Below are 144,179 nucleotides of genomic sequence, written 5' to 3' on the forward strand. Positions count from 1 at the left end.
ACATACCCAGACACACATTCAAAGACACTTACGCCACTCTCTCACTATTCCTAAATGTAGCCGTGACACAACTGCGGGGTCATGCTATATTATGTGACCCTTCTCAACCCTGCCTACTCCCGGAGTTGGTCCTAGACCAAGTGGCACCACAGGCAATATTCTCTTGCAATATTAAATATTAAAGCCTAGCAGGATTGAGCAGTGAAGAAGCTATACAGAGTAGGGTGCAGAGCAATTATTTCTTACGCAGGGACAGCTGAGCCAGGTACATAGAGTGCATCACACCCAGGCACAGGAAATAATTGCATGGTTCACACCACATCCATGGTTCATACACTCTAACACATATATGCAAACACATATAGTCTCATACCGTATGCTAACACACATTCTAACACCATATACTGACACTCAAATTATACACTAACACACTGTTCGTAGATGCTCCACTCAATCTTATTCTGTATTCTGACTCCCCACACTAACTCTAACACATTACACTGACACCCAAAACAGTCTAACTCCATACACACTTAATCTCTAACACAATACACTGACACACCACACTGTACACTAACACACATTCACTTTAACATCATACAATAACACACAACACAGTACGCTGACACACGCCAAAAACCTGTGGTGGGGGCATGAGGTCTGTTTCTTCAGACCTCTGCTTCAGTGCTTTCTTCTGGTGCACATGTTGGGGATTTGTGGCTGTTACAGGGAGATCTATGATTTCCCCAACCGGACCATAGCCCCGAATGGAGTATTTGGGGCTAAATCCAGTGATTTATTTTGTGCTGGTAGCGACCCAGCAAGTGTTTTTCATGAGCTTAATGGAACGCTAGGGACAGTAAAGTAACCTTACACACTCTCTCACACGCTCGTAATGCTGCCCTACCTTCTCCGTCGACTGTTTCCGCGTTCCTGTCTCCTTTCCTGCGGTTCCACTACTTCTCTTGGCTCTTCTTCTGTATGGGGAAAAGTGTCAGGAACCCAGAACCAGTCGGCAGAGAAGGTAGAGACTATGTCCTTTGTAGAACTGGAATTGAAACATAGAAACATAGCATTTGGCAAGAGATAAGAACCATTTGGTCCATCTGGTCTACCCATTTTCCTGACTCAAACCTTAATCAGTCCTGGATTCCTGTTTAAATTCCGTCACTGCATTAGCCACCCTTATGGGAAACTGTTCCATTTATCACCAACCATTTGTGTAACATAAAAATGCACTTAAGTAAGTAAGTCAAGTAAGTAATTTGGAGCAGAAGCAAAGTAGTTTACCAAAACAAATTTGAAAACATGTTCCCTTGTGTTGGCACAAAGTATGAGTAATTTTATTACTGTGAAGCTTAATACACTCAAACATAACAATCAATCTACATCCCTAGAATGATATCTGTATTGCTAGATGGACTCGGGGTCCCAAAGGTAATTATCCCACCACAAAATAAGACACATGAGAGTGACACATAAAAACTTTATTTTTAATCTGAAACTTGTCATAAGTCTCTGTAAACTTGTAATGCTGTATAATGAGTTCATGGGTACACTGCAAACATGTTCCCAGCTTTCCTCTTTATAATCAGACTGCAGTATTTTAAGCTTTAAGTTGCGATTTTGAAAAAAATGCTGATTTCCTGATGTTACGTTGCCTGGAATCTGGTTACTTCCAATGATCAAGCTTCAGCCTCACCTTTTCACCAGCTCCACCTGTTTGCTCAGTGCGTCATCACACAGACAGAATAGAAGGAGTGGACTCTCCTTGAACATAGGAGAAAAGAAACCTGTTCTTTCAGGAATCACACAGGTTCTGAGGATACACACAAGTTTCAAGGTAAAGTGACTTTCCATTTATTTGCGCTATCTAAACAGATATTTCACTAAACGACCACGTATGTATGCAAGGATATATAGATTACAGCTCCTTTTAGATGACAGTACTTATTACCATTCTTTTTAAGGGAACTTAAATATCTGAACACACCATCCTTGTTTTACTGATTGTCCACTCGTGGGAGGTTAAAATGTCACAAAAGTAAAAATGTAAACAGAACATTGTGTTAGCTATGTAAAAAAGATTTAAAAAGTGATTACAAATTGGTTATTGCTTCTTAATTACTTTTGTTATAATGCATTACAAAGTGTAACGTTTTTAGACAGACTATTAGAATTGTTTGCCACCACATGCAGGAAAGCCTCACCTCTTTTTATATATGTTTCAACAAATGTCAGATGGCAAACATAAAAATAGGTATGTTGGATTTTTTTTTAGAACATTTTTTAAAATGAGTGGCCCTGTATTTAAACGCACCATTTGTGGTAGTACTGGTCATACTTCTGGGCCAGGTATGAGTGAATGGCATGTCTGTTCTGTGTGCCTGTAGAGTAAAGTCACAACACTGAGGTAGCTGAGACACAGGGTGATTTTGATGGCTCACTGCACATTACTGCGTTGCCCCAGTGGTCCCACAGTGGTCCAAAAAGTAATGAGATTCTTGACATGGAGGATCTTAACCCCAGTGTGGACTGTCCCCTGCTGCTGTTGTGTCACCCAGCTCTGATAAAGAGATTTCCATGGAGGAACGTGTTTACCAACTCACAAACTTAGGACATACTATTACTTCCTGTAAAAAGTAGCTGAAATGAGCGCCAGGAAATGAGCTGGCCCTGAGCTGACATTGGGATCAGCTATGGCCTCTCTCTTCAAAAGAATGGAAAAAAGATACAAAATAAGTAGTAATACAAATCAAAAATATAAAAAAGAATCAATAGGGTGATTGATGTTGATCGGCAAGTTGGGATATGGCCTTGGATGTTGGTGCATTTTTGGAGGCGACTAAATCAATATTATTTTTTCATAATAGGATGTCAGTATTTATTGTAGCCTTTTTCAATAGTGTGTCACATAAACACTGCTGTTTCAAACACATCACACTACAGCATTTAAGGGAGGATGTTTTGACCCATGTATGTGGGATATTTTTACTCGGGTTGGGGGATGTTTCAGTGGGGACATCAATGCTGTAGAAGGAATCTACAGAATTTGTTTTTCAATTTGCACTACTAATAAATATTGAATTTTATCAATTAATATGGTTTAAGGCTAAAGTCCTCATCATCTTAAAAATAAAATTTTGTGGGTGCAGTGGGAATTTTTATGGTTAAACAAAAAATCAAGTTAGATAAATATTTCCTCATGGCTTTGTGATATGTTGCATTTCAGTTTGTTCTCTAATTATTGATATGAAGATTATTTTTGACTTAGTGCTCCAATTTTATTTTGTTTGTAAGTACAGTACTAAGTAATATTCACTGTGGTAGTGTTATTAAATATGACACTATTGGTTTTATAACCCCCTCCCCAAAGAGTTTTGTCACATTTTTTTGGATTTGTAAAAGTACATAAGAAGCCATTCATATAAAGGAGACTGTGAATGGAGTGATAAATACATCTGTATGACTTCTTATTCAGTGGTGTATAACTTAATGCAGGCATGGGGTCTTTTTATGCTACAGTTCAAGTGTTGGCATTGAAAAGGTTAAAAAAACCTGTGTGTTTTCTCCCCCTTTGTACATGTGCAGATTGATTATTTGAGTTACTATGAAGTGTTGCATTTCTATGTTTCTGTCTAATGTCTTTTGGTTTTAAAAGTACACATCAAATGTATCCATTTAAGTTGCACTAATTCTCTACACACTATACTTTATTTTACCCCCTTAATGACAAAGCCTGTACATGTACGGGCTCAAAATGCATTGTTTTAGATGGGTTTAGGGACCTCCCATTGTCCTTAAGGGGTTAATAAGCCTTTTCCAGGATTGTTATTTGCGGATTAAGCAGTTGAGTTGCAAACCATACATTTACATCAATTTAAATCTAGATGGGACACTTAATTACCAGCAATCATTCGATCAGTCTCAATGAATGTACAGGTTTACATCATAGCCTTCTGCCCTAAGGCCTCGATAACAAAACGAAGTCATTGTGACTAAATATACCACAGTAATGTATTTTTTTTAAGTGTTTAAGTGATTCCTCATATGTCAAAACTAAAATACACTATGTCACATGAAAAAAATATGTGTGGAAAATTCCCTACTCATGTCTTACATTATTTTCTTATATTTCGCAACCAATTGAAATGTGGAGTGAGCTAAGCAGATGTCTAATGCATCTCTGAGGGGTTATTTATTTACACCTTTTCAGCACCAGCTCCTTTATGAAATGACTCTTGTGTAAGGTTGACATTCTGATTTGCATAATTGGATTGGCCCACTTCCCTTTTGTAAACACTATGAGACACAGCTGCAAGTGTACCGAAAGACTGAAGAAAAGTTTGTTTAAAACTGCATTTTGAAGGGGTGATGGCTTGGATGGAATGGTTTAGATCAGGAATAGATCAAATGCAGAAAGGCAAAAACATTGGTTTATAGTCGTGCTTTCGTACAAGTCTCCAATAAGGAGTACCATGTCCGACAAAACTGATGAAAGCGATCATCAAAAGTGCCTAAAATTCGCCATGATTCGTCCATATGTCAAGATGTGTAGCTGCCTACTGATAGGTAGAAGTAGCCAAATGGTTATGGTTGGTCCAACAACTTATGGAAGTTTTTCTTTTATACTTCTTTTCACTCTGGCCAATCAGCATTTACAAGGGACGAGGATTAGATATATATAAGTGTGCTGAAGCATTTTTAACTTGTCAATAGTAGCATCTCAAACTCTCCTAATTCCCATACCATGCTTAAAATGTTATCCACAGCAGTAATAGGAAGAACCATTTGAAACGGCAAGACATATTGAGGATTTAATCAGTTATAGTAACGGATATGTCAGAAGCGGATGAGATTAATGCTCATTGCTCACCTACTGCAAGTTAATTCATTGTTTATTTTGGTGCAGAAAATGTACTGTTGTAGGGTGGATTGGAGAAGCTGTAGTGACCACTGTAGTGTATTACAGAGACTGCTACAGACATTTTCCCCCTGTTCTTGAGTGGAGTTTAGTTGATTAAGACAGTTGCCCATTCATGCTACTAGCCAAACTTGTAATTTGTGGACAAATTAATTTTTTAATGGTCTTTCTATTATTTTATCTATTATTCTTCATTGATAAACAAATATTGGTGACAATAAATATTGGTGACAATATAATATGTATAATATATAATCCTTTTTTTCAAATGTCTCTAATATTGGGGAAATTAATTCCTTCTCCATGGGGCTGCATGTTCCTATCAACTGCAAGTGTCTGCCAGTCCAGGCCCAGTGCCCTGCTACTACTGCTGTTGCTGTACCTTTTTTCTCAATTCTCCGTTTATTAAAAGGTATAAAAAGAAAAAATACAGACATGTCAGCAATACCATACAGACGTACAATGGTCAATGTACAGTCAATGGCATCAGGCCGATATCAAAAGAGAGGCAAGTACAAGTACAGCTCAAGTAAGAGTGGCACATTGCAGCGTACATACGTAAGAAGCGTGACTGGGTAGCGGAACGGAAAAATACAATACACCATACATAGAAGTCACCAGAGCATACAATGGTACATGAGCAGTTTGCAAACATGACATTTGAGTACCAGATAGGAGAATGAGCACATAACTCAAATACAAACTTAAACGGAGAAATCAATAAAAACAAAAATGGGAAGTTCCGTCGGGCGGAGAACCAGAAGATGAAGAAGCAAAACACATGTCCTGAAGAAGACTCACACAAAAGACTCTTAAGGTAAGTATTACAAGGTAAGCGGTCCAGACCAAACTGTATGTATGGAGAGTATAAAATATAGCATGTGAGAGGCCAAGGGGAATACAGTACTTAAGGTTAGCAGGGCCTAATCCAGGGAGCAACCCCCATTAGCATGGCAGTAAAGGATGAGGAGGCCAGAAAAGAGTTCCACGGCAACCACTTCAACCCATTCTTGTATGCCAAACCCCTCGAGGAGTGCACTAGTTCCTCCATTTGTTGAATGAAATTCACCCGACTCAACCACGCAGAAAGCGGGGGGGCCCTAGCCTGCTTCCAGAATCTTGGGATCACGGACTTCACCGTTGCTGTACCTTTTTGACCATTCTTACTCTAGGGTAACCTGCTCCACAGGGCCGCATGGTATAATGAGAAAAATGACTGAGACATAGCAATACCAGGGTACTTTTTAAGTAGAAAAGACAGAAAGGTCAATAAAAGGTGAGAGGTGACCCTATATGTAAAAGATAACATAAAATCTAACCTAACATAGTTAATGAGGAGAACATAGAGACAGTTTGGGTTACATTACAATTTGCTAAAAGTACAGTAACTCCTGAAGGTGTGATTTATAGACCACCTGGACAAGTAGAAGAGCTACATAATCTACTAATTGAGGACATTGAAAGGGGAAGTTATAAACATGGGCAACCTTAATCTACCTAATGTGAACTGGAAGACCAAAGCAGCTGGTTGTGTGCGGAGTGCAGATATTCTAAAGTCTTTATTGGGGTTATCTTTAAAACAAGTAGTTGAGGAGCCAACTCATAAGGTTTATATTAGATTTATTGTTCATAAATTGAGATTTGTTAACGGATACTACTGTAGGTAGTAGTTTTAGATTTTAGAATCGCTGACTTTTCTAAAATGAGGATATTTGTGAAGGGGCCACTATCAGACTGGGGCCATTTAAATGTGCTGGAGAAATGATATTATTTAAAAGATGATATATTCAAAGATAACAGAAAATTATATTAGGCTGGTCAGTAAGAGCAAAAAAAATAAAGAAACCTCTGTCGTACTCCACATATGTGGCCAGAATATTAAAAACCAGGAAGTTAGCATTTAATAAATACAAAAAACCCGAAGTACTAAAGATAAACAAATCTAAAAGATTATTATAAGAGTTGTCAAATCACATGCAGAAGAGAGAATTCCCAGTAAAAAAGAGAGATAAAAGTTTTTTTAATGAGATAAAGAAAGTCAAACAAGGAGTTGCTTAAAATCGAAAGAAGGAAGGTATGTAGAAACTGACTGCCTCAATGAATATTTCTTTTCAGCTATTACAGATTAATGTGAAGAAAAGGGACCTCAATTAGGAAAAAAGACATTTGATTCATATGAGTTTATCTAGGCAGAGGTTCTGCTTCAGTAGTCTAAGGAAAAGACAAATAAGTTGATAGGGCCTAAAAAAGATACACCCCAAGTTATTAAAAGAGCTTGGTAGTTTACTAGAAAAGTCATTGTTAACAGGAGTTGTCCCAGAAGATTGGAAATTGTTGTGCCCATTCACAAAAAAGGTAGTAGGGAGGAGTCAGGCAACTACAGGCCAGTAAGTCTTACATCTCTAGTGGGGAAATTAACAGAAACTATGTTAAAGTATAGGATTGTTGACCATCTAAAGACATTTGACACTGTCCCACATAGAAGGCTTATCAATTAACTGATTGTTGAGTTGAATGAATTGGGCAGTGCCTGAGTGACAGACAACTGAGGGTTGTAGTCAATTCAGAGCAAGGTCTTGTCTGTACTTGGACACATTCTCTTTAATATTATTATTATTAGTGATAATGCAGAAGGTCTTGATTGTAAGGTATGTATTTTTGCTGATGACACAAAGGTTTGCAAAAGGGTTGCCAAATGGCAAATGATTTAGGTAAACCGGAAAAAACGGTAAGAGCTGTGGCAACTGGCATTTAATGTGGATAAATGCAAAGTAATGCATCTAGGGCCTAAAAGCTAGACTTGGGCACCAGGGGGCTCTTCGTGTTCGTCTTCGTGCTCGTCTCCGGGGGGGAATCTTTGTATTCCGCGAATATTCACCTGTTCCTGTCTTCTCTTCGGGCGAAAATTCGTGGACATTCTTCGTGTTCGGTTTTTCTTCGTTTTCCCGGTTAAGGGGTTAATACGGGGTTAACGCAGCTCTGGCGCCAGGAGTTTAAATGTACGTATGAGCAACTCTATTGGTCGTCAGCAGGGGGCTCGTCTGCCATTGGTTGATGGCAGACGAGCCCCCTGCTGGTGACCAATAGGGTCGCTCGTACAGACTGTTAAACTCCTGGTGCTGTAACTTACCCGGCACATCCCACTGGTCTCCCTCCCTGTTCAATTAGTTAAATGTCCGTACGAGCGACCAATAAAGTCGCAGATGCCACTGGTCTTTAACTAATTGAACAGGGAGGGAGACCAGTGGCATCTGCAGGGTAAGTTGCAGCATTGGGGTTTTAAAACCTCAATGCTGCAACTTACCCGGCACATCCCACTGGTCTCCCTCCCTGTTCAATTAGTTAGTCTGTGCCGGGTTAAATGTCCGTACGGGCGACCAATAAAGTCGCTCGTACGGACATTTAACTAATTTAACAGGGAGGGAGACCAGTGGGATGTGCCGGGTAAGTTGCAGCATTGAGGTTTTAAAACCCCAATGCTGCATTAGTTAAATGTCCGTACGAGCGACTTTTTTTGGTCGCTCGTACGGACATTTAACTAATTGAACAGGGAGGGAGACCGGTGGGATGTGCCAGGTAAGTTGCAGCATTGGGGTTTTAAAAGTCCAATAAAGTCGCTCGTACGGACATTTAACTAATTGAACAGGGAGGGAGACCAGTGGGATGTGCCAGGTAAGTTGCAGCATTGGGGTTTTAAAAGTCCAATAAAGTCGCTCGTACGGACATTTAACTAATTGAACAGGGAGGGAGACCAGTGGGATGTGCCAGGTAAGTTGCAGCATTGGGGTTTTAAAAGTCTGTATGAGCCACTCTGTTGGTCGCTCGTACAGACTTTTAACACCCCAATGTTTTAACTTACCCTGCAGATCCCACTGGTCTCCCTTTTCTATCAGTTAAATGTCCGTACGAGCGACCAATAAAGTGGCTTGTACGGACTTTTAACTGATAGAACAGGGAGACCAGTGGGATCTGCCGGGTAAGTTGCAGCATTGGGGTTAACTTTTATTAGGGGTTAACTTTTTTTTAAAAGGGTTAAGGGGCCGTGCGAGTGAGCCTATTGGTCGCTTGCACGGCCCTTTAACCTACGGAAATCCATAGGTTCGCTGTCAGGGGTTAACTTACAATTTACAAAGGCCGTGCGAGTGAGCCTATTGGTCACCTGCAGGGTCTTCCTCTAGCATTAACCAATTGGTTGATGCCAGAGGAGGTCCCTGTAGGCGACCAATAGGCTCATTTGCACTGCCCTGTAACCCGTGACGGCGAACCTGCGGATTTCCACTTCCGGGAACTGCTGCGATGCCGCGAAGACAAGGTAAGTTCGAAGGGGGGGGAGAATGGTAGACGAAGACGATCACGAAGATCTTCGTGGTGTGTGTCTTCGTCTTCGCCTACGTTTTACCGCCGCTGTCTTCTCTTTGGTGTGTCTTCGGAACGAAAACGCACTCTTCGTGTTCGTTTTCATGTTCGCCCGAAGACGAATGCACAAGTCTACTAAAAACCCAAGTGCAGAGTATAGAAAATTTTATACTGTCCTAACCTCAACATGCGAGGAAAGGGATCTAGGGGTAATTATTTCAGAGGATTTGTCAGAGGTAGACAATGTAATAGAGCAGAATGCTTGGTTGTGTAGGGAAAGAATATGATAAAGAAAGATATTTGAAAGAAGAAATACTACCACAACAAGAGTACATAGTCCTATTACTTTACTGAAAGGGTTGTGGATGCATGGAATAGCCTCCCAGCAGAAGTGGTAGATGTTAATGCAGTAAAGGTTTTTAAGCAAGCATGGGATAGGCATAAGGCTAAGCTAGATATAAGATAAGGCCAGGGCCTAAGGAAAGTAAAGAAAAGGAAGAAAAGGCCCCTGAATTTTGTCCAAGTCAAATGGGCAGGAAACACAACTCATTGCCTGAAAACAAATGCGGCAAAAGTGAAAAAAAATATTTTGGTAGCAATTTAGCTCACTGTGCAAAAGTCTGGCTTGTACACACTTCCCAGAAAGAGACACGATTGTAGTAATTCCACTACCATGCTTAAAATGTTATCCACTGCAGTAATAGGAAGAACCATTTGAAACAGCAAGACATATTGAGGATTTCATCAGTCACAGTTAATAGGGATGTGGGGAGAACACCAGTATGGGTAGCAGAGCTCCTCTGGAGGCCGCACCCCATATGGCTGTACTGGCTGTATCCCTGTGAATGTCAGCCAAGTTCACATTGGCAAAATATTCTGAACTAATACAAATAATGTTCTTTAAGAAAGAAAATAAGGACAAATTGATTTTAGCCCCAACGATGGACTATATATTTTATTTTATATTTATTTGTATTGTTTACAACCAACACATTGCCATTGCTTCAGGATGTGAAACACCACTGGGTGTATTGATCTTAGTTTATAATTATTTTTATATTCATGTCTCAAGAAAATAAATATAAAATCCATGCTTTAAAAATTAGAACAATAGCATACGTATTACCGTATTTGCTCGATTATAAGACGACCCTGATTATAAGACGACCCCCCAAAATCTGAATATTAACTTAGGAAAAAAAGAAAAAGCCTGAATATAAGACGACCCTAAAGGAAAAAAGTTTTACCAGTAAATGTTAATTCATGTAAACTATTTTTTTAAATAAAAGCTATGATTGAGAAAAATATTTTTTTTGTTTTTATTTCCTTGTATTTTCCAACCTGTCCCCCAGTTACGCACATCTGCCCCCAGGCTTGCCACACCAATATGGCACTGTGGCCCATGATATGCCTTTTAACCCTCTATATGCCACTGTGCCCCATGGTATGCCTTTTGACCCCCTATGTGCCACTCTGCCTCCAGAAATGCCTTATACCCCTATATCCCATTCTGGCATTTAGGGGGTTAAAATGCATATTATGGGGCAGAGTGGCATATAGGGAGGTATAAGGCATTCCAGGAGGCAGAGTGGCATTAAGGGAGTTAAAAGGCATTGCATAGAGCACTCTGCCTCCAGAAATGCCTTATACCCCTATATGCCACTCTGGCATTTAGGGGGTTAAAAGGCATATTATGGGGCAGAGTGGCATATAGGGAGGTATAAGGCATTTCAGGAGGCAGAGTGCTCTATTAAATGCCCCCTTAACGCCACTCCAGAAATGCCCTATGCCCCCATTTAACACACACACACACACACCCTATACCCCCATTTAACTAACACACACACACACACACTCTCTCCCCCCCCCTCTCACCCCTCTCTTCCCTCTCTCCCCTCTCAGCCCTCTCTTACCGGTGCTTCCAGCCGGGGCAGCAGGTTGACGTCGCCTTCCGCTGCAGCCGGAAGGAGGTGGAGTTGGCAGGGGGGGTTTGTATGCGTCCGTCGCGTATACTTTCCCCGGCTGTCAGAGATCAGAGTTCCCCGCACCGGTGCGGTTCCGGTGCGGGGAACTCTGATCTCTGACAGTCGGGGAAGGTCTACGCGACGGACGCAGACAACCCCCGCTGCTAGCCACACCTCCTTCCGGCTGCAGCGGACGTTGTCTACGCGAATCGCGTAGACGTCAACCCGCTGCCCCGGCAGTACAGCAGGAAGCACCGGTAAGTGTGTGTATGATGGGGGGGGGGGGGTGAGACAGGAGGATCCAGGTCCCCTGCAGCGGTGGGGGGATCTGGATCTTAGTCTCCTAATCAGACCTCTATTTGAGGTCTGATTAGAAGACGACCCCGATTAGAAGACGAGGGGTATTTTTCAGAGCATTTGCTCTGAAAAAAACCTCGTCTTATAATCGAGCAAATACGGTAATTACTTTCATCAATTAACTGCACCAATAAATGTCTTAAATGAGGTCCTGTTGCTTTTCCAAATCCTAAATTTCACAGTTCTATACACCAACTAATCCCTTGCCATTGTGTTTACAGATTTTCAGAAATCAACAATAAATGTGCTAACCCTTAAATTATTGTTTCCCCAAGTTTGCATGATTAATGCTTCCTATTTGTGAGCGGGGCTCTCTTTACCTAATGTATCAGTTTATCTAAGTCTGTCAAGTCTATTTTGTAATATCCATTATATATATGTATTGTGAGAAATTGTGGCTATTTAAATAAAAGATAATTATTATTATTATGTTATCTCCTTATTAATGATTTTTGCAGATTGGTTCAAACAGCCTTTGCAAGGGAAAGTGAAGAGAAATGAAAAACAAAAAATTGATTAGCTAATCATGGTTCTGCTCTCTTAGGCACAGATCTCAGCTTTCATAATGTGAGCTTTTAAGCTAATAAACTAAAAAATGATTAATTAAAAATACATAGACTTTCAGAAAACATAACCTACAGTCATTTTTATATAAGAAATATATTTAGTTTTGCTGCTACCAGTCCCCTTGATAATCATTAATATTTTTAATCTGCTTTAGGGTTGCTGAAGACCTTCCTTTCATTTTAGAAAATCTATACCCCGTGCAACCATTGTCTTAACCCCTTAAGGACCCGGCTCGTTTTTTCTTTTTGTACCCTGTGGGGACCGAGGCTGTTTTAAAACTTTTGTCGTGCTTGTGTTCAGCTGTAATTTTCTCTTCACCCATTTAGTGTACCCAGATAAGTTATATATTGTTTTTTTCAGGACAAGATGGGCTTTCTTCCGATACCATTATTTTGATCGTATCATCTTATTTACTATAAAAAAAATAAAAAAAACATGGTGAAAAATTGAAAAAAAACACATTTTATGACTTTTATTTGAAAAATCTTTTACTCACCTAAAAAAGCAAGTAAAAAAACTAGCTAAATAGATTCTACTACTTGTCCTGAGTTTAGAAATACCCAATGTTTTCATGTTTTTTTGCTGTTTTTTGTAAGTTATAGGGCAATAAGTACAAGCAGCGTTTTATGATTTCCAAACCTTTTTTAACAAATCTGGTCAGTCTGCCTCCATCACCTCTTTGGAACATCTTTGAAACCGGTTAACTCAATTTAACCCCGTCAAACCATATATTTTTGAAAACTAGACACCCCAGGGTATTTCAAATGCTGTTATTTTAACCCTTTCCATGCAACAGTTATACAACCACACTTTGTCAAACTTTGTAATAGTAATTTATTTTTTATTTTTTTTCACACAAATTTTACTTTAGTTATAGATATACAGGTTCTGGTATATGTCACTGTCAAACAACACCCCAATCTGTGTTCAGGAACATCTCGTGAGTGCAGTGATACCCGACATGCATGGGTTTGTCGTGTTGTTTGAGATTTAAAATGCCACATTTGGGAAGTGAGCTTTTTTTGTCCATTTTGGTCAGTCTGTACCTATGCCCTATCTTTGAGCTCGGCCACTCCGATTTACCCCATCAGCCATTTTTTTTTTATATTAGACACCCCTTGGGTATTTGAAGTGCTTTTATTTTAACTCTTGTTGGGATTTTTGAGAAATTTTAGCACTTGCTCAAAATAATAAACTTTATTTTTTTATTTTCTTTTTTTAATACTTTTTTTTTATATTTTATTACATATTTTGCTGGTACTGGATGGTTCATCTAGTGACATCACTGCATAATTATTTTAAAATGTTAGCACATTTTTTTTATTATTTTTTTTTTTCCATTTTTTTTTTTTATTATTATTTTTTGAATATTTTACTAATCACATTGTGATTAGAAAGCTGGGCTCCATTGACTTGCATGGTTGAATGCAGTACCTGTATTCAACCTGCAAGTGGAGCCAGAGTTCTCTAGAGGGTCTGGAGACCATCTAGCGAACTCTTTCATCTTTATTGGTTTTTTTCCCGGGCCACCGCCATCTTGCTGATGGCGAAGATCACCGGCAGCTGCGGCTGTGACCGCTCTCCGGAGCGGTCACAGCCTACCCAGAGGTAAGTGTTTGGTGTCGCTGGATGCCTCCTAAACGCTTTTAAAACGGGCATCCGCCGCCATACAATGTATGGCGTCTGTTGACGCCCCGGGGAAGGGCCAGACATGGCCCCCGATGGCGATCTCGGCCTTGCTGAATGCCTCGACATCGAGGCATTACAGTAAAGCCGTTTAAGCGAAGAAAGTGATCGTTGATCACTTTCTAAGCTTATTTAATTTTGTCAAAGGTCATTAAGTGACCGTTTTTCCTTGACGGTCCTGAACCGGCAAAGGTCGTTAAGGGGTTAAAATGTACGAGATACGTTCAAAAGGTTTCCGCACTTTTTTTTGGAAACGGTGAAGGCGGGAGGAGTAGTCATTGGTCGTGTCTTAGCGGTTCATGTGACTAGTTCTGTTGGGCAAGCAGGCTGCCCTTGCAGTTTAGTAGAAGAGTGGCTGCGAACGTATAAATTGCACCAAATGAACAGCGTTCTGTCATACGTGTTTTGTGGGCAGAAGGTGTGTCGGAAGCACAAATTCATCTTCGCATGTGTGCTCAGTCAAAGAGCTTTGCAGGAAAGCTGAATGTGAATGTTGGATCTGGCTATGCTCTGATTCATGACAACCTTAAATTCAGTGTGTGCCAGGTGGGCGTCTAAGCAGCTGACAGAGGAGCGGCGATGAAACGTGGGTTCGCCATTATGAGCCAGAAAGCAAGTGACAGAGTATGCAGTGGAAGCATCCATCATGATGATGACGTTAAAGCAGCGGTGCATCAGTGGCTATGTGTTCAACCAAAAAAATGTTGTTGGGAAAATTGCATTGGAAAGGAAGGTGACCATCAAGAAAAGTGATGTCATTTGTTTTTGATGTCATTTGTTTTCAAATAAAGAGTTAAAAAAAAAAAAAGTGTGGAAACTTTTTGAACGTCCCTCGTAATTTACTTACTGTTTGACTGTATCAACCTTTCTACTGCTTACAATAGGTTGAAGCTACAGGAAGATAATCATCTTTTTTTGGAAGAAGCGACAAAGGTATACTGGAAAGTCACACACACACGCACTGTCCTCAAAATATTCTTACTTAGAAAAGTATTAATATCTTTCTCTATGTGTTCAGTTTTTCAGCTAAAGGACATGGAGGCAACCAGAGCGTCAATACAATGGTTCATAGAAACGCAATCTGAGTGGTTTTTAACAAATGGCATCCCAGACTGGTTTCATGGTGTGATCACAAGAAAGTAAGAAAGTGTATTAAGGAAACAAGTTGAAGTAAATATGAGATGTATAGCTAATATTTTCAGCAAAAGCTAATGTACAAACAACTTGCCAAACTGGAATTTAATTAAGGTTAGTATAGTAAACCAGGTTCAGTTGTGGATCATCTATATGCATCTGTGATATTTCAACAAGACTTAAATATGCACGGTTGCATCATATGAATGATTTTTCACATACTTATTTAAGTTGTAAGAGACAGAACACATTTGTCCTGTAGCATGCTGTAATTAAGGCCATACATGTGCAACTAGTGTTTTTTTTAATAGCATCAGTTTAAACAGAAGTTTTCAAAAATATTAAATATTAATCCCAATGCGACTGATTACGTACCAAGTACGTCATAAAAAGAGGTCCCTAGAGGATCAATGATGTACTTGGTACGGCATTGGTTCCAAACGTTCCCACATTGCGCGGTCACTGCTCTATGACCAAAGTGGTCAGCCTAGAGCAGATCTCTCACGTTCTCACTGTCCTTGTTAGCTGAACCCTAAGAGGTTAATATGTATATTGGTTGTTAGTGTAGTGGGGGTTAGTTAATAGGGAGGTAGTTAATGTGATGGTTAGTAATGGGGAATTAAATTTTAGGTAGAGTTAGATAAAGGTTAAAAAATGCACCACTACTGGGTACGCTAAATGAGAGAGGGAAATATCAGGTGAAGAGACACATAGCAAAAACACAAAAATTGATCTGGCTGACATACCATGTGACTGAGAACAACGGCAGCCACTACGTCTGCTAATAAAGCAAGCTTATTGGAGCAAAATATTTTATTTTTTCCCCTTTAAGGAGGCCAATCAAAGCACAGCACATCCCTGTCTTTAGTTTCTACAATACCAAGAACATTTTCTTGAAACCGGAAAGATTAGTCAATTAAGATCAACCCATCTAATGACTCATTTCAAATATATCTTTAATTGCATAACTGCACTGTGTATTAATTTGTCAAAAACAAAAAATAACATTTGGTACGGTTCCCATTTAGTACGTATTTCTTTTAGCAGGATACACTCCTGGCCCCTAAAAGCATATTAGCTGCTGTTCAGGCATTTGAAACTATCGCATTAGAGTGTAGCCATCATTCATTTAGATAAAAAAAGTTAAAAAACTATATTGAAATATTAATGTTCAGCAGCCTAGTGTAGGTACTTTCACATGTAGGTACTATCAAAGTCTCATCATAGCCACAGCCAGACTGGCGGTGGAGAGGTGGCTGCATCGTTTTAAGGCAAGTGGCCATCTAATGACATGAATGAGGCCAATGGCTGGATAATTATTAGACTTGTGCATTCGTCTTCGGGCGAACATGAAAACGAACACGAAGAATGCGTTTTCGTGTTTGTTCTGAAGACACGCCGAAGAGAAGACAGCGGCGGTAAAACGTAGGCGAAGACACACACCACGAAGATCTTCGTGATCGTCTTCGTCTACCATTCTCCCCCCCCTTCGAACTTACCTTGTCTTCGCGGCTTCGCGGCAGTTCCCGGAAGTGGAAATCTGCAGGTTCGCCGTCACGGGTTACAGGGCAGTGCGAATGAGCCTATTGGTCGCCTACAGGGACCTCCTCTGGCATCAATCAATTGGTTGATGCCAGTGGAAGACCCTGCAGGTGACCAATAGCCTCGCTCGCACAGCCTTTTTAAGTTGTAACCCCTGACAGCGAACCTATGGATTTCCGCTCCCGTTAACCCCTTTGATGCTGCGTTAGATAACAGGAGCGGAAATCCGTAGGTTAAAGGGCCGTGCAAGCGACCAATAGGCTCACTCGCACGGCCCCTTAACCCTTTAAAAAAAAAAAGTTAACCCCTAATAAAAGTTAAAAAGTTAACCCCAATGCTGCAACTTACCCGGCAGATCCCACTGGTCTCCCTGTTCTATCAGTTAAATGTCCGTACAAGCGTTGGTCGCTCGTACAGACTTTTAAAACCCCAATGCTGCAACTTACTCTGCAGATCCCACTGGTCTTCCTCCCTGTTCAATTAGTTAAATGTCCGTACGAGCGACTTTATTGGTCGCTCGTACGGACATTTAACTGATAGAACAGGGAGGCCAGTGGGATCTGCAGGGTAAGTTACGGCACCAGGAGTTTAACAGTCTGTACGAGCGACCCTATTGGTCGCATGCAGGGGGCTCGCCTGCCATCAACCAATGGCAGACGAGCCCCCTGCTGACGACCAATAGAGTTGCTCATGCGTACATTTAAACTCCTGGCGCCAGAGCTGCGTTAACCCCGTATTAACCCCTTAACCGGGGAAAACGAAGAAAAACCAAACACGAAGAATGTCCACGAATATTCGCCAGAAGAGAAGACAGGAACAGGCGAATATTCGCGGAATACGAAGATTTTTCCCCCCCCGAAGACGAGCACGAAGACGAACACGAACAGCCCCCTGGTGCCCAAGTCTAATAATTATGGCTACATGCTACGTTTTCATGCTATGTAATGCTGTCAGCTGATGATAGTATGTTAGAATGTTCAGCAGGTTAGCATTAATACCTTAACCCCTTAATGACAAAGCCCGTACATGTAATGCAAAATGCATTGTTTTCAATGGGTTTAGGGACCGCCCATTGTCCTTAAGGGGTTAAAACCCTGCCGCAAAGGGAGAAAGCGCTCGGCATTCACAAACATGTGCCCCTATAGCCTCTCTCACGTGTACAATAGATCCAATATTCGGCAGGTGCCAGTAAAGGAAAAGTAACAATATTTCTGATTGGAACACTGCTTGTTTTGCTGAAGGAATTACATAATACAAACACTGATTGTCTTGCTGGACAAAAAAATAACATTACTGCTCCTTTAATAGCTGTGTGTGATGTGTTCAAGGAATGACTGTTATTTTAGATTTGAAAATAATTAAAATAGAAATGGTTTACTATATTTAATATGTAAACAAAACATTATTTTATTATTCCATAAAGGCAGGCAGAATCCCTGCTGAAAAATAGGTGTCCTGGGAGTTTTCTCATAAGAGTTAGTGAAAGTCGTATTGGATACAGCTTATCATATAGGTAAGGCCATAAAGTAAAATACTTTGTACATTTACATTTTATAGAGCTTTGATCTTGACAGAATTTTTTTTTTATGGACTTTTGGGTAAATTGAAGAATTATTAAACAAACAGAAACACTGCTTTAAAATGGTGGAGGGGCAGAGGGCTTTAGTGTAATAAACAATGGACATGACTGTTCCTCAAAAAAAATACACATATTGTAGAGGTTCAAGAAATTGTTATTTCTATACTCTATTAACCCTTAGAGTGCAAGCTATGTACAGCATACATGGCTGTCAAAGTGGGCTTAGAAAGCAAACCGCATACATTTTGGCATTCTGTGTGTTGTATATGTTGTAGATTGCTGTAAGCATTTGCTATCAAATTGTGTTTGTAGTGTAGTAGCCTCTGCTGGAAATATTGTGCATTTAAGGCAACATTTCCATTAAATAGGAAAGCCTTTACACATTTGATGGTTTCCTCTAGAGTGTACAGAAAGTAATCGATATGCAGCTGATCAACAGCTTCTCTAACAGTAAAATAAACATGGATTTGAAGTCCTTTCGATTAAAGTAGCAACATGCTGCAACCATACATGAAACAGGTCTGATCTCTGCTGACATGCACTGCACTGGAAACCCTTCCTTCCCAGTGATGGTCGCTCCTGCTGACAGGGAAGAAGAAAGGAGCTGTCTTAGAGCAGCATTATGTCTTGTGTATGGGTGGAAAAACAGTGAAGGAATTCCCCTGGTGCAAGCTTCTTGCCTACTTGGGGTTTCCTTAGTACAGAATAGTATGTAGAATAACAGATGAAATGTACTGGAACAAATACCACAAATCTATTTCTGTCTAAGCTCGGCTTAAGCCTTTTAGTGACTCATGTCTTCACATCATTTTTGTGCTCTTGGATTTTTATGTTTAGAAGTAAGGACCACTGCAAGCACTTCATGATTGATGTTTCAGAAGGACAAAAATGTAACCTTTCAGGAGATGCCAGAATTCACATGTCCCTACAAGACTTAATAACATTTCATAAAATAATTCCAATTTATCCATACAATGAAATGTTAACACAGCCGTGTGGACAAGTAAGTTTTGATAATTCATGTAAACGTAATTAACTGAAACAAATGCAAACATAGTAATGTTTTGGATTATACTCTACATCCTTAAGGTGGAACTTCTCACAACTGCTACGTTTTACAGTTCCATACACCAGGAACTTTTGAACTACTAAAATAACCCAGATTATTTATTTTCTTTTAATATGGTAAGGTCGCAGTGGCAGTTAATGATTTATGGACACTATGTGTCTCATGCAAGTGAATAGGGAACAATCACTTTGCCAAAAAATAGTACTATGCATGGGTGAGGCCATGGTTACTGGTACCTGGGTGTAGTGTCCACCCCCCCCCCATTATTAAGACTGGAATGCATACATACACATACTCTCTTAAACTCTCCCAAAAGGCAATAAACACTAGGCTTACCCCTGACAACATATGCTGTTGTCATGTTTGGGCTAATATTCTGTGCAATTCATACACTATAAACTGCCAATACTAAATATGGAAATTGATGTTTCACTTAGAATAAAAGCAATCATGCATTTTAATTTGCTCTTTTGTTCCAGGAAACAAATTCTACTACAGATTATGAAGAATTGTTTTGGCATAAGAAAGCCCATGCCACAAATCTCGAGACACGTGGCAGTGATGAAAAAAGCATGTTCCCATTTCCATTAAACAATCCAGTGCATGGCAAACCAAGGACTGAATTGGATCAGGAATCTCCACCTGTGCCACCCAGGACCAAGAGAAACGCGTCATTAGATTTCTTACCACAAGTGCCTGAGATATCAACTGCACTTCCAGGGCCTGTAGACAGACTCTACCCTTCAGTACCTCAAGAAATTCCCACTGCAGCAGTTGGCTTTGTAAGTGTGCTTTTGTGCTATTATTGTTTTTACTGTACTAACATTATAATAAAAAAAACCCAGAGGAAATTATATTGTTTAAGCATAGTGGTAGTGGTAGTTTTCAGCCCAAGGAGAAGCTTAACAAAATAGCCTAGTTTTCTAGTGACATTCCTGGGAGCATCCTAGGACAAATCATTTGTCATATAAGACCCATTTGTTTCATCTAGTCTGCCCATTTTTGTTCCTGCTTTAAAGACTCAATCCATAATCAGATTCAGGATACACAAATCCCATGTATGTTTAACCCCTTAGTGACAGAGGTAGAGAGGTAAGAAAAAGTGATACTGGTGCATTCTTCTAAATATATGTGCAACAAACACTGATGTGTACCCCAAAAACACAACCAATAGTGTTGTGTATTAATAATACTGAATTCCAGCTGTCATGTAAGGCTTAGTTCAGCATAAAACCATATGAAACGAAAAAACACAATACAAACATAAAAATGCCTTAAAAGCCACAAATTCCTATTGGAATTGCACTCACGTCTGACAGAGCCACTTAAATACACGCTCTAATACTTAAAAGCGTTGCAGAGCCCCAATCCCTGCCATCCAGCAAATCTCTCAATAAAGAAACCTTCAGATAATAGTTAAATAATGGAGGAGGATAAAAAAAACCTGTCAAAATGAAATCATAGGAGAAACAGACATAGCCTAATATTGTGATAAAGAATAATTTATTGGCCCCCAATAGCAGAGCTTACTTAACCCCTTAAGGACCAGGCTGTGTTTTACCTTTTGTACCATTGGGACCGAGGCTGTTTTAACACTTTTGCGGTGTTCGTGTTTAGATGTAATTTTCTCTTCACTCATTTATTGAACCCACACAAATTATGTTGTTTTTTTCAGGACAAGAAACCATTGTTTTAATCATATTATCTAATTTCCCATAAAAAAAATAATAAAATATGATGAAAAATGTAAAAATAAAACCAAATTTTCTGACTTTTACCCCAAAAATCTTTTACTCATCCAAAAAAGCTAATGAAAAAACCTACTAAATATATTCTACTATTTGTCCTGAGTTTAGAAATACCCAATGTTTTTATTATAATTATTATTATCCTTTATTTATATAGCACCAACAGTTTACGCAGCGCTTAAAACAATACATAAATTCAAGGGATATGACAAGACAAGAATTGACAGACTAAGACAAACCGATACATTTGGTAGAGAGAGCCCTGCTCACAAGCTTACAATCTAGAGGGAAATGGGGTGACAAACATAAGGCATAGAGAATGGGTGAGAGGTATTGTGGTGGTTGTATCGATGACAAGGAAGTTCTAGCAGCTAAGATGGTATGCTTCTCTGAAGAAGTGGGTTTTTAGATGTTTCTTGAATGTTGGGAGGGAGGGAAAATGCTGAAGGTTCCTTGGGAGTAGATTCCAGAGATATGGGGCAGCTCAAGTGAAATCTTGTAGACGGGAAAAGTGATGAGTGAGGAGGAGAGCCTTAGCCCATGGGAGGAACATAGGGATCGAGTAGGAGAGTATTTGCTAATGAGGTCAGAAATGTACGGAGGAGCAGTATTATGGATGGCCTTATATGTCAGTACCAGAATCTTAAATGTAATTCTAAAGGTAATTGGGAGCCAGTGGAGGGTTTCACAGAGGGGGGAAGCAGAAGAGGAGCGACGTGCAAGGAAGATGAGCCTAGCAGCGGCATTTAGGATAGACTGTAGAGGAAAGAGTCGAGACAGTGGAGTGCCAACCAGAAGAGTGTTGCAGAAGTCAAGACGGGAAATGATAAGGGAATGAACCAGGGTTTTTTTGGATTCTTGGGTGAGGAATGGGCGGATACGAGAGATGCAAGCGGCAAGATCTGGCGAGGGACTGAATGTGAGGGATGAAGGAGAGGTTTGAGTCAAGGATGACCCCAATGCATGGTTAGTAGGTTAGTAGGAGAGATAGTCGTGTTGTTAATGGTGATAGAGAATTCAGGTAGTGGAGTGGAGATGGAGGGAGGGAAGATAATGAGTTCAGTTTTAGAAAGATTAAGTTTCAGGTAGTGTTGTGACATCCATGAAGAAATAGCAGACAAGCAATTGGTAATACGGGACAGGAGAGATGGAGAGAGATCAGGAGAAGACAGGTAGATTTGGGTATCATCTGCATATAGGTGATACTGGAGGCCAAATGAGTTGATTAGTTTGCCAAGAGAGGAAGTATAAAGAGAGAACAGCAGAGGGCCAAGGACTGAACCTTGGGGGACACCAACCGAAAGTGGAAGGGGTGATGATGTCTTGCCAGAGAAGTTGACACAGAAGGAACGGTTAGACAGATATGAGGAGATCCAGGAGAGTGCTGTATCTCGAATGCCTATAGAAGCAAGTGAGTCTAGAAGAAGGTGGTGATCAACAGTATCGAAAGCAGCAGAGAGATCCAGTAGAATTAGAATAGAGTAGTGACCTTTTGCTTTGGCAGAGAGCAAGTCATTGGAGACTTTTGTTAGAGCTGTTTCAGTAGAGTGAAGGGGTTTGAAACCAGACTGTAGAGGGTCAAGGAGGGAATTAGAGGAGAGGAAGTTAATGAGGCGATTGTACACAATCCGTTCAAGCAGCTTAGCGGTAAAAGGAAGCAGAGAGATAGGGCGGTAGTTAGTCAAACAGACGGGATCTGAGGAAGGATTCTTTTGAATTGGTGTGATTAGCGCATGCTTGAAGGCAGATGGTACAGTTCCAGATGATAGAGAAAGATTAAATAGGTGGGTAAGTGATGGACCAAGGGATGGATATAGAGACTTTGTGAGGTGTGAAGGGATGGGGTCAAGGGGACAGGTTGTTGGGTGAGAGGAAGAAAGAAGAGTGGCTATCTCTTCTTCGGTTGTAGGGGAAAAGGCAGTTAGTATAGTAGGAGTGTGGTGTTGAGTGGTGTAGGAGGGAGTTGTAAGGAAGAGAGGTCTTTCCTAATAGTCTCGATCTTCTCTTTGAAGTGGGTAGCAAGATCTTGGGCAGTGAGAGAGGTTTGTGGTGTGGGTGTGGAGGGACAGAGAAGGGAGTTGAAAGTAGACTCCCTTCTCTTTTTTCTGCACGTTATGGAGCATTAAGTACAAGTAGCATTTTGCTATTTCAAAACCATTTTTTCCAAATCTGGTAATTCTTCCTCCCATGTGCCATTTCGGGTATCTTTGAAGCCTGCCAATGCAATTTACCCCATCAAATCATATATTTTTGAAAACTAGACACCCCAAGGTATTAACTCTTTCCATGCACTAATTCTACCACCAGTCTTTGTCAAACTTTGTGGTAGTAATTTATTATGTGTTTTTTATCGCTAAAATTGCTCTTCAGGTATGGATTTACAGCTCCTGGTATACATCACTTTCAAACAACACCCCAATATGTGTTCAGCAAAATCTCCTGAGTACAGTCATACCCCCATGTATGGGTTTGTCGGGTTGTTTGGGAGGTAAAATGACACATTTAGGAAGTGCACATTTTTTAACTTGGAGCTTTTACATCTGGTCATTCTGCCCCCATGTCCTAATAGGACCATCTTTGAAGCCGGCTAATTCAATTTACCCCATCAAACCATATATTTTTGAAAACTAGACACCCCAAGGTACTTAAAATGGTAGTATTTAACCCTTTCCATGCATCAGATTCTACCACCAGCCTTTGCCACACTTTGTGGTAGTATTTTTTTTTTTTTTTCCTCCACACAAATTGTACTTTGGGTATAAATTTATAGCTCCAGGTATACGTCACTATCAAACAACACCCTAATATGTGTTCAGGAACATCTCCCGAGTACAGTGATACCACCCATGCATGGGTTTGACTGCTGTTTGGGGTTAAAAGGCCACATTTTGGAAGTGTGCTTTTTTCCCCCCCATTTCGGTCAGTCTGTGCCTATGCCCTATCTTTGAGCCCGGCCACTTTAATTTACCCCATCAAACCATTCATTTTTTAAAATTAGACACCCCTTGGGTATTTGAAATGCTTTTATTTAAATTTTTCCATGTCAGGATTTTTGGGACGATACAGCGCTAATTTTAGCACTTGCTCATAATAATAAACTTTTTTTTTTTTTTTTTATTTTATTTTATTTATTTTACTCTTTTTGGACTTTTTTTTTACATTTTGCTGGAACTGGATAGTTCCTCTAAAGCATAATAATTTTTAAATGTTACCATGTTTTTTTTAAGCTTTTTCTTTTTTTCCTTTTTTTTTTTAATTTTTTTTTTTTTTTAATATTTTACTAACACAGAATTTAGAGATTTGTGTTCTACCTTTTCACCTTTAGTCACGTTTTGGGATGAATGTTGCACACTGGGCTACCTGGTACATTGGTTTATCATCACTTTTAAGTAACAAGTTTAGGATCAGTGAATCATAAGTGTCACTGATGAGTGATCATGTAGTAATTATTATATCTAAAAATACAATTATTATTTTTTTTTTGAAACCCCACAATATGATTTGTGGGGTTTTTGCTTTTTTTTTTTTTTTTTTTACCTCTTTCTCTCTAGGGCAGAGGGTCATCCAGTGGCTGCCATGCTGATGAGATCTCACCTACAGTATTATCATCAGCCCACTCCTTCTTGGCTCTGTAGCAGTTTAAATTGACAGCAATTTACCTTGAAGCACCTTTCAGGCTTGGGGAGTGAAGAAACACACACAAATCTCTTAAATAGGTCCCAGTGCCAATATCACCAAGACATATAGGATGCAGGAATCAGGCATGTTCACCCTAAATTGGCAAGGCTAGTCACCCACTAGAGTTAAAAGGGGTGGGACCTGGGTAGGGAGGAGGAGGACTCTGGGAGGGAAATGGTCAAGTGCCTCTCATTTGCTCCGGACAAGATCTGTAGCAATCTGCAGGGGTCGGAAAAGTGTCCATACATAGACACCTCTGTCTGCAACTACAATTTTTGGTGTCTGATAGCTAGCTGGATCTGCTTCTAACAAGCCCGAAATGAAGGAATCCCAAAATGAAATAACTTTTCATTTCTTATCTCAGGGCACGTGTATGTGCCATCAAGCTTAAGGGTGCAGGCTTAGCGGCTCGGATATAAGTTACCCCTCCCAAGAAAAATGCTCTTTTAAAATGAAGGAATTTTAAATATATAGCATGTTAAAAGATAATACATGCATTTCATTGTATTCTTCCATGCTTTTTTTTGAACACCTTTTTAATACCTGTTAATAATCTAAATTTGCAGAACCAGAACCATTGTTCCAGATTACCAAAGTCAAATAATGAAGAACCCTTTCTTCTCCCAAACACACAAGCAAAAGCAAGATGTTCAAACACAACTATTAATTCACCTCAGCACAATGGAAAGGTAGACCCAGAATTTGAAATTTCAGACAACACATCAACTCGCTCAAGAAAGCCAATCAAAGCGGGTTACATCTTAATGACCAAAGCAGCATCTCTGGTAACCGATGGACAAATCGCTCAAGGTTTCAAGACAATGGAAAACACAGTGGCAACACACATAAAAAATATGAAGCAAATATCGCAAGGCATTAGAGGAAACAATTGTAAGCCTGAAGAGTATAATAAGCCTCCTCCTTTTGCGCCAGGATTTTAAGTTGTTTGGCTGTTTGACTCTAGTAAAGCCATATATGTGGCTTAGGACACTAATTGTAGGACTCTGTAAACAGCGAGCAGTATAGCAGGGACCTAACATTTTTTAAAAGTGACCAATTCGAATATCTAACTGGCTTCTTAATTCAATAGAAATTTGCTAATTTCTAATGTGATGTATATAAATAAAAGAGATTTAGAAAATGTCTGTAAGAGTTATATATATATATATATATATACACACCAATCTAAGTTGTGATCAAAAATAATTATGGACACTTGGTACAGAGTTTAATGTCTGTAGACTGTAATGTATAATATATTATAATATATATGTTGATTGTAATGTCTATGTAAATTTTTTTATACATTTCACAGATATCGTCTCCACAGCTGTTGTCAATAATAAAGATACATTTCATTACCTATATCCTATTTGCCAGATATTTTAATATATTTTAAAATATAACCATATTTGTTGTGTATATATAACAAACTGTAAGCAATAGTGTATTATGCTCCAGAGCCTAAAATGGAATATCAGAGGGTTGGGAGATGGCAGCTCTTCCTGGACCACTTCACCACGGGCCATATAGCTCTGGTTTGAGAGATTAAAGACGCCCCTTGAGACCAGCCCAGTTGTATTACTGAGGGTAGTTTCCATATGTACTCATGTAGAGTGTTGGGATATCCCAGTGCACTACCGGCACAAGACACAGAGAAGAATGTCCTCCATGGCTCACTCCAAGTGTCCTTGGCCAGGCCTACAACAGTGACCCTCACAAAATTAACCACTAAGCCTACATGTACCACTATTAATATGATATATTTAGGGTTCTTTTTTTGTGCAAGGTACAACTCTAGTTGATGTCAAATTGTTTTACTTAAGCATGGTTCATTTCTCTTACGAAAATGTATCTTACTACATTCTGGTTATATGTAATAAAATCACTCTAGGCATAAGAAGTCATGCTATCATTTTACTCTATGGAATATTTATTTCAGGAATAACATCACAAAGTAATATGAAAGAAAATCTATTGGAATAAATCGTAGGCATATTGTACAATATACACAAACAAATGGGTTTTGTTGCATGGTCACAGGTTATGTGCATTCTACTGAAACTTTGATTTACTTGGATAATGTGATACCCCAGATGAAGCTCTTTAGACACGAAATGGTTAAATCCGGATATGGAAAGTGCTGTTTGATAAAAGGAGAAAAAAAAGGTCAGTGCCACATTTTAATTAGTGACTACATGCTTTAAAGGTGGTTGGATAAAATATTATGTGCTTTTTCTAGTATGTTAACCCGTATCAGACCTTAGGACGCACAATTATATATTAGGTAGCCCAAATGACCACAAGGACATAATAGTAAGTCCTAGGTGTTTTATACCGGAGGAGACATTTCCCCACTGGTACATAGTAGATCAAGCTGTTGTAAGATATGAAAAGAGTTAACAGAGGGTCTATCTAGACCTTGCTCTCTTGGATAACCCCCTTACTGGCTTATTGCTGGTCTGGAAAAATTCTGAAGGAACAAACATTTTTAAATCACATGAAACGAACATAGAAATGTATCTTTTACACAAACTACTTTCGTGTCACATGACAAGAACATGGCAATTTCATTTTTCATTTCCCACATCTCCCAGTTGTACTACACTCAGTTTGTCTGTTCCAGTCATTTTCTGCCCCATATTTCTGTTTATTTGTATATTTTGCATATATTGACACCTATGTATAACATTTAAAAAACGTTAAAATAGGGCCCCAAGGACATTCCAAGGATGTTACAATAATAATACTGGCCACATTCGGGAACAATGGTGGTGTGGCTTCTGCTGAGTTGTGTCAAGTGTGTGTGCTCTGATTGCAGTTGCTAGTGTACTCTGTGGTACAAGATGGCCCATGATCTATCAATGGTGTTAGATGCATGTTAAAAGTAGTCCTCAAAGACAAAGCACCACCCGAAACACCACTGATCTCAGGATACTGTCCTTTTAATAGCTATGTAATTTGATTGTAATCACCTGAGAAAATCTGGAGCTCTGACAATCATGTGCTGGAAGTCTTCCAATGACAGTTTTCCATCATTGTCTACATCAGCCTCATCAATCACCTTGTCACAAACTAGACACACTTCTTCTTGTGTTAGCTCGTTCCGAGTAAGTTTGTTTAGTGTCTTCTCTAAATCTGATTTACATATGTAATCATCATTATTGAAATCTGAAAAAAATATGTATATAAAGAAATTCAAAGTTAAAATCTTGTTATTGATTTGTATAACATGTATTATTCTATGGAAACGACTGACATTATGACCTTGATTCAATGAGCTCTGTTAAATGAAAAAAAATATTGTATGACTGAAAACTCTACAGTTTTCTATTCAATGATGCATCAATGCTTCTGCTAAATCCAGACCGAGCTGCTAAAAAACATGGCCATAGAAACACATAAAGAGTAATTGCATTTAATGGGCTTTGCTATATATCCGAGTGACTGTAAAGTCTGCAACACATTTCAGTCCATCACCCATTAAATCTAAACTGGCCTATACAAATATGTATTCACGGCACTGTGGACCAGTATTTAACAAATAAAAAAAATACAAAATAAAAGTACAATGGAGGCCAATTTAAATGAAAGAAAAAACAGAAAATGTACTGAAAAATGGAGTGTTTGTCTCAAACATTTATCTGCCATCCTTGAAAGAGGTTCAGCTCATTTCGTTATTCATGTTGGCCACATGTAGCATATAATTGACCCACTATGCCCACAATGTCCTTAATGACACCCTGCATGCGTCATTCATGCCTCTGCTTCCTTATCTGAATTTTCCAAAAAGTCCACTGAAGGTTTTACCTGACGAGGCCTTCAGCTGCAGGGAATGTTGAGCTTATGTGTAGATCCTACAAGAGGTTCTGACGATAGCAGTGAGACCAGAGAGGGGGAGATAGTTGATGGTAAAAAGGAGAGCTCCCCAGGTCCTCACACTTCCAGTCTTCTTTACATGAGAATACACATGCAGCTGAGGTATGATGTATTGTATAGCAGTATGTGGACCCAAAAGCAGCAGTTTGTGCAGGTCTTTATATAGTTTTTAAAAATGCATTTTGTAATGCACAGTGACAGGGAGCACACTTTCTACCTCAATGTTGGGCTGGTCAAGGGGATGCGTGATCTCCCCAACCACACCTGCAGGCTGCAGCTGCTGATCGCCCTTGCAGCTGCGCCCGAGGCGAGTGCCTCTCTCGCATCACCCTTCCTACAGTCCTGGTCTGTATGCTTATGTGAGCTGGTAGGAGGATATAAGTCAGGAGGAATCAAATAAAATTATGTTGCGGTGTTGATCATTCAAAAATAGACATAGGTTTACAAAATAACAGTACATTTAATGTAGATAAATTAAAACAGGCAACAGATGTTTTGGTGTTTTACCCAGATCAGAAAAGACAAGCTTATTAATTTATGCGTATAACTTGGACAGTAATGACTATATGGTGATAGGTAATACACATTATATTGGTTACATTTTGGGTAGTAGTATTTTTTTGTTTCTAACAGAGGCCCAAAAGCCATGGGGGGGTAGAATGCTAGTGAAGCCCCCAAACCACATCAGAGTATAATAGAGTGGGGGAAGGGAAAAAGAGGGGAGATGCAATGGAGAGGGTGGAGGTGTCTTCATATAAAATGGTGCCACTCAAAGTCCTTATTTAACCCTTGGGGTGCCAATGTCTTTGGCTCAAAAAAACAAGACATTTCTTTCTGTCTTAGTGATTTTGTATGGTCTCCTCCCCCCAATTGTTTGTGACCTTACAAATAGGCTTAAAATATAGATGTTTGGATTCTTATTGTAATGTTCAGGAAGTGTTTGGATAGACTGTGTTTGAGATAGCCCCTTCTGATATTGCCAATATGCTCACCCACTCTGATCCTTAGTTCTCTGGTTGTTCGCCTTACATATTTTAGGCTGCACGTGCAAAATAATAGGAAGTGATCCTTTTTTAGTGGTTTTCTTCAAACTATTGTGATCAGAGGTCAGTTTTCTACCTAAAGGTGACTCTGGGTATGAGCGGAAGTAATGGTCTCAAAATGGGGTCTTGTAGCAGAGTGCTGAGAGATCACCCTTCTTACTTGTTGGTGTTAAAATCAAAGAAAGCGGAAAAATGGGATGGGGATGATGCTTTGTTTTTGTAGGTTAGTAAAGGTGCTCTATCTTCATCTTGGACATTGCTAATTTATTTTTCCAGGAGGTGGTTGGCGTAGCCCTTTTCTATGAACCTAGACTTCAGATGTTGTGCTTGGGATTGGAATTCTTTAATGTCCATGCAATGGGCATGTTCAAGAGCCAAGGCGAATAAAGGCAGCTGTTCAGAGTGATGTAGCCTTTGACATCTACCTGTTTGAAATAGGTTTTGATGCCATGGTTCTCAATATAGATCTCCAGCTCAAGGAAATGTCATTGGTGTTGATGTATTGTAGGAAATTGCACCTGCTGCGAACTAGCCCCACACATCCGGGAAATACCTGAAACTAAGGTCCCATGGGGCACAGACCTCGGTGTCCCCAGCTATCCATTAGGATAAATTGCTAATCTTGGTGGGGCTCTCTTGGGGCAAGATTTCCATCATTACAGAGGCACTCTGGGGCAGTGGGTCTCTTTATCGATAGCAGCTTTGCCCACAAGCAATCTATTCCATTGCAGCTTCATACTGCTCTGCTTGCTGTTGAGGCAATTGGTGGCAGACCCCTACAGCCTCCCCAGGTGACCCATGAAACCGCTTCTTTGTCTATGGCTCACTTGCCGCTCTCTCCACAGGGCCCAGAGCAGCTACAGCTAAACCCCAAACCTGTTACGGTTCATGACTCCCAAACTTTATTTGCTGCCACCACCAAGTTCTATTTAAGGTTTTGAAAATACCTAGGGAGGCTTCGGTAACCCCCTGAACTGCTCAAACTATATAATAACACATAAAAATAGCACTTCCAAATGATAAGAAATTGTAATGTGATAACTACGGCTATGCCCGGAAGCTAGGAGTGCAAATTTAGAGCACAAAGACAGAATTGCTAGTACCGGGTTGGACCCCCTTTTGCCTTCATAACTGCATTCATTCTTCATGGCATACTTTGTACAAGGTGCTGGAAACATTCCTGAGAGATTTTGGTCCATATGGACATGATGGCATCACGCAGTTGCTGCAGATTTGTCGGCTACACATCCATGATGGAAATCTCCTGTCGACTGTGAAGGCCTTTGGAGTACAGTGAACTCATTGTCATGCTCAAGAAACCAGTTTGAAATGATGTGAGCTTTGTGACATGGTGCGTCATCCTTCTGGAAGTAGCCATCAGAAGATGGGTAAACTGTGGTCATAAAGGGATGGACATGGTCAGCAACAATACTCAGGTAGGCTGTTGCATTTAACCGATTCTCAATTGGTACTAAGAGGCCCAAAGTGTGCCAAGAAAATGTCCCCCACACCATTACACAACCACCACCAGCCTGAACCGTTGATTCAAGGCAAGATGGATCCATGCTTCCATGTTGTTTACACCAAAGTCCGACCCTGTCATCTGAATGTCGCAGCTGGAATCGAGACTCATCAGACTAGGCAACTTTCTTCCAATCTTCCATTGTCCAATTTTGGTAAGCCTCTGTTCCCTATTCTTTTCTGATAGGAGTGGCACTTGGTGTCATCTTTTGCTGCTGTAGCCCATCTGTTTCAAGGTTCGACGTGTTGTGCGTTCAGAGATGGTATTCTGCGTACCTTGGTTGTAACGAGTGGTAGTTTGGGTTACTGTTGCCTTTCTATCATCAGTCTGCCCATTCTCCTCTGACCTTTGACATCAACATGGCATTTTCGTCCACTCACCTGCCACTCACTGGGTATTTTCTCTTTTTCAGACCATTCTCTATAAATCCCAGAGATGGTTGTGTGTGAAAGTCCCAGTAGATCAGCAGTTTCTGAAATACTTAGACCAGCCCATCTGGCACCAACAACCAAGCCACGTTCAACGTCACTTAAATCCAATTTCTTCCCCATTCTGATGCTCGGTTTGAACTTCAGTAAGTTGTCTTGACCACGTCTACATGCCTAAATGCATTGAGTTGCTGCCATGTGATTGGCTGATTACCTATTTGTGTTAACAAGCAATTTAACCGTTGTACCTAATAAAGTGGCCAATGAGTGTATATTTATAGGAGTGTATATATATATATATATATTGTCTTTGCTAATGTACTGTATATCTATCCATCTGTAGAATATAATGCATTATATTTTATTCAGAAAACATGTACTTTTACAATCAATTATTATTTCTTGATTTATAAAACACCAACATATTCTGCAGCACTGCAAAATGGATTCACATAATGGGCAACTGCATTAACTAAAATAGGCCATAAGGTTAAAAGAAATGTCTGCCTGGTATGCATTCTAATTATTATCTGGTTTTGTTATCACTTTACGAAACAAATGGAAGAGGGATTTTAGTCCCAAAGAGGGCTGTCCCTCCTAAAGGTGAACTCTTGGGAGGTACATTATCAATGGCTGGAAAGGAGAAATTATATTAGCTGGACTATGTAAAATGTATGGTATAGTAGTCTCACACAGGTATGCAAAATTGATTAAAATGGCAAAAGTTTTTAAGACAAGAAATTATTAAAGTATGTTTTAGTATTCTTTTATTTTTACATTATCATAACCTTATGATCTTCATTTTTAAAAATGCAATACATTATCTGCCTCGGGTATATACAATTGTATACAAATACACATAAAAATGAATCTCTTACCATATATTTTAAAAGCATAATAAGCTTTTAGGTCCCTGGGAGCCATTTCACTAAGCACTGAAAACATATCTAAGAAATCATCCAATGTCATATTTCCTTCCCCATCTTCTGAGAAAACTTCTGCAATTCGCTGGCGGAAAGGATTATCCTGCAGAACAAGTCAGTAATGTTATGTTTATATCATGCTATGGTTCACTAAAGCTTGGAAATATTGCAGTATTTGAGTATCTAGAGTTTTTGCAAACATAAATGAACCACTAGTCTGGTATTTTACAACATGGGGAAGTTTATGCATATGATGATACATAATGCGTAATATAATAATGCATATATTATATGAAAATAAGGGTACAAGAAGCTAACCTCTTGTGTATTGTCCATCTAGAGGTAGTGTGAAGTACTAATTTTAGTAGGGTCACACCACGTTGCTAACCACATACCTTAAGGACAACCAAGCAAAGATTGCAAATGACTGACTTCACTGTCTATGTGCGCAACCCAGTGCGGATCAGACATTAGGTGTGAGCAAGTGGGGAACCTTGCATTATGTAACTTTTAGAGACAGACCTCACCAAGCAACCCTTTTTTTAAATACATATTTCATCCCTGTTTTTAACGTATCTTATACATTAGTTTAAAGGTAACTAAATTTAAAATAAATACTTAAATACTTCCAATTATATTATACCATACTGGTATTTTACATTCTATTCCATTAATAAATGTGCATTCTTTATTTGCCACCATGAATCCTGAGGAAATAACCCACGTGACACTGGGTTCACTGTAAGAGCAATAGGTGAGAGAAGGTGCAGATAAGTGCAAAACAAGTAACAGAAGATACAGTGACTTAAAGAAAGACTTTTGACATTAGTGTGTATTATGTTAGCCTTCAATTATCTTCCTGAGTCCTGCCAATTAGCACACAATGAATAATTAAACAAGCAGAGGATCATAGTGACATCTGGCAACCTTTGTGGCTATTGCTTCACCTTGAGTTCTGGCATGCTTCCAATAAGCTCATAGGGAATCCTCACATCTGGTTTATTGGTGTAGTCATCTGGAACAAGCTGTGGTGCCAGGTCACGATATCTGTGGAAAAGCCTTCAATTTGGGAAAGTTCAATAAATAATGGGGTATATGTTTAAAGACATGGTGGAAGAGGATTGCAGCTGAGACAGGAAAGGTAAGAAAGAAGATATAAAGAAAAATTCAAAGAGGACAAAAGTTAAACTGGGATAAGAGTTTAGATGGATGAGGGTAGGGGAAAAGAGATCATTATTATTATTATTATTATTATTATCCTTTATTTATATAGTGCCAACAGTTTACGCAGCGCTTAATACAATACATAAATTCAAGGGATATGACAAGACAAGAATTGACAGACTAAGACAAACCGATACATTTGGTGGAGAGAGCCCTGCTCGCAAGCTTACAATCTAGATCATTTTAAAATAAATGAAGATGCTAAAAGGTCCTTTGAGGTAAATGTGAGAGATTGGGTACATATGGCCACCTTGAGCTAATTTTGGCCAGAGTCCACTCCTTAATGTGAAAAAATAAAATAGCTCTTATCTGCCATTTAATTATATACCCAACTGTTTCTTTCTACAGTTGGCATTTACTTTGATCTCTATCTCTCACACTTCTATACCTTTTAACAGACATAAATGAAGTCAGATCAGTTTTAGAGTAAAGATCGTTGGAGTTTATGTTTATGTTTCTTTATTTGAAATAGCATTCTCTACAACAAATGTTATTGACTAATAATTTAGGAGACATGAACATAAATTGGCTTTTTAGGAGCCATGGAAATATTTAGCCAAGGCTTCTTGGGATTTGTCCTGCAATAGGTTCTTATATGAAATATCTCAACAGGAATGTTGTCTAGCAATCCCCCAATAAACCCACATGTAAAAGGTTTGCAGAAATAGAGATCATTATTGAGCTGTAATATTATGTTAAGAGGAAATGGGTACAGGTCACATGATCGGTTGTTGGATATAGCCAACACTATGTTTAAAATGTAGTGGCCCTTTAAGAAAGACATGAAAAAATAGAGCCAGGAATAATGGATAAAGACTGTATGTAATGTTACTGTGAACATACACACTGAAAAGGTCTGATGGGAGAATAATTATATAACCATCTATATTGAGACTTCACTACTGAAATTTAACACAGATGAACGCCCAGTGAAACATTGCATTACCGTTCGCTGGTGCGGTCAGAGTGCGCCCTGTTGTTGGGTTTTCAGTGTCGCTGAATGCATCAATACGCATTTCACCAACAATGTTTAAGCTACGTTTAAAGGATCATTGATCGCCTCCTAACTTATGTTAAAGCATATTTAATATGGAGCATGTTGATGCTCTTGGGAGAGGACCCTTGCTGTACTTTTCGGTGTTGCTGAATGTCTCGACATTGAGGCATTACAGCAACACCATTTGGGAGAAGAATGCAATCTTTGATCGCTTTCTCGACCTACTTAACCTCATGACATGCTAGGCATGTGTAATTCTGTGACATGCCTGGAATGTCAATTATCGTCAAGGGGTTTAAACCCACTAATATAACAGTACTATATGCTTGCCCTTCATGGTAATAATAGTTACATACATATATTATATAATACTAAAATAAGGAATCCCATCGGGCTACGTGTTAAATTATATGCATACATTTATAGTATATACACATACATACATGTATGTATACAAAGTTAGAAATGAATGTACACCCAACAAATACTAATAATGTTCACTACTAAAACCAACCATTATTAAAAAAAATATTTAACTCATATTAAGATGATATACTGGTAAATGTTCTAGATTAAAGGTATACACAGTATTATGAAGTTTTAATTAACTTTAGTTTTCACGACATGATTTACAAATACATCAAAAAATGTAAAAATGTTTAATCCACAAAATACATTTAATATATAGCATGTAGCCTTGATCTGTATTGATTCTAAAAAATACTGAACATAGAGTTTGAAGTGTTAATAACTTTTAAAAACTAAATGTACAACAGAAAATATTAACAGGATGGCAAGTGCCTGTTTGTTTTACCAGTGTCATTCTGGCCTTCGTGGGTTTGCTTCTACACGACAAGATGTTGTTTTGTGCTACAACAAAGGGATGCTACTAGTGCCCGAAGACTGACCTCAGTGATCCGGAGTCAACTTTCATCCATATCTACCATGTGTGGTAGAGTATAATGTTTCATATAATCCATGCCTTAAAAACCATGGCTGCAGAGCATCCTCTTAGAAGAAAAAAGCATATTTAGCAGTGGATGCATCTTACATGTGCATGGTTTTTCTTTATTTTAGTTTTTTCACTAATATCAGAAAAAGTGAACTACCACTATATCCAATTTATTTCTAGTTAAGGTTCTTGGAAGGAAAATCTTAATGCTGCCACAATTTACTCCTCATAGCCAGGCAATATATACCGTATTTGCTCGATAAGATGACCCCCCAAAATTTGAATATTAACTTAGAAAAATAAGAAAAAGCTTGAATATAAGACTACCCTATAGGATAGAAGTTTTACTAGTAAATATTACTGTATTTGCTCGATTATAAGACGACCCCCCAAAATCTAAATATTAATTTAGGAAAAAAACAAAAAGCCTGAATATAAGACTACCCTATAGGAAAAAAAGTTTTACCAGTAAATGTTAATTCATGTAAACAATTTTTTCATATTTAATAAAAGCTATGATTGAGAAAAATATATATATTATTATTTCATTTTATTTGCCAACCTTTCCCCCCAGTTATGCACATCTGCCCCCAGGGTTGCCACTCTGCCCCAAGAAATGCCTTATACCCCCTATTTGCCACTCTGCCCCATGATGTGCCTTTTAACCCTCTATATGCCACTCTGCCTCCAGAAATGTCTTATACCCTCCTATATGCCACTCTGCCCCATGATATGCCTTTTAACCCCCTATATGCCAGAGTGGCATATAGGGGGTTAAAAGGCATATCATGGGGCAGAGTGGCATATAGGGGGTTAAAAGGCATTTCTGGAGGTATATATATATATAACTGCTAACAGCAATCACACTCCTATCAAGCCAATGCAGCCAGTACATGCTGGAACCTGGGGATGATAGGAGTGTGAGTACAGCCTCCCTATGCCATGCTACCACCACCACCCCCCTTACACATCCATGCTATCACACACACACTCATTCACAAACATTTAAATATTCATTCATTCCATTAATCACACATACTTCACACATTAATCACAAAAACCCTCCCCCACCCCCTTACCTGAACTGCAGATCTCTCACTCGAAGACTTCTGCAGGGGCCCGGCTGTGCGAGCAACTTCTCTGGCCCCGCCCCCAGAGGAAGGAGGGGGAGGCAGAATTATGTGACACTCTGCTACTTTCCTGTTCTCCTGCTGCTAGAAGAGACGCTGCTCGCGACCAAAGCACTGGTAAGCAGCCTGGCCCCAGCGGACATTTTTTTGAGGTCTGTTTAGAAGACGACCTCGATTATAAGACGAGGGGCATTTTTCAGAGCAGTTGCTCTGAAAAAAACCTTGTCTTATAATCGAGCAAATACGGTAATTCAAATGTAATTTTTTTTTATATTTAATAAAAACTACGATTGAGAAAAAATTCATTCTGCCCCTCAGATATGCCTTATACACCCCTATATGCCACTTTGCCTCCCTGATATGCCACTCTGCCCCCCTATTTGCCACTCTGCCCCCAGAACGTCTGCACAATGCGTGTAGACAACCTCCACTGCTGCTGGCCGTTACTTCCGCCGGGGCTTCTATGGTGGAGCACCGAAAGATTATGTCTTGCCGGCGCTCCGTCATAGAAGCCCCGGCAGAAGTGGCGGCAGCAGTGGGACGGCGCAGACGTTCACTGGGTGCCAGAGAGGAGGATCTAGACATCTATTTGAGGTCTGATTATAAGGGGACCTTGAATATAAGACGAGGGGTATTTTTCAGAGCACTTATTTTTATTGTTTATATAGCGCCATCAAATTCCGTAGCTCTGTACAATGGGTAGACAGGACATAACAAGTAGTATGTAACATAACAGTTTGAATTACAGAGACAACAGGTGAGGAGTTCTAATGAGTTTACAATCTAGAGGGATTTAGGGTGTATTACAAAATAGGTAAAATGTAAAAATGACATTGCAAGGGATGGACCAACCACACTAGTGTAAATATTCCAGAATAGGGACTAGGAGAGGTGAGCTAAAGGAATAAGGGGGCAGGAGAGACGGATAGGCCGGGGGAGGGCATTCCAGAGGATAGGGGCAGCCCTAGAGAAATCTTTTAAGTGCCATGAGAGCTAGAAATCAGAGGACAGGCTAGTAGGAGATCATTGGAAGAGCAGAGAGACCGGTTAGGAGTGTATTTAGAGGTGAGTGAGGTGATGTAGGAAGGGGAACCACTGTGAAGGGCTTTGAAAGTAAGAGTCAGGATTTTGAAATGAATCCTGAAGAGCACAGGCAGCCAGTGAAGAAAGTGACAGAGGGGAGAGACGTTAATAAAGCAATGGGAGATGAAGATAATCTGGCAGCAGCATTCATGGTGGATTGTAGAGGGCTGAGACGGTTAATAGAGAGACCAAGAAAAGCTGAATAATGAGCTGGATTAAATGGTGGAGATAAATCAATCAAAATCAAATTTAATAGTGACCCTTGCATAGATCTTTGGCACACGTGTTAACATTTTAATATCACAAGAAAATTAGGATATACAGTCGTGTGAAAAAGAAACTACATTCTCTTTGAATTCAATGGTTTTACATATCAGGACATAGTAACAATCATCTGTTCCTTAACAATCATCTGTTCTAAAAAATAAGTAAATACAACCTCAAATGAATAACAACACATAACATATTACATGTGTCCGGGGCCGGATTAAGAGCATCATGGGCCTGGTGCTGACAGACAGAATCCATGTGTACCAAGCTTGTCACCCCAAGTTTATTTCCTGTTAGTTCTCAGAACACCTAGAGATGGCTCCCAAGAGAAGGACTAAGGCTGAAGTGGAGCACATTGAGACTCCTACCTGATCCGGCACCCAGTGTCCTTACACTGTCATGCCAACACACAAACACACCAAAACAGGCTCTGCTACACTGACACCTGCATCCGGACGGGCTAAGCTAACAATAATTGTTTCTTATTTTTTTTCCACACTGCTTATGTCTTTTGTGGAATGGGAACTTCCATTAACATCAGTGGGACCGCCCACCGATCTCAGTGGGAACGCCCACCAACGTCAGTGGGACCGCCCACTGACGTCACGGGACCACCCGGGAAGGCTCCGGGTAGCCAGAGCACAGAAGTTCCCAGGTATGTTTATGTGATGGTCCCAGCTGCCCCACATTGATGCCACCACCCCCACATGTATATTTGCACTCCAGTGAGCCCCCTATTGTGTATTTATGCCCCCAGCCAGCCCCACATTGTATATTTATCCCACCAAACAGCCTCACATTGTGTATTTATCCCACCAGACAGCCCCCCCTTCAGTATTGAATGTGATGCCCCAGCCAGCACCCCTTGTGAATTAATGCCCCCAGACCCTTGCATATTGCCCCCTGCAGCCTCCCTGTGGCATCTTGGCCCCCAAACAGCCTCACTGTGCCGTGCCCCCACTTACACATCCATGCTATCACACACATATTCATTAATTAATTCACAAATATTAATTCACTCATTCATATACTCCTTCACAGATACTCATTAATTCCCTCATTCAGCCATGCATCAGCCATGCATAGGCCCAGTCAGTCCAGCCCTGACTGGGCCTATTTTCAGCAGCAGCTCCATCAGCCCCTACGTTAATCCGGCCCTGGCTTCGGTTCATTGAGGTTTGTGGCCATTTGTTTATGCTCAGCTCTCTAAAGGTCCCACCCACTAACGTCATCGGTAACACCCACCAAAGTCAGTGGGAAACATTACAGTGGGTGATCCTGCTGACTAGTGATGGGAAGTTCGGATCATTAAAGTGAATCGGATCATTTCGATTCGTTCACTGAAATGATCCGATTCATGATCCGGATCTTCGGATCACTCAGTGTGTCTGCACGGAGTTACTGTTTTCCAGTAACTCCGTGCAGGCACACTAACGATTGGCCCCGCCCCTTTCATTATGAATCCTCCCCCCTGCCTCCAGTGATGTCAATGAAGGCAGAGAGTCGTTCAAAAATTCGGATCTTACAGGGATCCGAATCTTACAGTGATCCGGATCACTGTAAGATCCGGATCACTGTAAGATCCGGATCATTGTAAGATCCGGATCATTGTAAGATCCGGATCTTTGAACGACTCTCTGCCTTCATTGGCATTCTAATCATTCAGAGAATGTCACCATACTGTTATAAATAATACATTAATAATCACTGCCCCCAGGATTTACATTCCCCTTTACCTGCAACTGCACCTTAAGTTAACTTTATTAAATTAATTAAATTAACCCTCACCATTAAATTAACCCTAAACACCCCATCAACCATGTCTGCCCCTAAAATTAACCCTTAACACCCCATCAACCATGACTGCCCCTAAAATTAACCCTTAACACCCCATTAACCATAACTGCCCCCAAATTAACCCTAAACACCTCATTAAGCATAAATGCCCCTAAATTAACACTAAAGACCCCATTAAGCATAACTGCCCCCAAATTAACCCTAAACACCTCATTAAGCATAACTGCCCCTAAATTAACACTAAAGACCCCATTAAGCATAACTACCCCCAAATTAACCCTAAACACCTCATTAAGCATAACTGCCCCTAAATTAACACTAAAGACCCATTAAGCATAACTGCCCCCAAATTAACCCTAAACACCTCATTAAGCATAACTGCCCCTAAATTAACACTAAAGACCCCATTAAGCATAACTGCCCCTAAATTATCCCTAAACACCCCATTAAGCATAACTGCCCCCAAATTAACACTAAAGACCCCATCAACCATACCAATTTATTAGGTAATTTATCTGGAGTACATGCAATTAATTTAGGGGCAGTTATGGTTAATGGAGTATTTAGGGTTAATTTCTGGGGCCGTTATGGTTAATGGGGTCTTTAGGGTTAATTTCAGGGGCCGTTATGGTTAATGGGATCTTTACGGTTAATTTCAGGGGCAGTAATGGTTGATGGGGTATAAGGGTTAATTTTATGCTGATGACTGAGGGTTAATTTAATTAATTTAATAAAGTTAACTGTAGGTGCAGTTATAGGTAAAGGGGGGGCAAACTCAGGGGAATCTAAATCCTGGGGGCAGTGTGAACATTATTAATGTATTTATTTATAAAAGTATGGTATCAGTGATATTCTCTGAATGATTCGAATCTCTGTAAGATTCGGATCCTTGTAAGATCCGGATCCCTGTAAGATTCGAATCATTCGACTCTTCGGATCATTCGACTCTTCGGATCATTCGACTCTTCGGATCATTCGACTCTTCGGATCATTCGACTCTTTGAACGACTCTCTGACTCTAAGAGTCATCGTTCCTGTGTGAATTAATGAGCTGTAACCTGACCCCAGAGTCTGTGTCTGAGTGCTCTGCAGATGACTCACAGCTCTAGGATCAGGTTACAGATGCATGATTCACAGACTGAACCGTTACAAACGAATCGTTCAGTCTAGTGAACCGACTCATCCGGATCACTAAAAAGAACCGGATCAAATGAACGATTCGTTCATGATCCGGACATCACTACTGCTGACGTCACAATGGCTCTTGGTAGCTGGAGCCTAAAAGTTCCCAGGTAAATGTTTGTGAAATTATGGATTAATAAAAAGTAATTGACACAGTTTGGCTGAACTGCTTTGTGTCTGACTGACTCAGCAGATGTTTAACAAATCTTACTCCTCTGTTACCACAGTTACTCACCTGATTCTTATCAGCCAACCCCTTCCTGGCTATTTAAGCAGCTATGCCCATTTCCTACTTGCTCTTGTATTGTTTTTGGCTGCAAATGCATTCTCCTGTGTTCCTGATTACCTGTGCATGACGTGGCTGTCACGGTCAGGACTGCTTGCCAAGCCGTGACTGTGTGGAGGGCGTGGGCATGAAGGGGTTAATAGCACCAGGCCTCTGGATTTACTAACTTCACCCCTTAACAAGGCATAAATTACACCAAATTAACCCCCAAATGCTGCCTGTATCCCCCCAGGTAGTCTGCCACCACTCACGATTTTGATACCGGATTCGTGAGAAATCCGAATTAGAACATTTATCTCTATATATATATCAACTCACACCGGGCAAACAACATATATATATATATCCTGTAGAACTTAATAACAATACGGTAACATGTTATCATCTCTTAGGGTTCGTGGATATCAATACTAGAGCCCAAAGACAGACTTGGATTTTGAATATTTTAATAACAAAAAGACAAAGATTACACAGTGCCAGAATTACAAAAAACAAGACATACAAAATAAAAGAGCAAACAGTTCTTAAAAACAATGGGACTTAAACACAGGACCCTCACTCACGAGTTTCTCCAATAAGTAGGCCTGTGGGAACTCCTTAAGTCCAGATGGATTCTTATGATGTTGTTCTGATCACAGAATATCGTGGAGTTCTGCTTTGAGGTCGCTGCATTGTCCCTAAATCAGACTCTTTTTCAAGAAAACACCCCTCTGACCACATGACCGATTATATGACACCTTCCCCAAGAATTGGCTCCCATCTTTGATGTGCCAATAAGTTATGGTGGGGTAAAGGTGATGGAAAACCCCTCCACTTAAGATAGGAATGGAATTCCTATAACTAAGGATCCTTATCTGTTAGGCCATGAATCACCACAGGGTTCCTTTGGGAAGATGACACCTCTAGCCAGAACAGATACAGAGGGCATGCACAAAGAAACACATTAAATCAACCTCAGATTAACTCATTGAATGCTTAAACAAAGAAACTAACCACCTCTGCTGGGTTACCCTTCCATGCATCCACTATATTATATGAGTTAATCATGACAGTGACTTTCTCTGACATCCCTCCTGGCTCCTGATTCCTGCCTTGTCCCCCTGCTGGGGACAAATAATGTCTGGGCTGATAACCTGTGTAGACAGCTCTCGAGCGCTAAGGAGGAGAGTCCTCCTAATCCGATTATTCCTCCAGACCATGTACTGGCCACCATATGTACCAGCATTATAATCTCCCCTCGGGGATATTTTACGGGCCGCTAAAGTAGATGCACCTGCTGAAACTCCCTCAGGGTGTTGTTTTGTAATAATACTAAGTCAGCAGAGCATCGCGGGAAGAACAAACTTCTCTGGTCACTTTCCCGTCTCTTCTGGTGGCCAGGACTTAACAAAGATATTGCTGCCTTTGTCATTGCCTGTCCGGTCAGACTAAATCACCCCATCACGTTCCAGTAGGCCATATCCAACCTATACTCAATGGTGAGAGGCCATGGTCACACCTTCCCATGGACTTTATAGTGGACCTCCTACAGTCCAACGATAACACAGTCATCCTCATGGTTGTCGACCGGTTTTCTAAAATGATCCACTGTATACCATTCAAAAAAGCTCCCATGTGCTAAAGAGTTGGCTACGGTCTTTATCAAAGAGGTCTATCGGCTACACGGGGTTCCTAAAAATCATAATTTCCAAGTGGAATAGCCAGTTTGTCTTGAGATTCTGAAAGGCCTTCTGTGCGCAACTAGGTATCCAACTCTCCTTCTCCTCGGCCTATCAGTCCTCTGTGATTCCCGGTAATTTCACCTCCTAGGGGATTCCGGCTCTGAAGGATCATCTCCAGCAGATCTGTTACACATGGGTTTAGGTCCAAGAGGCACTACAAGGCTTACAACTATGTTAGGAGCTCCAGGCCAATTGTAAAAGCCTACTCGCACCCTCCTATGAGGTTGGGGAGACGGCCTGATTGTCCCCCAGAAATCTCCACCACTAAGTCCTCTCCCAGAAACTGGCTACCTGTTATGTGCAGCCTTTCCATATCCTCTGACAGGTGAACCCTGTGGTCTATGCCCTGGACCTTCCTCAATGTGTTCCATGTCTCGCTGCTGAAATCCCTGGTTTGTAATTGTTTCATTATGGTTGTTCCTCAACCCGGTTCGGTGTCCCTTGACAACCATGAGTTCGGGCTCCGCTCTGTAGTTGACTATTGTAGGTTCTGTTGGAAGCTTCAATATTTGGTCCTTTGAAGCAGTAAGTTCGAGGGGAGCACTCATGGGTTCCAGCCTCCCCTCCATGTCTTCTATGCACGTTTTCTTATTATTGCTAAATTTTATTTTAAAAAACACATTGACACTATGTAACTTGCTTAAAAATGAATGGTGATTTTCAGAGTTTTTAGAGTAAACTTTTTAATAAAACTCAGAATGACTACATATCTGGTGCCAGAAATATATATATATATATTTCCAATGTTATTATTTAGTGGATTTGAACATGAACAGTCACGTGACCCCTCAAAGAAACCAAGGCGGCTCGCACAGTGTGTGAGCAGCTGGACAGAAAGCTGCTGAAGTGGTGTGAGGTAAGCAGGGGCGGGTGTCAGTGGCATCTCCAGCTTTCATAGGGGGGGCACATGGGGAGACAGGGACCAAAGTAGGGGGCAATTATAAAAGCTACATATACACTCATATATACATACATATATGCGTTAGACATCCATTTTTAACTACATAATATGTACTTATCTCTTTAAAGTAAAGACCTTGATTGGAATATGATTTCAAAATAACTGAACTGGCAGTTATTTTTCATTCTTTAATATTAGACCCTGTCGCCAATATATACTAATATTATACCCTGCTGCCGATATATATATAAATATTAGACACTACTGCTAATATATATGCATATTAGACCCTGCTGCCGATACATATTAATATTACACCCTGCTGCCGATATATACAAATATTAGACCCTGCTGCTGATATATACAAATATTATGCCCTGCTGTCGAAATATATTAATATTACACAATGCTGATAATATATATAAATATTAGCCCTTGCTTCCGATATATATATACATATTAGCGCCGCTTCTGATATATATAAATATTAGACCCTGCTGCCAATATATATATAAATATTAGCCCCTGCTGCCAATATATATACCGTATTGGCTCGGATATAGGCCGCCCCCGTATATAGGCCGCACCCTAAAAGTTTGGTGCTTTTTTTTTTTTTTTCTTTAAAAAAGCACCAAAAAAACATGCTGCCACTCTGCCCCCCCCCGAGATATGCTGTCACTGTCCTCCCTCCCCGAGATATGCTACCACTGTCCGTCCCTCCCCCCCGAGATATGCTGCCACTGTCCTCCTCTGCCCCCCGAGATATGCTGCCACTGTCCTCCTCTGCCCCCCGAGATATGCTGCCACTGTCCTCCTCTGCCCCCCGACTTACCGGAGCTGACTCCCGGGTGTCTTGCGAGGCCGGCGGGGGACATCTACGCAATACGCGTATACAACTTCCGTGGGTGTTATTTTGTAAGGACGGATATGTTCAAGTATTGCATAACACTATTAATATAGAGTTATTACAAACGGAGCGCTGCACTCTCTTTTGTTTGTTTTATTGTCACGTAGGGGTTAAGTGTTAAGTGCTGGCAGCTATTTATACTCACTTTATATATCAAAATATTTATCAGAAGCGCCGTCATTCACTTTATTTTTGTATATAAATATTTGCCCCTACTGCCAATATATATATAAAGATTAGACCCTGTTGCCAATATATTTTATAGTGAAAAAATTGGACCCTACCCAAGCATTTCTTTGGGCCCCGCTCCACGCTCCCTAGCATGCAATCACTCCCTCAGCTACCACACCAAAAAAAAAAATATTTGCTACACTGACTGCAGATCAGGAGAAGACTGTGAGAGTCAGTGCAGTCTTCCCTCCTTCTGACTGCACCGTGATATTGAGAGGTCCTCTGCCCTGTAATCATCCCCAGAGTCCCTTTGTCCCCTCATCCACTAAACCACACCTCTCTTTTACTTACTACCAGTAGTTCAGGTATAGATCAAATAAACAACACATGGAAACAGTATGTGCAACTGAATAAGACATAAAAAAACCTGTATTTGCAGGTATACATAAATAATGTATGGAAACATAGCATTGCAGGTATAGATCAACAGAACACACAAACCCAGCATTGCAGGCATAGATCAACTAGAAATCACATGTAAACTGAGCACTGAAGGTGTAGATCAAATAAACAACACAAGGTAACAGCACTCCAGGTATTAATCAACTGAAGACATACAAATCCTGTATTTGCAGGTAAACATAAATAATGTATGGAAACATAGCATAGCATATAAAGAATAACAGAAAAATGCGAAAACCCAGCTTTGCAGGTATAGATCAATTGCAATTCACATATAGATATGGTATAAGATAAGGTATAGATAAAACCCCCTAAATTACAGGCATAGATCACACATTGCACACCCCAAAGCCAGCCCTGGCATCCACATTGGCCACATAGAACCTGATCAGCACCTACATTACACACACAGGACGTGACATTTTTGTCCCCAAACAGTTCAGCATGAGTCAACATCGTCCCCAAACAGCCGAGCGTACGCCATCTTTGCCCCATAAACACGCTACCTGTGCCATCTTGGTCCCCAATGCTTAAACCAGGGCTTGACAAATTTGATTTGAATCTAAGAGCTAGCTAAAAAAGTTAGGAGCCAGGATATTTTTTGCCCTACACTCACACTTTGCCCCAGCACCTTGCCCTGCACCCACACTTTCCCCCAGCACTTTGCCCTACACTCACACTTTGCCCCAGCACTCAGTCTCACACTTTGCCCCAGCATTGAGGATTCACTTGGCCGAAAACCGAAAATGACCCCCCTTTTAAAAAAATATCACAACACTATTAATAAAAGTAAGTAACACACCAAAACTGTACAAAAAAATCAATAACAATATTAATATATATATATACCGTATTTGCTCGATTATAAGACAAGGTTTTTTTCAGAGCTAATGCTCTGAAAAATACCCCTCGTCTTATAATTAGACCTCAAATAGACTAAGATCCAGATCCCCCGCAGCGCTGCAGGGGACCTGGATCCTCCTGTCTTATGCCCCCCACCAACTTATGGGTGGTTCTGACTCCCCGGTGTGTTGTCCGGGCAGCGGGTAGACGTCTACGCGATTCGCGTAGACAACTTCCGCTGCAGCCGGAAGGAGGTGCGGTTAGCAGCGGGGGTTGTCTGCGTCCATCGCGCAGACCTTCCCCGACTGTCAGTGAGAATTGAATTTCCTGGGTTCAAAGATATCCCAAAAATAAGACATGGGCACAGACTGACTAGAGGTCCATATTCCCCAAAAATGTACACTTCGCAAAGGTGTTGTTTGAACAGTGACCAGGAGCGGTAAATTTATACATGAAGTACATTGTGTATAAAATACCCTGGGGTGTCTAGTTTTCAAAAATATATGATTTGATGGGATAAATTGAGCTAACCGGCTTCAAAGACCTCTCAAATAGAAAATGTGGGCAGAATTTTCAACATGTCAAAATTCCAATTTGAAAAATGCACACATCACAAATGTGGCCTTTTAGTCAGACAAACCCATGCATGGGGGTATCACTGTACTCAGGAGATATTGCTGATTGTAGAATAAGTGACTTGAAAGGGTTATATTACCAGTATTTGAAATACCCAGAATTGTTTAGCTTTCAAACATATATGGTTTAATGAAATAAGTTTATAGCTTCAAAGATGTCCAAAATAGGACATGGGGCAGAGTCTTCAACATGTCAAAATTCCAAGTTGAAAAACAGAATTGCGCATGCCCCCACTGTGGCCTATTAACCCCCAAACAACCTGATAAGATCTACTCTACTATATCTATTTCACCTCTTTGACTGTCCTTACTCTAGGGGATAGGGGTTTTCGTTTGTTTTTTTTTATAAAAAAATCTATGATATTGAGGAAATCTAGTCTTGCTCCACAGGGCTGCATGTGCCTATGATGTGCAAGTGTCTGCCTGTCCAGTCCCAGTGCTCTACAACTACTTCCCCTGCTACACCTCTTTGACAGTCCTTACTCTGGAGGAACCTTTTTTTTTAATTATTTTAAAAACAATATTGGGGAAATGTAATTTTGCTCCACAGGGCTGCATGTGCCTATCATGTGCCAGTGTCTGCTTTCCCAGGCCCAGTGCACTACTACTACTACTACTGCTGCAGCATCTCTTTGACAGTCCTTACTCTAGATCAACCTTTTTTTTAAAAAAAAACTGTAATATTGGGGAAATCTAGTCCTGCTCCACAGGGCTGCATGTTCCTATCATCTGCCAGTGTCTGCCTGCCCAGGCCTAGTGTCTTGTTACTTCTGCTGGACCTCTTTGACCAACCTTACTCTGGGGGAACCTTTTTTTAATTTTTATATTGAAATGTGAATCCAGAAGGTGTCAGGGACCTCCCCCTGAACTTCAAATTTTGCCTGAAACAAATGTTCAGAAATCAAAATTTATCACTGACTGTTATGGTTATGTTTAGATTTGCCACTTATGTTTGCTACTATGTTGGGATAAGTGTCCCGCTTAAAACAGGGACGTATGATAATATAGTACTCAAAACGATAACTTTTATCCAGCAAGCAATTCATCCTTTGAGTCATTTTATTCACTCCAAAATGTCTCCAGAACTGTACACAATACTCTAGATAAGGTCTGACCCTTAATGCCCCAAGCTATATAACGCAGCATCCTGCTTGCATTTCCTGACACTTTGTTGCGCCAAACACTTTGGGGATATGCCATAGTTAAAAAAAAAAATAAGAGCACAATACCAGACGCTCTCTGGTGACCTGTTTATTAATAGGACTATGCAAAGAACAAGAGGTCACCCATGCAGACTTGAAGAAATACATTTCCCTTCAAAGGAGCAAAGGAGGTTCTTTACAATGAGAACAATATAGATGTGGAATTCACTATCCACATAAGTTGTGTTATCAAATTTGATAAATGCCTATGAATATGACTTTTTAGTATATATATATATATATATATATATATATATATATATGAAAGAAAGAAAGAAATAAGATTCGTTTGGCATGATATTGTTTTTGATCTTGAAACCCATGTGACTTCAGATGCTCAACAATCCCATCCTTTAACATAGTTACCATTAATTTCCCCAGAGACAAGACTTACTGGCCTGTAGTTGCCTGACTCCTCCCTATAGCCTTTTTGTGAATGGGCACAACATTCGCTAATTTCAACTCCTCTGGGATGACTCCCGTTAACAATGATTTGTTAAATAAATACGTTAAGGGTTTTGCTAGTACACCACCAAGCTCTAAGACCACCAAGATCTACAAAATGTTTTATCTCCCTTTTTTACTGACAGGGCAATTCTCTCTTCTGCGTGTGATTTGGCAGCTCTTATAACTTATAATTTTGCTTCTTTCTGCCTAAACTTACAGATCTGTCTATCTTCCTCACTTTGGTTAGAAGGCTAACTTCTTTTTTTTAATGATTTAGGCCACTTCTGCGGAGTAGCACAGTGGTTTCTTTAATCTTTTGCTCTTACTGACCAGCCTAAGAATTTTCTGTTATCTTCAATAATTCAACTTTTAAATACTCCTATTCTCCTGGACTCCATTTAAATGGAACCAGTCTGATAGTGACTCCTTTACACATATTCTCATTTTAGAAAAGTCAGCTTTTCTAAAATCTAAAATGTTTGTTTTTGTGAGGTGTCACTGTTCGTATATTAAACCACACAGACACACAGATGATCACTAGATCCCAAACTTTCACCTACAGAAATATCTGTTAACAAATCCCCATTTATGAACACTAAATCTAATATGGCATTGTTACCAGTTGGCTTCTCGACTACTAAAGATAATCACAGTAGGGAGTTTAGTAGATCTGCACTCTGGGCACAACCAGCTACTTTGGTTTACCAGTTCACATCAAGAAGATAAAAGTCATCCATGATTATAACTTTCACATTCACTGTCATTTTAGCTATTTCCTCAATTAGTAGATTATGTAGCTCTTCTACTTGTCCGGGAGGTCTGTACATCACACCTACAAGAGTGACTGTACTTTTACAATTACCAAATTGTAATGTAACCCAAACTGACTCTATGTTCTCCTCACCAACTTGTGTTAGGTTAGAAGCTAAAAGCGCTTTTTGTCCTTGTTTTGTCTCCCTATTATCTGTACAAACTAACCACCCAGTAGTTATTCACCCCCCCTCATTCCTAGTTTAAAATATCCTCCAACCATCTAGCCATTCTCTCCCCGAGCACATTAGACCATGTTGGATTCAGGTGCAATCCATTACGACTATACAGATTGTACCCCAAAGCAAAATCAGCCCAGTGCTCTAAAAACCCAACGCCCTCCTTCTTCCACCAAGACTTCAGCCATGCATTTACCTGCCTAATATCCTGCTGTCTTTCTGGGGTAGTTCATGGCACAGGTAGTATCTCAGAGAATACTATCTTGGAGATTTTTTAATCTTACCTAAAATTACCTTTTAGGACTCTCCATCTTCCTCTTATTATGTCATTGGTGCAGATGTGCACCAAGACAGCTGGATCCTCACCAGCCCCTCCCAATAATCTATCCACTCCGTCTGCAACATGCCAAACCTGGGCATCCAGGAGACAGCAAACCATTCGTTTGCCGTGATTACCCTGTCTGTTCTCTTAATTATAGAATCCCTTACCACCACAACCTGCCTGGGCTTCCCTTCTTTCTGTATCCCCTGTACACTGGATAAGCTGCTTTCCCGGCTGTTAGGGAGAACAGCTTTTTCCAGAAATCCTACCTCTGACTCTGCCTGCCCAACATGCTCACTTAAATGGGCAAATTTGTTTTAACTGTCATCCAGCTATGTGCCTGGCTCCCTTCTGATTGACCTCCTCCCGCATTGCTAGGGGCCCCATCTATACTCTGCTCAGTGAGCAAAGACTCTTCTCAAGATTGTCACTATGCTACTGAATAAGCAACTGTAGCCAATGTGAACTTCATATGAAGATAGACTGAGACTACCCTGATTCTCCTCTACTTATCCTACCTTTTGAGATCTCCACACCACTGAGCTATCTACATGACCACGCTAGAATCTAATTATCATCATCAGGGAAGCAGTGCCTCTCCTTCTGTAGTGTTCCTCCTCAACCTGTAATATAATGTAAGTTCACAATCTTCTTCTGTATCAGTATGTCTAAACATGTGTTAATCTTATTGCCAGTTCTAATGATGTTAATTTTTACTGCCCCCCCCATTGTAACCTGGGCCGGCCTTAGGGGTGTGCGACCTGTGCGGCCGCACAGGGCGCCATGGCAACAGGGGCGCCTGCCCGGGACTTAAATTAAAACATCGTTTTTTTTGTTTTGATTTTTTTTTACTTTATTTAACATCCTCCATATTAAATAAAGTTGTTTTAACTTTATTTAACATGGAGGATGTTAAATAAAGTTAAAACAAACCAAAAAAAACGATGTTTCAATTTAAGTCCCGGACAGGCCAGGCGCCGAGTGGTCGCTCGTGAAGTTTTCAGCGACCGCTCGGCGCCCCTCACTCTCCGTGACTCTGTCGCCGTGCCAGCGTTTCATGCTCAATGCCGGAATTATTCCGGCACTCAGCTGTGAAGCGCGCACCGCGGCAGATCGGGAAGACGGACGCCTCCCGCTCCCACCGCAGGACTCCGGCAACAAGGTAAGTAAGTATAGGGAGAAGGGGCAGAGGGAGGGGGCAGGGAGAAGGGGCAGTGAGAAGGGGCAGAGGGAGGAGGCAGTGAGAAGGGGCAGAGGGGGGGCAGTGAGAAGGGGCAGAGGGGGGGCAGTGAGAATGGGATGGGATGGGGGGGCACCAGAGGAGTAGTCCGCACAGGGCGCCAGAACACTTAAGGCCGGCTCTGATTGTAACTACAGCTACAGAATATGTTGTCTCTCTATAAATAGAAGTATTGTTATGTAATGCAAGCGTGACACCAGCTTATAATGGAACATTATCATATTTTAGGTTCAAAAATGTTAATATCTGCACTAGTTTCCATAGTTTGTGTGTATTTAAAAACAATATATTAACTTACCTGAGTATTTCTTTTCTTGTAAAGAAGGTACAATCCTGTTTTTAAAAAATAACGAAAGGTATTAATGTTCATTTGTGGTATCTTAAAAACTTACACTAGCCATTTATGTGACTGATTATGCTTTGTAGAACTGTAAAAATCAATCTGACGAAGGCCAAACCGAAAGAGTGAAGAAGCCAGTGGGAAAAAAGTGACCCTTTTTAAAGACCCAGAGGGGAATGGGTACATATTATTATTACATAAACATTTTTGAAAATGTTTTTTTGAAAATTAAGTTTTTTGAAAATGCAGTTCTAAATTAGGTCTTTATTATACCCAAGTATTTATTGTACCCAAAATGTTATGGTAATTAGTATTACTATATCTAATGGCATTGGATATAATATGTTTTTTCCATTCTGCATTTTGTACGTTAATATGTACTGTTGAGGTATTTATCTTTAACTATGTCATAAATGTTGCAATGATGCTCCAAAGATATTACACTGTACCATAGTCAATAACTTAATACACTAATATGACAGAAAAGGGGGGTCACCCCCACACCCATTCTTTTTTTAATTTTGAAATAATTAGTTTTCTATCAGAAGAACTCAAGTATTAGATGCAGACTTCACTAAAACTTACTCTAGTATCTCTTGGCTAAGCCTGGATCTCAGAAAATGATAACTTTGACTATTCATTATCATATTTATGGTAGCTGAGCACTCTTTGAATTGCATGGTGGTAGTAACCCCCAGAAAACATCTTAGCATTAAATCCTCATCAAGTTAAGCTGAACACAAAGCTTACTCATGGGATCAGACGAGATGCAACTGAGTTCACATTAGTGAACAATCATTTATTATCAGATAACTATTGACTTGGAAGTAATTTTGAAATATATATATATATATATATATATATAATTTGTATGAATACATATTAAATAATGGAAAATTGGTATAAGACGGAATGCATAATATATTAAAACCAATGCAGTTCTGCTTCTAAGTTCTAAATACTTTCAGGGAGCAAAACATTCCACTGATTGCATGTTTACCTATTTGCACTAGTACTGCTACTTATACATAGCCCCAGTGTTTCCTACCCGATGACCTTCCCTATGCCAAAATGATTATAGGATTCCTAATCAGAAAAAATATTTTTGCATGGTTGTTCCATTATCATTAAACAAACTAAAATACGTAAAAAAATAATTCCCATTATAAAAATACAATTTTGTGTATGCTACAAAATAGTATGTAACATAAATGTATCATTAGACTAGGATAATATTACAAGAATATTTTACACTATTACACAAATAAATTTAATTTGTGTTCCTATAAGTTATAGAGAAGCATTCAAGAATGTAGTTTGTAGTTTGGCTGTAGACCTTATTCAACGTTAAGTCAGTTTTCATACTGAAATGACAACAAAAGCTTATTATTATTGTGATATTGCCTAATAAAATATTTTGGATGTAACCTAAGTGACGAAGTGGAAATGTGCATATAGTCAAAGGCAAAAAAGTGCATAAAGCTCTTGTGGTAACATTAGATTAGTCCGTATGTTCTCTATACTTACTTGGTACGTATCAAGCTGCTCAGCAGTGAATATAGTTTGTTTGTTCCCCATGTTTCTGTAAGGTTGCTAATTCAAGTGCCCATTATTTTCTTTCTTTTCTCAGCTTATATACTAACGCTGAATATTGAGATATTAAAGCCTGTAACAGAAAGGGTCAGACACAGGGAAGGATCAGATATCCCCATCCTATTCTTCCTGCATTTCGGAGTCATAATAGGTGCATTTCATCAAATCTTTGATCTGAAAAAAGAAGTCTGGCACATAACGCATCCAGCCATCATTCATGAGCATATAAATAAAGTGCTATAATTACACCGCTTGTTGCATGTCCAACATACTCTCATATTACACTATTTAACTAGTCTTTCTAAAGCAGTAAGTTCTTTTTTGGAGGTGCAGTTTCAATTAAGAACAAATGTGGCTAAATTTACAGACAAGTGAGAATTTAATATGCATTCTTTAGAATTGTATTGTTTCTAAATAAATGAATGCTTTAAATTAATGAGTGTATCCAAATTACTATAGTGTTTATTCTCACGCTAAGTGAGTTTCATGTCAATATGTTTTTTTCTCAGTTACTTTATGACTGATTTAGAAGTTCCCTAAGTTCCCTCTAAAAGGTGCACAGCAAGGCCAGTAATTTCATAATTTCCATAAATTCATGGGTTGACATGGTGTCTGTACACTCATTCCGGAGTCTGTCAGCACCATTTGTGGTATCTCTCAACATGTAGGTGCCCTTCAGTGGTGAACAGAACTGTCTGCCACTTGAGGAGGGGGCCAGTCCTTCTAAGTGGCACAAAATGAATGCAGTGCAAGGTCTGTTCCTATAGGCCTTTGCTTTAGTGTTTTCTCACTGCGTGTATATTTGAAAGATATTATTATTATTATCTTTTATTTATATAGTGCCAACAGTTTAATACAATGCTTAATACAATACATAAATTCAAGGGGTATGACAAGACAAGAATTGACAGACTAAGACAAACCGATACATTAGGTGGAGAGAGCCCTGCTCAAAAGCTTACAATCTTGAGGGAATGGGGTGACAAACATAAGGCACAGAGATGGGTGAGAGGTAGTGTGGTGGTTGTATCAATGACAAGGAAGTTCTAGCAGCTAAGATGGTATGCTTCTCTGAAGAAGTGGGTTTTGAGATGTTTCTTGAATGTTGGGAGGGAGGGTGAAAGCTGAAGGTTCGTTGGGAGTAGATTCCAGAGATATGGGGCAGCTCAAGTGAAATCTTGTAGACTGGAAAAGGAAGAAGTGGTAAGTGAGAAGGAGAGCCTTAGCTCATGGGAAGAACGTAGGGATCGAGTAGGAGAGTATTTGCTTATGAGGGCAGAGATTATGGAGGAACAGTATTATTGATGGCCTTATATGTCAGTACCTGGATTTTAAATTGAATTTTAAAGGTAATTGGGAGCCAGTGGAGGATTTCACAGAGTGGGGAAGCAGAAGAGGAGCGACGTGCAAGGAAGATAAGCCTAGCAGCGGCATTTAAGACAGACTGTAGAGGAGAGAGTAGAGACAGTGGAATGCCAATTAAAAGAGTGTTGCAGTAGTCAAGACGGGAAATAAGTGAATGAACCAAAGTTTTTGTGGATACTTGGGTGAGGAATGGGCGGATACGAGAGATGTTTTTTTAGGTGCAAGCAGCAGGATCTGGCGAGGGACTGAATGTGAGGGATGAAGGAAAGGTTAGAGTTAAGGATGACCCCAAGGCATCGGGCCTGGTTAGTAGGAGAGATAGTCGTGCTGTTAATGGTGATAGAAAATTCAGGTAGGGGAGTGGAGATGGAGATAACAAATATATCATAAAAGTGAATAAATGAAATGCTGTGGAATCTTCAATAAAATTAATATATCTATTGTTTCAATTTAACAGCAATGTGAATAAAAGTGTAATTGAAAAATAAAAAATATATACTTAAATTCAAATTGTGGATGATGTCTTCTGTGAGACAAATTAATTGAACAACCCAGTTTGTTCAACCTAAAAAACGTTTGTTAAAGTAACAGAAAGTTCCATGTGATCTCCGCTGATTGTGGTATCCACAACCTCTGATAAAAGGGTTCAGTTCGGTTTTGTGACAGCTTCTTCATGAGCATCAGCTCAGGATATACAGGAATCGAATGGAAGAGGAGATGTTTTAAAAGCAAGAATAACAATTTATTAAAAAACAGAAAACAATATGCCCACATAGATAATCAGCGTTCAAAGCTCTGTCTCTGTAGTACGTGATACTTCCAGGTGGGCATGACCCAATGTGCACAATGCATTTCGCCAATCAGGCTTCCTCAGATCCACGTTGATCCCTCCTCTCCATCCTTTTTATATAGTCAGCTATATTGGGTATATCAAGTAGGACTCTTTGAAGTACACTTGTCCTTTCTTAACTAGAATCCAATTTTGTTAACCCTATGAGGTTTGTTAATAATAGTCTGTAAAAAGTACCCATATTCAAGTGTCCATGAAAAGCTTTTATCCTTTAAATGTGACCATATTAAATGGGCTTATTAACATACAATTTTAAAGGATTTGTTTTATATTGTATTTGTAAATTAAGTTAATCACAATTTATAAGTTTATTTGAAGCACCTTAATTCACTTTGATCTATTGTAAATCATAAATACTGCCTAAAATAGTAAAGTCCCCCAGCATACGGTGTAAAAAAATATATACATTGACACTTGAACAGTGGCGACTCTAGAAACAATATATAGGGGGGGCACACAAGATACCACAGTCAAACTGGGGGGGCATTAATAATTTCCACCATTAAATCATACCACTGAAAAAACACACACACAAACACACACAAACACATATATATATATATTGCCAAAAGTAAGGTGCTATGGAATGATACTTTTGTTATTGGACAATACAATACTTGATCATTCAACATGGGAAGTCTGAAGCCACAATTTAGTACGACTAATCCTTGAAATCCTTTAAACACAATACCTTAACTTTTCCACTAAATGATTTCAGGGCCTAATATTAGTCCCTGCTGCCGATATATATATAAATATATTTATAAATATTAGACCCTGCTGCCGATAGCAGGTATAGATCAACACATTAACACACAAACCCAGCTTTGCATGTATAGATCAATTGAAATTCACTTGTAATTTCAGCACTGAAGGTATATATCAAATAAACAGAATCAGACATACAAATCCTGTATTTGCAGGTATACAATAATAATATATGAAATGTAGCATTGCAGGTATAGATCAAATCAATACATGGAAACAGCATTGCAGGTATTAATCAACTGAACAAGACATACAAACCCTGTATTTGCAAGTATACATAAATAATGTATGGAAACATAGCATAGCAGATATGGATCTACAGAAGAACACACAAACCAAGCTTTGCAGGTACAGATCAATTGGAATTCACATAAAAACGCGGCATTAAAGGTATATTTAAAACCCCCTAAATTACAGGGATAGATCACAGGTTGCACACCCCAACCATGCTGCCCACATAGAACCTGGCCAGCACCCAGATAACACACATAAGATGTGCCATCTTTGTCCCATATATACCCTGCCTGTGCCATCCTGTTCCCCAAGGCTCAAACATCCTGCTAGTGCCATCTTTGCCCTTCCACAATTATACATCTATGATACACACAATCACATTAACTCATGCTCTCCCTCATTCAGACAACTCATCCACATATTAACTCATGCTCTCCATCATTCAGACAATTCATCCATTTTAAGAAACTACACCCCTTGGAGCTTCAAATGAGGGGCTACATGTATTTTTAGGACAAAAGTTGAGTGCACAAATAATGATGGAATATGTCGCTTTGGCTTGAAAATATGTTTTTTCTAACCATAACGACATGTTCATTTGTGTCTTGCGCACTCCACGTTTGTACTAGAAACGCATGCAGCCCCTCATTTGATGCGCCAAGGGATGTCGTTTTTGCAAATGTGTACTTTTTGTGCCATAATTTAACTTCCTACGTGAGCAGTAATGCCACGTCAAGGCTTCAACCCTAATTACTGATCATTCAGACGCCTTTCATATCTCCATTCACTCACAGAAGCACACGCCATTCTTTCCATACATTTACTCACAGTAGCACACACCATTCTTTCCCCTTACAATCCCAAAGAAATGGTGGTAAAGGGAGAAGAAAAAATCACTTTTACAGCAAAAATAAGTTTTGCAGTAAAAACGCAAGGCGCTGCAGGGATGAGATGGTTACTCACGTACCGCACAGGCTAAATGGCTGATTTTAATAATATTTGCAGTTCATCAGGATTTCAAAAATTGCCTCCCTCTACCGTTGGCTAAATTTAACCCCATGATCAAAGGGATCATAGGATTAAAAATTAGCATCGGCCATTTTTAAAAAGGGAATGTGACTTTTTATAGCTATATGATCGCTGTGGTAACATTGGCTACCACAGTGATCATTTAGCTAGAATACTTAAACTTTATTTTTTTTTTTAAATTAAACTACTTTATGTTTAAATAATTTAATTTGGGGGTCTCTAGGCAATTTTGATCTTTTTTTATCTACCTTTAGAGACACCCAAATCATTTTTTTTTACATTTTTATTTTTTTTAACTTAATATTTTTTATTCTTTTTTTACAATCTATATACCGTTGGAAAGGTGAGGTAATTACCTTTCCAATGGTATTTAACTGACAATTGTCAGTTGTTAATAAAGTTGCGCGGTGACGTCATCGCGTCATTGCGCGAGACGTCACCGGGCAGATCGGGGGGCCCCGGTGATGACCTTCAGTGTGAGGGGCAGATCGCCGGGGTAGGTGGTGATGGAGGTTCACAGACCTCCATCAAGGTAAGATAGTGCTAGTGACGGCATGGTGCAGTCAAGGACTGTCCTGGGTGGTTACAAATTTGGCGGGGGGGCAACAGGGGGGGCAAGGAATAACCTAGGGGGGGCAATTGCCCCCCCTTGCCCCCCTGTAGCGACGCGACTGCACTTGAATAATAACTGTTTAGGTACCGGCCCAAAATGAAGGGAGTACAAGGTCTGTTTCTGAAGACCTCTGCTTGAGCACTCCCTGAGGCTGTGGGCTAGTGCGCTGGGATATGACATCATATGACGGCTCTCAGCAGGTCACGTGCACAACGTGGGAGTCTGAAGCAGAGGTCTGCAAATACAGACCTTGCACATCCTTAATTTTGGGCTGGTTAACTGGAAATCTGTAACCTCCCCTACCGGCCCAGCGACTGCAATTGATGATTTCATGGGACATGTCACCAGGGACAAAGATGAAGAGGAAAGCAGAGGGGGAACTGTAAGGGGGGGGTAGAGAAAGAAATGAAAGAGATGGGGAAATAGGGGGCATAAGGAGAGATGAAAGAGATGGGGAGAAGGGTGGTTGCAGAAGGGGAAATACCATACATTTATGGGAGGGGGGAGCTAAAGAGAAATGATTATGATAAACATGAAAAGGAGAGGAGATAATGAGCAGGGGGCGAAAGAGATAGGAATATAGGGATTATGAAAAGGAAAGATAAAGAATAAGGGAAGGTGTAATGAGAAAGGAGAGAGAGCATGTGACAGGCGCCTGTAAGGGTCAATCCCAGGAAACATATAAATCTAGAACATTACCCTTGCTACCCAGGGCCGGCCGAAGACTTAACGCCGCCTGGGGCGAAGTTTAAAATGCCGCCCCCCGCCGAGGGGGGGGGCACATTATCTACCCCCCCCACCGGTACTTACCCTTAAACAGTCCTGCGGCGAGTCTCCCTGTGCTGCCACGGTGCCGGCTTGTAATGCTGAGCGCCGGAAATTCACGTCACTTCCGGCGCTCTGCATTACAAGCCGGCACCGAGACCGAACAGGTAAACTCGCCGCAGAGGAGAGAGAGAGGGGCACCGAGCGGGTAAGCGAAAACCACTCGGTGCCCCTCTCTCTCTCCTCCGCTTCAAAAAAACCAAAAAAAAAACGCTTGGGGTGCAAAGTGCCGCCCCTTCTGAAGTGCCGCCTGGGGCAATTGCCCCAGTCGGCTCCATTGTAGGGCCGGCCCTGTTGCTACCTACTCGCTAATGTGTGCATTGGCAAGTAATAACTAAGCCGTAATAACTAGGCAGAGCTAACTTTATGAGACCAGCAAAGCATCGCCAGAGATGCCTCCAAATGGGAGCTAGTGTCATTATTAACTCACGGGATATAGTGGATGCATAGAAGGGTAATCCAGCAGATGTGGTTAGTTTCTTTATGTTAGCATTCAATGGGTTAATCTGATGTTCCCTCACCTTCCCAGAGGATCCTTGTGGTGATTCATGGCCTAAGTGATAAGGAGCTCTAGGAATTCCGTTCCTAGATCAAAGATGGGAATGAAGCCCAGTGATTTTTTAAAAACAAGGTGTCATAAAATTGGTCATGTTCTGTTTTCTTTGCAAAAGACTCAGATTTCATGGCATTGCACCCACCTCAAAGGAGAACTCCAAGGTTTACTGTTATTGGAACAACATTGAAAGGAACCATCTGGATTTAACCCCTTCAATCCCAGGGGTTTTTGGTTCCTCAAAGCCCAGAGCAATTTTGCCATTTTTGGGGTATGTCGGTTTAGCGATGATTCTCTTTTCCTGTGAATAGTGTACCCATGTAAACTATATATTGTTTTTTCAAGGAGAGATAGAGCTTTTGTTTGATACCATAGTTGGATGATTAGCTGAAAATTTAGAATGAGAAATTTAGTAAAAACTAGCGAAGATTAGAAAATTAAACTAATTTTTTTTACATTTTCCCTCTGAATCCTCACAAAATTAGGTAAAGTGATGGAAAATCCCCTCCAAGTTTATCAATTCAGGTGTCCTGATTTCAGAAATACCTAATTTATATAGATTTTCCAGACTTTCCCAGCACCAGGGAGCATACTATAAAGTGTACAATTTTGTATAATTTTTATGCCTATGGCTTAACGGGTTTGGGGGTTGTCAACGGGGGCAGAAGGGTTATACTGGCTAGATGTAATGCTAGGGCAATGGGAAGTAAGGTTTTTTAATAATTTTTTTATTATTTTTTTTTTTATATATTATTTTTACACAGAAATGGTTAGAGGTCCTCCTAGGGACCTCCTGAACATGCCAGTGATGTCACAATGACATCACAGCTCACATTATAATTTTTTTTTTATTATATATATTATTATTTTAATGATTTATTTAATATAATTTTTTAAATGAATTAACTTTTTTTTTTCTGTTTTTCTCTTTCAGGATGGGAGGGGGAGTGAGAGAGATGGTTTCTCACTCCCCTCCCCGCGATCCCCCTGCACCAATCACACTGTGATCTCTATGCAGGTCTGTCGCAGCGTCTCTGTGCCTCATCCGATGACCTTCGGCACCTTCAACGGTAACAGCTTACCGGCTTTCATGCCGGAAGCTGTTATGGGAGATCGGGCAGCAGAAAGCCGGCGATGCCGGCTTCTGCTGCCAGGGGGGAGTCCAGGCTGTCAAACGACAGCCTGGTCTCCCGTGCAGCGGCAGGGATGTGTCCCTGACGCTGCATGAAGGGCTGGACGTACCGGGACCTCCATAGGGGTTTCTTTGTTGGCGTTTTTTGGACGCCCCGGTACGTCTATAGGGGATTGAAGGGGTTAAGGAGTTTCCACAGGCCTGCTTATTGGTGAAACTTGTGAGGGAGGGTCCTGTGTTTAACCTCTTCAGTCCCCTAAGGACGTACCAGTGCTTCCAGAAAACATCCCTACTGCTACACGGGAGATCAGGCGATTGTTTGACAGCCTGGGCTCCCCGTCAGCAGAAGGCTTTCTGCTACCCGATCTCCCGTAACAGCTTTCTGGCGCTCGCTACAGTTAAAATGCCCAATCGGGCGCTCCCTTCCGGAGCAACACACAGTTAAACAGCAGGGCCCCTGCGGAAATTAATCCGGCCCTGCATCCGGGGGCATAGCTCTCAATCCAGGCGCTGTCCCCGGAAACCGGGGACATCTAGTCACCCTAGTTTAAAGAGACCACGTCGCCAGATCAGGTCTTTGCAATGTGGCAGTCTTTAATATTCCAGTGGTCTCAGTGGCGGACACCGGAATTCTTTGTAGCAGACACAGGCAGACCACAGCAGTTTATGGCAAATCAGTGCTTAAGATCACTAAAAGTGCCATTTATGGCCCTCATGCTACAAGGTTTGTCACACTCATATATTTTAATGTTTTGGAAGGCCAAATACTCCCTCACTACTATGTTATTTAGGGATTGGGGTATATTTTCTACAACTTTTTATTACTATTACATTTTTTACACTGCTTTCTACAGCGCAACATGACTAAACATAGCTTTGGGGTCATACCTCAGGGATTTGTCTTGTAAAAAAACAGTACCCCTCTTGACTTTTTTCATTTAGAATTAGGAATTCAGTCTTCTTATACGGTGACACCTTCAGGGTGCTAGTCTATTACAATTTAATATCCATGCTTTTGTCTTTTTTTTTTTATATGCCCCACAGCTTTCTCCAGAATAGACCAATGCCACCCTGTAGCTTTAGCAGCAGACAAGGGAAATGAATGCTTAATTATAAATTTCTCATTAATAAATATCCCGATATAGATATCACGCGGCACTTTCATCGGCTTTTTTTTTTATGCGTTTAATGTGTGACGTCACGAATCCCACACTAACACCCAACGCAGCCCCTACCCCCATTTAACCTTCTCTATTTCGCCACGCCTTCATTCCAGCTGCCTACCCATAGACGTCACGGTAGGGCACGTCAGTACATTACCGGAAAGCGGAAGTCGTCTTGGTTGTTTCCTTCCCCCCCCCCCCCCCGAGAAGGAGATGTCGGAGTACGAGTCTATCCAGAAAGGACCCTTGAAGTTAAAAGGTGTCGGAGATCTCAGTTTAGGAAAGAAGTAAGACTAATGAACAGAATAAGCTGTCGATGTATTAATAAATAGTTATATTGGCAGGGGAGATAATATTGTTTACGTGACTCGGTGTAATATACGGAGAAGGGTTATGCAATTGGCAGAGACCTATAAGCAGTAAAAACATTTGGGGCAAAATAATACTATTTAATACGTACATGAACGCAAAGTTCACTGTAAAGCTTTTCTTTTATGATGTGGCAAAACACCCCTATCATGTCTATGGAGATGAAAAGCTGAGATTCACAAAGATGATATAAAAAGAAAACATAAAACTTTGCTAAATAGTACAGCTAATTTATAACTTGTAAATCACACTATTGGTGAGTTGTGATTTTCTGAGTTAACATTTCCTAAAATCTCTTAAGCACATTTTGTGGTTAAATTTGTTACCATATGCTTGTATACATGTGTATAACACCCTAGCAGCAAACTTTTCCACACACCTTAAAAAGATACCTTTTCCACTTTTAGTTTTGTTAGCGAATGTTAATTGGGTAAATCAATATTGCTTTATTGATCCGGTAGGCGATGAGAAATACATTTTATTGGGCTAGCTTAAAAGGGACCTAATGGTGTGGTATTAAAATAGCATTGTATGAATTCCAGAAACACCTTTTATACTGCACAAGAAAATACATCGATTCATACAATAATAATACTTTTTTTTTTTTTTTATAACAGGGGTTGACTTAATTTGGTTTGGATCTAGGAGCCAGACCAAATAGCTTGTTTGTTGAGCCTTGCCATACAATAACATGCATTTACACACTCTAACACCATAAGTAACACACGCATCAACATCTTATTGAAAATACAAAACAAAGTGGTGCACATCTACGTGGAGATTATAAAATATACTTCCCACTAATGAAACGGAATTCACAGATGTTTTTTGAGCATTTTTTGGCAAATACCGTGCTTTATGTGACCCCGCTGGAAAGTATAGAGTGCCGGATTCATAATGGCAGCCCTGTAAAACCCTGGGTGCCAGGAAGTGGTTTCTAGTTGCCATGGCGACCTTGCACCCATGGTTTGTTTAGCCCTTTTTATAATTATATTTACCTTTAACACAGAAAATACAGTCCATGAAATGGTTTGTGCTGGCATGCACTAATCGGTAAGCTACATTGTTGATACTTGAGTCCTTTTTTGGCATTTTTTTCATACATGGTTGACTTGTTAAATATTAAATATCATTAATTCTGAATTAATAGAGCAGAATGACATTTCACTCCCTACTGAATGTTGTGCTAAATATTGATATGTATTGTGTTGCAGGAAGAAAAAGAAAGACAAAGATAAAACAAAGATGGTGCAACAGATTACGACAAATAAGAAGACCGAAGAGGAGGAGGAGGAGAAGAAGAAGCCAGCTTTGGACAAAAGGACCAAAGCTCAGCTAGCGTTCGAAAAAATGCAAGAAAAGAGAGTAAGGCTAAATAATTACATTGCATGTTTGTGTACAGTTTTTGAAATTGTCATTTGTCTTAAGCTAAACAATAAATATGCACTCTCTGAAGCATTTTTTTTTTGTGACATACGAAAAGTGGTGGTCTTGATAAAGGTGGCAATGGGTTAGCGGATATATGACCACGATAAATATTTTTTTATATATATAGGACCAGAGGGTGCGTGTACATTTGTGAAAACCCCTTGTCATTGACGAATGACACACTTTTCTGGTTTTTACAAATGCATATGTATATGTGTGTGTGTATATACAAACACACACACATGTATTATGTATGTGTGTGTGTGTATATATAACTTCACACACACAATCATAAGAACCTCCAAAACAGCAATTGAATGTTTTGCCATAGAGAAAACAGTCCATTTGAATTTTATGTTGGTTTTGAAAGTAGTAGTTGCACTTTCAGCAGTATAGAAGAAACAATCCCATATGTTTCTCTTTATCTATGTTTTTGGATTTGATATGTCTGATATACTATATGGTCTCATTTGCATTTTTATCACTTTATAGCAAATGGAGAGAATATTAAAGAAAGCTACAAAAACCCACAAACAAAGAGTTGAGGTAAGGCAATACATATATGTGTGTTTTATGCATTTTGCATTTTTGTATTCTTTCGGTTAAAATATGAAAACAGATTGTAAATTTGTGCCATGCAAGATTTCTGCAAAATTAAGCATCTATGTTGTTAATGTACATACAGTAGAATCCTAAAGATGTAAATAAACCTGACCCTATAATCCACTCATTTCTGGAAGTTATAGAACATAGTGAACACACTGTGGGCTTTTTGTTAAAGGTGAACACAAACAATGTATGCTCACATTACCTGCCCAGCCTGTGGTAGGATTATAGGATACTTGCATATTATTCTGGGAATCTACATAAACCCAAATTGTGGAAGGGCTGCTCTGTATTGTCATGTCTTTGTAAAAGGGTAGACAAAAACCACTATGACAATGTATTCTATGGTGCTTTCAAAAAAAAAATAAAAAACAACTTGTATGACTAATCTAATTTCCACTGGCTAGTAATGTTTTATTACACATCACTAATAACTTTTTTTTATATTTATATATATATATATATATTTTTTTTTTAGGATTTTAATCGGCACCTGGATACCCTCACGGAACATTATGACATTCCTAAAGTCAGCTGGACCAAATAGAAGTCTCTCTCCATTATTTATATGGACTTTTTTTATCAAATATTTTCTTTTCTTCATGTGTTTATATTCTTCACAAAAACATTAAACCTTAATTTTTTTATGTTTCTTTGTTGCTGCATTAGCAGTCATTTTTGTTATGCATTTAAACTATGGAACCATAAAGATACCAGTGCTGTTTTGTAGTAACCAGTTATTCAAATTGTGTTCAAACTTGTCAAAGAACACACTTTTGTTATACAGCATGTTAACCAAAATAACATAGTTGGTCTCCAGAATATGGTTTTGAGTGTACTGAAATTATTCAATGTGTTACTTTTTTTTGTAGTAGTAGTTTCAATGTATAAAAACTTGTCACCTCATACATTTTATTAATTTCACTAAAACAATAAGAAATAGTGGAAAAATATAATTATATGAAATCATTTTAACTGGTATAGCAATATGAAATGGTTGTATATCCCAAATTACAACTGGTACTACAATGCTGCAATTCCTGTTGGTCCCTGAAGAAACTTCTCAATGGAATAACTAATTGGACAGTCATATGTTCAATGTTCGTAGCATCATTACTAGATTGTTTAGGTCCCAACATTTGGTCTTTTATAAGTCCCTAAAATGAATTTTTATAAGGTTTTTTGGCTGGGATTTTTGTTACCTCACAAGCTTTAGAGAGCAGTGTTTCACGAAACAAACCATGTGATTTATTTTTATTTTTTTTGCAGAGGTCTGTTTATTCCAATTGAATACTCGTATAAATCACATATGTAGTTTACCCAAGCTTTCTTGTGTGTGTGTGGAAAAAGAACAAACACTCTGGATAATCTAAATAATTAGAGTAATTTAAATACAATAACAGGGACAAATACCATTGGGGAATTGGTTCTGGAAAATGCAGTCTCTTTAAAAAACAAACAAACAAACAAACAAAAAAAAACCCTAAAAATCTTTATTTTAGACAGTAGTATTCAGCACAATTGAAGAAACAGAAAAAGGTTTCCCCCCAGAAGTTCTTGTTTTCAACTTGTACGTGCTCAATAAAAATCAGACCCTGGCAAAAACACACAGTTTTTGCTAAAATGTAGCACTGACATTTTATTTCACGACCGCACTTTGCCTCCAAAGTTGCGGTCCGGAATAAACAAATAACCCAGTCTTCCTGGAATAAAGCATAGTTACCTTTCTAAGCTAGGCCTCTGCATAATAATGCAGTGATTATTGCAATTTGTTTTGCATGCAATGTCAACACCCGGCCATTTTTTTTCCAATGTAAAGAACATACATGTGCCAAATTGTTAGAAATGAGTGATGGTCCAGAAAAGCAATCTGTGAGATTTGAATCTGTAGAGTTCAGACTACTTTGGCTTTGTAAATCCAAAAAATGCTAGACACCTATACACGTGGAATGTTTCTAGAATCGGAAAATACAGGTTCACATCTTTTTCTACAATTTGCATAAAGAAATTATTAGCAACTTACCTTCCAACATTTGAGGTTTCCAAATTAGGACACGTGGGGAATAGTCTAGTTGGCGCAGAAATGGGTGAATAAGAGTTATGGCGACCTGTCCAACTGATGAAAGTAAGAATGCAGCTAGGCTGCCATGGGGAAGCTGCAATTGAGTTCAGAGGATCACCCCAACTGTCCCATAACCCCTACTGCTCACAAAAGCAGGACATGCCTTGTGAATACCGGGGCACTTGGGAGGTATGCAAACAAATGCAAAGATGTAATGTGTGTAAAACCTATGTTGCAAATAGAGTATCATGTTTAAATGTGAAAGCAGATCCTGGAACTTATTCCATATAAAAATCCATTTGCCACTGGCCTAAAACACTTCATAGCTTCAATGTAATCGTAATTGTATGTGATCAGCCAGCAAAGGGAGTCATCAGAGAACCCGGCAGGGTCTGGACAGAGGTCTCTCCTGGATTGGGCATTTATATATTCACGGTCCACCCATCTGCTGACAGGAGAGAGTTCTATAAAAAAAAAATGTAGAGATACATTCTAAGGAGGTTCCTGACACCTTTGTATGGTATCTGTGTGTTATATATATATATATATAGATAAAATATATAGATAAAACAGTGTTTAGTACCCCAGGGTATTTCAACTCTTTCATGCACTAATTCTACCACCAGCCTTTGTCCAACTTTGTAGTATGAATTTACAGCTCCTGGTATATTTCACTGTGAAACAACGCCTCAGTAATACCATCCATATTTGGGGGTTAATAGGACATGCGCAATACAGTTTGCTAACTTGGAATTTTGATATGTGGTCATCCTGCCCCCATGTGTTATTTGGGACACCTTTGAAGCTTGCCACTTCAATTTACCCCATCAAACCATATATGGAAAACTAGAAACACCAGGGTATTTCAGATGCTGGTATTTTAACCTTTTGCATGTGCTAAATTTACCACTTGCCTTTGTGAAAATTTGTGGTGGTGTTTTTTTGTTTTGTGTGCTTTTTTCACACACATTAGAATTCAGGTATGAATTTACTGCTCCTGGAATATGTCGCTGTCAAACACCCCAATATGTGTTTTAGGGGTAAAGGCCACATTTGGAAGATGCACATTTTGTTTGAATTCCGACAGTCTGTGCCCATGTCCAATGTTTGGGACATCTTTGAACCCTGCAAATTCGATTTACCCCATTCTTTTAAAACTAGACACCTCATGGGCATTTAAAATGCCAGTATTTTAACATTTAACACTCCATAAAACTTTCCATGCAAGAATTTTTGTGAAGATATAGTGCTAATTTTAGGACTTGCTTATAAAAATAAACTTTTTTGTACATTATATATATATATAAAATTTCTTTTGGACTTTTTAAAAAAAATTTGCTGGAACTGGATGGTTCCCCTGATGGTGACATCAGTGGGGAATTCTTTACATGTTATCAAATTGCTATTTTTATTTATTTGTTTGTTTTATTACATTGTCCTAAGCTCTTTTAAATCAGGCATCTGGCATCATATTATACATGGCGGATGTTGAAGTCCAGAAGAGGGGTCATACGGGGTCCCTGCTGCAGTTCTCGGTGCTGCTTAATGCCTCAACATCTTCATCAGCGTTTGGGAGAAGAAAGCGACCTTTTAAAGTCATGACGTGTCAGCCAATTGTCGGCAACGGGATGTTTTTCCGTGACGTGTTAGTCAATTGTCGCCAACGGGATGTTTTTCTGTGCCTGGCACGTCAATTGTTGTCAAGGGGTTAAAAAATCGGAAACATTTAGGAAAACACTAGACTTGTGCATGGCAAGCAAAATCGATTCAGAAAAAGTTATGTTTTCGCTTGGACAAAATTCGGAGGCATTTTTTCATTTGGAAATTACATTTGGGGGGGTGTTCCCAAAGGGTAGGTCCCTGACAATTTTTGGACTTGCCTTGAACCTACAGCAGCAAAATCCCAAGGTTCCACACCCTGATTTGCACTACAGGACCACCAGCAACAGCAGCACTTATAATGGATACATACATCCAGCAGCATGCTTTGAGACTGAATTTCTCCCAAAATTGGACCAGTTTAATTAATTGATTGCTCAGAGTAAGGAAAGTGACATGGCAGCAGCAGCAGTAGTAGAAGGGCACTGGAAGTAGGTTGACACTGTACAGGACACTGACTTTCCCCAAAAATTCTAAAAAATATTTCTCTCTCGTAGCAAGTAAGGAAATTAAAATGCAGAAGCAGAGAACCGGGCAGGCGCTGACATAGTGAACCCCCATCATATTAGAAGCAAGAAAACAAGAATTGATCCATCAGAGTAAGGAAGGACATTGAGGCACAGAGCAGGGCACAGGTAAGGCACTGGCAGACAGACATATCCAGCCACAAGACTGATTCCCCATATTAGAAAAATATACAATTGTTTCCCCAGAGTACGGAAGGTGAGTGAGGAGCAGTAGTAGTGCCTGCCCAGGCACTGGCAGATAAAAGACACATGCAGCCCCTCGGAGCAGGACTGAAATTCCCCAATATTATACATACTATAATACCTGGTTCTGTCGCCAATATTAATTTATCAAAGAAGGATAATATATGGTATGATAGAAAGATAATAAAAAAAAATTAACTTGTCCACAAATTAGAGGTTTGGCTGGTAGCAAAACTTACAGTATGGTAGGTGAGCAATGAGCATACCTGGGAACTTGTGGGCTCCGGCTACCTGGAGAATTCTCTTGCGGGACGTGCCCACCAACTGCACGCTGATGTCGGTGGGCGGTCCCGCTGATGTCAGGGGAGTTCCTGCTGATGGCAGTGGGAGACACTCCAATTTAATGGGAAAATGGGCGGGGCGTGCTAGGTATGACAATGAGCATTAATTGCGGGCCTCTACTAACTGTTACTGGCTGCAACTCTCATCAGTGTGTAACTGCTGCTATTGACAAGTTAAAATAATGTCAGCACACTTATATATCTAATGCTTGTCCTCCTTGTAAATCCAGATTGGCCAGAGTGAAAAAAGTAACGAAAAACTCCCACAGATTGTTGGACCCATCCATCATAGCCATAGCCATCAATGAAACCACCTCTCACGTTTGGCTGTTTATACCTATCAGTCATTGATACGCAGGGCCAGCCCGACAACGGAGCCGAGTGGGGCAACTGCTCCAGGCGGCACTTTTGAAGGGGCGGCACTTTGCCGCCCCAAGCCCTTTTTTTTTTTTTTAAAAGCGGAAGAGAGAGAGAGGGGCGCCGAGTGGTTTTCGCTTACCAAGTTGTCGGTACCCGCTTGGCGCCCCTCTCTCTCTGCTCTGCGAGCCCTCTAGCTCGGTCTTGGTGCCGGCTTGTAATGCTGAGCGCCGGAAGATGACGTCATTTCCGGCGCTCAGCATTACAAGCCGGCACCGAGACCGAGCAGGGAGAGTCGCCGCAGGACTGCTGAAAGGTAAGTACAAGGGGGGGGGGACACACAACATTTTAAACTTTGTCCCAGGCGGCATTTTGTCTTGGGCCAGCCCTGTTGATACGTACCCTCCTATATACGCGGGAAGCTTTACCTCATTAATGAGCGACAAGAGGGTTTGTAATGGTGGCTACAAGTGGCAATGAATGGGCAAAAGCAAACAAAATTTTGCGATATTAACAATTTGCTTACAGCAGTTTCTTCGGAGATCACACTAGTTTTTTTTTGAGTAGTGCGAATGCACGAAACAGGCAATTTTCATTAAAAAAACACAACAAAAACATGTTCGTAGAAATCGAAATGTATAGATAACCCCTAAACCCCTAATGGTTTTACCTTAAAAAATAATATATAGTAAATGCAGATAAAAAATTAGATCATGCTCATCCACTTTTTGTTTTTAATTACATAAATTAATGAATGAGCGCTAAAAAAATTCCTTCTAAACTCTAAACATAAAAAAATAACACTTTAGGATTAAAGAAAAGCGGGAAGCTGCACAAAGACTGCTGATCGCTCGATAACAGTTTTAGTTTTCGATAGCCATATGGCAAGCATAACCACGTAGCATTTCTTATAATTGTCACGTATATGATTTATTAACAATGTGTGAAACCGGTAAAGATCCTTGTGTCGGTAGATTAGGTTATCGCGTGAAGCACTAGTTCCACAAACACACACGGGAATTTCACTCTACTGCCCCATTCCGTCTAAGTCATCATACCGCCATGTCGATAGGGGAAACTGCAGTGACAGCGCCAGCCGGATGCTATGCTATTGCACTTCCGGCCTGTGTGGACCGCTATAGAGAGGTAACGGGGATGCTGCTCTGAGGCAAGAGAACGAAGAGGAGACGGAGCTGTAGGGTTGGGGTTGAGGGCGTTTCAGCTGCTGGAAGGATGTCGGCCAGCGCCGTGTACGTGCTGGACCTGAAGGGGAAGGTGAGTGGCGGCAGGTCTGTGTGTCGGGGTGGGCAGTCGCAGCCTTGGCAGAAGGGCCCGGGTGTCGGCGGGGGTGGCATAGTTACTGAGCGTGTGTCTGGGGCCTAGCTGGCATGTCACTGTCTGTTCATGTGATTCTATTAGCCTTGCCGTGTGACTGCTCTGAACACTACCCGTATCTGTATGTCATGTGGCCACAGACATATTTAGATCTGTATTGTTTTAATTGCAGTGTTTGCAGGCACCCCATTCTTTAAGCGATACATTTTATTTTTGGTACAGGACTGACTCGTTGCTCCCTGCTAGTACATGTAAATGAAATGTAACATTGATCACCCGTTTACCTTAGAGGTTTTTTGTTTTTTTTGAGGTGGGGGTGTCTATTGGTTAAGATTTCCATCAACACATCGACTACCTTGAGGCTTGTTTAGGGAACACATTATGGGTTGGATATTTTGTTTGGCAATGGTTATTATTTGTACCTTAATGTATAGGCTAAGCACATTAAATCACAAGTCTCATTAAGTCTGTCCTTTTCTTTTCCCCACTTTCCCAATCAGAAATGATTGAAGTAACGGCGCTTTAAATCTTTGTTTTGTTGCTTTGGTAACTGATACCAAAGTAGATTAAACAAAAATTCCTTCTGCGTTCTTCAAATTCAAGTCGTAATTCTCTTGTTAAGTCTCCTTTACTTTGGAGATTCAGAGATCAGAGTTTAATAATCCATTAACCAAGCCCCATGGATCCTAACACTTCACGGCAGTCACATCTTTAGGTGACTGGATTCCTTCTGGCCCCTGGTACCCTTCCACTGTATCCCCATCATTAGTTGTACTGTAACGGGGTTATACTATTGATAAACAGGACATAACTTGTGGTGCGTCACATAACAATTTGGAGTTTCAGAAACTAATGGGCCCTGTTCAAATGAGCATGCAATCTAAACATAGATCATATAGGTGCATTCTCTGCTTTCTTTTTTTTTTTTTTTTTTAACATGCTAATTTCCCCAGGTGAATGCTTCTGTTGCATTATTGCATCCGTAAAGTGGATAGGGAATATCGGTATAATGTCGGCTAGTGGGTCTTATCTATATATCTTTCCAGCCTGGGATGGTATAACTGCTTAGGGCATTAGAATGGGTTTTTTTCAGGGTCTTCAATGCACATTTTGCTACGGTGTAATGCCCTAAGCAGTTCTTGGGCTTTTACATTCATTTGCTCTGGCAATTTATTAGTGTGAAATGTTTTTCATGAGATGAGAGATCTTGTTCCTGAGGTTACACTAATTCTTTTGGTCACCACAGGTTGTTTGCTTTGGTTGCAACACTCCTTCCCCACATGCCAAGTTGTTGATTCCATGGCATGTGTATTTTGTAATTAACCATCTGCACGGTTCTCACCCTGGCCGAAAAACATACACGTTTCATTCATTGCATGAATCAACAGTCAGGCACCGTTTTAACCCTTTGCTAAACCAGTAATTGGATTCACATGTAAATGCATTGATTATGCATATGTGATACAAATATTTCTTGTCTTAATAGTTTTTTGAAGGATCTCATTAGACTCCGTAAAATTCTCTCATGAGCCAGCACCAAATCTGGCTGGTGGTGCATATGGTGTGCATGGATCAGATGCTTCTTAATCCCTCCGTTGCATCGTGAATGCTGCTGCTGGACTTGACTTTCTTACCCACCGCTATAGGAGAAGTCCTCTCCCCTTTGTGGCTCATTTTGCTGGTTACCTGTGTGCTTCAGGATTCAATTAAAAATCCAGACTCTCACTTTGAAAGCTCCCCACAGTAGTTCCCTTTACTTACATTTCCTGACTCTTGACTGGTATCTATCTGGTTCTATGTCTATCCTCATGTCTGATTTCTACTTCCCAATAATGGTTACAAGTTTCTCAAGGGCTGTCCCATTCTTATAGAATGCCCTTCCCTGGCTCATCTGACTCCCCCCCCCCCCCCACCTTCAATCCTTAAAAAAAATCCCTCAACGAGTTCTTTAAGGATGCTTATCAACTGACTCGTGAACTCCCACTTACTTATCTCTAGCTCAGCTTTCCTAGACCCTATCCTGCTATTGGACTGTATTTCTATCTAGCAGTATTATTTAACTCTTGTGTAAAATACCATTGCGATGGGTGGACACCTTTCCTGACATTACATAACATATAACACCATAAGTTGATTGTAAACTCTTTTGAGCAGGGCCCTCCTTACCTTTTTTGTTTCTGTAAGTCAAAATTGTTATGTCATGTTCATTGTACAGCGCTTCAGAATGTGATGGTGTTTCATAAGGGCATATAGCCAAATGCATCAAAGTGTTGATGATTGGAGCTTCCTTTTTAGTTTCTCAATTGTGGTGTGATGTGAAAGGGCTAGAATACCTGGGTTCCCCTCTCTACAAATTTGTGTAGCAAACACCAGCTGTTCTCAACAGCTGCTGACCTGAGCCAATCAGCAGCCATCTTTCATCTTCCATACAGAAATCTCATGAGGTACATGAGACGTCAATGAAAGGCATGCATTTGTTTGAAACACACTAAGGGAGGAACAAAAGCTGCAAATTTGTCACGGACTGATTCGCTTTTCTACCAAAAAAATAAATAAAATTGAAGTCTATGAACTCCTCTTAGTCAATGATTGGCCCCTGGAACAAGTAGCCTAATATGGTTTCTTGCTAACAGATGTAGTGTGGAATCTTAAGTGCCAACATGCTGCCAGCTGATCTATTGTGAGCTACAATGGAGGGGTTAAACATTTATACCCTAAAACCCATTTCCCCCCAATAAAAAAGTTTAAAACATGTTTTTTTTATTTTTAAACAGAAATGTGTTTAAGAGCATTTGTTGACTTCTAATTCTCATCAGTCTCGCACACAACTACTTGTAGGGTTTGTCTACTCATTGTACGACGTTACGGAATATGATGGTACTATAAAAAATAACTAACCCATCTAGTCTGCCCATTTTTCCTGATGTAGAGACTCTGATCTTAATTAGTCCTCGGTCTTGTCTCACGTTCAGGATTGCTTTATTTCTGTTCCGTAAACTCTCTCGTCGTTTTAACCTCTACTGCTTCTCTCTATAACATATAAAAATAGCAAAATGCACCTGTATTTAGTAGACTTTGGCTTCACATTCCAGCTCTTCTGACATCCACGGTGATCTGTTGCTTGCTGAGAAAGCAGTGGTAGGAAATGCTCCAACTGAAACCTAAACTTCAGTGGTGTTGCTGAAATGCCTCGATCACGAGGCATTCAGTGACACCGAACACTCGCCCCAGAACACGTGATTTTGCCACTCGCAAGATGGCGGCACGTCCTTTACAAAAAAAACCCAACAATGTTGGAAAAGTTCGCCAGAGGGTCTCCAGACCCTCTAGACAACTCTGGCTCCACTTGCAGGTTGAATACGGGTACATTGGTCGTTAAGTGACCGTTTTTTGCGTGACGTGCTTGACCCGTCAATGGGCGGTAAGGGGTTAAATAATACAGTTAACCTACTTACAAAGTAAAATGCATCATTTGTTTAAGGGGCTGGTTTGACTCTATTAATGTAAAGCGAAGGCAGAGAGTTGAAGTCACATCTCTCTTTAGTCAATAGACCTCAGTGTCTTGCTTAGTAACTTATACTTAATCGGTGTGTGTGTGTATGCTTGTGTAATATATATACCGTGTTTGCTCGATTATAAGACGACCCCCCAAATCTGAATATTAATTTAGGAAAAAAAGGGAAAAAGCCCGAATATAAGACGACCCTATAGGAAAAAAGTTTTACCAGTAAATGTTAATTCATGTAAACTATTTTTTTAATAAAAGCTATGATTGAGAAAAATATTTTGGTTTTATTTCCTTCTATTTTCCAACCTGCCCCCCAGTTATGCACATCTGCCCCAGAAATGCCTTATACCCCCTATATGCCACTGTGCCCCATGATATGCCTTTTAACCCTCTAAATGCCACTGTGCCCCATGATATGCCTTTTAACACTATATGCCACTGTGCCCCATGATATGCCTTTTGACCCCCTATGTGCCACTCTGCCTCCAGAAATGCCTTATACCCCTATATGCCACTCTGGCATTAAGGGGGTTAAAAGGCATATTATGGGCAGAGTGGCATATAGGGAGGTTTAAGGCATTTCAGGAGGCAGAGTGGCGTATAGAGAGTTAAAAAGGCATTTCTGGAGGCAGAGTGGCATTAAGGGGGTTAAAAGGCATTTCATAGAACACTCTGCCTCCAGAAATGCCTTGTGCCCCCCCATTTAACACTCCCTTCAACCCCCCCCCAACTTACCGCTGCTTCTGACTCCCCTGTCATGCAGCCGGGGCAGCGTGTAGATGTCTACGCGATTCGTGTAGACAACTTATGCTGCAGCCGGAAGGAGGTGTGGCTAGCAGCGGGGGTTGTCTGCGTCTTACTCAGAAGCACCGGTAAGTGGGTCCCCTGCAGCTGCGGGGGATCTGGATCTAAGTAGTCTCATAGTCAGACCTATTTGAGGTCTGATTATGAGATGACCCCGATTATAAGACGAGGGGTATTTTTCAGAGCATTTGCGCTGGAAAAAAAATCTCGTCTTATAATCGAGCAAATACGGTATATATAATATATATATTATATTATTGATGTTTCTGTTTTTATGGTAAAGTATGTTTGCTCTCTGGTTTTCTGATCTATAGGATAATTTAGAATTGAATGCAAGCCTATGCCTGTATCCCAAAAATGGTGACACTTGGTATGTCAGTAAGCAAGTTTATGAAGTTTCCATGTCTGCAGGAGTTCCAGAAGTCATGATACTTTCAGGAATGCTCCTACATAAAGAAAAATTCACCCTAGTCTAGTTTAAATCTGCCTGCAAATATTTAACTTTTCTTTAATATTTCTGCTTACGAAGTGACTACCCAGACCATTAGTCAACCAGACCGCCAATGGGAATCATGTTTGATTAGATTCCAGTATAGTTGTTATTCAGTAACTTTGACATTTTCTTTCAAGCCAAATAAATGCCGACTCAGTAAGTTACAGTGTTCTGTAATTGTTTTGCAGACAATGGTTTCACCTATTATTCCTCTATAGCAGAGTTATTTTCTACTTTATGATAGTACTTGATATGATTTAACGTGCTTGACTGAATCTTCAGATACAAAATAAGGGGACTAATTGTTCCACTTTATCTGTAATTATCTCTGATTCCTGTAGGTTCAAGTTGTTGATTGGTTCAGGTGGCCTTGGGTAGAAAGAAGGCAATAAGTTAATACAATTTTTTAAAACAAAATAGTTTAAAAAACAATTACACTGATTGCCAAGAAAACCACCTCGTTATATAGATTGTTGTTGTAAATGAAACTGTGATTTCTACTGTTCCCCCTTAAGTTTTTATTCCGTGAAGGGCCCCACTCGGTGCTCTTAACTACGGCTTCTAACTAAACTGGGTGTATCCAGGAGAGTTATGGTTTCAGCTGATCTTGTCCTACATACGGTAATTCTTAGGTGACTTTCAAGAATTGTTGCTGATTTTGTTATACAGGGCTAGCCAGGCTCTTCTTACAGCTGAAGCTCATTGATATTGGACCTTTTATAACGTGTAAAAACTTTCCTTCTAGTAAATGAACTTGCTTGACATCTCAAATTGTGACCACAGTTATGTTTATGCCTGTTACGTAATGATAAGAATACATCCTTAAACAAAGGTAAAACAGAACCTTACCATTTCTTATGCCAGTTTGCCAACAATTTGTGCGTGTGCTTTTTTTTTTTTTTTTTTTTTTTTTTAATGCCATCCACTAAGAGAAGCGATAGATGAATGTGTTGTCATTGTGTAAAAAAGTTAAAATAACATAAAAGCATAGGGCATTGTGGTTACTACATGACTTGAAAAGGACAGGAATCCTGTGGTGAAGAGAAGGAAGCCAAACACTTGGGTATCATCCACATGTTAAAGTTGCAGGAAAGCCTGCGATACAGGACATGTTATTTTATACTTTTCTCTAATTTGTACCCCTACTCTGTGTCTTTGAAATGGATGAATGGCAGTAATATACACAAGATTTTCCAGTAGCTTTTACTTGAAGTATTACCACATTGTTGGCCAACAAATATTCCCCCTAGTTTTTTGTTTTTTTTTATAGTGCTCCCATTAAAATCAGTGGTGGGTCTTGTGGCAGCCACACATGTTTGATTGGTACACATTGATGTATCAAACCTAATACCAACCTCAATGTCTGTGCGAAATAGTCCTCTTGTTAAGATCCTTAAATATGAGCAGCTCTGTTTTAGTTTCTTCATGTAAAAACAAACACTAATTACACTTTCACATTTGTTTTTTTCTAACCTGTTAACTGGTTTTATTGTGTTTCATGAAGGTCCTTATCTGTCGTAACTACCGAGGAGATGTGGATATGTCGGAGGTAGAGCACTTCATGCCAATCCTAATGGATAAGGAAGAAGAAGGGACACTTTCACCCATTCTGGCCCATGGAGGAGTCCGCTTTATGTGGATTAAGCACAACAATTTATATCGTATCCTGTCTTGTTCTTTATCATTTCTTGCCCAGATAAGGCAATAATGGGTGCAATGCATGCTCTGCAAACAAAAGCTATATTTTACATTTGACATGGTGTTAGGTTACTAATAATTGGCCTAAAATGCTGACGTGTTTTCTTTTCTTCATGGCCTTCGACAATGCAGCGATCGGTTCTTGATTTTAGAAACCCGAAGTCCAGGTTTTACCATACCTTATTCTTATGGTCACACACACACTCACAGTGGCAGAGGTAATTCCAATAAACACTGGATAATGACTATCAGTAAATGTCATAGACTGATAAAAATGAGCCACATCCTGCAGTGCACTTTATAATCCCAAGATGTGTGTGATCACAATACATTGCTCATCTTTTAGCAACAATGTACCGGGTCTACCTGTTATCCAGCGTTTGCCTAAAGTACTATGACTCCTTTGAGTAAACAATCTCCATTGACTAATGTTTACCTTAACAAAAAGCTTAGTTGTCGCCACCTCCAAGAAGAATGCTTGTGTATCCTTGGTATTTTCATTTCTTTACAAAGTGGTCCAGGTATGTATTCAAATATATTTTACTGCAAATCAAAATGTAAGTCACAAAATAGCCCTTACATTAAAACCTTATCTTCCTGAGCATAGAAGTTGAAATATATAACACTGCGAATGCTGGACGTGTAATATAGAACAAGCTTTCTAGCAGTTTTGTTGTCAAGAAGTAAACTTCTAAACAAGCATACATTGTGTATTAAGTTGAGAAATATTATACCTGTTCAGTGTCTGGAACGATTTCTATGACATTTCTTCAGTCTGAGTAATTCTGAATGATGCATCTACATTTATGTAGTTATAGTGGTATAAAGAAAAAAGCTTTAAGACCTCTTCTGAAAAAACAATTATGGGTAGATGCCAGTTGTCATCTTACCATATAGTTTAAATATAGTCTACAGTAGTATATTAAACTTTTTTTTTTTTTCTTCAGGTATTTTCTGAGTACTTCAAAGAGCTTGAAGAAGAAAGTATCCGGGACAATTTTGTCATCATATACGAGTTGTTGGATGAATTAATGGATTTTGGCTATCCACAAACAACAGATAGCAAAATCTTACAGGAGTAAGTAGAGCACATATCTTAGTTAATGCTGAACTTTTGTAGTTTTTAGTGTATGAACCTTTTACTAGTGTGTCTTGATGCACAGCCATACTTTTTATCACCATAATACCATAACTATTTTGCTCAGTTTAAAGTTCAACTCTCTTCTAATGTAATAGAAGAGAGGGGCACCTGCACTCGAAGCTTGGTAAGCAACACGACCCAGTGTATTCCTTTACCCAACCTCCCCCATGGTCCCAATGCTTTCTCTGTGCATCTCTTCATGCAACTATTGGATTGACATTTCTAATTGGTTCATGGCTGTTGGAAACTTGTATTCATGCTATGAATGAAACCAATGTGCATTGGGTTGTATTTGTGTTGCCTGCCCTCCTATATCTGTGACTACATTTTCAAGGTACATCACTCAAGAAGGACACAAATTGGAAACTGGTGCCCCTCGACCACCCGCCACAGTCACAAATGCCGTGTCCTGGAGATCAGAGGGAATCAAATATAGGAAGAATGAAGTTTTCTTGGATGTTATAGAATCTGTTAATCTACTGGTAAATAACTTTTTAGTTAAGCTTTACTAGGAACACAACATAATGTGCATCCCCAAACCAGATCTGGCCACTGCCTTCACCTCAACAGTGTTAATATGCTATATTATATTATAACAATGTCCAAGAGCATGCCTGCCAGTCCCATGAAAAATGTCCCTGACTGCGAGATAGAATATTGTGGTAAAGCGCATCTGTACCAGTGTATACATGTTAATGTATAGATGCCATAGAATTATAAGGTTATTTGTCTGCACACACTCAATGCTGTCTTGAATTCTTTCAGGAAATTTCTCTCTCTCATTCTCCTGTTCATATTACTTTTGAGAAGTTGGTGTCCTGGCCCTACCATTTAGGTTCTACTCCATAGGTTAGGGCTTTAGGGAGCCCTGAAAACACAGTTCACCAAGGACTCTAGAAACCCTTAGCCCTGTCCTGAGTAAAATGTCACAGTACAGTCCCTGTTTGGTTCATTGTATATACACATTATAACTGTATAACACGAGATCAGTTTTTCATTTGAGCATGAAGGCCAGTGTTACTAGAGCTAGAAAGTAAGAATGTCCCTTCGGTGATTTTAAATAGTTTTGCTGAGCATGTCAAAAAAACATACAATACAAATGCCACCTAGTAGCAGTAGCAGGGAAGTGTAATTTCCCAGGTTAATAATTTATGCAATATGCTGTAAGGGATTCCTGGAGGCAACCAATCCCAGTTTTTTCTTGCAATGTATTTGGCAGAAATAAAAAAACAAATAGGCCTGTCTGCTTTGGCGACCACCGCCCCCCCGCCAACCATTAATTTATATGTAACTTTCTGCTCTGGACAACAGTTTGCTCATCTGTTTATCCCTCGCTTTTAAAAAAAAATTAAATAGAAATTAAAAAAAAAAAACAACATTGTGTTAGACCCTCCAAATAAGTAATAATGCACAAATTTTATTTCTCAAGTTGGCATTATTTGTCGTCCATAGTGTTTAAATAAGTGGCCTGATGCTTTTCCGGTGCACTTACGGATAAGCAGTGATCTCTTGCATAAGGATTGGGTGATTGTGTAATTACCTATTGTGTTTCTCGAAGCATAAAATTCCATAGAGGGTGTTGTCATGGTTTAGTATTTACAAAATAATAAGCTTAAAAAACATAGCTAAGTGTACTTGTGTTAAGCATATTTATTTTATGAAATTAACTTCTAGAGAAACAAAGTATTATAATACTATATTGACTTTTCCATCCATCTGCTCAGAGTGACTGGATTTGGATTATGAATCATTACCAGAGAAGTGAAAATAAAGTATCTTCCTTCTGTGGCCAATACAAAAATACACTTTTTTATTTATTATTATTTTACCTTCTGTTTGTTTTATTGAAGTAGTGAATCTGATTCCCTTGTCTTCAGTACCGCTTGCTTGGACTTTGGGTTGTACGTTAAAAGCAATTAGGCATTTCATTGGGTGCTATAATAGCTTCATTTTACCAGTTTGCGGCACCATTGCTTTTAAAGTGTAACATCCCATTGTTATCCCAAGTCTTTCCTATGGAAGTGACCGTGTGGTATGGTAAAATAGTTGCATATTTAATATATATATTAACTTTGTGGCTCATTTTCTTGTGGTGCAGTCTGAATGGATATCCTCCTATTTATGGTATGCGTTGTACATGTAAAAATGAATTAATGGAAGTTGACCTTGCACACACCATTGAGTTGCTTTGTAGGGGTAGCTTTCTGTTCATTATAATGCAGCTTTCCTTAGTCCTAGTCTAAGCATGCACACAATCAGTCTTCTGGTTAGTCAGGGGTTTTCATCACAAAACAATGCACTTCCACCATTGTTCACCCCAATTAGGGTTTAGAGCCGTGATTTCCCCTTGTTAGATATACGTGCTGCAGGTGACTTTGCAGACACCAAGGGCATATATGCGGGGACATGGTGTTACAAGTCTATTACATGTTAGTACAGACCTTCTGGTTAAAGTCATATTTCTTCGTTTTACAGATTTCTAGACTGTGACTAATGCACGCTTTTTTTTTGCCAGGAATATAACTGTGTTTCTTTTGCAGGTGAGTGCAAATGGCAATGTATTGCGGAGTGAGATAGTTGGATCAATCAAAATGAGAGTGTTTCTCTCAGGAATGCCTGAACTTCGTCTTGGATTAAACGATAAAGTGCTCTTTGAGAATACAGGACGTAAGTTAGTATGTCTTGGGACTACATTTTTTTCTTGTTCTCATACACATATGAGGAATGCTGCTTTTATTCTTTAACGCTGTCATTTAACTCTGAACACAAGACACACATCTTTTATTAATGTTTTAATGTTTCCACTTGCTAATTCTGTGATTTTAACCTAAGGAGGCAAGAGCAAGTCTGTGGAGCTAGAAGATGTCAAATTCCACCAGTGTGTGCGCCTTTCCAGATTTGAGAACGACCGAACTATATCCTTCATACCCCCTGATGGGGAATTTGAACTCATGTCTTATCGGTTGAACACACATGTGAGTACTCAAATAATAGCTGTTTCCTTACTTTGATGAGCAAAAAAACCCCTCAAGGTTCCAACATTACATAGTGCAAGTATCATGATAGGACAAAGCTGCTTAGAAAATGAGCTGAACAAACAAGATGGCATGTCTAGATTGATTCAGGACTCCAGAGAACTCGTTTCCAGTCCAGCGGCTGTGTGCTTTACATCGCATTGTACAGCTATCTTTGGCATGTGTGCAGCTGCTCGACTATGGAAACCCATTTCATGAAGCGCCTGATACGTAGTGCTTGTGCTGATGTTGCTTCCAGAGCCAGTTTGAAACTCTGTAAAACTGTATTTTATCTAATGAACAGGAATATGTGTATTGTAACATTTTTGGTATCTATTATGCAGTTAGTCAGCATAGGTTATATACAAACATAAACTTGGAAAACCAATAACCATTTTAAGGTCCCTCTCAATCCATAATGCACCTTATGAATTCATTCAGATATGCCACTCTACCCCCCCCTCCCAGAATTGCTGCCTTGCTGCCCAGACTCCTTGGTGTCCAGTGGGGGCACGTAGACAACCTCCGCTGCTGCCCGCCGCTTCTGCTCGGGCTTCTATGACGGAGCACCTGAAGGTCATATCATGCCGGCGCTCCGTTTATAGTAGTCCCGGCGAAAGTGCCGGGCAGCAGCGGAGGTTGTCTATGCGCGTAGGGCAGATGTCAGCCAGCTGCCAGAGAGGAGGATACAGGTGCCCTGCAGCTAATTGAAGAAAGGAAAAAAAAAAAAACATGCCTGGCCCCCGGAACTGCTTGTCCAAGATGTCGGACAATACAAATTGTGCATCCCTGTGCTAAACCCCAATTATAGGCCGCACCCCGACTTTAAAGACTTAAAGTGGGGGGCTATAATCTGGCCAATATGGTATGTTGTTGTTATCTTCGTTATTGCCAGTTTTAAGAGGGAAAATGTTTTTAGTTTATCGAAAAATGTTAAATGTATTTGCGGTTCAAAAATGTTTTGATGTAACATGTATTTTTAGTATAATTCCAATTGAATGCTGTCCTTGTATGTTTGGGGAAATTGTATTACTCACAATGTGTTTGTTTTATGTTTTTAGGTGAAACCTCTGATCTGGATTGAATCTGTAATTGAAAAACATTCCCACAGTCGTATAGAGTATATGATTAAGGTTTGTAAGCCTTGCGTACAGAGTAGTAAATCGTAAACTCTTTGAATAACCAACTGCAGATGCAAATGGATTTACTTTTCTCCCCAGGCCAAGAGTCAGTTCAAACGTAGATCAACGGCCAACAATGTGGAAATTCACATTCCAGTTCCAAATGATGCAGACTCTCCTAAGTTCAAAACCACAGTGGGAAGTGTGAAATGGGTCCCTGAGAACAGTGAAATAGTGTGGTCTATAAAGTCTTTCCCGGTATGAATAGCAATTATTCAACTTTTGCATGCCTCTACATCCATATGTACAAAATATACACAAGTACGTCGATGGGCAGGAATAATTCTACACTACATGTTGCTTAAAAATCCAGATGTATTCTTGCAGGGCTCCAGAGGTATCATCGGGTTGCTATATCCATTAGGAAATCGCACTGGCCATTTAATCAGATATCCCATAAAATAAGCATAGCGCCGTAAAATAAGGGAGCCCTTGTTTGATTTGATTTCACTGAAGTGAAATCAATACTATATCCAATATAACTTGTGTTCAGTATATTCATTAATGACAGTCATGGTGCTGGATAACCCAAACAGGAAAGAGATTTTAATCCCACTGATTTGGGAGTTTGCAGAAAGATAGAACATTTCTGCTCCCTGATATCACTAAAAGGGACCAACCAATGAATGGTTGATATAAAAAACAGTAATTTTACTCACCGTAAATTCTCTTTTCCCAAGTATAGTGGCAGTACCGTTGGGTTTGCTCTTTTCCCCTGGGACAAACACTGTAAAAAGATCGAAGGGTTAAGCTCCACCCCCCCCTTACCTTATAACCGCACGTACCGGCGTTACGAGTCAGTTAAAATAACAAGCGGACCAATTATCTTTATCTTTATTAACGAAATTTGGGAGGGAAACCTGTACTGCCACTATACTTGGGAAAAGAGAATTTACGGTGAGTAAAATTACTGTTTTTCCCGGCGTATAGTGGCAGTACCGTTGGGATATATCAAGATCCCCCCAAAAAAGGGAGGGAGTTAGACCTTAACAGCGTGAAGGACCTGACGTCCAAACTCAGCTGCCGCAGCAGAGGAAATGTCCAGTCTGTAATGTTTGATGAAAGTGTTCCATGAGGACCATGTTGCTGCTTTACAAATCTCCTCCGGAGAGACCGAAGACTTGGAGGCCCAGGAAACCGAGACGGCTCTCGTGGAATGAGCCGTAATCTGAGGAGGAATCGTGGCCCCACAGGAGTCATATGCCAGACGGATGGTATCTGTGAGCCATCTGGAAAGCGTAAATTTTGACACCGCTTGCCCTGAAGATCTTCCATGGAACTGAAGGAACAGATGGTCAGATGAACGAAAAGAAGAGGTACGTTCCAAATCTATGGTAAGAGCTCTCTTAACATCCAGAGAGTGCCAGTTACTTTCTTCTAGTGTCGCAGGATCTGGATAAAAGGTTGGCAGGACTATAGGTTGGTTAATATTAACCTGAGATAACACTTTAGGCAGGAATGACGGTCTGGGATACATCACCACCTTGTCTTGATGAAAGATGAGAAAATCTTTTGAGGCTGAGAGAGCCTGGAGTTCCCCAATTCGCCGTGCTGATGTGATAGCTACTAAAAATGCTGTCTTTAGTGAGAGGAATTTTAGCGAAACCTCCTGGAGAGACTCAAACGGAGACAAACACAGAGCTTTGAGTACCACGGTAAGATCCCATGGTGGAAAAACGATCTAACCGGAGGTCTCTTAATCGTGATGGCCTTAAAAAATCTCCGAATTAAGCGATCTGACGCCAGATCGAGTAGCATGAAATGACTGAGAACAGACACTTGACCTTTAAGTGTTGACACCTTGAGGCCCGCTGTAAATCCCCCATGTAAGAAGCGCAAAATGACCGGAATGGATGGATGGAGAAGTCTGCAGGTCTTGAGACTGACACCATTCCAGAAATTTCCTCCAGGTTCTTAGATAAATAGTTGATGTAGATAGTCTCACTGAACTCAAGAGGAGATTAGTCATTATAGGGTCTATGCCTTGATTTTTCAGGATCAGCCTTGCAGCAGCCAAGCTGTCAGTCTGTACATTTGGAGGATGTGGAGCGGAATCCCTTTCGTCTCCAAAACATCCGAGGACAACGGAAGTTCCCAATACGTTATCGAAAGTTGGCAAAGGTCTGAAAACCAACTCCGGTTTGGCCAAAACGGGAGAACTGCCAGCACTCTTGCCTTGTCCATCTTGACTTTGAGCAAGACTCGAGGAATCATCGACACCGGAGGAAAGATGTAGGCCAGGTTGAATTGCCACTTGATCTCCAATCCATCCAGAAAAGGAGGGTAATCCCTTCTGTACAGAGAGGCAAAAAGAGGCCATGAGATCCACTTCTGGCAAGCCTACTATTGCCACCAACTTCTGAAAAATAGTCGGATGAAGGGACCATTCTGCTTGAGAGCATCTGTTTCTGCTGAGGTCGTCTGCTAGTATATTGTTCTGACCACTGTTGTGGCGTTGTCTGATTGAACCTTTACAGGGTTGCCCAATATCCATGGCTTGAAGAATACTAGGGCCTTGAAGACGGCATTTAGTTCCCTGAAGTTCGAGGATTGACACGCCTCCTGCGTTGACCACTTCCCTTGTGCTGTGTGAGATTGGAAATGAGCTCCCCAACCAGTCTGGGATGCATCTGTGGTAACTATCAGCCACTGCTTGGGTTGGAATGACAGCCCGCTTATCAAATTTTGTTTGATTTTCCACCATTCTAATTGTCGAAGCATTTCCTGAGATATCAGAATATCTTTGTCTAGGTCCTCGTCGTTTCTGGACCAGTGGAACAGAACGTGCCATTGGAGAGGCCTCATTCTTGCCTGTGCCCAGGCTACTGCCGGCATGGTGGAAGTCATAAGTCCCAAAACGCTCATTACCCTTCTGATAGGGCAGAAGGGGTATGCTTGGAGATCGGCGACCCTTAGCCCGATGCGTTTGGCTTTGTCTTTTGGAAGAAAAAGATGTAGAGATCTTGAGTCTACCCGAAACCCAAGAAACTTGATCTCTGTTTGTGATTTAAGTTTGATTTGGCTACATTCAGAAGCCAACCATGGTCTTTGAGCAGAGCGATCGTCACTTGAAGATCTATTAAGAGTTCTGCAGCGGATGAAGCTTTTATCAGCTAGTCGTCCAGATATGGAACCACAGCTATTCCTCTCAATCTTAGTTCTGCCGCCAAAGGGGTGAGAATCTTGGTGAAGACTCTTGGAGCGGTTGATAGGCCAAAGGGTAGCGCCTTGAATTGAAAGTAATGGAGACCTTGGCTTGTGATCACTGCAAATCTTAGAAATCTTCTTGACTTTACCGCTATAGGCACATGTAGGTAAGCGTCCTGAAGGTCTAGGGAAGCCATATAATCCCCTCTCTGAATCATTTGAGTAACCGAAGAGATGGTTTCCATACGGAAGTGTTGGTATGGAATATGTTGGTTGACGAACTTCAGATCCAGTACGGGACGAAAAGTGCCACCTGGCTTTGGGACCAGGAACAAACGGGAGTAAACCCCCTGAAAAAGCTGTGTCTTTGGAACGTTTTCTATAACTCCCTGCCTGAGGAGTTTTGATGCTGCCCTGATTAACGCTGTATTCTTGTTCACTGATGGGTAAGAGGAGACTAGAAAACAATTGTGTGGAGGACTGCAAAATCTTATGGTGTAGCCTTCCGATATAATCTGACGGATCCAAGGGTTGCTGGTAGTCTGGAACCATCTTTCCCGAAACATCCGAAGGCGACCTACTACTTTGTCAGAACCGTCTCGCCCTATCTTGTCTAGCCGCTTTAGGGTGAAATCTGGTGTCTTTATTTTGTTTCCGAAAGGAAGACTTATTGTGAGGATACCTGCGGTTCCATTTAGGCTTTCTTGGTGTCCGACATTTGTTTCAAAAGTTCTTCCAGAGGAGAACCAAAAAGCTTTTTCCTCTCAAACGGTAAATCACACAGTGAAGATTTAGATGCAGAATCAGCGTTCCAGGATCTAAGCCAAACTGCTCTTCTGGCAACTGTAGACAGCCCCATATTACGGGCGGATAGCTTGACCAATTCTTCCACCGTATCAATCAAAAATTCATTAGAAAGCTTCAAAATTTTTTAGAAGTTGAGAAAGATCCTTATCTGCATCCTCCAGAACATGGTCTTCCAATTTCTGGAGCCATAAGCCTTGAGCTCTCGCTACCGCTGATGCTGCTTTGCTTTGAAGCCCTGCTGCTTGGAAGATTCTTCTATTAGCAGTCTCTGCTCTCTTGTCCATGGTATCTTTTAAGCCGGAAACTTCTCCAATTGGCAACGTAGTTTTTTTAGACAACTGAGCGATCTGGATATCAACTTTAGGAAGCTCTTCCCATATAATGTCATCTTGAAGCTTAAAAATTTGTTTGAAGTGCTTTGAAAGAAAAGCTTGCTTACTTGGATGCTTCCACTCACGCTGTACAAATTCCATAAGGTGGAATTCTTAGCTTCTGGATTCAGTAATACATGATTCACTTCTTTAACGAATTTTCCCAGTTCTTGAGAGGGAAAACCGGATTCGGATTCAGAATCTACGGAACTAGACACATCCATAGATGAACGGGAACATTCCCCCGATGACAACTCTGATGTGGATGAACTTCGCTCTCTCCTGCGTTTTTTACTTGGCTTGTCTTGTACCGTTGGTTTGGCAGCCTCCTTAAACGCTTGGAATGTTTGAGACAAATTATCCTGGAACCAGGATAAAAAAGACTGGATATCCTTCTATTTCTCCTTTGCCAGGATATCTGCTAAACACTGCTGGCATGTCTTCCTCTTGTAGCCATCTGGGAGAGGAGTATTACATTCAAGGCAAGCCAAATGTTTAGACTTGCATGAAGCCTTTTTGGGAGGAGCAGAAGGCATTTTATCCTTCCCTGGAGAAGGGGTTAACATATTTTTGGTGTATCAATATAAAGATCACCAAAAAACCGTGTGGGCGGTCAGACAACACGGCAAAACCTGTCCTGACACACACTCTTGTCGCTTGAATTTGGCGCCAAAAACAGATGATCCGAACCGCGCATGCGTTGTAGCGCGGCCGGACCATCAGTGGAACGCATAGCCACCCGGGCGTGCGTTCCACCGTACTGTGCATGCTCCTCCCCTGGCTGCTTAAATCACCGCTACAGAATCAGTCTGTAACGTGGTGTCGATGAGAAGCAGCCGAGCTCCCACCCAGGGAGCGAACGGACTGCAGGACCCCCTCTTGGCGGGCACAATCCGTGTGCCGACCGATGATTCAAGCGGAGCCGAACCCCCAGTGCTCGTCCCTGCGGGACAAAAAAGAACCGACTCGTAACGCCGGTACGTGCGGTTATAGGGTAATGGAGGGGGTGGAGCTTAACCCTTCGATCTTTTTACAGTGTTTGTCCCGGGAAAAGAGCAAACCCAACGGTACTGCCACTATACCCCGGGAAAATCTAACTTTTGTGTCACGTGTGTCAGAGTTCCCTGACATTTTATGTTGGTTGTGATTTTTACGATTAAAGGATTTTCTGGGGAGGTTTTGCCAGTTACAGTACCAGATCAGAGCTGTAACTGGACTCTTGTTGCCCGGGACAGGTGGTGTCCAGGTAATATTAATCATTCTTTTAACTTGGCGCTCCAGCTTGGTCCCTGATGTTTGTGGACCACCCTTTTGGCAACAAATAGGGAGAGTGATTTATTCATGATACTGTTTAGTTAGTTTTTTTTTTTGTTTTTTTTTAACTTTTGATATGTCTTTCAGGGTGGCAAAGAATATCTCATGAGAGCTCACTTTGGCCTCCCGAGTGTCGAGGCAGAGGATAAAGAGGGCAAACCCCCAATCAGTGTGAAATTTGAGATTCCTTACTTTACCACCTCAGGAATCCAAGTATGTGAATACAATTTTAATGGATTTTCCTTTGTTTTCTAATTTTCACAGTGGATTTTAATATATATTTAAGTATATATTCCTGTATTATAATTCTATCTTTTTTTTTTCCACCGTATTTTAAAGGTTCGTTACTTGAAAATTATTGAAAAGAGTGGTTATCAGGCTTTGCCTTGGGTGCGTTATATAACCCAAAATGGAGGTAAAGTATATAAAATATCTACTTTGAGTTGTTGTGTTATTGTGTTGTATTTAGCATGTAAATTGGAGCCATGGTATTCCTGGAAATTTAAACCCCAGGCGGGCACTATGCATTTCTTTCCTACTGGGATACCTCCTTTTTAATGTTACTGCCGGTCCACTGGAGTGTGCTATTAAGATGACTTCACAGTGTAGATATAGCATAGCCTAATTAATAAAACATGGGTATACCTATGGAGAGAGACATTGAAGAATACTACTTTCACTGTTACTTTTTTCATTTAAATAGTCTTATTTAATGTACGCCTTCATCAAATGACTTTGGCTTTAGGAGTCTTGCCCTATAAATCTGAAAGTGTTCTGACATCTGTTGGTCCCCTTTTTATAGGAAGGCTTTTCAGCTCCTTATTAATGCGCATGATTTAACAATGAGATGCTGGACTTTTGGCTGTATAGTGGATGTCTAAAATCTGTGTCACATTGTATTGTTTATCACTGTGTCAACATTTCTGTCTGTGAAAATCCTAATTATATTTGTATTTTTCTTTTTATAGACTATCAGCTTCGTACACAGTAAGAAGAGTCTTTTTGCAGTCATCTAGCTATACTACGCAGAGCAATTTATTTAGATGGGGATCTGGTTATTGTACTCAAATGGATTGGTGAAGGAGAAGGCCAAACACAAAAGTTCAGGGACAGTTATTTTCTAATGAAGCCTGCTTGCAGCTTAATTGCAGAATAGCAAAACGTGGCAATGCTTTATCACACATGGTTTTGTATGTTTTGCAGCACTTTTGCTCTCGGGCCATCTGATCATGTAGGCATCCATATTACCTATTACATATTATCATATTACAGATCCCTCACACTAAAAAAAAAAAAATACCAAGAAAATGTAAGCAATTCATTTTGTGAAGGCAGGGACCAATACATTGTGAAACATGTAGAAAGAATTCTCATAGAAGAAACTAAATGATATCCCCTTTTGAGATTTAGCAGATGGATAAAATGGACCATGACGAGATATACATACACACACTCAGATGTTTTTCGACATATAGCTTTAGGTAATCCTGAAACTGAAAGTTTTCTGTTTTTTTTGGGCTGTGCCTTGTCGGAATGTTGACCAGTTTAAACCAAGGAACACAGCACCATTTCTATATTGGTTTTAACTGTAGTGGAGCTCCAGTGTTAAGTTTTGATTTAAAAACAAAACGCAGGACTGTATGGTCAGCATGTAATGGTATCTTCTCCATGTCATAATTAACGAATCAAAACAGATAATTGGTTATGAGGAATATTACAATGATGGCGTTACTTCATGCCCTCCACTTTGTTTAGGCACAAAAACCCCAACAAGCTAAATGTGTGCAATGTATCTAAAACATTAGATTGTCCACCACCAAACGATAAAAATCCCTTCAATCCAAGAAAAGCTTCTAGTTCTGCAGTTAAAATTTGGTAAGATGACATATAGTTCAAATATTGCATTCAAAAGTAGCCCATCAGAGTAGTAATAACCTGACCCTAAAGTGCACCCTTTTGTTAGCACACAGCTGTAGGTATTGCCAAACAAGCTGTTTATTGGAATAAAAAAACGTGGGTCCCGCCAGGATCCAAAGATGTGGCAGAACAGATTATATAAACCTGGGGGGCAGTTGGCTCTAGAGAGTAACTTAAGGTCTATGTGGAGTCACAGTAGGAAGAGCCAGACCCTTGGGGTTGCATGCTTGGATTAGCCTTCACCTACGTCTGTTTTGCTGCGGAGTACAAACGATACTAGTTCTGAGCACAACCTGTATTCCAACACAGGCCCACGTGTGCACCATTTCCCTAGGACCCTAGAGAACAATGAAACCTAAACTGTTACATTTTTTTGTGATGGGTATTTTATCTACAATTCTAGATACATGCCCTTCTGCTGCAACACAAACTGTTATCTCAGCCTAGATCGTAACCGTTGTATTATTTTCTAGCACACGGTTGGTGTCATCAGTAAAAAAAAAAAGGCCATTTTTGTCAACGCAAAGCTGGTAACGGTGAAAAAGTGTACATTGTTATCTGTGGACTTTTTACATAAACATGGAACAATTCATTTTTGGCAGTTTGCTTTGATAAAGATGATTTGTTTGTATTCTTTCTTAAACCTTATGTTACCTTGTACCTCATTTAAAAGATTTACTTTTTAGCAACTAAAAACAATATAGTTTTGCAATTTCACTTGCTGGCATACTATCTGGAAACATCTCACTGGTGTATCCTATGGATGCAGGTGAATTGGTTTGTTTGGTCATCGTTCTTAAACTTAAAAAGGACATTCCAAAAACTGATTTGAGTCCAATTTGCATGGATTCAAGTGTATTCTACAGCTTTAGGGTTTTTAATTATTCTTATTGAGTGCATAGCTGATTGTAGGGGAGAAGGGAAATCAGACAAAGTTTATAACTTGCATGCACCACCTTAAAGTTGTAGAATACAATGAACTAAGTTTTTCAGATCTTGCCATGTTTATGGGGTCTATTTGTTAAATGGATAGTTGTCAGGAGCGCTGTGGTTTCAAAGCTCTAATTTCACTGTTCATAATGAAGGGCCAATACTGGCAGGGTTCTGGGCTGAGCAGGCACTGCGAGGTATAGTTCAATGTGTAAGGAGACTGAAGAAATCTCAACAATTTATTTATGCATCATACAGGGCTAGTCAAGCTTTTTCTGTAGCAAAAGCTCAGTGGGGTCTGTCTTTTCTAATGCGTAGTGAAGTCAAGGAACTGAAACCACAACTCTCCCTTTTAACGAATAGACAAGATAGTGAGTTGCAGTTTTAAAAGAAGATTGCTATTCACTATTTACAAACTCTGATGTTTCAGGACTAGCTGTTGGGCTTCTCTTTTGACCTAGCCTAGCTTGCATCCCAGAAAAAGCTCTAAAATGTGTACGACTAAACAAAAATACAAATCATCTGTTATCCCACAGGTGCCAAATTACTGTTTTTGACGATAGTGCTTGGTTAGCTGGTTCCCTGTTCCCATCTATAGTCTTACGTCGGAAATAACTTTGAGTGACCAATAAAATATACGCTCTGGAAACACATTTTGACTTTAGTTCTACGGAGTAGGGCATGCCACAATTGGGTTAGTACGTTTCTAGGGATTGCAAACCATGCACACAAGCATCTTCCACCTCTTTTTGTTGTAAACATTTGCCTTAGTTTACATGCCAAGCGAACTGTGCCAGAAAAACTTGTTCCATTTTTGTTTTACATGAACCCACGTTGTGTAGGCTGGAAAAAAAATGGATGGTGTTACATAATGTTTAAAGTTATCACTGGAATATTGGTATTTGTCTCTTGTTTTCATTATAATAAAGGAAAAACATCGGGTTAGTAACTATAACCATTATTTGACAAACAGCCTTTCATTGTTTGTGTCCTTCAGAAAAGCAAGTAGGGCTTGTGTCAAATTCTTCCACATAACAGGTTTAGATGGTGGATTTGCAACTGCACAACATATACCACAAATAATTAACATCTTAAAGACCAGGAAGTTGCTAATGCCTTTGTAACAGCTTGAATGTTGTAATGGGAGACCCCCACATGCATTGCTCTGGGACATAAGGAAAACAGTACTTCTTATAGCAGGGGCTTGTATATCATCACTGGAGGACAAGACAAAGGTCCCGTCGTCCCCTTCCACTAATGGTACCGTTAACAGGAGAGTTTGCAGGAATGCTGTGGTTTCAAATCTTTTAGTTCAATATACATTAGAATGGCCCATCAGTAATCCTAAAAAGTTCTGACTGTATTTGCGATTGTGAGAAGTTGGTGGAAAAATCCCACAATTTGATTTAAAAAAAAATATATATATATATATTGAGTATGTGAGGCTAGAAAGCCATGGCATTAACGGTTCATTTCTCCAACTGGGGAAAAAATAAAGTCGTTCATGAGAAACGGCGTCAACCTCCTTCACAGTAATATAACTAGAAGAAACTTCCATATAATGTGCACAAACATAAAAAGACTACAATGATAAACAATACATAAAAATCCACAGGGAGGGATTCTGTCAATAGTTAGCTGAACTAGATAGTAGAAAAAAATCCTATCCTGATAAGATAAAACATAAAATAAGGGCAACAAAATGATTACAAATAGTAATTCTTGTTTGCCCATGTTCAAAATGCATACCTGCTGACTGTCCTACCATGACTGCACCTACCGTGCTCTCTTGTCAATCCAAAATGTTAAACCTGAATATTTAAGAAAATAAAAGTGAGGTTTGGGGTTTCTTAGGGGAATATCTATGTGTGCACAATTACTGGGCAACTAAACAAACTTTCCTTTTAGTGAATAAACCCCACTGCATATGCCAATTTAAGAGACACTAATACACATGTATGAATACAAAATATGATCTTGTAGGTTTACACTGCTTACGTGGCTTCAAAGTGGAGTACGTTTACTTACAAACTTGTGTATGTGTGCAATATTGACATTCCTATATAAAAATGCTGTTGAATATAATCACTGGCACACGTTACAGCCGACTACGATAAACAAGAAATGCTCACAGAGAAACTCTGAAGCACACAATGTTTTTATTCGTTTAAACGAATTAGTTTGTACATGAAAGACACTATACTATAGAAAACAGACGCTATTAATATCACTTAATATAGATGCTCCATCCAGCATACTGTATATCTAAGGCACACAGCCTAAACGCTTGTAAATGAGCCCCAAACTACTGAGTATCTAGTACTGTATAGAGCTCAATGCTGCAGGGTCATGCAGAGTGTGTGGCCCTTCCCCTTTTTTTCGCTGGGATCCAAGGAAGGTAATGGTGGCGAGTATGCAAAATCCAGCTGGGCAGCAAAGGGTTAACAAAATTGTTGTACATAGCGCCTAAGATTTCTGGTTTATAAAATGTACACCTGAACCTGAAAGTCTAATGAAACAGTACAAAGGGTTTATCTACCAGTCTTCTAATAGTCTAACTAGAGAACTTGGGGGTGGGGGAGTACCCTGCTTGCCCTCTGCTGATTGAGAGCAGTTTCTAGAGTAGTTTTTGTGTGTGCAGGGAGCCTCTTGTGTCCACTTGGTAAAGCAATTTTGCAGCACAGGAACCTGTCTAGTACACCACAGTAGGTCTTTAAAGGTAGGACGCGTTGATACTTGCTAGACTTCGTCAAATCCAAATGCCCCTTCTAAGACAAATTGAATTCACCAACCGACAAAGGAGTTCCAGCACCTCTGAGCAGGATCCAACTAAAGAGCTTTGTATGGAGCACACCAGGCACCAATCCAAAGCATAGGTGGCCTGCTTGGCTATTTGGCCCAAATAAAACAGAGGTTAAAAAATCTTTATAACTACCTGTAGTTATCTCAATTTGGTTTACATACTCTCTAATTATAGGAATATCCTTTAGGGACTTTCAAGAGGTGGGCCTTGGTAAAAAGAAATGACTGCTTTCAATCTCTACACATCGGCTACATAACAGGAAAATCACACAAAATTCAACACCACCCGATTCCCCTCGGTGGGAGCAATGCAACTGTGATACCGTTTGACCGGTGCACCATTTACCCCGGGAGACCGAAGGTGGTTAATGCGCAACACAGCTGGACCAACCAAATTCAGGATTAACCTTGCTACTGGGTCTCAAACCCCAAACATCCATCCATGAGGCCATACTGGACTTTGTGAACATGTGGGGAATTTGAACCTTTTTCTCTTCATTTTAAATTGTATGAATCTTGCACACACCACACAGAGGAGTATATGACAAAACAATCAGCCATCTCTGAGCAGCAACCAGGAAACAGGAAACAGTGCCTGCATTAAGGTGTAGAGATGAGTGGCTCAATAGGACCACACGAGACTCTTCCACATCACATTCAAAACCAGGGCTTATTCAGCATGGAGCAGTGTTGCCTCTTCAGTTTCAAGGGCAGAGTACCACTGCGCTAAGGCAAACCACCCGTGCTACCTACCTCTGAGACCAGTGACTAACAGAGCGATGAGGGTTCTCTCCCGCTTGAAGAACAACAATTCCGTAGGTTGTTTGCAATGAAATGAGATAGAACCCAATGGCCCAACAGTAGGGCTGTGCTATTGTCAGGAAACCTGCCAAGAGGTGCTCAATCATTAACAGGTCAATACATGACTAATATTTTCCCTCTCTTGGATGCAAAACTGGAGAAATTAATAGCTTCAATAGAGCACTCTCAGAACCAGAAAATTGCTGCTATAGAGACGAGTCTCAGATCTGGAAGATTCTTCAACTAAAACAGCTATACGTACTGACTATACCATACAACAGTTACAAGATCACGTCAAGGACCTTGAGAACAGGAGCAGACGTAACACTTGCCAGCATCACTCATCTCTTTGCACTGCAAGTGCTGAACATCTCCTTACCCCAAGACAAGTTAATTGAAAGTACACAACATAGGTCTAAATCTGTCCAATCCAGGTATCTGCAAGTTATTTTAATGGTTTGTAATTACAAAAATACTGGACACATGGCAAACTGCCATCCCTACAGCATCAAGACCATAAACAGCTACTCTGAAGATTTCTCAATAGCAGTCCCCGCAAAAAGACTGAACTCTCTAACATGCTCTGAATTGTATGAGAGACAAGTGTAATTTGAGATATTACATTCAGCTAAGCTGAGGGATTCGCAACAGCAAGCCAATTTTCTTTGAATACACCAGAAGCGGCTGAACCAGCAGAATTCATTAATGTGAATGAACCAACAAAATTCAAACGAAAATTTGGAGCTCTTTGCTTTTTGTTGGGGGGGGGCTCACCATTTCCAAAGATTGGTACAAACTTACGAAATGTCCATATTTCAATTTTAAATTAACGTTTTAGCAACTTGCAGTAAAATACATTGCCTTATAGACCTTGGTTTCATTCTCATTGTTTTACTAACAGGATATTTACGGCCGTGAATTTTAGAAACCTTCATGTAATGTATGTTCTCCATGAAATGTCGGCTTTTGAAAAGGAAAAAGTAAAAATAGCATTATTTGCCTTATTTGGCAGCTTCTTTGCGTCATATTATCAATGTGTACTGTAGGCAGCCAGCTACTCCACCGTTGGGCAATTAGTGCTTTATGAACATAAGATAGACTCCAAAATAGCATGTTTATGTCAAGTGCAAGTAATAAGAGAAAAAGAAACCAAATTCTCTGCAAGGGCTGTTTTATTTATCATTTTATTCATACTGAACAAATTTAAAACAAGCTTAGACAAAATCAAAAAGGGAAGGAAAAAACAGAAAAGGACATTGTGCTAGTACACATCAATTTTTAAAATTCAATAGCTGCTACAAGAAAACAAATTGCTATCCCAGCCAGTGGCGCTGAAGGTAAGGTGTTCATATTACACAATGATCGGCATTGCACAAAACGGTTATACAGAGCAAGAAACTATGCATCTACTCAGAAGGTAAGGGGTGAAGGACAAAAAAAAAAAAAAAAAAAAGCAGCAGGGTTGGGAAATATACGATGTGGGGGGAGAGGGAAGAAATTAAAAAAGAGCCCTTCGGCAATCTTAATAAAAATCCATCTTTTAGGAAGGAAGGTGGTCAGAGCCTTGTGTATAAATTGTGTGCGTAAAACTGGGTATCCGCAGTTGACTGTGGTTTTGATGACTGCATTTTTTCTATATCAAACTAAATGACATCACTTTTTTTCCCCCAAGAAACATCCATGAGTATTCCTTTGAGGTTATCAATTAAACACAGAAATTCAACAGAAAGTGCGTCAAAATGTTTTCTGGTTTAAAAGAAAAAACCTTTATGAAGAGTTGCAGAAGCATCTGGGAAAAATAATTCCATGTGGTCTGCTGCAGTAGGGCAGTGAAAGTAGAACTAAAACCATCATTATATTAGGTGGTCAAGTGGAAACATTGCTATATTTCAAGCAACTAAAGTCAAATAGAAAGGAATGCATTCGGTTACATATATGCCAATTTGAAATTAAAAGAACTAAATCAGAATGCATTGATCTACTTAAACATCTCTTAGATCAGAATGTAACATAGGCACTGGAGATGAATGGAGTTTCTTTATCAGTTGTGGCCCCTGATGTTCTATGAGAGCCAAAGACATCCCATCCTGTCTCCAAAAGGTCCTAGCACTGCTTCCAGTGATACACAGCGACTGTAGGCCACCTTCCACACTGCCTGCTTTGTCAACCAGTTTCAAAAACTTGCAAAAAGCTTTACTTTCAAACCTATATATAATCCCCAATTTCCACTACTACATCCACTTTTGGGAGGGGAGCTCATAGCAGGCTAGCTTGACTTCCTTGATGGTGGGTGCCGAAGGGCAGAAGAAACCCATCACTTTTAAGCATATGATTCATGTAAATTTTTTTATGTTGTGGAGTAGAGTCCAGACAGTAGCCAATCAAAGCATACAGAAAAAAACTGAAAAACCCCCTCTCCTTAAGGGAGTTTGTATACTCCATTGCTCTGCTACACTGCTTTAGGAAAGAGAGGCTAGCCATTAATGTTAAATGCCTTAGGGCAATGCTGAAAGTCTGTTAGTGGTGGAATTTCACCACTATTCCTAACTTAAAAGCCACAATGTTTTGCAGTACTTTTAGGTCCACTGCAATCCGATACAAAACCAAGGAAAACCCCAGCACTACTTTGTATCATGAAAGTCTCTTTAAACAATCTGTTAGTGGCAGAACCACTAGGTAGAGGGGCATGAACTACTTTTCAATCAAAGCGAGCCTGAAAATAAAACCTGCATCTCAAAGTTGAACACTCCAAAAGCAAGGTTGTAAATTTGGAACAATCAGGATTTTTTTTTTTTTTTTTGGGGGGGGGGGGGGTTACTGACTTAATATACATAAATAAAAAAATACAACTCTGAGATAAGGATTGTCTTTCTGCAGCTTTGAAGAAGCAACTAGGAAAGCAATTTGAACAAAATTAATAATGTCTTTTCTCCAGCACTCGCCCAAATTATGGTGGGACATAGGTTAGCTGGCCATTCAGTCTGATCAGGGTATCTTAATGGTAATGGTCCCCATGTACTACCTATCCCATCTCCGGGTGCATGTGGCGCCACTGATGTACAGCATCTTCTCGCGTCATTCTCCTCGTCTCAGTGTGCTTGCGGTGGTCTCACTCGCTTTCTCTCTCCCTCTCTCATTTTTGTGGTTTTTGTTATCCCTCTCTCGTTCCTCTCTCTCCTGTTGCTCTCACAGTGGTGCTTCAGTTTTAGCAGTGGAAAACAGGTATCCATTTTATTTATTTTTTTACTCAGAATAAAATGTGGATGAACTAAGTTCCACACAGGCTTAGCTCGTCTTCAACCTGGATGTCAAGGAGAGAAAAAAAAATATTTACTATAATACATGCTTCTGTAAACCAATCAAGACAATGATTAATACAAAACATCAGACTCGCTTACGCTTCTCTCATATTGCGCCAAACCTTTTTATTAGTTTGCTGACCATACGGGAAGTTAGTTGCAAAGTAGCAAGGATCTATAAATTTTAATGTGACTATTGTTTGTTGTGGCAAGTGTACGAAAGGATCAGCACAAACATCTTAAAGAGTACAAGAGTTATGCTGCTTTATATATGTTTTATCATGTGTTGTACAGTCAGTATATAGGTCCATGCGGCACTCCTGTCAGTAGCACATACAACAAAAATGCTTGGCTGTTGGCTCTCTATTACCATTAATTTCAGACAAGGATGCAACATGAAAACATAATTGTAAAGCATATCCATGGCAATCTAATAAGTAGGTCATACATCAGTTGCCAACTGTAATATTGGCACACAGACAGTTTTTCACAGCCTTTGTTCAAAAATATACAAAGATACTTTGCTCTCATGGAGGTCAAATAATTGCACACACAACACAGGTTTATCACTGGTAGTAATATTGAGTCCTCTTATCCTTTTAGGGATCTTATTGTTAGCCCTACATATGGCATTTACATGTATTTTTGCATCAATATCATTCCTTTGTTTGTCCTTTGATTTGTCTATATTTAAATTATTAGTACCCTGTTAGCTTAATTGCCCTTCTCCCCCATGTGGCTGATTTGACTGCAAGGTAATCAACTGGTAATTAAACAAGCAGCCATGTGAACCTACTTTGGAGGGACAGGCCACCTTCTATCTAAGGGCCAAAAGTTTACCAAGGGAGTTCGCCAAGGAGGGCAACAAGGAATGACAAAGGGAAACGTGGAAGCACCCCTTCAATCAAAACTTCCCTGATCCGTCTGAACTGCTGCCAGAGCGAGTTTGTCCTTGTTTCACCAATTTCACTCCCATCAACATGATTCTCCAAGTACCATGCCCTTGCTAAGGAAAACCATTTCATCTCCCTTATGTCCTCCTTGTCTCAAAACTGTAAATATTTCTTCTTTTTTCTTTCAATTCCCTTATTCGCCCTATCATAACTAGTGCCTCTGACTTTGCCACATACTTCTATAATACAATTGAAACTATCCTATGTGATATCACACACACTCTTCCTTCCTCTTCCACTTGTCACTGAAAACCATGCTCTCCTCTCTTCTTGTCCAACCATATTGATAATGTGGGAATGAAATGCTTGAATATTGTACAGATGTTCAATTGGATTCAGGTCTGGGGTCTGGCTGGGCCATTCCAAAACGTTATTCTTCTGGTGAAGCCATGCTTTTGTGGATTTGGATGTGTGCTTTGGGTCATTGTCATGCTAAAAGGTGAACTTCCTCTTCAGCTTCCTAACGAGCGCCTGAAGGTTTTGTGCCAAAATTGCCAGGTATTTGGAACTGTTCATAATTCCCTCCACCCTGACTAAGGCCCCGGTTCCAGCTGAAGAAAAACAGCCCCAAAGCATGATGCTGCCACCACCATGCTTCACTGTGGGTATGGTGTTCTTTGGGTGATGTGCAGAGTTGTTTTTGCGCCAAACATACCTTTTGGAATTATGGCCAAAAAGTTCAAGCTTGGTTTCATCAGACCATAACACATTTTACCACATGCTTTTGGGGGACTTGATGTTTGTTTTTGCAAACTTCAGCCGGGCTTGGATGTTTTTCTTTGTAAGAAGAGGCTTCCATCTTGCCACACTACCCCATAGCCCATTCATACGAAGAATATGGGAGATTGTTGTCACATGTAGCATACAGCCAGTACTTTCCAGAAATTCCTGAAGTTCCTTTAATGTTGCAGAGTAGGCCTCTTATAAGCCTCCCTGACCAGTTCTCGTGTTTTCATCAATTTTAGCGGGACGTCCAGTTCTTGGTAATGTCTCTGTTGTGCCATATTTTCTCCACTTGATGATGACTTTCTTCACTGTGTTCCATGGTATATCTAATGCTTTGGAAATTCTTTTGTACCCTTCTCCTGACATATCTTTCAACAATGAGATTCCTCTGCTGCTTTTGAAGCTCTCTGCAGACAATGGCTTTTGCTCTGAGATGCAACTAAGCAAAATGTCAGGTAAATCCTACAAGAACAGCTGAACTTTATTTCTGAAGGTCGCAGGTGTGTAATGACTTCTATTTAACATGAGTTTGAATGTGATTGGTTAATTCTGAGCACAGCCACAGCCCCAGTTATAAGAGGGTGTGCACACTTATGCAGCCAGGTTATTTTGATGTTTTTTTTTAACCCCCCCTCAAAGATTTCAGCTTGTTTTGCAATTGAATAGTTTACATTACAGGTCACATTAAAGGTGGAAACATTTGACATGATTTATCTGTCTCATTCTTTAAAAATCACATGAACCTGGTATTTTAACAGATGTTTAGACTTTTTATTTCCACTGTACATCCGATTGTAAAGATAGCCAACATTAATTTATGAATTTAATGTTTTGTAATAATGTTTGTATGTACAGTGCACTTTAAAATCATGGCTTGGCATCGCTAGCACTATTTAAGACCAGACGTTTTACTCTCCATGACTAACTAAGCCCTAGTGTTACTCACGAGAGTAGACAAAGGTAACAAACGACAATTCAAGTCTCGCAATTCTTGTGCGTTACCAACGGCGTTACAGATTCAAACCTTTTGTTTAATGTACAAACGCAAATATATTCACATCTGCAAATATTAGGGTGTATGCACTAAAGTCAGAGTTGTGGTTCCAACTCACTATATTTACTACACATTATGAAAGGCCAACCCATAGTAAGTTTACACTGCATAGCAGCTTGGGTGATCCAAATGTGTAGGGCAAGCTCCACTCTTCTCTGCTGGATTAACTGGCCAGTGTTTGCTCTTCATAACAAATGCCATGAAATGTGAGCAAGGGAAATCCACAACAGTCAATCCAGAATACTTGCTTTTCCTACAATAATCTTGTACTGCAAGGGTGGGTAAATAATGCCAACCAAAATTTAAAATTTAATCTCAAATTCAACACATCAAAGAAGGCCCTTTCAATTAAGACTTTTACATAATTTTCAAAAAACAAAGTAGCTGATATAATGCCCTGGTCAAAATACTGACCAATTACAATAAATGATTTGCTCTTTGGCTATTTATTTATATATACACATAAGGAGATTAATAAATAAGGAGCCTTCATTATTCTGCAGTTATAGTATTTTAAATCTGGACAATTATGTAAAAAAAAAAAAATGTTCTGAAGTCTTTCTATAGCTCCACACACAGTCACTGCTATCTACATTTCAGGAAAGGCACACCCAGCAGGTGACAGCTGCCTTGTGACTTGCTGCTTGCAGTCCTCACTCACTGCATGAGCACCAGGAAAGGACGCCATATCCAGTTGTTTGGCCTGACAGAGTGCTGCGTGAGTGAAAATGTTCAAATCTCTGAAGGCTTTTCAAATTGGGGGCTTCGATTCAATTCGGACATAGAATCTGCGCATGGCCACACCTTTGTAGTAACACTACACTCTGACAGAGCTTTGACACCTTATATAGTTGTGTATATCACTGTTGCAGCATATTTATAGAATTAGATATTTCTGGAACATTAAAAAAAGCAAGTAACTTACACACTAGTACTGTGACAGACCAGTCACGCCTCCATGTTGATATGCACGCTCTCCCTGGTAAGTTGAGTCTTGAGATAACGCAACATCAATCTGAGATTTAAATTCATCACCAAGGTAGCTATCCTGAAACAAAATATTATAAAGCATTAAAGCAGATGCTGCAACTGCACGGGCAACACACAACATTTATGTTCATGTCAGAGACAACACAGCCTGAATCAATACCTGCGATAATTCCGGTTGAGAAAGTCCTGGCTGGCTCATCTGCGATGGTTGGCTCATGGATATGTAACCCTGAGTTAGAGGCCCTTGAGAAAATGGTTGGGATACAACATCTTGGCTGGCCTGGCTATTCGGCATGTTTCCTTGGCTCATGCCTTGAGGTCCAATGCCACGCTGTTTCTGTCGTCCACGGGTCATTTTTCCTTTGGGCATGCCACGTCCTGTTATTGGTATAATCGATATATATTGTCATGCAGCTATTACTGAAGGACATAATGGCTTACAACAAAATACACTTAATGTCCACATTTACTAAATTAGACACATTTAAACTAAAAAAAAAACCAAAACATTGAAAAACAAACCAGAATCATATTTCCCATAAAAAAATTAAAGCCACCACCAGTAATCAAATGTTCCTCTAAAAGGATTAGCATAATAGGAATAAAGCTGCTATTGCACCAGATATATCACTGACATGGTCAAGCTACTCTTGATCTGTAGAACGGCTGACACTAGGCTACTGTAAAGATTTAAACCTACAGACCTATATGCCTTATAGCTTTACAGACTGCCAAATGCCCAGTGTAATCAAACACAAACACAGATTGTAAGCTCTCGTGCAGGGTCATCTCCTTTATTAATGTGTGAATGTTACTGACATTTCTGTACATTCTCAGTTTTAAATAAAATTTTACTGTAATAAGCTCTAATGGAACCTACTACAGCGTACAGAACATTAGGTAAAACTAACTTTTGCAGAGATAAGTAGTGATTAATTGAAATGTTAAACAGAAACTAGGCTGAGAAATTAACTTCCTAAGTATTATATACAGCAGAAAGGAAAACAAATGTATAATATGCGCAACATTAGCAATGTACCTGCAGCTGGTCCATTGGCTTGTCCAAAATACCCTGGTGGGGGCATTGGGGGCATGACAAGATTGAACGGTATGGGAATGTTCATGGCAGTAACATGACTGGGTCCAGAGCTGATCATGCCAATCTGATCATGTGTTTGAAAGTACATATTGGAGGGTCGTCCTGAGAGGTAGAGAGAACATACAATTTTAGAATGTCAAAAGTGAGATATATTCTAGACAGTAACAAGACTATAACACCTTGTCAATCGGGGTCAATGCTTAACAGTCACAAGAGAATACACACTCTTGGAGACTGGAACAAGACACTGGTTGTGTGGCGTGAAGTATTACCACATTAACGACAAATTACATCAAATATCTTTATACAAGTTGTGAGAAAAGCCAAAAGGTGTTAATAATAAAGTTTCCAGAACTTCCGTTTCAAGTAACAAAAATATACTTAGCATACATTGCTAGGTAGCTTACTGATGCCATTTGTAGTGTGGGGGGTACCCCTTCAATGAAAAAAATCAGCATTAGCCAAAACAATAAACCAATGAGTATATCTAATTGACAACTAAACTCAATTCAACATCAGACTACACATTAAGAATACGGCTGGGCTGCTTAATACCTTGATTGCTCCTGTCATAAACAGACCCTGGAATGATGGCTTCACGAGCATCGTACATGGCAGTTGTCATAAAACGGGCACCCTAAAAATAGTTAGACATTCAATCTCTTTTCAAACAATGCAAATAAAAAAAGTTGAACTCAAGGTCTGAGAAAGGGAATATGAACAGTCCAGGACAGACTCGAAAGATGAAAGCCATAATTTATTGTAAATCTACAGTATATGAATTTTTATATTATGTAAAGTCTACATAATAAAATGTTTACCGATTATATATACACATATACATATATATATATATATATACACACAAACCAGAAAATGCTGCACTCATCAGATTTCTTTCTTCTTAATTTCTATTTAGTATCACCTGACTACAGTAAAACTCAATTTTTTGGCTTATAAGAGATCTACACCAGAGAAGCAAGATGAATAAAAAATTTTACGGAGTGTATCTGGTTCTTCCAATTCAAACAATCATCCCCACCGCAGCGCATCACATCAGGGTTTGGACAGACCCACCAATAAGTTATTTATGTGCAGTGTTTCCAGTGGCGTTGGCACATGCTGCCTAAGTAACGGTTCAGGTAATTGGGTACACTTCAGTACTAGTGAATGACCAGGGATGCTGGTTCCTACAGACAGGAAACATACCTGGCTCTCTCAGGCAATACTATTACAACATATTATTACATCCTAAGGGTAGCTTAAACACAGCAGTTCATCCTAATGTTGTGAACAGATTCATTAGTTGCCTAGTGTAGCCCAGTAGGAAACAATTCAAACAAAATTAACTAAAGGCAGCTCTGGCCAAAAATGCTCAACTTGGCAGATGTTATCCCTTTTCGATAGGATATTATCTCAAGAAATATATCTATATATATATACAAAGTTTTTCACATTACAAACTTCAGTGGGAACTGTTAGTATCACAACACCCACGAACAAGGAGCAGTAAATGGTTTTTATGATCCTGACCTGTCTGGCATGACCTTTTTTTAAATAAAATAATCCATTTACATTTTTGCTACTGCTCTTGACCATACTTAATATCACAAACATAGGACAACACTTACAGGGTTAATGGTGTTGACAAGTTTGCGAGGCTTGCTGAATTGCATGAGGCTTTCCCGAAGGTTATTCAATGGTCCCTCTACAAGGACTTTCTGCTCCTTGTAGTAGTTCAGCAGATGGTTCCAAAGGGGCTGCTTGGACAGCGCTTTTGGGTTGCCCACAATGATGACTCCATACCTAGAAAAAAAAAAAAAGAAAAAAAAAAAAAAAAAGTACAGAAAGCCAAGGTGACTAACAGTCAAATTCAGTCTTCTCTGTATAAAATATAGTAGAGGGGCACAACCACCAAAATGGTCTTAAAATGTTTGCATTAGCTTAGATAGTTCTCTTCCTATGTGTCTGTTTAAATCAGAGTAATTCTGATGCCGATTCTTTGTGGCAATGCCAACAATGTCCATGACTCCATAGATTGGGCAAAGATACAACTAGCACGCATTAAAATGACAAACTGACCTATGCCTGGTCCCGTGGTTCGTTATATATCATATGTTATCACATGAGTTGCTCTCTCTCGTCGCTGCTCTTATTATTGTTACCATTGCCTTTTGTTTCTTCTCTTGCACAATGTTGTGTTGGGAGTGATTGATGTACTTCACTGCAATGTTCCTTGTCACCCCCCCCCCCCTTTCTGTATCCCTCCCCAAAACATTTGAAAAGACAATAAAATTTGATTTACCCTTAAAATGACAAACATTCAGGTGTCTGAAAATATTATGCAAAAACTAGAACAGTTTAAATGAAAAATCGCACAATATATTTGGGAAAACGTATTTTTAATCTGACACTAGTAACAACTCTGGAGGGAGTATGTTTTTTAACCAATAGTAAGGCGTAAGGCATGTGTATGACACAGGGGCACAAAACCAGTGGGGTTTTTTTTTGGTTTTTTTAGTGTTTAGTACAAAGTGTACACTTCAAATAGTGAGACTTTACAGAAATCCTTACCTTGCTCTTGTCAACGCCACATTGAGACGACGAGGATCATTTAAGAAACCAATTCCTTGATGCTCGTTTGCTCTTACACAGGAAAGAATTATGAAGTCCTTCTCTCTACCTTGAAAGGCATCCACACTGGCAATTTCCACTTCCTAAAATGAGGTATGAGAATGCACATATTACACAAGAATCACTGACAAAAGCCTGCACAGGTATTAAGTTTTAAAAAATAAAACCAGAACACAAACCACAATTTCACCAGAGAGGTTACGGCAGAGATGATTAAAACCGCAAAATCTTATAATCCAAGTCTGGTCCGCCAAGGACACATGGGCAAAGTTTGGCTTTTAATCAATGTGTAGCTTTATAAAATGTAAAGTAATCTCAGATCTATCTGATCAGTGTCAGTTTATTCACTAGTGGGAAGTTTGGGGTGAATGTGTAACGGAAACATTTCTCTATTTAAGCTTAGTACATGTGAGGTCTGGGCTTTGACTAGGCCACTCCAAGACATTTAAATGTTTCCCCTTAAACCACTGAAGTGTTGCTTTAGGTGACCTTCCATCCCAATTTTAAATCTCTGAAAGACAAAGATTTCCCTACATTTAGCACCATACACCGTTCCTTCGATCCAGTTTTCCAGTCCCTGCAGAGGAAACATGCCCACAGCATGATGCTGCCACCACCATGCTTTACTGTGGGAATGGTGTTCTCAAGGAGATGAGAGGCGTTAACCATGTTTGGGGCAAGTCTTTTTCCTTGATTGCCAAAAGGCTCAATTTGTGTCTCATCTGACCAGAGTACATTCTTTCACGTATTTAGGGAGTCCCCCATATGCCTTTTGGTGAACAGCAAACATGTTTGCTGATTTCTTTCTTTAAGATTTATTTGTTTCTTCTCTGATTAATGCCCTCCTTGCTTGGTCCATGAGCTTTGTTGGGCGGCCCTCGCATGGTAGGTTTGCTGTGGTGCCATATTCTTTCCATTCCTCAATGGATTTAATGGTATACTGTAGTATGTATTTGGAGAGTTCCTTGGTCTTCATGGTGCCGCTTGCTCAGGTGTTGGAGGCTCTGGGGCATTTCAGAACATGTGTATATATGTCTGACAGATTACATGTTCGTGACACTTAGATTGCACATATGCAGATTTTAACTGTGACTTCTGAAGGTAATTGGTTGCACCAGATCTTATTTAGAGGGTTCATAGCAAATGGGGCAAACGCATATGAACGCACCACTTTTCCATTTTTTTTTTATTTATTTTTTTTTTAAAGTTATTTTCTTCACCAATTTGGATTATTTTGTGCATGTCCATTACTTGAAATCCAAATAAAAACAATTCCAGGTTGTAATGCCTAGGGCTGTGAATACTTTTGCAAGGCACAGTAATACCGCAAAGTGGTAAACAAAGCACTTAAAACCGGATTTTATTTTAGTACCTGGTAAAGCTTTGTGTGTAGGGAGCCACTAAATTGCATGTACTGAACCAGGTAGGAACGCTGGCCTTCATAAGGAGTTATTATGCCAATTTGGTCAGGTTTAGCACCAGCCTTAAGCAGCTTTGTAGTGATCTTCTCGACATTAGCTGCTTCTGTCCTAAATGAACAAGAAAAATCATTTATGAGAAGCACTGTACATAAAACACAAACAAGTCTACTACAGTACTATATGAACAAGAAGGGAGCTACACATACATCAATGCTGTCCAAGTCTTTATTTTAAAGCGCGCAACAAAGTACCAGCACTGTTAAATAAAGAAGCCCCATCTAGAAATTTGTGAATCATGTCAAATCATGCTCTAGTATTTCCCTGAGGAATAATTAGCTGTAGTTTTGGCAACTTGATAGATTAACCACGGATCACAACAGAAGCAATAAAATTACTCAATGTCTTCTGGTCTATGAAGAGTGATTTTCAGTATTACTGTTTAATGTCACTCTATTAAATGTTAAGTAAACATCGTTAATGAGAAGAAAAATCTATTGGTACCTGTTAAGGTAGGAGGTGCCAGAGCTAGCAATTTCTTCTTGCCCCTGTGTCACATAAAAGAACATTGGTTTGTCTGGCTGGGGCCACTGGAAGTCAAAGCCTTTCTTCACACGGTCCGCTACATAAGAGTGGGAAAAAGTGTTACACATTTAACATTATAAGTTAAGTGACTTATGTCCACAAAGTCAAAAATGTGAGTACTTACAGTACTTTGAGTAGTGCAAGGTATAATGTCCTGTGCAGCTATGGGCACGTTTGTGGCTGCTCCCAACCCACAGCAATATCCACAGGGAGAAAACACAAAAAGCCAAGCGCAACCGTAAAAATGTTTATTTACAGCATAAAGCAGACTTGCAGAAACATTCCAGGTGCTAAAACTGAGAAAGTGTATTTCTAGCACCCGAAATGTTTGCATTGCTGCTAGTTTGCTCTATACTGTAAATAAAAACAAATGTTCTATACAGTTATGCTTGGCTTTTATTTCTGTGTTTTCTCCATTTAGTACATAGGAAGCATAAAAAAAACCCAAAACACACCGGGAAGTAAAATTGAATGCAGGGCCCTGTGGTGACATTACCTGCGGTAACACCGTTCTGAAGAGACCCTTCATAGAATATATTAGATGGAAACGCACTCAGCGCTGGATGCATTCTGTACTGGACTTGCAGGCGGATAGGCCTGATTCCCAGGACCACAAGCCTTTCAAACAATGACTGGGAGAGTCCAGCCTTGGCTGCTTTCTTACACATCACAACTGGCCCAAGCTGGCAGTGGTCACCCACCAAAATAAGCTGTAGGAGAAAACAGAAGGAAAAAATATAGTACACAAAGTGATCTTTAAAAAATTTTTACATTTCTTCAGAAGCCTTAAGACAGAAAACTGATCAAATTGATTTTTTTTCATTTGCTCAGCATAGAGCAGTACAAAGCAATATACATCTGATTTTTAACATTGATTAAATCATTTCTCATTTAGGTAAATCAACTCTGGGTAAGAGTACAAAAGCAAACTGATGAATGTACAGTTACAACTTACAGTAAAACAATCACTTGATATGGAAATGGGCTCAATTAAAAAAAACAGATCAAGGTGCTTCAGCAAACAATAATTTTGCCACTGAAGCATGTTAATTCAGCAAGTAATTTGATCACGACCTACTTGTTTTGCTCCCAGGACAACTGGTACCATGCACTCTGGCTCAGTGGCTTGGGTACTCTCATCAATGAGGATTGAACGGAACTGCATTTTTGCAAGTCTAGGATCACCTGCCCCAACGCATGTGCAGCAAATCACATCAGCATTCTGCAGAAAAGAAAAGTGGTTAAAATTACCAGACAAGGCATAAAACGTTAAAATGTATATTGAAAAAAATGAATGCACTGCATACATATTAAGCCACTTTATAGACAGGTTTATTTGCACTTATAAAAAAAATAGAATAGAATAACTACCATAAGTAGTTCCCGTTCAGCTGTTCTCTTTAGAGCACGGTAGCGTTTCTCATCAGCAGACGATAACTCTCCAGTTTCATCTTTTAGTTGCTGCAACTTTTGAAGCTCAGGCATACTTCAAAAGAATAACAAAAGTCTTAGCCCATCAGGGAACCATCAGATACAGTTTGTGATAATGATGAGATGCAATATGAACTAGTTCAATAAATACAAAGACTAAGCAGTAACATATAACTTCAACTGAGGACAAACTGCAAAGTCAACAAAAAATGTTCACCCACAAAACAGTGCTAACCTTTCCATGTTGCGAATTTGGTTGTGTAAGGCCAAGAAGGACACAGGGGAGTCAATGGCTTCTCGGCTCTTAGCACACAGACGGACCACTTTGAGCCCTGTCTGGTGGATTTTCTCAGTCAATTGATCCACTGCAATATTGCTAGGAGCACACACCAACACAGGGCTAAGAGAAACAAAAACAAGAATATGCATCAAGCATACAGTAGTTTGTATACAAATGGTTGAGGCCATGGAAGTTTTAATACTCTTGACCACAAAGTTATGACTACTTAATGTGTAGGGGAGGGGGGAAATGGACAATATTAACTTTACTAATTTAAGCGATCTGAACTACCTTTTTGTATTATAGAAAATAAAGATGTAATCTCATTTGCTACGTATATTTTTCCATAAAATAAAATTTGTCAGGCAACACCGATTATTGCAGATTGAAGGGACACTATAGCCATCATACGCACTTTAACGCATATTAAAGCTGTGTGGTACTTTAAAAAGGTTAAAGTGCATGGGAAGGATTCTGTAGAATCCCTCATATGCATTTTCCCCTTCCACCACCCACAGCCATTCCTTCTAGGTCCGGTAAGTGTGACTTACTCAGGGCACTTTAATTTGGGTTTTTAAAATTGGGATGTTCAAGACAAGCTGTCCATTTAATTTTATTATGCCAATTACAATTTTTACAGCCTAAACAGCCTGTAAATGTAAATATAAAAAAATGATAGGATGACAAGATGTATAAGAAAACTTTAATTTAAAAAGGACAATTGGTTCTGAGACCACATTGCACAATTCAATAAAAAATGACTGACATCCACACAGCTTCCTTATTAAACGAATCCATTAAAGAGTAAAGCAATTTCATTAATTTTATGTCTCCCCACAATGCCTTTTCAGTCACAAATAAGGGTTTATTTTCATAACACAATATTAGGAATATTAAAACCCAAGGGAGGAATGTGCTTTTGCTTAGTATTCCTCACATCACAGGAAAGAGAAGGCCCAAACATTTAAGCTTCACCAGTCATATATATGTACCTATTTTCCTATATACTTCCAACTATACAAGTATAATTTACTACTTCAGATAAATTAGTGACAGTGGTGACTGTAAAATAATGGCTTACATTGCACCATAACAGAATGAAATACCCCACATTAAATCATGTACAAATCCAAGTACTTACCCATTTCCTTGTCTTGCCAGATGGTACACTATGGTAGCAGAGGTGACAGTTTTACCAGTTCCAGGGGGTCCCTGAATCAGACTGAGAGGACGTTGCAGAACAGTCTTGACTGCATAAACCTGAAAGTAATATCCCACTTTAAAACCCTTTTGGAATCATTATGAGAAGCAATTAGTTATAACTACTTTGTTCAAATCTAGCTCTGTAAAGAAATAAAGTGGTTCAGGCTTGGAGAAAAGGCAGGGAAAAAATTCAACAACTCCAATCTAGTTTACTTAACATATTTCAAAAGGTTAAAATCGGCCACGGTTCAGAATCGTACATTTTTAAAGAACATTACCTTACCACAGAAAAAATGAAAGGGTAATTAAATGAAGTTCAAATGTCCTGTTAGAATGGGATCATATGAATTCGCAAAGGTAGACCTGCATTATATTAAAAGACCACGTTCAAGGCAAAAAAATGATAATTTAGATCATCTGCTCAGAACCTATGCCACCAGATCTTTTAACTTGGAGATGGAGTATAACCTTGATAAAAGCAAGTGCTGTTTTAAAAAACAAAACATTTACTTGAGAATGATTGAGATCTGGAAGTCCTTGCGCTGTAAATCTCTTTGGAAGCTGGCATTTGATAATCACATCTTCCACTTCATGCCCCAGAAGCTTATGGTAGATGTAGCCAGATACAGAGGTTTCATCCACTGCAAACGTCTTCAAAGCACTCTGCATTCTAATTAGGGCAAAAAGCAAAACACGTTAGTATTTCTCACCAATCTGCTCTTGACCATAACACTTGCTTAATCACTGGCCCACGACCATACATAAAACAGCATATAAGCATTTCAGTTTTTAATTGGCATTACCATACACTAGAAGTAGTTCTACAACATACCTGTCAAATGAAGTTGACTTCCACACGAAATCTACCTGGAAGTTGTGTGTAACCTCCACCGGTGCACCAACACTACTTCTCAACTCAATAGCAATTTCATCACCGTAATCTACACAATTAAGTTAAGGCGTTTTCGCTAAGCCAGATTCAAATGCAGCTTGTAATAATTCAATAAAGGTGATTTTTACAATAAGGAAAAGGAAGGTATATGCTCTCTATAGCACTGTACAGACAGCTGCATATGCATTCCAACTGGAGCACTTTCCTGCCACTGGTTGGCTATAAACACACACATGTACGTGACTTTAAAACATGCCCCTGAAACATTTTTGGTCGAGGCAGGCCGTTTAAAATGGCTTATTACAACAAGATACATCATTTCATAAGACAGAAAGGATACTATCTGGGACTTTGATGACATGACCAATGCCTTTCCATAAAGGTGCCATGTCTCCTTTGTATCTGAGGCATATCTCATCCCCCTGCATTAGGCGCATATCTGAAAGACAGGTATAAGGTTAGACATTAGAGATGCTGTGCTGCATTGTGGTATATCATGATTTCAATCCAGCAATAACCAGCTAAAGGGATTTTGTGCTACCAAAGGCAGGGTTTACTATTGTATTGGTAGTGCTGCATAAAGTTTTGAGTACCAGTAGTAAGAATGCCATTATCACAGACAGGGTGAATAAACTAGTACCAAACTTACACACTGTAAGATGGACCTTCAGAGCTATAAGGCCAGCTTGTAGTACACAGCGCGGCATAGTCTTGCTCAGAGAGAAGCCAAAGAGGAATATAAAAGCAATATTGTATATCAGGAACATAAATGCCAGTTATGGTCGAAATAAAATTACCTGAGTCCGTCTTTGGCAGGGTGAAGTATGCAATTCTTTTTTTGTTCAAGCCCAAGTCCCAACGGACTGTGATGTTATCTTGGGTCTAAATGAAAGAGTAAACAATAGCAAATGTGATGCTGACACAGTATTTAGTCTGCATCTACAATGTCTATCAATGTCTTAACTTTTTAAAGAAAACAGCATCTCAAGTCCTGAAGCAAAAAGGAATGTGCCGTTTATTTTAAATTACGGCTCTTAACATTCTTGTTCAAAAATAAAATTACACCATTGGAGTGGTTTTTGGAATCCTCCTCGTCTTAAATTACATTGCATGTCTTGCAATCAGTGTAATTATTTGATGATAGTTTGCCTAAAACAGGACTATTGGTCCTCGTGTCCTCAGGTTGCAAAATAACAGAACAAATCATAAGTCACTAGGGTAGGATGGTCACCTAGCTAAACGGAATAAATAACAATGGCGAGGAGTTCTTGTGGCATGCACTAAGACAGGTTCTTAAAATGTATATATAAAAAAAGTGGTATCTGGGAAAAACCAGCAAAACACCTTTTAAACATTGCGCAACTGGCTTTAACATCAAAGGACACAAATGACAGTTCCGTAAGAGACATAGGACATGACAAGCTGATAAATGGTACTACATAAAGCTGGTAAGGTCAAGCTGCAATAATAATAGAACCCCACAAAACTTTTTGCTTGGCCAAATACTTCTGACCTCACCTGAGATTCTTTCAGCTTCTTGTCATAATCAGCCTCGAGCTTCACAAGTGGTCCAAATATATTTTGATACTGATAAGCATCTTCGTATCGAAGGAGAACATGCTGGGGCTCTTCATCGACACCAGGCTTTTCCAGATCTTCTAACGTAGCAGAAGGATTTTCCTAAAATAATGATTTACATTGAGTACACGATTTCACTTTGATTGGCAGTATAAGACAAGCACATTTAAAAAAAAAAAAGTACACTTAGATGGCAGGGATCATTAGAAAGTGTATTTGAACATTAACCCCTTAAGGACCGGGATTTTAATACTAAGGTGGCGCTAAAGGACCGTAGCCGTTTTTTGTGTGCACCCACACAAATATATTTTTTTTCAGCACAAGTAGGGCTTATTATTGAAATTATATATATAAACCATCATTAAGTATGAAAAATATCTAAAAATGTGGGGGAAATAGGAAATATTTTCAGTTTCACCAGTGCAAATGGTACAAAAAAACCTCCAAAAGTGTATTTGGGTATTTGTCCTGTTTTTGGAAACACCTCATATGCCTGGTATTTTCATTTTGGCACTTACAGGGTTAAATATAAATGACGCGCATCGCGTTTCTAAACAAGATGTTTTTAAAATGTGGTATCCTGGGAGTTGTGCCCCAATAGTGGCCAGAAAAAGAAAAACTAATCAACACAAGTATATATTTTTTGAAAGACGACATCCCAAAGTATTTTACTTGGGGCATTTTAACACTTTTTATTTAACCATTTTAGTGCCAGTCTGTCCTAAACATTGCAGTAAAATTTCATTTTTTTCATTTTTAATAAACCCATTTAATCCTGGGTACATAAAATGACTGAAACAACTTGTGATTTGTATTTAGAAACACCCCCGAGTACAGGAATACCCCATATACATGGGTAGGGCATGTCTTTGGCACTGCGGGTTCAAAATTGGAACGAGCGCATTTCAGTTTTCAAACATGGAATTTTAACAGATCAGTTTGTTAGGTCTCATCTGAGACACGTAGACGTCCCACATTTCATTTTAACCCCCTAAAACTATATATTTCCTTAAACTAGACAGCTCAGGGAATCTAGTTAGGGGCATATTGGCCTGTCCCATGCAGCTGATTCCACACCAGCGCCTTCCAAAAGAAAAACATTTTCACATCCACTTTGCGGTTTCACCATGATTATTTTTCTGAGTAGATGTGTGAAAAAAAACAAAATCGGTCTTGATTTGCGTTCAGTAACACCCCCTGAGTACAGCGATACCCCATATGCATAGATAAGTCATGTTTCTCAGACACCGTGGAGTCAAAACTGGAACATGCGCATTTCAATATTTAAAAAAGTTTAAATATTTTTTTTATGAGATTACTTGTAAGTGACAGGTTTAGGCCGCTGACATCAATCAGGGAGACCGATCAATAATCAGCGACTTAAAATGTCACCTACAAGTGATCAGGTAATGTTTTTTTTTTTATTGATTTGTGTTTTTTCACTTTGAAGGGGCAGGGTCATCCAGGGGCTGCCATAATGATCCGATCATCATCAGCCCAGCATTTGACCTGGAAGCACCCTGGACTTTCAGGTCAGTGCTGTTATTTTTTTTTGTATTTTTATTTTCAATGCTGATGCTCCATTGAAGCACAGCATTGACTTGTGGGGACCAATATTAACCCCTGCAATGCTGCGATGGGGGTCATGCACACTCGGGGGTTAATTGAGCAAGGGAGGGGGTGGGGGCTGGTCTCCATACTTATGTGGAGACCGAATAACCCAGTCTCCCTGTCCCTGAAGCTGCCTCTGGGACACAGTATGGGACACAATATCCCATAGATGGGAGATTGCCGGGGAGGAGTCTCTGATCAGTCCTACAGGGCTGATAAAAGGGCTTGTGGGGGCTTGTTTTTGCTGTTGCTGGTCTGGCTGGGCTTCCAGGCAGACCACCAGCAGCAGAGCCCCATACAAAACGGGAATTAACCCCTAAAATGCCACAGCATTGAAGGGTTAATGCTGCACTGACGCTCTCATGGAGCGATCAGGCAGCAGGGGGATGTTGTGTCAGGTCCCCACACTTGTGTGGGGACCCAATCAACACACCACCCCCTTCCCTAAATCGCGGTTTCAGCCTACAGAATCACTCCATGGGAGTGATCTCAGGCTCCTGGGCAGACAGCAGCAGCGCTGCAGGGCGGTTTTTGGGGATGACGTACCTGGTATGTCCCGGTCTAATGGTGATGTATGACCAGGTATGTCCCGGTCCTGAAGGGGTTAATGGCACCTTAGTATAGTAGGTTGAAAAAAAAGACTTCAGTCCATCGAGTTCAACCATTCACACATACCTACTTCTAAAGTTGATCCAAAAGATCAGCTGTTTATACCGACCTTGTATATATTTGTACAATGTGATCAGGTCCCCTCTTAGACGTCTCTTTTAAAGTCAAAACAAGTTCAGTTTTCCTAGTCTTTCTTCATAACTAAAAATTCCCCATTCCTTTAACTTTGCAGCCTGCCTCTGCACTTTCTCCAGTTCTATAAACATCCTTCTTAAAAATTGGTGCCCAGAATTGAACTGCATATTCAATATGAGGGCTCACCATTGCTTTATAAAGAGGTACAATTATATTTTCATCTTGTGATTTAAATACTCCTCTTTATGCATGCCAATAACTTAATGGCTTTTGCAACCACTGACTGGCACTGCACTTTGTTGCTAAATCTATGGTCTACAATTACAATCATTTTGTGCTATTCCCAAAACAATGCCGCTTAACCCCTTAAGGATGTTTTAACATATACGTTGTGTTTAGCTGTAATATTGTTCATTCACTGTACATTTTCATGGGGGCTGAAAGGTCACATTTAGGAGGTGGCCATTTTTCGGTTTTGAATTTTGACATGTGGCCATGAAGGCCAGCATTCATGTCCTATTTGAAGCCACCAATTAAACTTACCCCCATCAAACCATATATTATTCATTCGTTCATAATTTGTATGCCAGGGTTTCTGGAAACAGAGCCAATTTAAAATAAAACTTATTTGTTTTGTTATTTTACAGTTTCAGGATTGGTCCCCTTATGTCAGTGACATCGCTGAAGCATTATTTTTCATTGTTACTAAAGTTTTAACTATTTGTAAAAAAATTTTTGTATATTTCACAAATCCCATAGTGATCAAAAAGCTGGGCTCCACTGACCTGTAATCAACCTGGGAACTCTTACATTTTACTGGATGCCACCATCTCATGAGTTGAAGCATGCCTCTCGCTATGGTGCTTGTGATCACTTTTTTGTATTGCTGAATGCCTCAACATACATATATTAACAAATCATATTTGTGTTTTACTAAACTGCTGATAGCACCAATTACACAAATCAACCAACCTAGGATTCCAAGCAATGCATTAATTTACCTTCCATAGTTCCTCCAGTTTATTGATTTGCTGGGCTGTAATTTGGCGAGCTCTTAATTGCTCCTGCTCAGATGGGATCTTAACCAGCCAAGAAAGGAAGCAACGGTCCTGAATCAGAGGTTGCCACTGAGAGCTGTCCCAGTTGATATCCTTCAAACTGCTCTGGCTGGCACATGGTTGCCTTACAAGAAAACACCACATTAAAAGGTCTGGAATTAAAGGCAGTAATGCTTCACATAAATTCTGCTCATTTACTTTACTGAATGATGTGACCAGGGGCCACTTTCTGGCAGGCAGTAGAGCATGGTGTACTGCGTATGCATCTGCACACATTTTACATAGTTTAAAAACAGAAAAGATGGTTCAACAATTAGACACAGTTAGCACATAATTCATAATTTTGGGCATGATGATCATAGTTTTGCCCAGATCAGAGCACTGAAGAAAAAAAAAAAGTTTTAAAAAAGCTTTCATATGCTTCAAAATGTTGAATTATGATAGTTGTATCAGTGTTACATACCTGCAAAGCAGCACAACTACAGAGTCAGCCTTAGCAGGTATAAATCCAAGGAGAAACACATTCCGACATCCACAGTTGTAACATTCCAACACGGTTTCTCCCAGAGGCCCATCCTTGTGTAGGGTTACCTCCTTACACTTTGCTCTGACAAGGTGATTCACAATATGGCTGCAGGCAAATCGAAACAATTGGCGAACAATTTATAAAAAATAAAACTGTTTCAAGATTAGAGGTTGCTAGAGGTAAGAATAACTTAGCATTCACGGTTACAATTAACTATATTAAAAAGAATATATTCATAGGCTTCCATTCAAGAATTAGCCATTCTTTACTGATCACGGTCACAAGGGTGAAAAAACTGCCAAAGGCCAGCATTGTGAATCTGGCACCCTATGCTTTGCTGCAGATGCAGTAAAGAGGGCACCCAGTAGGGCCACATTAGGTGCATTACGTAATCCAGCTTCATCACAGCCCCACAGAAAAGCATAGGGTGCTGGATTCAGAATGGCAGAAGATAGGCACCGGCGTGTCAAGTCTCTAAGAGGTGATGTTGGGAGAGGTGAGAAAAATCCCTGACATACCATAACATAAAATATTGGTTTCTACAACAAACCTCATATGGCAGGGTGCGTAGCATGAACTACAATACATTACTTGTTGCCTAACGATGTGAAACCTGATACCGAGGTGTCTAGCTTGGACAAGCTACAGTTCTAAAAGTGTGAGGGTAAGAAGACGCATTATAAACCACGTAATTAGTTATTAAATTTGGTATCTGCAAGCCTAATTCTAACACAGACATACAAAAATTAATGGCTTTCATACAGGTTTTAAATAAACTGTTTCCTACCTGCCAGAAGTGTTTCCACGTCCATTGCAGAACCACTTCTTGCTGGTGTTACAATAGACTACGCAGGCTGGGTCATGGATTCCACAATAGCTTTTAAAAAAAAATGATGCTTATGTTAAAATCATGCATGGCTACATTTGTAAAGAAATGATCTGCCTTGCGACTGTAACCTTGTAAACAACCTCAGAATAATGTTCATTAACGAGCAGGACTCTCGCCACCTATTGTATCGGTTTGTCTTAGTCTGTCAATTCTTGTCTTGTCATAACCCTTGAACATATGTATTGTATTAAGCGCTGTGTAAACTGTTGGCGCTATATAAATAATAATAATTAACTGTGTTTGAGCAAAACAAGCCTTAATATGGCAAAATAACCTCAAATAAGTTTATTAACCACAAAACGATTGCTTACACAGTGCTCACCTGCAGGCATGCACTGGGAGATCCTTTGTATAATAGGTATCCTCTTCATCTTCTTCAAAGTTGAGTTCACCCAGTAACTGGCTGGTTTTACCCACTCCATCATCAACTGTACCATTTTGAAGTATGCCATCAGGACCATTAACCTAGTTGTAAAATAATTTGGAAGTGAAAGAAGAATTTGTCAGTATTGGGTATTTTACAGAAAAATTAACACACACACACACACACGCATGCATGCATGCATGTTCGCTGCCTGAAAACGGCAATATAATTTGTGTTCCACTCTTGCATCCAACTCACAGGCAAGCGCTACTTGACTACTGAGAAGTCAAGATGCTTTCACACAGTTTTGGGTGTTCGTGTCATTATCAATACACAGACCCGTTGTAAACTGACCCCCAGACATGCACAAGACCCTAATGGAATGTGCTTCCAGAAAGAAATGTATTGCCTAATTGCAACTTACCATTCCAGAAGCTGCTTTAGGATTTCCTACTGTTACATTATATCCAAACAGGAGGGCAGACAATATTTTAAGTATCTGCCATGTATGTCCACCCTCATGGGTATAACAATTTTGCTCAACAAGAATTAGCAGTTAGGTCTCACAACAAAATTCATCACTAGACCAATAGATCTACATATTGTTTTACCTAATGGAAGGCAATATAATACACTTTTTTTTTTTTTTACAGTATCTAACATGATTAAATGGGAACTTTACATGTCAGTGTTCAAAAAAATAATTTAAAATTATCTATATTGTCAGCTGTTTTTATACAGCAAACGGTGTATACATTTTGATACTGAAAAATTGAGACTTTTTCTCATTGTACACATAAAGATGGGTTTTTAATAATTATCAAGTTAAGACCAACGCTAGATTTTAATCTCAACCATAATATAAATTCCATAGAACCTCAGAATCATCCTATGTGGTGCACACCTTGAAAGCTGACAAAATTTGCCAGGAGACTGCAAAGAAGACACAATGAGATATTAATTCACATCAGAAAGTCCCAAAACTTTGAAGCGGAAATTAAACTAAAGACAAGGGATGCCATCCGGAATCCGGGCCCCCTTGCTTGGTTGCTGGGGCGTACTGAACTGAGTGCTGCAAGGGGGTAACAATACGCATAACGGCGCAGCAATGTCTGTGCATAAATGTATGCGTGTATGTAAATGTATAGTGCAAGCGTGTGCCTACTGTATTGTAGTGCCAGCGTGTATATTATATTTGTGCATAGTGAGTGTATTGTTGGAGAATGTGTGCTCGTGGTGTTAGTGGGTGTGTTTTACGGCATTAGCATAAGTGTGTGTCAGTATATAGTTTTAGCTTGCGTGTACATGAGCGAATGGGTTTGTGTTACTTTACTGTATTACAGACCCTTTCACACTTAGAATATAGTTGCTTAATTATGAAGGGTTCTAGAACTATAGAGGAACAAAATCCAACATTTCCGTACACAAAACATAAAAAATGCAAACCAGCAGTAATGATGAGCCAGATTATAACAGCAATTCTCAAACTTATTAGTCTTGGTGTAAACCATGTGACAAACTCTCTAAAAGTATATAAAAAAAAAAAGTCATGAACTCTATCCTTAGCCCAGATTACTTAACCTTTAAAGACAGCAGTAAAAATATATCCACAATGTTTTTTCACTCTATACGCCAACTGCTGCAAAACATTAAAGTATTAAGTCGGTAAAGGGATATTTGACAAGAGGGTTGGAGGTAGAGTTGTGGTTTGAACTCCTTTACTTCACTATACATTATGAAGATACACCCCAGTGAGCCACAGGAAAAGCTTGGCTGACCATGTATAATGCATAGGTAAATCATTTAGCGTATTTGCTCGATAAGACAAGGTTTCTTCAGAGCAAACGCTCTGAAAAATAACCATCGTCTTATATTCAAGGTCATCTTCTAATTAGACCTCAAATAGAGGTCTGACTACAAGACTAAGACCCAGATCCCCCGCAGCGCTGCAGGGAACCTAGATCCTCCTCTATGGCAGCCGGTGGAGGTCTGCACGATACGCGCAGACAACCTCCGCTGCTGGCACTTCCTCTGGGGCTTCTATGATGGAGCGCCGGCATCACAAGACCTTCTCGTGCCCCAGCGGAAGTGCCGGCAGCAGCGGAGGTTGTCTGCGCGCATCCCACATACCTCCACCGGCTGACCCCACTACACACCAAGGAATCTGAAGCACTGGGGACAAGTCTATGGAAGCACTGGTAAGTCAGGGGAGGGTAAGTGGCATATGGGGGTGTATAAGGGCTTTCTGGAGGCAGAGTGGCATTTGGGGGTTACGTTGGAGAAACCTGCCAATGTTGTCCTCTCATAATGAATAGTGCTGTGAGGGAGTTGCAATCAAAACTTCCCCTTCAGTTAGTAAACCCCACGGACTTCACTTTACATTATGATGTTCTTACCCAACTAAGCGTACACAATTGGGGCATTCTGACAACCACCAGAAGTTAACTCGAGTACAGGAGAACCTGAGCAGTTTTTCTAGACCCTGCTGGGCACTTTGACTTCCCCTGCTGGCTGATAGTTATTATTGCAACCAAATGGATACCAAGACATATTGCCCAAAAGTGCAAAAAAGAAAATTGAAAATAAAGTTGCTAAAAGTCCTCTTAGCCCTCCCATTATATAAAAAAAACCTACTCCTAAACTGCTTAAATGAACAGTATTAAAAGAATATGTAATATGGCGTGATACACGGAGCATGGATGCGGTCACTGTTTATCTGGGGCACATACAGTATAGAAGAAAATGTAAGCAAAAAAGGGTTTTCTCTATTTCAGTATAGAGGTTTTTTTTCATCTATTACCAATTATATTTTTTAGGTATTTCTGTGATTTTAAAAGAAAGCCCTACTTCCCTGAACAAAATTACATATCATTTGTGCAGGTTCATCAAATATTTGTTTTTTCGGTACCCTATTATTCCACGGTGCTGTACAAGAGGAAAAGGGGAATTGGGGTTTAAAATATGGCAAAAGTAACAAAATATTTTGGAAACTATAGAAACTATAGGCCTTAAGGGTTAATGTATAAAACCCACTATTTTAGGACAACTGTATTACCACTAAAAGAGTGTTTGCTACTAAGAATGGTTTAATCAAAACTTGAACACAAGGAAATATGCTTAGGTGAATCATTTAACAAATATTGTTACTGTTGCACATGATGCCTGAGATCACAAAATCTCCAGAAACAGAGGCTAAGGTAAACATAAGGAAAATATGTTTTATTCGTCATTTCACTTAATAAGCAGTGAAAATGATCTACTTTCCTTCTCAGAGTTCAAAGGCATAATGTAAAGCGAAACCGACTTAAAGAGTTTTCCGGCAAGCGAGCATAAAGTTGCACCACTTGGTTTATGACACTGACACAGCGCATGCCTGCGATAAGCAGCCTGTCAGGAGCCATTCAGGGTTGTAACCGGGGGCACCGGACAGGAAACAACAAGTGAATAGTTGGGCAGAAAACGTTTACTCTCACACGGACAAGAGCACACACGCCGCTGGCACACACAAACCTCACTAGGCCACGGGGCTGCTCTCCCTCCCGCCGGCCTCCCGGAAGCCATGAGGCCTACCTGCCCATCCAGCTGGTTCTGGGATTGTCCCTGGGTCTGCGTCTGGCTAGGCAACGTGAAGTCATTAAACTCAAACTCAGAGCCTTGTGTGTCGGCCCCGAGCAGCTCAACCTCCTCCGTGTCCAGAAAGGTGAGCGTCTGCGAACTCGGCCCGTACGCCTCCACGCTCATGTCGAAAAACGGAGTGATGGGCTGGGAATAAAGGTTTCCGGACGACCAGTTGATTTCTCCTCCTCAAAGCACTAACACAAGGGCACGTACCGTGACCTTACAAACGGCCGAGAGGTAACGCACACCGAACGCGAACGGAAAAGCTAACCGCCTGAGCTCCAGTTCCCACCGCAGCAAATTACGTCACACGCCACCGCGCAGGAAAATGCGCGCTTGCGCTGCCCAATGACGTCAGCACGCCGGACACACTCGTGGCAGCTGCGTATCTATAGGTTGCTTAGGGCAACGGTGTCTAACCAGTTTAACCGTTCAGTGTCTCCAACGACTGCGAGCAATCACGATGGTATAGTATACGGTAAAGGAGACTTAGGGTGGTACACGGGGAGCAAAGACTTAGAAGCACGTCCAACAGTTCGTCATGTTGTTAGTAGAAAATGTGTCTCTAATAATGAGCGCTGTAGCAGCGGCCGTTTGCCAGGAGACAGAGAGTTCTTAGGAATTATCACCGTCAAAACCATTAGCATAAATACTTTTGTTTATTCGCATTAATATGGTTTGCGTTTTTTGTTTGACACCAGTGTAATTGTATTGTGTATGGTGAAAATGTGCAATAATATTTATATATATATATATATATATATATATATATATATATATAATTGACAGTAACATTAAAACATTTAAATTACTGGTTTCTTCCACTTTCAAATGCATAGATGGATTCAGTAGAATCCCTCTATGGGTTTGCCTCTTTCAGCAAACACGTTCCCTGTTTGTCAATACGGGAGTGAGGTGTGCTCAGCTTCAGCTCTGTCTTATTTACTTGGGGGTTATTTATTATTAATTTATTATGTTATTTATTATAATAAGAATAATAAAATTAGTTATTAGGATTGGGAACAGGGTTAGGTTATGTCTTTATCTTGATGTGTTATGTGTCAGAGTGTGAGGGACATGTTATGTGTGAGTGTGTGTTTGTATGCATGCATCACTGTGTATCTTATGGTGTATTTATTTGGTGTGAGTGTGTGTGTGTACAGTGAGTATGGAACTAAAAGAGCTCTTTTTTAGTTGGTTGATTGAATCATAAGGAGAAAAAGCAAGAAAAAAGAATCATAAGGAAAATAGAATCATAAAGATCATAAAAATCAGAAAGAAAATAGAATCCTCAAGAAAAAAAAAGAGAAGAGGAAAAGGCAAGATTTGCAAGGAAATAGTAAATGAGAATGTAGATGAAAAGGGAAGTGAGTGGGCAATTGGCGACCCACTCACCTGTTTCATATCCAGGGCAAAGCATTCCTTGCTCTGTCAGTCCTTGAGGTTTGAGAGTGGACTTTCAGAGCGAAAACCCCAAGCCGGTAGTGTTAGCTGGCTGCCCTGGCGGAGATAGCAGGCGTTGCCACACCACACACAGATGCAGTCAGAGGAGAGAAACAACCTTTACCGATTCAAGGAATATTTTGGGCATGACATTTTAGAAAGGAAGGGAATTGGCAGAAAAGATAAACTATCTATAAGGAAAAATATTATTTTGCCACCAGCAACAGAATATTAAAGAAAACGGAAAGGGAAGCGAGTGGGAAATTGGTGACCCACTTGCGTGTTTCATCCCCAGGGCAAAGCATTTCTCAGTCCTTTGGGAGCGGACTTTAGACCGGAAACACTAAGCCCTAGTGGTAGCTGGCTACTTTGGCTTAGCTAGCAGGCATTGCCGCACTGCAAACAGACACAGCCAGAGGGGAGGAACTACCTTTTTCATTTCAAGGGACATTTTGGGCATGCATATAATGCATATAAGAAAAAGGATTTTGAGGTGACACCATCAGCAACACAATAGAATAGAAAATGGAAAAGGTGAATGAGTGGTCAGCTGGTCACCCACTCACCTGTTCCATCCCCAGGGCAAAGCATTCCTTACTTTGTCAGTTCTTGATGTTTGGGAGCGGACTTTCAGAGTTCAAACAGTATGCCCTAGCTCTGGCAGGCTACTCTGACGGAGATAGCAGGCGTAACCACACTGCAAACAGACACAGCCAGATGAAAGAACTACTAGCTTTACTATTATTTTCAGTTACTTTTGGGAAAATTAACTCAGTGGGTCCGACTATACTCCCAAGCGCCTCTTTCCAAAATACAGATGCTCCACACAGTTGTATTCCACTGCTTGTGGCCCTGCTGCTGACGCTGGATTCCCTTTTTCCACTGCCAGTCACGAACCCTTTGGATCAATTGATCCCAGTAGATAGTAAGATTACATTTGCTTGCTAGCTTTTCCCTTAATACTTGGATCACAAAGGCAACCTAGAATCATTTTGGGGCATTTCTCCATTCGTTCGCAAAGGCTAACTTTAAGTTGATCCTTCAACTTCCCTGCTATGGATGCTACGTCAGGATGTGGAGTGACACCTTGAACAACCTCACGGGTTTTCAAGGAACACATCCATCTTGCTGCCTAGAACACTGGGATTACCTTGGCCAGACTGGCAGTGCTCAAGCTTAAATTTTCAGTGGCATCCCTAAATGGTTTAAGGGCTGCCACTAGCTGAGTAATCTCTGTCCAATCCTCCCTATTCTTTAGATGTGTTCAAGCAGTGATGGGCTAGACAGATGAACCTTGTGATGAAAACATTTTATTGCTGTTACCTTTCATGAATCCTACTCTCTTCCTCTAGTTTTTACACTCTGCTGTCTTTTTACTTCCTGCTTCCTGTCTCCACCCCCATGTCTCCACAGATCAATGTATACATGTAACATATACATTCTACGTCTTTCCCCTTTTAAATAAAACATATAACATAACATTAACCAAAGAAGAGTGCAGCTTAGCAATGAACAATAACACCATGCCACATAAGACACAAAATCCTGTGAAGAATCAGCATGTGATAAAGTCGTTGAATTTTGGATTAGGCTTGCACACTCTTCCCGATGTGGTAACAACCAGTGGGGCTTGTGAATCTGAAATCTCTTGCCGGAAACTGTCAGTATTTTCTGGTACTGATGTATTACATCCATTTTTGGAAGTGTCATTTGGCACTGTGGCAGATGGCTGGTGCATGGGGACCAATGAGGCTGTGGTAGGACAGGGAGGATCAGGTACCTGTAGGAGGTGAACGTGGTTCCTTGCATAGGTCTTACCATCGGAGCAGACGACAACTGTTGGATTGTGGGGCCTTTTCATAAACCATAGCCAGTTTGTCAAAGCCATGGGTTGTCTCCATCCTCAACACCTGGCCAGGCTCCAGAGGAGATAGGTGTCTGGCCGATTTGTCATGGCTAGCTTTTCCTTTTTGTCTGAGCATAAATAATGTGGCTGTGATGGTTCCTAGGGTCCCGGGCTTTGCTGGACACTAGGACGGCGCTATTTTCACGGATTGTGTCCCTCAGTTAATGTTATATAGTGACATGAAACTCTTTATTGTGTTATTAATAAAAATGTATGTTATTGCCTTATTTTTAACTGTTGCAGCAGGGAGACCAGTGGTTTCTCCCAGCCAAGTTACGGCACCAGGATTTTAAAAGTCTGTACGAGCGACTCTATTGGTCGCCAGCAGGGGGCTAGTCTACCATCAACCATTGGACCCTCTATATGCCACTCTGCCTCCAGAAATGCCTTATACCCTCCTATATGCCACTGTGCTCCATGATATGCCTTTTAACCCCCTATATGCCACTCTGGCATATAGGGGGTTAAAAGGCATTTCTGGAGGCATATATACATATATGATTGCTAACAGCAATCACACTCCTATCATGCCAAGGCAGCCAGTACATGCTGGAACCTGGGCATGATAGGCGTGTGATTACAGCCTCCCTATGCCATGCTACCACCTCCCCCTTACACATCCATGCTATCACACACAGTCATTCACAAACATTTAACCCCTTAAGGACCAGGCTGTGTTTTACCTTTTGTACCAGTGGGACCGAGGCTGTTTTAACACTTTTGCGGTGTTCGTGTTTAGATGTAATTTTCTCCTCACTCATTAAGTGAACCCACACAAATTCTATGTTGTTTTTTTCAGGACAAGAAGGGCTTTCTTCAGATACCATTGTTTTAATCATATTATCTAATTTTCCATAAAAAAAAATAAAATATGATGAAAAAAATAAAAAAAACCTCACATTTTCGGACTTTTACCCCAAAAATCTTTTACTCATCCAAAAAAGCTAATGAAAAAACCTACCAAACAGATTCTACTATTTGTCCTGAGTTTAGAAATACCCAGTGTTTTTATGTTTTTTTGCTTTTTTCTGCACGTTATGGAGCATTAAGTACAAGTAGCTTTTTGCTATTTCAAAACCATTTTTTCCAAATCTGGTAATTCTTCCCCCCATGTGCCATTTCGGGTATCTTTGAAGCCGGCCAATGCAATTTACCCCATCAAGTCATATATTTTTGAAAACTAGACACCCCAGGGTATTTCAGATGCTAGTATTTTAACTCTTTGCATGCACCATATCTACCACCAGTCTTTGTCAAACTTTGTGGTAGTCATTTATTTTGTGGTTTTTATCGCTAAAATTGCTCTTCAGGTATGGATTTACAGCTCCTGGTATACATCACTTTCAAACAACACCCCAATATGTGTTCAGCAACATCTCCCGAGTACAGTCATACCCACCATGCATGGGTTTGTCGGGTTGTTTGGGAGGTAAAACGCCACATTTAGGAAGTGCACATTTTTTAACTTGGAACTTTTTTACATCTGGTCATTCTGCCCCCATGTCCTAATAGGACCATCTTTGAAGCCGGCTAATTCAATTTACCCCATCATACCATATATTTTTTAAAACTAGGCACCCCAATGTATTTCAAATGCTAGTATTTTAGCCCTTTCCCATGCATGAGATTCTACCACCAGCCTTTGCCACACTTTCTGGTAGCATTTTTTTGGTGTTTTTTTTACACAAATTGTACTTTGGGTATAAATTTATAGCTCCAGGTATACGTCACTATCAAACAACACCCTAATATGTGTTCAACAACATCTCTCGAGTACAGTGATACCACCCATGCATGGGTTTGACTGCTGTTTGGGGTTAAAAGGCCACATCTGGGAAGTGCGCTTTTTTTTCCCTATTTTGGTCAGTCTGTGCCTATGCCCTATCTTTGAGCCTGGCCACTACAATCTACCCCATCAAACCATATATTTTTGAAAACTAGACACCCTAAGGTACTTAAAATGGTAGTATTTAACCCTTTCCATGCATCAGATTCTGCCACCAGCCTTTGCCACACTTTGTGGTAGTATTTTTTTTGGTATTTTTTTCACACAAATTGTACTTTGGGTATAAATCCAGGTATACGTCACTATCAAACAACACCCTAATATGTGTTCAGGAACATCTCCCGAGTACAGTCATATGTACGGGTTTGTCTAGTGTTTGGGGTTAAAATGCCACATTTTGGAAGTGCGCTTTTTTCCCCCCATTTTGGTCAGTCTGTGCCTATGCCCTATCTTTGAGCCCGACCACTCCAATTTACCCCATCAAACCATTAATTTTTTTAAATTAGACACTCCTTGGGTATTTGAAATGCTTTTATTTAAATTTTTCCATGTCAGGATTTTTGGGAAGATACAGCGCTAATTTTACCACTTGCTCATAATAATAAACTTTATTTTTTATTTTATTTATTTTATTCTTTTTGGACTTTTTTTTTACATTTTGCTGGAACTGGATAGTTCCTCTGATGCATAATAATTTTTAAATGTTACCATGTTTTTTTTAAGCTTTTTTCCTTTTTTTATTTATTTTTTATATTTTAGTAATCACATAGTGATTAGAAAGCTGGGCTCCATTGACTTGTATGGTTGAATGCAGTACCTGTATTCAACCTGCAAGTGGAGCCAGAGTTCTCTAGAGGGTCTGGAGACCATCTAGCGAACTTTTTCAACTTTATTTTTTTTTTCCCGGGCCGCCGCCATCTTGCGGATGGTGAAGACTGCGTGCAGCTGCGGCTGTGACCGCTCTCCGGAGCGGTCACAGCCCACCCTGGGGTAAGTATTTGGTGTCGCTGGATGCCTCCTGATTGAGGCATTCCAGCGACACCATTTAAGTTTAGGAGGTGATTGTTGATCGCCTCCTAAACGCTTTTAAAACGTACAATGTATGGCGGATGTTGACGTCCCGGGGAGGGGCCAGACATGGCCCAATTACAGCAACACCGTTTAAGCTTAGAAAGTGATCGCTGATCACTTTCTAAGCTTGTTTAAGTCTCATGACATGTCAGGCACGTCATAGGTCGTTAAGTGACCGTTTTGCATGACGTGCCTGACCCGGCAATGGACGTTAAGGGGTTAAATACTCATTCATTTCCTTAATCACCCACCCCTCACCTGAACTGCAGATCGCTCACTTGCAGACTTCTGCAGAGGCCTGGCTTCTTCCCTCTGCAACTTCTCTTGTCCCACCCCCAGAGGAAGAAGGAGGGGAGCAGAGGCATGTGGCATGTATTTACGTGACTCTGCTGGGTTCCTGTTCTCCTGGCCGGTACACCAAAGCACCGGTAAGCAGCCTGGCCCAATTGGAGGTCTGATTATAAGACGACCTTGATTATAAGACGAGGGATATTTTTCAGAGCATTTGTTCTGAACAAAACCTTGCCTTATAATCGAGCAAATACAGTATATAAATATATACCATATTTGGTCGATTATAAGATGACCCTGATTATAAGACAACCCCCTAAATTTGAATATTAATTTAGGAAAAAAAGAAAAAAGCCTGAATTCAAGACTACCCTATAGGTAAACTATTTTTTCATATTTAATAAAAACTATTATTTCCTTTTTATTTGTCAATCTGCCCAGTTATGCACATCTGCCCCCAGATATGCCTTATACCCCCTATATGCCACTCTGCCTCCCTAATAAGCCACTCTGCCCCCAGATATGCCTTTTAAAACCCTATTTGCCACTCTGTCCTCCAGATATGCCTTATACACCCATATATGCCACTCTGCCTCCAGAAAACCATTGAACCCCCCCATGCCACTCTTACCCCTCCACCAACTTACCAGTGCATCCCTTTACTTGTGACTTGTGCTTCAGACTCCCTGGTGTCTAGTGGGGCAGCCGGTGGAGGTCTGTGCAATGCAGACCTCCGCTGCTGCTGGCCAGTACTTCCGCCGGGGCTTCTATGGTGGAGCACCAGAAGGTCATATGATGCCAGTGCTCCGTCATAGAAGCCCCAGAGAAAGTGCCGGCAGCAGCGGCTGCCAGAGAGGATCCAGGTTCCCTGCAGTGCTGCGCGGGATATGGATCTTAGTCTTGTAGTCAGACCTCTATTTGCTCTCAAATAAAAACTTGTCTTATAATCGAGCAAATACAGTATATGCGTGTGTGTATATATTAGACTTGGGCGCCGGCCAACTCTTCCTGTTCGTCTTCGTGGGGGGTGGAAATCTTCACATTCCGCAAATATTCGCCTGTTCCTGTCTTCGAATATTCGTGTGCATTCTTCGTGTTCACAAAATAGAGTTTCCCGCCATTTTTGAAAGTCCATTACGTCAGGTCCGCGGCCATCTTGTGATTGGCGTGATCGTAGCCTCCCTGCAAAAGGAAAGGTAGTTTCCGCTGGCGCCACTAGGTGGCGTGAAGAAGATCGAGTACGGACAGAGGAACCGGACCTGTCTTCAGTCTGCGGCGGTTGAGAATGCTGCGTAGAGGTGCGGAGTCTTCCTCGTCCTCGCAGCGGCGCAGGCTGCTTTGCGGAGGTGGGGGGGTCTCCCCCTTCTCTGCAGCAGCTGAGGCCGCTGTGTGGAAGCAGGGGGTCTCCCTCTTCTTCGCAGTGGCTGAGGCTGCTGTGCCGAGGCGGGGGGTCTTTCCCTCGTCCGCAGTGGCTGAGGCTGCTGTGTGGAAGTGGGGGGTCTCCCCCTTCTCCGTAGCGGCTGAGGCTGCCGAACCGAGGACCCGGAGGAACTCTCAGTCAGCTACGTAACACCTATCGGGTATATACTGTATAAATATCTTTATTGATTTGTTTATGTGTATATGATATATATAGGTTCTCATTTATTTTCATGTTTTATTTTTTTGTTAATTATGGCTTGATCTTCATACCATCATTTTTCAATTATTTTGAATATTATTTTCACTATATCATGAGATATATATATATACATATATAAGATCCATGTTTATGGTTGGATGTCTTTTTTTAAATCAGTATGTACCTGCCTCTTTGAACACCATATATAAGCTCCATCTTAGTGCAACTGCTACAGAATCCTGAAGAAGTCTCCTGGACGAAACGCGTTGATTCTTTCTGCTCCTATTTGGCTTCCATAGAGAGAGAGAAAGAGACGTGTCCTCCTGCCTGTGTCAAATCTAAACTGAAAGCAAAGCTTCCATTACATAGGCTGGACACTGTATGTCAGTTCATCTCTAGCAGTGTGGACTCTATTCCCCTTGGACTACTATGTGAAACGCCCAGTCTTTTGTTCTACCAGCATTTGGATTCAGTCACTGATTGTACATCCAGAGCGCTTTACTGTTCCTACTGCAACATTAAACACCATTATTTTCGGAACTTGCTTCACTGCTTAGTGTGCCTTATCTGCCTTTTAGTTGATCCATCTGTATTATTGGAGCCACACTTGTAAGCGCATTTTCATTGTTTTTATTTGACTTACACAATAAAAAACGTTTTACACTATTATAGTACTTTACTTTATAGATCTCTGTTGTTACCGCCTAATAAGTATATCCATCCCCCTTTTTTAAGTAAGTATTTCAGTTTCCCACTTTTACATAACATATTGGTGTTCCATTTTAGGTCATTCTTGCACAGGGTTTATTCCTCTTCTCTGTTATCTTTCCTCAGTTTTTTGTGTACTGTTTTTGAACCCCACTGCAGTGTGACCTTTTTTCTATAGGCCACCCTTTACCCTCGCTTTTCGTTGGCACTATAGTGCAAGCTAGGCACTGTGAGGCAAACTGTCAGCACAACAGCACTAGCACAAGAATACACAGCTAACAGAAGCAATGAAAAAAATCCTCTTAAATTAGACACTGAGGCATGACAGGCTGAGGCTCACCAAGTCTCACAGAAAAGAATCTCAATTCACAGCAGTGTCACATAGAGCAGTCACAGTGAAATGAATGGATCCCCTGCCTGCTCTTCTGTTATATAGGCTCTCTTCATCATTACTAATCTGCTTTTGTTTCTTTGAAAGATGCAGCACGGAAATTTGACAAGCCCTCAGCATGATGTTACAAGAGTGAGCTGATCGAACAAAGACCAGCTCACTTTAGTCCTATGGTTCTGTTGTGATTGAACAGAAGCCAATTGATTAACCTGTTCCAGCACAGTTTGTAGTTGCTTACTTAACAGTAGAATGTAACGGTGGTGTGGGTTGTACCCCCTTCATAACCTTCACCATACAAAACAGCTGAGATATTTGCAAACTTTCCTATTGAAATTTTGACAATTGGACTTTAATATTTTATATCTCCTTATAGCAGCTATCAACACTATATAGATAATCCGTTTCCCTACTCTTAGCATCAGAGTACTTGCAATTAAACGTGAGACGGTAATCAGTTAAATCAAACTGTAATCTCAACTGTTTGTTCTCTGCCTGGATATCATTTGCCTAATCTAACTCTTTTTGGAGACTAGACAATTCTTCTTCTCTAGTATGCAAGCATCTCGGTGACCCTTTAGACCTTTCATTTGTTTGAATAATTTGGACTTGAACTTTAAGGGATTTAGTAAGTCTCTTTGGTCTTCGTATTGCTATGTTAACTTTTTTTTTAAAAAAAGAAAGATTTTCACCTCTCAAATGTGGGCTTTTAGCTCCCAAAAACACATGGCAAATCTATGCATGGGTGGTATCAGTATACTCAGGAGATGTTGCTGAACACATATTGGGGTGCTGTTCAGCATTGTCACATACTAGGACCTGAAAATTTATACCTAAAGTACAATGTGTGTGATAAAAACCATAAAGGCTAGAATTAGCGCATGGAAAGCATTTGTAGATGAGTAAAAACATTTCAAATACAAGTCTTAGAAAGTGGATTATTTTTAATTTTCACCATATTTTATTATTTTTTATAGTAAATCTGACTCCTGCAAATACAGCCTCGGTCACAAAGTGGACAACAAGAAAAAAACAGCCCAGTCCTTAAGGGGTTAGTAGCTTGTCAGTTATTAATCAGTTTCAGTAGTCTAGCAATCTAGCAACCTGTGACATGTACTTTCTTTGAGATAAGTTTTTACACCATTTTAATTATTGAGTTATTCTTGAAATCCAAAATCCTGGTTACGATGCTTATTACTGTTACTTCTGTGTGCACTATTTTTTATATAAATTCTTAAAAATAAATTACATTTTTCCTTTTCAATTGTGAACAATACTATATTGTTCTGAAGGAACAATAGGACCCAGCTGTTCATAAAGATGTATACTTTTGTATTTGCATACACATATAGCTGATATTTTAATGCTAATGCATTCTGCCAGCTTAACAGACACAGGAAGGTGTAAAAATATGTGTATGTAAAAAGACATGATATACTGGTTACTTTAGTCATCAGTGTTTATTTGGTGAGGTGACTACACTCTTTGAGCACTTGTATTTTTTGCAACTGTCTTTTTAATGGCATTAATTACCTCTTTGTTCCTTAAGCTATAAATTATAGGATTCAATACTGGAGATGCAATTGCATATAGAGCAGAGACCACCTTATCTGCTTCTAAGTGGTTGCTGAAGGCTGGACGAACATAGGTGTAGATAACACCACCGTAGAACAGAGTTACCACAGTAAGGTGTGAGGCACAGGTGGAGAATGCCTTCTTTTTCTTCTCTGCTGAACGTATTTTCATGATAGTTGAGATAATGTATGTATAGGAAATGACAGTCAGAATAAAGCAAATCATCCCCAACAGTACATCAGAAGCCACAATGACAACATCATTAACGTAAGTGTTAGACTTGGCCAATTTTAACACTGGTGGGATCTCGCAGAAAAAATGGTCAATAATTTTTTGTTCTTTGAAGGTTAATTTAAGGATGAGGCATGTGTGGGTCATTGAATTTACAGAACCAAGAATCCATGCTGCTCCAGCTCCACATGCACAGGCAGTTCTGTTCATTATTGTATTGTACCGCAAAGGAAAACAAATTGCTACATATCGATCATATGCCATCACTGTAAGCAGTATCAATTCTGTACTCAAAGCTGCAGTAAAGAGGTATAATTGTAAGATGCAACCCGAGTATGATATGGACTTCTCCTCTACAACAAGGATTTGTAGCATTTTAGGAATGGCAGCCGTTGTACAACAAATGTCCAAAATGGAAAGGTTAATGAGGAAGAAATACATTGGGGTATGGAGTCGGGAATCTGAACTGATGACGATCGTGATCAGGATATTCCCAACAAATGCCAAAAGGTAGATTAGTAAGAATATTGCGAACAAGATTGGCTGGAGTTTTGGATAATGAGAGAGTCCAACAAGGAGAAAATGTGTGGTTGGTGTATTATTCATTTTGTAAATGACACGAAGATGTTTACTGAAAAAACAAAATGCAAAATGAATGGCATTCTGCTTATAAAAGCATGAATGTAGACGATCTACCTACGAGGAACACACTGTGATGACCACAATATTTCAAAAGGGCAGCTATACTAAATTGTTTTATTTCAGGGGTTCAGCTGCTCACTTGCCTTGTAAATACCTGCTGACATCTATTAGTATAAGTAGTAGTGTGCAAGGCATGGCAGTATTACATGTCAAAACAAATGTTAAGTGCTTAGCTTATTTTTTTTTTTTATAATTTTGTCTTTGCACGTGATCAAATTCCATTATCATATAAATTTAAGGACTTTGACACAAAGTTTCTATAAAATAACATGTCCTTAGCTTAGTTACCGTAATTGGTATTAGTCAGTTCCCACTATTCATATATGGTACTTTTTCTTATGTAGTCATAAAGACCAAATCAAATATTTTGAGCAGAAGAGGAAGAGTTATGAATCCTGCTTATATTGTTTGCATTCACTCCTTCATTTTTAACTACTAAAAAAAAATAAACATGTATGTGGAACAACTGCTTAGACTAACCCTGGATAGCATATTTTTGTTCATTTCAAACACATGGACAAACTGATTTTTTTTTTGCCTTCTTCTGGATCAACAGCAAGGTTAAACTTTATTGGATTGTGTCGATTTCTAACTTAAAATACTTTTACAATTGTTTTTGTTGTAGTTTTCCTTCTCCCCCTTGCTGCCTCTGAAAGAAATAAGTGTACTCAAATGAACTTCCTCCATCAGCTGTAGCATTGCCATTGAAATCAATGATAGTTCAGCTTGCATGAGCAGCAGCCATTTGTGTGTTTGCTAGCTAAATGCGCCGATATGCATTTTATATAAAAGTTGGACTAGAGTGTTCCTTTAATAGATTCCTCTAGAACACTACATAATCTGTGGATTCCCACACAAGAGGGAATCCACAAAATTATAAAGAAATTGACAGCTATATTAATAGATAAACCTTTGTTAATGGACATATTCTGGAATCAAGGAATCAAGTATCTTATCTCACTGAATAGATCAATATGAACAACGGGAACAAAAACATACCTCACTCTAAACTATGTAAAACACATTTGCAGGAATAATACTGGTCAGCACAATAAAATGATACTATATCAAAGGAGTGTGAAGCAGTACTTTATATTGGTGAAACCAGTCATCACCTGTCCTCTTGCCCCCCCCATTGATCTCACACTGACTCGGGATCTAAACTACTGTGACTTGTGCTAATCTGTCTGTTTTCTATATTACTTTGGAGGTGGAACACTTGTCCTAAAAACTACAAATGTTAGACCAATTTTTGCATTCTATTTGTACTTTAGGGATGCAAACACTTTTTAATGAAATCATCTACTTTCGCTGTGTGATAACGCTCACATACAACCTGTCCTGGTTAAGCATCATAGGGAATAGAATAGAAATCATCCTTACCCAGCTGGGGTGAAGATGTTCTCATGCACCATGGTAATAAGGGATTGTTGGTGCATGGACCATTTATGTTGGAAATTTTTATGCGGCTAATCCCCAGGTGGCTCCTCTGTGCATTGGGAGAAAAGCAAATTTATTTTTCCTTAAATTATAATTGACCACTCTTATGCCACTTCAAAAATGATTGCATAAGCAAGGGAATTACTATACTCATTGGTAAAATTCACAAAAAATTTTCTTGAGTCATCTAAACATGTTAACTTTAAGACATTTACATTTGTAATGCGCCAATATTGTTTGTTGATGAAACTTACTAAACAAATGTCAAATTTTAAAGGCTGAACTTAATGGACGCATGTCTTTTTTCAGCCTATATAACTATGTAAATGTCATAAATAAGCAATATATATAAATGTCATAAATAAGCAATAAATATAATTTAACAGTAAACCAACATAAACACATTGCCTAGTAAAAAAGGCTTGAATGTGAGTATTTTATGCTCAGCAGAAAATGCGGTAAAAAAGATACTGCTTTTAAAACCAAAAATTGCCATTTGAAAAAGAGTTGGATTTCTCATAAGGCACACAAGATATTTGTCAATGGTACCATTGTTTAAGGGGCACTGCAGTAGGAAGCCTAGACCTAGAATGGCAGCTCTAGGAGTATCGGCAAACTCTTTGCCACATAACACATAACTGCCAATTGCCCTATAGCAGATTACCTATAATGCCACTGCTCAATGAGCCAGTTAAAAGGGTGATCAGTGATCTCTATAACAGCTCATTGTCACTACAGAAGACTGTGAAGAGTTGACACAGCTTCCATTGTTTACTTTCACCCAACCTGCAAATATTTAAAAGCTGGATGGTGACATGGACTGAGCAGCTGGTGGTGCTACCCTGGCTTGGCTAAAGGCAGTGCCGAAGATAAATATGACATTGCATGTAGGACATCAGTGACGTAAATCGTTTGTCTGCCCAGAGTATTAATTCTGTAAAACATCCTGAATATATACTTTTCTTGTGCCTCTGTGCTAAGAAAATGGCTCTCACTTCTACATCTTGAACTACAATCATTCACATTAGCAGTTCTTTTTGACAATGTGATTAGTGAGTGTGAGTTATTCAATGGATGTGATAGGTGCCATGGATAGGTAGTTTTGGCTACAAAATCATGTAGATAATACAATAAATATAAAGCACAATTAAAATAATCTGTTTGCTGTTATCCACAGTATTTATTTAATCCCTTCGTGGGAATAGCTGATTTAGTTTTTTGTACCCTTTGTCATTGTCATTTACTGTACCCACATAAGTAATATATTCAAAATATATATATTTTTTTTCAAGACAAGGGCTTTCTTTAGATCCAGTTATTTTGATCATATAATTTACTATAAAAAAGTATAATATATGATGAAAAATTCAGAAAAAAGACTTTACAAAGGCTAATGAAAAACCTGCTAACTAGATTCTACTATTTGTCCTTGTTTGAAAATACCCAATGTTTTTATGTTTTTTTGCATGTTATAGAGCAATAAGTATAAGTAGCATATTGTTATTTTAAAACCATATTTTTCAAATATGGTCATACTGCTCACATGTCCTATTTGGGACATCCTTGAAGCCAGCTACCTCAATTTACCCCTATTTTTGAGACAACTTTGAACTTGGCCAATTCGATTTACCCAATCAAATCATTCAGTTCTTAAAACTAGAAATTTCCAGGCGGTTTGAACTCTGTATATACACTAACCCTTCCAGATCTTAGAGAGCATCAATCCTTTACACAATCTTTTTTCATAGTTCACGGCTATACCAAAGTAATGTGTATTAATAGTATAATGCAGGCAGATCCAGATTAACCATGTAGCACACTGAGCAATTGCGCCAGGGTACCAGTATTCTGAGGGGCCAGGATGAATTTCTCCAGGGCCCCGGCGTTCCAGTTGGTCCATACTTCTCATATGTCCCCTGTGATCCAATCATGTGGCAATCTTCCTCCTTCACTGACACTACTTGTCCTGAGATTACATAACTTCTCGACATGCAATGTCAGTGAAGGAGGATGACTGCCAATTAGTGAGGGGGCTGCAAACCACAAGGAGCATACAGGAGGGAAATGGAGGTAATGTGTATGTCATCTGTCTATCTATTCATCGATATAAATGTATGTATATATATATATGTGTAGGAAAGATAGAAGAGAAAAGGGAAATGTGATGAAAAAATTTCAGAACTGAGTTGGAAAAAAGTTAGAGCAAAAGAAACAGGGAGAAAATAATAGAACAGAAGCATAAAAGGACCCTTGTCTTTTAGCAAAATTTTAATCAATAGCCTTTTTAAATTTTTAAGATTTAAGTTTCTCTTAAATCTTTGGTGTGTCAGGGTTGTCCGCTTTTGCCCCTTCTTTTTGTATGTGCCACTGAACCCCTTCTGCAAAAGAATAATTATGGGGGGCATCCCCATCCTCGGTGGGGGGGGGCAGGGGTACAGGTGAAGGCTCTGGGCTACATGGATGACATTAGTGTAAATTGCACAACCCAAGAGTACCTGAAAAGAGCTATAAGAACAAGTATTTTACATGTGCTTCTGGTTTTAAGCTGAATCTTAACAAATGTGTTACTAATGGTGATTGTGGTGTCAGTTAGACAGTATTAAAATTCTAGGAGTGGTTTTAATTATGCAAATTATGGGGGAAGATCATGGCATATTGTTTTAGAAAGGGTCTCCAGTCCGGCTTCGGTGAATGGGCCCTCATCACTTCGACTGCAGAATCCTGTCCAAGGTACCTGCCCCCTACTCTGAGTCTGAGGTGCCATCCAGCTACATCGATCCTCAGAAGACTTATTTTTTGTTCCCAGTCATAGCACGTTACCTAACACCAGTATCCTGTTTGTGCCTTGTTCTGCTGTACAAACCTGTCCAGTTTGTATTACTTGATCAGCCACACTCATCAATGTAGTTTTTTCTTGTAAACCAGCCTTGTTGGTAACTTTAGTCTCTTGTCTGTACATACCTGTCACTATTCATCACTATGCATCACGGGGTACAGACAGAGTTTCATATATCCACAGCAACTGAGCTCCTACCTGATCTGCTTACTTTAGCAATGGCAGATTTACATCACTCCAGTGAACGCTTTGCACTGCGTATAGTAATCTTTGGCTTGCATGCAGTTGCTCGCCCATGGAAAAGTTCCTTACACAAAGTGTTTGTGCTGACGCAGATGCAGTTTGGAACTCTGTAGTGACTGATGCTACAGAGGACAGGTGATTTTTATGCAATACTTTAGCAATCAGCAACCCTGCTCTTTGAGTTTGCGCGGCCAGCTCCAGGGTGCCCCCTGGTGACGTCAGTGGACACATTTATAGTACAGTGTTGTGCTTGGGTTAGAGTGACCACATTTTATTTCTGGCATTCAGGGACACACTATGAAGCGCATGAGATTACACACTCAAGGAGCTCATCAAATCCTTCCCTAACGGGCTACAGCCAGAACTGGAATCACTTATACCAACCAATCCCTACATGGGTACATTCTACATGCTTCCCAAAATCCACAAAGCAGGTAATCCAGGCAGACCTATAATTACAGGTATGGACACACTCACAAAACAAATCTCAGGACTGGGCGAAACACCCTAAAACCTCTTGTCATCAACACCAACAGCTTCATAAAAGACACCACTGACTTTCTCAACAAACTTAACCAAATCACCAACCTCCCTGCTAACACCATCCTAGTAACCATGGATGTGGAATACCTTTACAGCAACATTCCACATAAAGATGGCATTAAAGCCTGTTCACATTTTCTCTCAGACACTGACAACCAAAAATACAACCCCCCGAATCATCACAGAACTGGTAAAATTCATCCTCACACATAACTACTTTACTTTCAACAATGAGATCTACCTACAAATCATGGGGACTGCTATGGGGACCAAGATGGCGCCCCAATATGCCAATCTTTTCATGGCAGAGAACAGAGATTCCTTCAAACACATGAGACCAAATCACACAAATATTACCGCTACATCGATGACATCTTCATCATTTGGACCAGAAGTGAGGAAAAACTGAAACAATTCCATGACTCTTTTAACTCATTCCACCCGTCAATCAAACTAAAAATGGAGTACTCCACAAAATCTGTAAACTTTCTGGACACTACAGTAAGATGTACCAATGGTACAACCCACACCTCTCTCTACAGAAAACCCACAAACAGATGCAGCTATCTCCACAAATCCAGCTTTCACCCCTCCCATACTAAGCGGGGCATCATCTATAGCCAAGCAACCAGGTACCATCGAATATGCTCTGACCCCAACGACCGCAACCTGCATCTAAACGACCTCTCCAAATCTATGAAACAGAAAGGCTACAAATAAAAAACTATCAACAAACAAATCAACTCTGCTCTCAAAGTTCCACGCACACACCTGCTACAATACGGAGAAAAAAGAATCTCTACACGTGTCCCACTTGTAGTCACCTATAACCCAGCGCTTGAAGAAATCCGGAAAGTCATTCAAGACCTACAGCCAATGCTAGCAGAAGATGAGATACGAAAAAACATCTTCCCTGAAACCATTTTGGCCTTCAGACAACCCCCAAACTTGCAACAAACATTAATTAACCGGAAACTACCCACTGACAGAATGAATAAAGAAAAAGGGACCACACCGTGCAAAAGGCCCCGCTGCAAACTGTGCCAACACATATGCAGACAACATAGCCACCCACAACAGCAAGACCTACAGTATTAAAGGATCATACACCTGCACATCTGGCAATGTAGTGTATATGATACAATGCACTAAATGTGACCTAGGATGCTACATTGGAGAAACCAGCCAGCAATTACATGGCAGAAAGTACATGCACAGACATTCCATTAAACACCACAAGGAACATTCCTATTGCACCCCTGTGGGACACCATTTCACCCAACATGACCATTCAATCAAGGACCTAAAAATAAAAGTACTGAAAGGGGACTTCAGTAATACCAAAGAAAGACAAACTTTTGAAGTCAGAACGATTCAACTATTCAACAGCAAGAATAGAGGACTCAATGCCAATTTGGGTTTCCTGTCCCACTACACAGGTTTTACATAACCCCCCCCTACCTGCTATATGTACTGTATTTTTAAGTGCACCATGTTCATCTATATTTACCTGTATATATGACAGCATGTGTAGACATATACATTCCCATCACTATATTCATCACTGCATTCCTATTCCCTGTATGTGAGCACTAGCATCTAATTTTTTTTCCTTTCTGTGTCAATTTGTCTTCAGCAGTGCTAACCCCCCCACTCAGAACATTTATGACCCTCTGGAGGGACACATACTTTTACAACATCTCACCATCCCTTATCAGATCTGGGCATTAAGCCCCCCTCCCCTGCCACACAACATTGAATTCTATGTGTCCTTAGACTTGAGAAAGAGAGAAGAGCTCCCGAAAGCTTGTCATTCCAAAATTCTGTTAGTCCAATAAAAAGGTATTATCACAAGATACTTATTCCATCTGTTATTTATATTATATATATATATACATATACATACACACATAAATACACACTGAATCACATAGACACCATCACATACACATAAATACATTTTATATATATCTCACATACACACTGATTCACATATACTATTATATATTAATTATTAGGAAGCCTTGGAAACCATGTTGATTTCAGATTTAATAATATACATACATACTTCACCTTAATCATCCCCAGAGTCCCTTTGTCCCTTCATTTACTAAGCCATACATAGCATAGCAGATAGGATCAACATAATAACACAAAAACCCAGCTTTGCAGGTATAGATCAACTGGAATTCACATAAAAACTACGCAACAAAGATATAGATAAAACCCCCTAAATACCATATTTGCTCGATTATAAGACGACCCTACTTATAAGAAGACCCCCCAAAATATGAATATCAATTTAGGAAAAAAAGAAAAAGCCTGAATATAAGACAACCTTATAGGAAAAAAGTTTTACTAGTAAATGTTAATTCATGTAAACTATTTTTTATTTTTTTTTATAAAAGCTATGATTGAGAAAAATATTTCCTTTTATTTTCCAACCTGCCCCCCAGTTATGCACATCTGCCCCCAGGCTTGCCAGTCTGCCACAGAAATGCCTTTAACCCCCTATAAGCCACTGTGCCCCATGATATGCCTTTTAACCCTCGTAATGCCACTGTGCCCCATGATATGCCTGCCTCCAGAAATTCCTTGCCTCCAGAAATTCCTTATACCCCTATATGCCACTCTGGTATTTAGGGGTTAAAAGGCATATTATGGGGCAGAGTGGCATATAGGGAGGTATAAGGCATTTCACGAGGCAGAGTGACGTATAGAGGGTTAAAAGGCATTTCTGAAGGCAGAGTTGCATAAAGGGGGTTAAAACGCATATCTGGAGGCAGAGTGGCATAAAGGGGGCATTTCATAGAGCACTCTGCCTACAGAAATGCCTTATGCCCCCTCAAACTTACCGGTGCTTCTGACTCCCCGGTGTGTTGTCCAGGCAGCGGGTAGACGTCTACGCGATTCGCGTAGGCAACTTCCGCTGCAGCCAGAAGGAGGTCCGGTTAGCAGTGGGGGTTGTCTGCGTCCATCACGCATATACCCTCCGACTGTCAGAGCGGTGCGGGGAACTCTCCTCCCTGACAGTCGGGGAAGGTCTGCACGATAGACGCATACAACCCCCACTGCTAACCGCATCTCCTTATGGCTGCAACGGAAGTTGCCTACACGAATCGCTTAGACGTCTACATTATAATTTTTTTAAGTATTATTTATATTATTATTTTAATTTTTTTATATTATTTTAAATAATGAATTAACGTTTTTTTTTTTCAGCTTTTCTGTTTCAGGACGGGGGGGGGGGTGAGAGACATGGTTTCTCACTCCCCCCCCCGCGATCCCCCTGCACTGATCACACTGTGATCTCTATGCAGGTCCTCACAGACGTGCATAGAGATCGCAGCCGGAAGCTGTTACAGGAGATCGGACAGCAGAAAGCCGGCAATGCCGGCTTCTGCTGTCAGTGGGGAGTCCAGGCTGTCAAACGACGGGCTGGACGTACCGGGACATCCATAGGGGTTTCTTAATAGGCGTTTTGTGGACGTCCCGGTACGTCTATAGGGGATTGAAGGGGTTAATGTGTATGAAACCTGCAGGGTGCACTTCATTTGTCATAGTGTCCCCTTTTAGATGCATTAGCAGAATCACCCCATATGTATCTGCCCTTTCCCTGCCCAGCAGTTATTTTCAGTGCAAGAGGTGTGCTCGGCCAAATGCGTCTCCCTATCCAGCTTCAGCACCGGCGTGGCTTTCATAAACCCCCCCTATGCGCATGCGCAGAAAGAGCTCCTATTGATTTCAATGGGATTTGTTTTGAGCAACTGATTGGCTGCTTGAAGGAAAACATCTATGAGTTCTCTTAAGTAAAACATTATATACAATTATTTTATTTACTGTAAATAAAAAGCAGACAGTTGGTTATTTGTCGTTAGTGACATCGTGATGTGACTTGGGTCTGCTTGCCCTGGGTTAGGATGAACCATGAGCTTTTATCACCCCTCCTGAATGATTGATCATCCTTGACCACCAGAGACCCCCAAACAGCCCTCCACCTCTTATGTAGGGGTGGTAAAGGAACAGTACCAAATTCTAAAACGTTTTGATGAGCTTTATTTTGTTGCGCTCTAAATCCACAAGAGGGAATAGTGGATACAGTTCACACAATTTACATTTTTATTGAGTGTATAAAAGGATTTAGTTTGATAGATATCAAAAATATGTAAGCTAGAAAGAAAAAATACAGTATTTAGGGACTGCACCCTAACAGACAATAGAAATAATGTGATTGTTAAAAAATATCTAAGTAACTGTTTGTTTTTGTAATTATAAGATCAATAAAATGTTCAACATGCTATACTTTGCGACTGGAGCAAGAAAGTCAAAGGGAGATCACGTTGTGATGTCACAGAAGTCACCCCTAGTAACTGCTGCAACATTCTATTTGTGCTCAGTCACATCTGAGTCTCTGACAGATCTTCACACCTACACCCTTGGAGCTGATCCTCGTCTTCACAGCACAGAAATCCTTGGATATGGGTGAGAGCTTGGAGGTTTACTACTTAAAATCTGACTTTTAGATTTGGGGGTTGTAGTTAGAGAGGTTTTCGTTGTATAGTACTACTACTCCTATGCCATTTGCTGAAGCCTCCTGTCTCAACAAAGGGTATGAAGATCCATTCTGTTCTTCATAATTTTGGACTTCTAAAGCTTTTGATGGATTAGCCAAGCGACTCGTGTAACATTTGTTATAGAATGGGAATTGTATCTATTCCATTGTTGCTGACCTTGAAATTTGGGGGTTCTAGCTAAGGAGGGTCCTCATGATTAGAACCACATCTCTTGTACTATTTGCTGGAGACTGGTGACTCTGCAAAGGGTTTCAAGATCATTTTCATTTCTGCTGCCCACGAGCTTTGGGTGTTCTAGCTAAGGAGGTCCTAATTGATTAGAGCAGCAATTAGTGTACCATTTCATGGAGACTAATGCAGCTACAAAATGGATCAAAAACCATTAGGTTTGGTGGTTCTAACTAAGGAGGTTATAACTAGACTTGGGTGCCAGCATGGAACAGGAATGTCATAGAGAGACACATTGTGATATCACACTAGTCACCACTAGTAACTGCTGCAACATTCTTTTTGTGATTAGTGACATCTCAGTCTCTGACAGATCTTCACACCTACACCCTTGAAGCTGATCCTCGTCTTCACAGCACAGAAATCCTTGGATATGGGTGAGAGCTTGGAGGTTTACTACTTAAAATCTGACTTTTAGATTTGGGGGTTGTAGTTAGAGAGGTTTTCGTTGTATAGTACTACTACTCCTGTGCCATATGCTGGGTATAAACATCCATTCTGTTCTTCATAATTTGGGGTTTCTAAAGAGCTTCTGATGGATTAGCCCAGCGACCATGTAACATTCCACTCCATTGTTGCTATGCTTGAAGATTGGGGGTCTAGTTAAGGAGGTTCTAATTAATTAGAGCATTAATTTGTATCATTTTTTGAAGACTGGTGCCTCTGCCAAAGGTATTAATATTGTATCTATTGTTACTGATCTGCAAATTTGGGGATTTTAGCTCAGGAGGTTCAGACTGAGTAGTAAATCAACTCTTGTGTCATTTATTAGAGACTTGTGCCTCACCAAAAGGTATCATGATCTACTCTATTGTTTCTGACCTTGAGAGATAGGAAGTCTAGCTAAATATGTTCTAAATGAGTAGATCAGCAAATTAGGTACCCTTTATCCAATCCATTGTTGCTATCCTTTAGATTTGGGGGTCTAGCTAAGGAGGGTGTAGTTGATTAGATCATTAAGTCATGTACCAGTTGTTAACCTTGGCAGAGGCAAAAGTCTTTATCAACATTGTTTCTATTATTACTGATCTTCAAATGTGGGGATTCTAGCTCAGGAGGTTTAGTCTGAGTAAAGCAGCAAATCGTGTGCCATTTATTAGAGACGAGTGCCTCTGCTAAGGGTATCCCGATCAACTCAATTGCTGCTGGCCTTGAGATTTAGGCATTCTAGCTAAATAGGTTTTGAATGATTAGAGCAGCAACATCTGAACCAGTTTTTGG

At 40.0% G+C, this 144,179-nt stretch overlaps 5 protein-coding genes across 8 annotated transcripts; 2 read left to right on the top strand and 3 right to left on the bottom strand.

Annotated features, from left to right (window-relative positions):
• Positions 1–26,725: 26,725 nt before the first annotated feature.
• Positions 26,726–43,610, bottom strand: LOC149289400 (calcium and integrin-binding family member 3-like). Its single transcript, XM_089490498.1, has 5 exons — positions 43,333–43,610; positions 33,347–33,458; positions 32,355–32,502; positions 27,580–27,775; positions 26,726–26,747 (listed from the first exon to the last, which is right to left on the bottom strand). The coding sequence occupies exons 1-5, from the start codon at positions 43,608–43,610 to the stop codon at positions 26,726–26,728; spliced, it is 756 nt and encodes a 251-aa protein (XP_089346624.1).
• Positions 43,611–61,838: 18,228 nt separating this feature from the next.
• On the top strand, positions 61,839–64,575 carry LOC149289401 (protein FAM32A-like). Its single transcript, XM_089490651.1, has 4 exons — positions 61,839–61,912; positions 63,209–63,359; positions 63,915–63,968; positions 64,507–64,575. The coding sequence occupies exons 1-4, from the start codon at positions 61,839–61,841 to the stop codon at positions 64,573–64,575; spliced, it is 348 nt and encodes a 115-aa protein (XP_089346777.1).
• A 5,815-nt stretch (positions 64,576–70,390) lies between these two features.
• LOC149289402 (AP-1 complex subunit mu-1) lies at positions 70,391–88,961 on the top strand. The gene is made up of 12 exons (XM_089490565.1): positions 70,391–70,432; positions 76,802–76,958; positions 77,449–77,516; positions 77,943–78,073; positions 78,471–78,618; positions 80,677–80,803; positions 80,969–81,111; positions 82,212–82,283; positions 82,371–82,529; positions 88,058–88,183; positions 88,310–88,385; positions 88,939–88,961. The coding sequence occupies exons 1-12, from the start codon at positions 70,391–70,393 to the stop codon at positions 88,959–88,961; spliced, it is 1,272 nt and encodes a 423-aa protein (XP_089346691.1).
• A 12,419-nt stretch (positions 88,962–101,380) lies between these two features.
• On the bottom strand, positions 101,381–121,495 carry LOC149289403 (regulator of nonsense transcripts 1). 4 transcript variants are annotated; one of them, XM_089490578.1, is made up of 25 exons: positions 121,278–121,495; positions 119,766–119,785; positions 117,996–118,021; positions 117,713–117,855; positions 117,289–117,378; positions 116,439–116,606; positions 115,919–116,099; positions 112,503–112,664; positions 111,782–111,866; positions 111,325–111,423; positions 110,925–111,033; positions 110,603–110,762; positions 110,031–110,149; positions 108,845–109,009; positions 108,550–108,664; positions 108,257–108,400; positions 107,675–107,888; positions 107,098–107,215; positions 106,548–106,704; positions 105,116–105,258; positions 104,173–104,347; positions 103,097–103,178; positions 102,482–102,643; positions 101,603–101,820; positions 101,381–101,500 (listed from the first exon to the last, which is right to left on the bottom strand). In XM_089490578.1, the coding sequence occupies exons 1-25, from the start codon at positions 121,493–121,495 to the stop codon at positions 101,381–101,383; spliced, it is 3,393 nt and encodes a 1,130-aa protein (XP_089346704.1). The 4 variants fall into 4 exon arrangements, with proteins under 4 accessions (XP_089346704.1, XP_089346703.1, XP_089346707.1 ...); XM_089490577.1 differs by having other exon boundaries at positions 111,758–111,866; XM_089490581.1 differs by lacking the exons at positions 117,996–118,021; positions 119,766–119,785 and having other exon boundaries at positions 121,325–121,495.
• A 10,567-nt stretch (positions 121,496–132,062) lies between these two features.
• Positions 132,063–132,998, bottom strand: LOC149289404 (olfactory receptor 13G1-like). Its single transcript, XM_089490499.1, has one exon. It carries the CDS (start codon positions 132,996–132,998, stop codon positions 132,063–132,065), a length of 936 nt encoding a protein of 311 aa, XP_089346625.1.
• Between the last annotated feature and the right edge of the window lie 11,181 nt (positions 132,999–144,179).

The sequence above is a fragment of the Sceloporus occidentalis genome, unplaced genomic scaffold (genome assembly GCF_023333645.1).
Source record: "Sceloporus occidentalis isolate IW3139 unplaced genomic scaffold, rSceOcc1.0.p SCAF_45, whole genome shotgun sequence".
Classification (NCBI taxonomy): domain Eukaryota; kingdom Metazoa; phylum Chordata; class Lepidosauria; order Squamata; family Phrynosomatidae; genus Sceloporus; species Sceloporus occidentalis.

Bases quoted from the DNA above. Each gene is read 5' to 3' on its own strand.
- LOC149289401 (XM_089490651.1), top strand. From the start codon at position 61,839: ATGTCGGAGTACGAGTCTATCCAGAAAGGACCCTTGAAGTTAAAAGGT. The intron at 63,360-63,914 runs GTAAGGCTAAAT...ATCACTTTATAG, and splicing joins AAAAAATGCAAGAAAAGAGA to CAAATGGAGAGAATATTAAA. The intron at 63,969-64,506 runs GTAAGGCAATAC...TTTTTTTTTTAG, and splicing joins CCCACAAACAAAGAGTTGAG to GATTTTAATCGGCACCTGGA.
- LOC149289400 (XM_089490498.1), bottom strand. From the start codon at position 43,610: ATGGAGGGGAGGCTGGAACCCATGAGTGCTCCCCTCGAACTTACTGCT. The intron at 27,776-32,354 runs GTAAGAGATTCA...TATTTTTTTCAG, and splicing joins TTATGCTTTTAAAATATATG to ATTTCAATAATGATGATTAC. The intron at 26,748-27,579 runs GTGATTACAATC...TTTATCAAACAG, and splicing joins AGAGCTCCAGATTTTCTCAG to CACTTTCCATATCCGGATTT.
- LOC149289404 (XM_089490499.1), bottom strand. From the start codon at position 132,998: ATGAATAATACACCAACCACACATTTTCTCCTTGTTGGACTCTCTCAT.
- LOC149289403 (XM_089490577.1), bottom strand. From the start codon at position 121,495: ATGAGCGTGGAGGCGTACGGGCCGAGTTCGCAGACGCTCACCTTTCTG. The intron at 119,786-121,277 runs GTGGCCTAGTGA...TAGAAGCCCCAG, and splicing joins GCGGGAGGGAGAGCAGCCCC to AGGAAGTGCCAGCAGCGGAG. The intron at 110,150-110,602 runs GTAAATGTTTTG...TATTACTTTCAG, and splicing joins CAGATCTCAATCATTCTCAA to GTTTATGCAGTCAAGACTGT.
- LOC149289402 (XM_089490565.1), top strand. From the start codon at position 70,391: ATGTCGGCCAGCGCCGTGTACGTGCTGGACCTGAAGGGGAAG. The intron at 78,074-78,470 runs GTAAGTAGAGCA...TACATTTTCAAG, and splicing joins GATAGCAAAATCTTACAGGA to GTACATCACTCAAGAAGGAC. The intron at 82,284-82,370 runs GTTTGTAAGCCT...TTTTCTCCCCAG, and splicing joins GTATAGAGTATATGATTAAG to GCCAAGAGTCAGTTCAAACG.